This window comes from Nicotiana tabacum, chromosome 6 (assembly GCF_000715075.1).
Source record: "Nicotiana tabacum cultivar K326 chromosome 6, ASM71507v2, whole genome shotgun sequence".
Taxonomy (NCBI): domain Eukaryota; kingdom Viridiplantae; phylum Streptophyta; class Magnoliopsida; order Solanales; family Solanaceae; genus Nicotiana; species Nicotiana tabacum.
The window spans coordinates 80,504,595-80,648,773 of NC_134085.1; positions in this window are offsets into that span (position 1 = coordinate 80,504,595).

Genomic DNA, 144,179 nt, shown 5'->3' on the forward strand with positions numbered 1-144,179 from the left:
AACCCATTTGATTCTAAATCTATGTGAATTATTACAACTATTAACTTTCACATCGTATAAGTTCCTAAACCCTTTTATTATTAAGAAAGAGAACAAGTCTAATTGACTTAATAAAATGATATTGCATGCAATATTACTTACCATAGTTGACATCGTGAACATAACGGATTATACTAACTCGTCTTTCAACTATAGATTAGGAACACAACCAATGTTATGCCAAAAGATAGCTAATTGCAACCAATCATCATCTAGCTTTAAACAACAACTAATTAACTAACAAAATAAACTAATAGCATATTTTCTTTGATATTTCCATATTATGCTATACCTATCTAATAATACCGTAAAGTGTAAATAAAGCCAACTTTCTGTCATGCTTCCTATTTACACAACTCAAAGATAACTAAACTAATGAAATTTCAGCATGGATAACATTATTACAAAGTGAAAAAAATAAGACAATCAACTTGTAGCCATCAAGTCGAACTCACTACTGACTATCCAACATGAAATCAAAATTGAAACTTAAATGTTTAAACTTAAACGATAGGAGGCAATATTACAATTTAAAATTTCATTTATTCGTCATGTTGAATTTCTTTCCAACATAAAGTTTAAGAGATATGTACCTGAAAATGAAGGTAGAAGGAGTAAATTTTAGCAGTTGCAGTAGTAATAAATTCAGCAGAATATGCCAAATAATTCAGCAGATTTGAGCAATAAACAGGATCCGGGGAACCCAAATGAACAGTGACGATATTTTTAAAAGACACTGCAGATTTTAACTGAACAATGGAATCAAATAAAGTTGAACAGATTCAACAAAAGAACAATATTTCAGATTTCAGTTTCTTTTCAGTTTCAAATTCCCATTTTTCTGATTTTTCTGTTTCTGCTGCTGTATCTGTGTGTGTGTGTGTGACTGTTCTCTTTGTTTCTTTTCTGTTTCTTCTTCCTCTTCAGATTCCGAAAGGAATTTGATTTTTTTTTTTGATTTTCCACACTCAAATCTGACTTTTCACTCTCTTAAAATCTGCTAAGTCAGATTTTATTTTGAACTACTGATTTTCTCTCTTTCCTTTCTTTTCTGTCTGAAAAGGTTCCTAAATCAGATTTTTTCTTCTTCTCCTCTCCTAAAATCTCTCAAACTCTCTTCAAGTCCCCCCTATTAAGCTGTCCAGCTCCCTGTATTTATACAGGGCTGGTCCTCTACTCTTTTAGTGCTGGATGGACCCTTTTCTTTTTTTAAAATCAGAAAGTTTCCATTAAAACTGCTTTTGAATAATTTAAAACTAAGTGCTATTTATCCTGTTTTTCAGCAGCCCCATTATCCCTTGTTCCCCATTATTACTTAAATTATATCCACTATCATATTATTGAAAGCACACTATCACATTACCCTACTGTTTCATTCTAAAATAAACCTGAAATCCTTCTGTAATTACAGCCCTTAAACTAAAATCAGAATATGTTGCAAAACAGATTTTAAAGTCTGCTTTAACATTTATAACCAGTCCTGGGATTAAAGACAGTACATCACATTTATGCACAAGAGTTGAATTAAGATAGATGATTCTCAATTGAATACAGAACCTGAATAATACCCACTAACATTACACAGAATATGCAGGATCATTTCGACTGAGATTCAAAACTGAACCAAAAAACAAACAAATACAGGAGCATTGTCAATATACTGACAATGCCCTGAAACTCAATGCTCAGAAATCAACACATATACAACATTCATTTGAATTTACTGGTTTATTAAACAAGAACTAACTGCTTAACAATAACTAATTAACTGGTTATAGCAAAATAATCTATTCAAAACAGGCTATCTCAGTCAACATTTCCAAAAGCAAGATTCATAATACAACTAATCGATGAACTTAATCGAGTCGATTACACACATTGTACATAATCACAATCAATAGAAACAATTCACATTTAGAATCAAGTTCACGGGTAAGGGACATTATAACAAAATTTGACTAGAAAATTATGAAAAATTAAACAAACTAATGAAACGAACATAGAATACACATAGAATGCACATAAGAAACAGAAATTACCTCTGAACCTTTAAATTCAACTGAACTCAACTCGACTTGGATTTGGACTTTATTTGAAATCAAACAGACCTTAGTCGAAGTATTTTCCACTGAAAATACTTCGACTAAGGTCGATTAAACCTCAATCTTTATTCAATCTGGACAGAATCCAAAAGTCTGGTATTTTTAGGGTTCTTGAAAGTTCGATTTGAGATTTACTCATTTCTGGTTAGATTCGAGGGAAACCAAAGATGTTCTAGGCACGAGGGAGGTCAGGGGGTAACTGGTGTGAGTTTGAAGTAGGTTGGGATAAGGTCAGGTTGTACTCGAATCTTCAAATGAAGATTCGAGTAGTTCCAGTATGATTCGAACCATGCAACTAACTGATCCTTGGTGAGGGAATTTAGGAGAAACTGTGGTGTTATTTTGGAGGTCATCGGAGAAAATAAGGTTTTCAGGCCAACCTTCGATTTAAGATTCGAAGAGTTGGGGCCTGATTCGAAGGAAACCAATGTTAGATCTGTGTAGAGGATGTTCAGGGGATTCTAGGGTGTTATTTTGGTGACCGGCGGCGTTGATGCCGCCGGGTTTCAGGCGGTGGGATCCTAGGGCGGCTAGGGTTAGGAGTGGGGGTTTGGGGACGATGATGAATAGTAAGGAAGGGGGGGTGTTTAGTTAGGGGGCCGAGGTAGGGGTCTGGAACTTATATAGGGGAGGGGTGGATTGATCTTGTCCGTCCGATCAAGTAAGATTCACGGTCAGGATCATCTCACTTAACCAAACGACGCCGTTTGGTTTAACGTTGGGGTCGGACTGAATCGGGTCTATGGGTCGGGTTAGGGGTTACGGGTAAGGGTAGGGGATATCAGCCGTTGGATTGATTTAATCCAACGGTCCTTGATGGAGTGTGACCAAACGTCGTCGTTTGGATTTACTCCTGAGTTGGACCGGACAGGTTGGTTTGGATTGGGCTGTGAGGGGGGAATTAATTCGATTTGGGCCTGGATTTTAATCCAGGTCCGATTTTGTATATATGCATTATTTTTATTTTATTTTTTCATTTTTTTCTAATTTAAATTTCTAATTTTAATTATAAAACAATTTTAACTTCACAAAAATATATTAATTATTCTATAACAATTATTTAACATATAGACAAAACATCAATCACACAGTGGAATATTTAAAATAGAACTATTGCATATTTTTTGTGATTTTGTTTAAATTATCTTTTAAATACATAATTAAATCCTATATGCATGCAACATGTATTTTATTTTAATTTTCATTTCATTATGACAAAGTAAACATTTACGGACATATCACAAATATTTAACACCACGCAAATTCAAAAATTACACAGTAAAAGAAATTTATTTTATCTTTTGATTTATTTTGGAGTAGTTTTTCGTAAGGCAAAAATCACGTGCTCACAGCTGCCCCTCTTTGTGCGGAAACTCGAAGAGTTTTCGTGCAAAGATAAAGTGAGCGGATACGAGCGATTTTTGCCCGTTCGAATACTCCGTGGGAAGCATTTTTAGAAAGATTTGACCGAACCTCTGCTTCAAAGGTTTCCTACATATCCTTGGCTATAAAGGAATCAGGTCAATGTAGTTCGGGAATTTTGGGTAGCTGGGACTACCGTGGGACTGTGATGTTACTGCTGCTTCGTGCTGTTTTTACTGCTTGCTGACCTCCTTATTACACCTTACTTCAAAGGAAATACAAAAAGTTAAATTAGACTATGGTACATGAATTATAAAAATCTTATCTAGATCATGCCCTTGCGTTTCTTGTTGTCTTAATATCTTGGTGACTCTTGGGCATTTGGCTTATTCCGTATTCCTTTTCATTGTGTCCCGTATTTTCAATTGGGACTCTTGTTGTTTCTTGTTGGGGATTTTGTTGGACTCCTCCGCTTTATTGATTCTAAGTGTGCTCCTTTATCATATGATTGGGATTTTGATTTCAACACTTCAATTGCATTCCCTCATTCTCCAGGTGGGTGCCTTGACTGTTTCTTTTCTTTCTTCATCCTCATTCTCCGGGTGGACGCCTGACTTCTTTTTAACTTCTTCATCCTCGTTCTCCAGGTGGACGCCTGACTTCTTTCTTTTCTTCATCCTCATTCTCCAGGTGGACACCTGACTTTTTCTTTTCTTCATCCTTATTCTCCAGGTGGACGCCTGACTTCTTCTTTTCTTTGTCCTCATTCTCCAGGTGGACGCCTGACTTCTTTAATTCTCATCCTCATTCTCCAGGTGGACGCCTGACTTCTTTAATTCTCATCCTCATTCTCCAGGTGGATGCCTGACTTCTTCTTTTCTCATCCTCATTCTCCAGGTGGACGCCTGACTTCTTCTTTTCTCATCCTCATTCTCCAGGTGGACGCCTGACTTCTTTAATTCTTATCCTCATTCTCCAGGTGGACGCCTGACTTCTTTAATTCTTATCCTCGTTCTCTCTAGGTGGACGCCTGACTTCTTTAATTCTTATCCTCATTCTCCAGGTGGACGCCTGACTTCTTTAATTTTTTCATCCTCATTCTCCAGGTGGACGCCTGACTTCTTTAATTCTTATCCTCGTTCTCCAGGTGGACGCCTGACTTCTTTAATTCTTATCCTCATTCTCCAGGTGGACGCCTTACTTCTTTAATTCTTATCCTCATTCTCCTAGTGGATGCCTGACTTCTTTAATTCTCATCCTCATTCTCCAGGTGGACGCCTGACTTCTTTAATTTTTCATCCTCATTCTCCAGGTGGACGCCTGACTTCTTTAATTCTTCATCCTCATTCTCCAGGTGGACGCCTGACTTCTTCTTTTCTTTGTCCTCATTCTCCAGGTGGACGCCTGACTTCTTCTTTGCTCATCCAGGTATTTCCTGACACAAATATTGTATTTGCCCTTGTTTTAAATCAAAGAAAACTTCGTTAGTTTAAAGCAGGGTGGTTAATTGGGGCATTCTTGCCGATGGTGAGGCTTCTCTTCGTCTCTCTTTATTGCCTTGGAATGGTTGAAAAGACTGTTTTGTTCTTGTAATTGATCCTTGACTATAGGATTCCCCTATGTATGTTTTCCTTCAAACCCTTTTAACTGTAATCATATGTCCCTTCTGACTTTGCTGATCCACTTTTGATTTCACCTTTCTTACACCTATATCTTTTATCTCCCACCTTTCGTGGCCGTATTTGTAACCTTGAATCTTGGTAGTATACCTTGACATTCCTTCTTATTTGTTTGGAATAAAACTTATCTCAAAACTTTTAGAAAAGTAAGATTATTAGTAACGAAATACGCTGATTTCGACAATTTATAGAATGAAAAGAAAAATCCAAATTTGGATGACTGTTGGAAAAGGAATAAAGGACTTATCTGATTGGAATTACTGGCACCAATGATCAGGGTATGCATTTCGGATTAATCAACCCAGTCTTTTAATCAATCTCCTTTCAATTGTCTCATTTTTGTTTTCGCCAAAATTTCCATAATCCAACCTCATTTTACATTTCTCAGACCTGTTGGACTTGCAATGTCTCAAAGAGTTTTCACCGATAAACTTTCCTCATTTGTTCATTTTTTCATTTCCTTTTTTCCTTATGGTGCCTACGAAGGTTTTCACCAATAAGACTCTCTCATTTTACTTTTCTCTTCAACTTCCGTCGCCTTATGGTGCCCGTGTGGGTTTTCACCTATAAGACTCTCTCATTTTTACTTTCTTTTCTCAACTTCCGTCGCCCTATGGTGCCCGTGTGGGTTTTTACCTATAAGACTCTCTCATTTTTACTTTCTTTTCTTGTTCGTACCAGAGTGTTATGAACCATCTTCATTTGCTTGACTCAGCATTTTTCTAAGATTGATCGAAAGGTCTTTTTGGTATGGGGTTAGAAATGGAAAAGGTATTAAAAGCTAGATAGCTTTGGTATGGGTTTAGAATTACAACTCTTGGAATCTTTTTGTTATTTCCAATATAATTTTTTGCCCCAGTTTCTTGATTGGGGTCACTTGATGTTTCTTTTTGTGCACATTATGTATATTGTGCACCCTATGACCGAGCCGTGAGGCGCCTACGTATCCTTTTTTGAGGAATCAGGTCAAACGTAGTTTACTAAATAATAGTGATGTTTTTTTTTCATTGATTCCAAGAGAGAGTAGGAAAGAAACAAATATGGCTCGAAGGAGAAGAAAATGGTATAGTGTTTGGATAGCAGAATAAATTGCCTTTGTCATGCCAATCTTCGAAATAATGCTAACTACAAACATTCAAAAAGTTATGCATAATATCTCTTTACCGCGTCAGAATTGATCGCCATGTCTATGCATTTGCCTTCAATATCTGTTAAACATAGTGCACCATTCGACAATACTCTGGTCACAATGAATGGTCCTTGCCAATTCGGGGCAAATTTGCCTTTTGCTTCAACCTGATGTGGAAGAATACGTTTCAGCACGTGCTGACCTACTTCAAACTTCCGGGGACGCACCTTTTTGTTGTATGCTCTTTCTATTCTTCTTTGATATAATTGGCCATGACATACTGCGGCCATTCGTTTTTCATCAACCAAGTTTAACTGTTCCAGACGGGTTTTGACCCATTCATCATCATCAATCTTTGCTTCGGCAATGATCCGAAGGGCAGGAATCTCAACTTCTGCAGGAATTACTGCTTCAGTGCCATATACCAACAAATAAGGAGTTGCTCCTACTGAAGTGAGAATAGTAGTGCGGTATCCCAATAATGCAAATGGTAATTTTTCATGCCATTGTTTTGAACCTTCTACCATTTTCCGAAGTATCTTCTTTATATTTTTGTTGGCTGCTTCTACTGCTCCATTCGCCTTGGGCCGATATGGGGTAGAGTTGCGATGTGTAATCTTAAACTGTTGACATACTTCCTTCATTAAGTTGCTGTTAAGATTAGCACCGTTATCTGTGATGATCACCTTCGGGATTCCGAATCTACATATGATATTTGCGTGGACAAAATCGACCACAGCTTTCTTGGTCATTGATTTGAATGTCTTGGCCTTAACACATTTGGTAAAATAATCAATAGCTACCAGAATGAACCTGTGCCCATTGGATGCGGCCGGCTCAATTGGGCCAATCACATCTATGCCCCAGGCAACGAAGGGCCATGGTGCCGACATTGTGTGCAATTCGGATGGTGGAGAATGAATCAAATCTCCGTGTATTTGGCATTGATGACACTTGCGCACAAAACTGATACAATCTCGCTCCATGGTAAGCCAATAGTAACCGGCTCGGAGGATTTTCTTTGCCAACACATATCCACTCATGTGGGGTCCGCAAACTCCTGAATGTACTTCAGACATGATAGTTGTAGCTTGTCTGGCATCTATGCATCTTAATAATCCAAGATCTGGTGTTCTTTTATACAAAACTCCTCCGCTTAAGAAGAATCCATTTGCCAATCGCCTAATGGTCCTCTTTTGATCTCCTGTGGCTTGTGCGGGATATATCCCCATCCTGATATACTCCTTGATATCGTGGAACCATGGTTCACCATCAAATTCTTCTTCAACCATATTGCAATAAGCGTGCTGATCGTGGACTTGAATATGTATCGGATCTATATAAGCTTTGTCCGGATGGTGCAACATTGATGCTAGGGTAGCCAATGCATCGGCAACCTCATTATGGATTCTTGGAATATATTGGAATTCCACTGATTGAAAACGCTGACAAAGATCATGTAGACATTGTCGGTATGGTATGAGCTTCAAGTCTCGGGTTTCCCATTCTCCTTGAATTTGATGTACCAAAAGATCCGAATCTCCCATGACTAAGATTTCTCGGATACCCATGTCTGCGGCTAACCTTAACCCCAAAATGCAAGCTTCATATTCAGCCATATTATTGGTGCAATAAAACCGTAATTGAGCCGTAACAGGATAGTGGTGCCCTGTTTCAGAAATGATTACAGCTCCTATCCCGACTCCTTTCATGTTAGCGGCTCCATCAAAGAAAAGTTTCCAGCCAGGCTTTTCAATTCGCTCCACCTCATCGATATGCATTGTTTCTTCATCAGGAAAATAAGTTTTCAACGGCTCATATTCCTCATCGACCGGGTTTTCGGCTAAATGATCGGCTAGTGCTTGAGCCTTCATTGCAGTTCGAGTCACATAGATGATGTCAAATTCTGTGAGCAATATTTGCCACTTTGCAAGTCTTCCCGTTGGCATAGGCTTTTGAAAAATGTATTTCAATGGATCCAACCGAGAAATGAGGTAAGTAGTGTAGGATGACAAATAGTGTTTCAATTTTTGAGCTACCCATGTTAGGGCGCAACATGTCTTTTCCAGATGAGTATACTTAACCTCATAAGCTGTGAACTTCTTGCTAAGGTAGTAGATGGCCTGTTCTTTTCTGCCAGTGAGGTCATGTTGCCCCAATACACAACCAAATGAATTTTCCAAAACCGTCAAGTAAAGAATCAAAGGTCTTCCTGGCTCTGGCGGAACCAACACGGGTGGGTTCGACAAGTACCCTTTTATCTTATCGAACGCTTCTTGACATTCATCGGTCCATTTGACCGCAGCATCCTTTTTTAACAATTTGAAAATTGGCTTACAGGTTGTTGTAAGCTGAACAATAAACCTGCTGATGTAATTTAACCTCCCCAACAAACTCATTACTTCAGTTTTGTTTCTTGGAGGTGGCAATTCTTGGATGGCTTTAATCTTTGACAGGTCTAGCTCGATGCCTCGTCGACTGACTATGAATCCCAGCAACTTTCCAGATGGAACTCCAAATGCGCACTTGGCAGGGTTAAGCTTGAGGTTGTACCTGCGAAGTATTAAGAAGAACATCCTCAAATCCCCAACGTGGTCGGCCTGATGCTTTGATTTTATGATCACATCGTCCACGTATACCTCAATCTCCTTGTGTATCATATCATGAAACACTGTGGTCATTGCTCTCATATAGGTTGCTCCGACATTCTTTAAACCGAATGGCATTACCCGGTAGCAATAAGTTCCCCATGGTGTGATGAATGCCGTCTTTTCTGCATCTTCCTCATCCATTAGAATTTGATGATACCCGGCATAACAATCCACGAAAGACCCTATATCATGCTTGGCACAATTGTCGATCAGAATATGGATATTGGGTAATGGGAAATTATCCTTTGGACTTGCTTTGTTGAGATTGCGATAGTCGACGCATACTCTAATTTTGCCGTCTTTCTTTGGCACAGGAACGACATTAGCTAACCAAACAGGATATCGAGTGACTCGAATAACCTTTGCTTCCAATTGTTTGGTGATTTCTTCCTTAATTCTCACACTCATGTCGGGCTTGAATTTTCTCAACCTCTGCTTGACAGGAGGCACCGTTGGATTGGTGGGCAATTTGTGAACCACTAAATCAGTGCTCAGTCCTGGCATGTCGTCATACGACCATGCAAAAACATCTTTGAATTCTATGAGTGCTTTAATTAACTTCTCTCGGATCTTTGGTTCGAGATGGACACTTATTTTAGTTTCCCGGATATTACTCGTGTCCCCTATATTGACGTCCTCGGTGTCACTCAGGTTAGGTTTGATTTTTTCCTCAAAGTGAATTAACTCTCTACTAATATCTTCAAAAACCTCATCTTCATCATATTCTGATTCATAATCACAATATATTTCTTGAATTATTACTTCGGAACCAGATTGATTTTTAAGACTGGGCGGAGGATTCCTCATGCATGCCATATCACTAGAGCCAGCGTAAAAGGAACTGTACAGGAAAGAAGAAAAAGAAAAGAAAACTATCAGGAATGATAATAAAAAGGAAACTGCTTTTTATTGGATGATGAAAGATAACAAGGTTTGCACGCTTCAAACAAACTGCAAGATAAGCTTTGGGATTACAACCCTGAAGTAACCCAAACAAACTGAAAGAAAATCAAAATAAACTACCAAGACTCCTTTCGAATGGGAAGAGGAGTGGCTTTCCAATTATTAAGCTTTGTTTCTGGCCCAACGAATTGAATTTCTGCGTTGCTACACCCTTCTCCGCTTTCCAACATATTCACATCACTAAACAATTTCTCGAACCTTTCAATTAATTCCTCCTCACGATTGATCCGGGATTTAGGAATTATTGTTATCGAGCGATTTTTAGCACCGGTCTTGACAAAAGATTTTGACAGATGTGGTACTGGTTTTGGAAGAACCCATGCTTGGTGTTTCAACTTCCTGGCCCTTATCACGTCATTGGCGGTGGGTATGAACCCTAAACCGAATGTTCCCCAGTTCTCGGGGAGAGATACTGGTTGTATAATTCCTTGTAAAGATAAGCCCAGACCTCTGCCGGGTATAAAGCCATTTTTTAACATTTCATAAGCTACCATGACTGATGCAGAGGATATCTTTGGATTCAGAAGGTATTTCCCCTCTGGAATTTTCTCTACTGACACTGTGTCGGACACTTGGTATACCTATGGTCCCTAGTCAATTTCTGTTCCCTCGACCGGTACAATGGTACTGCTGTGAGCATTTAAACTTTCTTCTCCATGCACGACTATTTCTTGATGATCCCATTCAAACTTGACAGCCTGATGTAGTGTTGACGGGACTGCTTTAGCAGCATGGATCCATGGTCGACCCAACAATAAGTTGTAAGAAACAGTTATGTCCAACACTTGGAATTCCATTGTGAATTCAACTGGCCCTATAGTTAGTTCCAACACTATGTCGCCAAATGAATCTCTGCTTCCACCGTCAAACCCTCGTACGCAAATACTATTCTTCTGGATCCTCTCCTTTTTAATTTTTAATTTACTTAAAGTGGAGAGAGGGCATATGTTTGCACTTGACCTATTGTCAACCAATACCCGGGTTACTACGGAGTTTTCACATTTCACGGTGAGGTAAAGAACTCTGTTGTGCTCGGTACCTTCCACAGGTAATTCATCATCAGCAAATGTAATTCTGTTTGTCTCAAAGATTCTGTTGTCTATTTTTCCCACATGATTTACAGAGATCTTTTCAGGAACATGAGCCTCATTCAGGATTTTCATCAAAGCCAGACGGTGCTCCTCTGAATGGATCAGTAATGACAATAATGAAATTTGTGCGGGGGTCTTCTTTAATTGATCCACAACAGAATAATCATGGAGTTTCATTTTTCTTAAAAACTTCTCCGCCTCTTCTTCCGTCACAGCTCTCTTTGTTGGAGTTGGATTGTTTTTAGTTTTTCTCAACTCTTCGGGAGTAAAACATCTTCCCGAACGTGTCAAGCCTTGCACCTCACACACTTCTTCCTTGATTTCTTTGCCCTTGTACATTACAGTCACCCGTTCATAGTTCCATGGGATGGCTTTGTTGTTGATGACCGGCAGCTGGATTACAGGTGCAATAATAACCCGATCTGTACGGGCTCCTTCCACGGATACAATGGGTTTGTTGGCAACCCCTGGTACTATCACTTTCGGCCTTTCTTGTTTTGCAGAAACTTTGCTCGATGATCCCTCATCGACTATCACAGATGGTTCATAACCATTTCTGTTTTGCTTAGACACCGGCTTCTCCTCTATCAACTGCTTATCTGGCTTGGTTTCATGAGACTTGATCATCATGACAGTTTGTGACGGCTTCTTTGTCTCCCCATCAGCTTGTATGATTTCTATCATATTAGCCTCTTGATGGGCTGGCATTGGATTTCTATTGATATTTGGGGCTTCAGGGGTTTGAACCTCGATTTTATTAGTATCAATCAGCTCTTGTATTGCATTTTTCAAATGCCAGCATTTCTCCGTATTGTGGCCTGGTGCACCGGAGCAATATTCACAGCTAATGGTGTAATCCAGATTCTTTGGAGGAGGGTTGGGTAGTTTGGATTGTATTGGTCTCAGCATGTCTAGCTGTCTCAGCCTGTGGAACAGACTAGTGTAAGACTCTCCCAATGGAGTGTAAGTTTTCTTTTTCTGTTCCCTTTCTCCCCTGAATGCTGGCCTAGGCCTGAAACTTGGTCCGGGATAGGCTCGTGGGTAAGTATTTGGTGTGACAGGAGCACGCCAATTGGTGTGAACAGGTGGCTGATTGTATGCTTGAGCATGGTTAATGGAAAAATGAGGCTCTGAAGGGTGATAGTAATGTTGGGGTGAATCATGGTGGTAAGCTGATTGGCGAGGTCGTTGTTGATTATAGTAAAGCGGTGAACCTCTGGGTCCCGGCCAAATTCCTGAATCAACTACCGCTGCTTCCTCCCTCTTCTTTCTTCCGATTCCTCCTACCCCGCCTTGAATAGCTTGAGTAGTTGCCTTAATTGCTGAATAGCTCATAATTTTATTTGTCTTGAGGCCTTCTTCCACCATACCTCCCATCTTCACTACTTCGTTGAATGATTTCCCAACCGCTGAAACCAAGTGGGCATAGTAAGTTGGTTCCAAGGCTTGGAGGAAGTAGTCTACCATTTCGCTCTCCTTCATAGGAGGATCCACTCTTGCTGCCTGTTCTCTCCACCGAAAACCATACTCTATGAAACTTTCAATGTGTTTCTTCTCAAATTTTGTCAAAGATAATCAATCTGGGATGATTTCCAGATTGTATTGGAAATGGTATGCGAATGCCTGTGCCAGGTCATCCCAGGTGTACCATTTCCCATGGTCCTGGCGTGTATACCATTCCAAAGCTGATCCGCTTAAACTTTGACTGAAGTAAGCCATCAATAATTCATCCTTTCCCCCAGCTCCTCGCATTTTGCTACAGAAACCCCTTAAGTGGGCTATTGGGTCGCCGTGCCCGTTGTATAAGTCAAATTTGGGCATCTTGAAGCCAACTGGTAATTGTACGTTTGGGAATAAGCACAAATCTTTGTAGGCTACACTGACTTGCCCACCTAATCCCCGCATGTCTCGGAACGATTGTTATAGACTTTTGACCTTCCTGAACATCTCTTCTTGTTCAGCATTTTTGGCTGGCTTGGCAATTTCGGTTGGGAGATCAAAACGAGGAGCAGTTGAATTAATTTCGGAGGCTTTGAGGGTGGGCTCCGGGGGGTAATATTGGTTGTCTTGGGCCTGGAATGTAGACTCACTAGGAGATTTGTGAAATGTAGCAGGGGGAGGTGCTACGAAAACAGGAGTCATAGGTGGAGGAAAATATGGAATGGGTTTTGGAGGTGGAGATTGCGGTGTCTGCGAGGTGGTGCCTCGGTAGTGCTGGTAAATGAGGAAATTTGGGGATAATTCAGTGGTGATATTATCCTGAGTTTGGATCATTGATGGGGCAGGGTTATTTGGGTGAGATGGGGGTAACTGTCCTATAGACCAGACTTGGTACATCTCAGCCATTTGCTGCTTGAGTTTAAACATCTCTTCTTTCATTTTCCCGACATCCATCTCTTCTAGCTCCATACCTGTGTCAACATCTGGGATAGACATACTTTCGGGTATTGGTCCTTTTGATCTTGTGTGATAGTGATAATATGCCAGTATACTCTTTAGAGAAACTAACTGCTTGAATTCTGGCAATGAACAAACTTGTTAGTTTTGTGAGTTTAACACATATATAATCGCACGTTGAGATGTAATGCTCCTAGACAAATAATCCCTTTCTATTATGAATTTGCTCGGCTGCTTGTGTCGTCCCAGCTTTCTTGAAATTTTTATTGTTATTCACTTTTATTTATTATATATATCTTTTATCGTGGTGGTCGAATCTTAGAGATTGCCTACGTATCATGCCCTTACATGAATCAGACCTAGCGTAGTTTGGACTAAAGGCAATCACTTTTATTCATTACACAAAGATGGAATTACATTTGAAAACTTTGGAAAATGGCTTGAAACACACACACTTAAATAAAAATAAAAGATACAATTCTTAACATCTCACAACGTGCCCCACTTTCCACTTGTGTTGTATATTATTAGACTATTTGTTCAATGTGGAGCTTGACCTGGATGACCTCCCAGCGTGCGATACATCCTTTCCAACTCCATTGCTAGATGACGAGCAAAAGTGGGCGCATGCTCTGTAAACCTTTCATAATCCATTCCTTGGCAGTTTACATAACTTTGAGATGTGAAGACTCCCAGGTCGTGGATTTGTGCCCTGAAACCTTGGAGACGTTGGTCTTGGTCTTGCAATTGCTGCTGACGAGTGGTGGCTATATCTCTGACACGATTTTCCCGATCTAGAGCTGATTCTAATAGAGCTCGGAGTCTGGCCTGCTCTAATCTTGCTTGCGCTCTTTCCCTGTCGAGGTCTGCTTGTTGATGTTCTCTATTGCATCTTCTTGCCTCTTCTAGTTGTGAACGAAGCTGGTCTTCTGATCACATCCAATAGTCTTTTTCCTTCTTGAATTGTGCCTTGTCTTTTTCGGATTGCCTATCCTGGCGTTCCTTGTTAGATCTGGCTTCTTCGTTTAATTGTTGAATCCTTTCTTTTGCTTTGCTCAATGCCCTTTCGTTTTCCGCAAGAATGGAATCATAATCTTGCATTCTTTCAAAGAGGTTGGCGATGGTTTTTTGATCCTTCTAGCTCCTCTTTGGCGTTTCAGAAACTCTTTTCATTTTTTGGAATCGGGCATGAAGACTTTCATTTTCACAAGCTAGACTCTTCTTCTCGCCTTCGGCTTCTTGTGTTTGCAGATCTTTCTCCAAACTGAGGCTTCTTATATTTTCTTTTAGGGCATGGATAATTGCTTTGTACCCTTTTTCCTTTTCTCCCCAGATCAACCGTTCTTGGATTTTATCATTGAAGTTTTGAACATGGGGTCTTTTTGTTGGCCTTCTTAGCTCAGGTTCTGGTACTTCATCCATGCGAGACCGTTTTTCGAACCACCTTGCATATCCAGGATTTATCTCACCCTTTGTAGTGTCTGGGACTTGAGTATCACTTTTCAAGTATCGACATCCATTCCACGTCTGCTGAAGTAGAGCTTCGGGAATAGTGACTTCTGGATGTAATTCGATTACTTGCATACTCAAATCTTCATCATCAGGAACTATTTGATATCTCCCTAGTTGCCTTAGGACTCTTAGTGGTGCATACGGCTGAATGCTTCTTAATCCCAATAGTAGTAGATAACTATTTGAGGTTGACATATGTATTACTTCCCTCATCGGGAGCCATCCCAGGGTCCATTCAATTTGATTTGCCGTTAAAGCCTTTAGATGAGATACCCATGCTTATATTCCTTCTGGAGCTTGATAATTTTTTGTTCTTTCCTCATAGCTCTCGATGCAATTATCATTGTTTGACCCATACTGTATGATCTTGGGCTGTTGTTGGAGATGCTCCATCACCCACATTTGCAACAAAATTTTGCATCCTTCAAAGACTTTTGCTCCTGATTTGCATAAAGTCAAAGCCCGATAAATGTCTGATAGAATGATGGGGACAAGGGTGTGATTTTCTTTGGTGGTAAGGATTTGCACAACTTTTGCGGTGCGAATATCAATTGTTCGCTCTTTGTTTGGGAAGACCATGACTCCTAGAAAAGCCACCATGAAAGCAAAGCGACGGTGAATCTGCCAAGTGTCTTTGTTTTGCTTATTGGTAAGGCCTTTCTCATGAATTTCGAACCCATCTGACTTTCCCAACCTTGAATACAAAAAGTTGAAGGAACAACATCCATTGATGACATTGCTTTCCTGATTTGACTGCTGATGTTCAGAAGACCGAAGAATCGATGTACCGAAGGAGCCTTTGTGAATATCAAGATTTGATTTCTTAGACTTCCGTCAAAACCAGCATAGCCAGCTATCTCCTCTAATGTAGGAGTAAGCTCGAAGTCAGAGAAACGAAAAACATTGTGAACAGGGTCCCAGAAAGTTACTAACGCCGCAATCAGATCATCACGGGGTTTAACTTTCATAATGTCCGTGAGATTTCCCAAATGCTTGACGACCCATTTTTGACTGTCTTCGCCTAAATCATACCACCACATTTGAAGTTGAAATAGAAATTCCTCTGTACTCGTGGATGAGGGGCTTTGTGTGGTGCTCATTTTGTATCTGAAATTTAATTTTAATAAAGTCAAAATTCATTTTGAAAATTTATACTAAAAAAATCATTTTTGAAAATTTTTTATTTATTAAATACCTTTATTTCAAAATTTAAAACTATTTTTTTTTCGAAATTTTTAAAACAACCCTTTTTATTCCTTTCTTCTCACCATGATTTCATTTAAGCTGGTCAACAAGCATGTTCGAGGTAAATGAATGCACAAGTAGCAAGTAGGATGCATCATGATGGTCTTTTTATTTCGGGTTCACCTGTCCTAGACAGACCCAACCTTGTGTTGAGTCTCCAAGGCCAAATGTACATGATGCAAATATATGTTCCTACTTGGGATCCGGTACATGGCTGAGTTATTCTAAGTGTAAAACCTGAGGTTGATTGTTCTAAACCTGGCTTACCCAAACGGACAGTTTGAGCCGAAGCGGGGGCAACGTACCGGGAGCACGAAAGTCTGCCCGGCCTAGTTACTTGTCCCAACTCTGTCTTATTTGGTATGACTTTAACAGAAAGGTGGGTCACGCGCACGTGTACACCATAAATTCAGAAGACTCAGAAAGAAGGGGGTTTCGTAGCAGTTGTATATATTCACAATTCAAATAGTATTGAAGCGGTAAAAAGCAACATTTAGCATATTAGCATATAAACAGTTGAAAATCATATAATAAATAAAGCCAATTATTGCAGTTATCTTAAGCTCGAATTCTTTAAACCCTGAACCAGTGGTTCTGGGTTACAACTTTCGTCCCCAGCAGAGTCGAAAGAGCTGTCGCACCTCCTTTTTACATACCCCGCGGGGCGCGTGGGGAGTTTTCTCCAATTAAAGGAAAGTCGAAACGGGATTTATTTAATTATTTCAGAGTCGCCACCTGGGAATTTTAAGGCATCCCAAGTCACCAATTTTAATCCCTGAATCGAGGAGAATATGACTCTGTTTATTATTCTGCGAACCAGAAATCCTGAGTAAGGAATTCTGTTAATCCAGAAGATGGTGTTAGGCATTTCCGAATTCTGTGGTTCAAGCACGGTCGCTTAACTGTTTTTATTATTGGCTTAATTATCTTGATTTTACTAAATACGTTTTTATTGCATGATTTTATTACCGCTTTTTACTTATTGTTTACGATTATAGGGACGAATTACGCGTACGTATATTCGTATTATATACTTTTTATAATTACCGAGGATCGTGCCACGCGTACGTGTACACAATAAATTTGTCCATGTTATAGTTTTTATAAAATATATATTCGAAAATTAAAAAATAAAATCAGGAACATCATCACCCCTTTTGTTTAGATAATGAACTGCACACCTCGGGTTATATGAAATTATTTAACACCTTTGGAAAAATCCTTTTCTTCAATATTCGCTCGAAATTGCGCGTACGCATAATCCGAGTTTGCTTTTTAAAATATAATCAGGGTACGCGAACGCATCCCTAATTGTGCAAAATACTTGTAATGGTATTATGGATTTTTCACAAATTGTTTATTATATTCATACATTTTTTATGTGAAAATCATGAGAACTCCCATTTTAGAGGCCTTTGAATTCTTTGAAAAGAATTCACAATCTATTAAAGGTTGCCGTCGATAATTTCTGAGTATAAATTATATTCATTCCAACTATTCAAATTCAAAGAACAGAATAAAAATATGATTAATGCTATTTTTGACAAATATAACATATATATGCCAAAGAATGAATTATATATGAAACTAAAAATGAATTATAAAAGAAAGAATATTTTTCAAGAACTTTTATTATTATTAATTAGTGCAAGTTCTATTCCTAATTACCATTGATATAAAGTTTTGCAATTTGTGTTCGCACATCTCATCTTATTCTCATATACTTGTTTTGATCCAATAGGCGAAATTAATTTAATTAATTATGCCTATGATTGAGTTATATATATAATCAAACCCATTTGATTCTAAATCTATGTGAATTATTACAACTATTAACTTTCACACCGTATAAGTTCCTAAACCCTTTTATTATTAAGAAAGAGAACAAGTCTAATTGACTTAATAAAATGATATTGCATGCAATATTACTTACCATATTTGACATCGTGAACATAACGGATTATACTAACTCGTCTTTCAACTATAGATTAGGAACACAACCAATGTTATGCCAAAAGATAGCTAATTGCAACCAATCATCATCTAGCTTTAAACAACAACTAATTAACTAACAAAATAAACTAATAGCATATTTTCTTTGATATTTCCATATTATGCTATACCTATCTAATAATACCGTAAAATGTAAATAAAGCCAACTTTCTGCCAAGCTTCCTATTTACACAACTCAAAGATAACTAAACTAATGAAATTTCAGCATGGATAACATTATTACAAAGTGAAAAAATAAGACAATCAACTTGTAGCCATCAAGTCGAACTCACTACTGGCTATCCAACATGAAATCAAAATTGAAACTTAAATGTTTAAACTTAAACGATAGGAGGCAATATTACAATTTAAAATTTCATTTATTCGTCATGTTGAATTTCTTTCCAACATAAAGTTTAAGAGATATGTACCTGAAAATGAAGGTAGAAGGAGTAAATTTCAGCAGTTGCAGCAGTAATAAATTCAGCAGAATATGCCAAATAATTCAGCAGATTTGAGCAACAAACAGGATCCGGGGAACCCAAATGAACAGTGACGATATTTTTAAAAGACACTGCAGATTTTAACTGAACAATGGAATCAAATAAAGTTGAACAGATTCAACAAAAGAACAATATTTCAGATTTCAGTTTCTTTTCAGTTTCAAATTCCCATTTTTCTGATTTTTCTGAAAAATACTTCGACTAAGGTTGATTAAACCTCAATCTTTATTCAATCTGGACAGAATCCAAAAGTCTGGTATTTTTAGGGTTCTTGAAAGTTTGATTTGTGATTTACTCATTTCTGGTTAGATTCGAGGGAAACCAAAGATGTTCTAGGCACGAGGGAGGTCAGGGGGTAACTGGTGTGAGTTTGAAGTAGGTTGGGATAAGGTCAGGTTGTACTCGAATCTTCAAATGAAGATTCGAGTAGTTCCAGTATGATTCGAACCATGCAACTAACAGATCCTTGGTGAGGGAATTTAGGAGAAACTGTGGTGTTATTTTGGAGGTCATCGGAGAAGATAAGGTTTTCAGGCCAACCTTCGATTTAAGATTCGAAGAGTTGGGGCCTGATTCGAAGGAAACCAATGTTAGATCTGTGTAGAGGATGTTCAGGGGATTCTAGGGTGTTATTTTGGTGACCGGTGGCGTTGATGCCGCCGGGTTTCAGGCAGAGGGATCCTAGGGCAGCTAGGGTTAGGAGTGGGGGTTTGGGGACGATGATGAATAGTAAGGAAGGGGGGGTGTTTAGTTAGGGGGCCGGGGTAGGGGTCTGGAACTTATATAGGGGAGGGGTGGATTGATCTTGTCCGTCCGATCAAGTAAGATTCACGGTCAGGATCATCTCACTTAACCAAACGACGTCGTTTGGTTTAACGTTGGGGTCGGACTGAATCGGGTCAATGGGTCGGGTTACGGGTTACGGGTAAGGGTAGGGGATATCAGCCGTTGGATTGATTTAATCCAACGGTCCTTGATGGAGTGTGACCAAACGTCGTCGTTTGGATTTACTCCTGAGTTGGACCGGACAGGTTGGTTTGGATTGGGCTGTGAGGGGGGGAATTAATTCGATTTCGGCCTGGATTTTAATCCAGGTCCGATTTTGTATATATGTATTATTTTTATTTTTATTTTTTTCATTTTTTCTAATTTAAATTTCTAATTTTAATTATAAAACAATTTTAACTTCACAAAAATATATTAATTATTCTATAACAATTATTTAACATATAGACAAAACATCAATCACACAGTGGAATATTTAAAATAGAACTATTGCATATTTTTTGTGATTTTGTTTAAATTATCTTTTAAATACATAATTAAATCCTATATGCATGCAACATGTATTTTATTTTAATTTTCATTTCATTATGACAAAGTAAACATTTACGGACATAACACAAATATTTAACACCACGCACAGTAAAAGAAATTTATTTTACTTTTTGATTTATTTTTGAGTAGTTTTTCGTAAGGCAAAAATCACGTGCTCACATACTACATAAAGAAGTTTAGCTGATTCCCCCTTTTGGCATCATTAAAAAGGCAAAAACAGATAAACAACATAAAGAAGTCTAGCCAAGCTAACTCATGCCACATATGTGCACACAACATGATTGAGAAGAGAAACATAGAATTTAATCAATGAGATAATAAACGAGGATAGATTTGATATTGATAGAAAACTTTATATGCCTTTGCTTAAAAAGCAAAGTCAACATTGGACTGTTAAGATAGGAGCAGTACTGTTTCATCCCAACCACATAAAAAAAGTAAACAAAACATCTACCAAACAAACCAAAAAAACTTAAAAGAACATTTCCAAAATCTGGTCATTGAAGGGGTACTTAGGGGGCACTAGGAGTAGAGGGCTTGGAAGCTGCAACAAGTGTTTGGAGAACAAGGTCTATTCGGGGCATTGGCCGACTTTTTCTCACTGAGAAGTTCTACTTTCAGGTTCTCTACTTTCGCCCTGAGATCAGCATTCTCTTTTGTCAATGAGCTACTTCATCATTTGACGCCAGAACCCCTTGGGCTTGCTGACCTTCCAGGATAGCATTCCTGGCCTTCAACCGACGAATCTCCTCAACTGCACTGTTCTAAGCATTAATAAGTTGTGAGATAGTTGATGTACTTCCTACTCCCCCATTCTTTTCTATGCACTTGTATTCATTCGATGTTGTATGTGAAAAAGTATGTTTCTTAGTCCCCACCTTGTCTGTCCCTAGTGGCACCTCAAAGAATTTAAACACTCGCGTAAGCAAGAACCCTTAGGGAACGCCATGATTACCATCTTTGAAGGTGCTGACCTTTTGCTTATGTTAAATCATAATAGCAGGCAGACTCACAGGAGTAAAGCTATCCTGTTGCTCCATCAAGAACAGGTCAAACTTAGAGGTCACAAACCTCCTCTCAGCTCGAGGCAATAGAACATTTTTACCAATTCGAAAAGTAGCTGGTAGACAGGATGTAATGCTTTCTTATGGATCTAGTCCCCTTATTGCTGTGAATTGTCTTTTAGCATGGCATTTCTGAAGTTAAACTAACACACTCCCTTTACACTGGACACCCCAGCTGTAGGAACTTTAAGAATTTGTCCAAGAAACTTGACATCGAACACGATATTTACTCCATTTAGCAAAGCACAGATATGGTCAGTCTCAACTGGAAAGAGGCTAGCAAAGAAGCTTTGTACCTCATCCTCATATGCCTTAGGTTTATCTATTTGGAATAAATGCGCCCAGCGTTGAAACTCAACCATTTCAAGAATTTGGCGCATACCAGCCATCTCAGAGATGATTGGGTCAAACATACAACCCAGCAGAACTTTTTGGTGCCTTAGGCGCTCTGAGCCAAGGCTGACTTCATTTCTCATCTTCTTCGTAGAACCAGGTTCCTAAACAGTTTCAATCTTTCTTTTGCCGGTCTTCCCACCACTTAATTTCTCTTTTCCCTTAGTTTTGACTAACACATCATCATCAAACATCGAGGACTCACTCACAACATCCTTCCATTTGGAGCTAGAGGTTGAAACCTTCTCTATTGAAGCATATTGCTTCTTTTTCTGAGACTGTCTAACTAGTGAACCTAGTTCATCCGGTGTTTCCTCTTCCACCTCTACCATAGGGATTGCCTTATCATTTATGGGCACACCATCTTTAACCAACTTCCTCCTTTGCTTCTTACTACATTTTTTACTATTTTGAAGGGTACAATCGTAGGCCACCTTAGCTTGCAACCAGGTAGTGGGTCACTTGGTGCAAAATTCCGGAGTGGAAACCACCCTTCGTTGAACTATGAACGCGTTGAGAGCTAGGTTATCTAGATCCTCCTCGTCACTGGACCTCATCTTAGGTGCCTGTATTTCCAAGGCACAACAGTGAATGCAGGAGTAGAACTGTCCTGTGAATGTGAGCCCTAACTTGGGTCCTCGGGAGAGGGATCAGTTTCCTCATGTGAGGGCCCAGTAGTATTTGCTAGTGCATCGCCTTCAATAGTTACAATGGCCCTTTCGTCCCCCATACCTTGTACCTCATTTTTCTGAGAGATGATCTCATGTAGTACACCATCAGTAGACACCACAAAAATGGTTACAACGTTCTCTTCCTCAATTGGCAATACAACCACCACAAAATCGGTAGCAATAATGGCAGAACCCTCTGTTACCTCTGGGTTTTGACCTTGTTCTTCACTTGGTCTTTAACTAGTAGAAACCTCTTAATATAGAGAGGATGGATCAACAATTTTAGGGGTTTATGGAATAGAGAGAGACGGGGAATTTGGGTGAGGTGTGATTTTAGTGGGAAGGGCAATAGTGGGTAAAGAAGGCTCAGTAGGGACGGAAGTCTCCGTAGGTTTATCAGTAGGAGGTACGACTGAGGCAGTGAGGTCGGAGTTTGTCTCAGCCATTGAAAATGATGTGAAGATGCTCTGGGAAGTTCTAATGGAGGACTTATGGTTTGTGGAAAACAAAAAGGGGGTTTTATTAAGAGATGATAATTATGAAGTGAGAGAGATAGGGACCGGTTCTGAAACGGTGGTTGGGCGTGGAGAAGTGCAACTTTTCAGAAGGAGATGGAAGGATTTGAAGTGAAGAGACGTGACAGCAGGATCTGAAAAGGTAGATGACATGGCAGTTGTGTATTGTACCTTTTTAAGACGTGTATTAAAGAATGCACAGAACTGCTAACCTTTGGTACAAAAACCAGGTTCTTGACATGTTATTTGAAAATATTAATCCTCATTTATCATCCATGCACTGCATCTACAAATTCTATACTCATCATGCGTGTTTACCTACAACGGTATTCAAGTGAGTTAGACAGGGCCAGAAAACACTTTAAGCCAATTTTTCTTGAAGATGATTTTCATAGCCAAATAAGGAGGAATCAGGTTCTCAATCGGGCTTTAAAAGACCCAACTTCACTCTATATCTTTCAAAATGTTCCCTACTTAATGCCTTGGCAATGATGTCTGCAATTTGATCTTCTGTGCTACAGAACTTCATACATATCAACCCTTTCTCCATATTGTCCCTCAGACGTGATGCTTCACATCAATATGCTTGGTCCTTTTGTGTTGAACTGGATTCTTGGCCATGTTGAGTGCACTTGTGTTTTCATATAGAAGGGACACACTCTTAGTGAGTACCCCAAAGTCTACCAGTTGCTGCTTGATCTACAAAAGTTGTGCACAGTAGGATTCTGCAGCTACATATTTTGCTTCAACTGTTGAAAGAGCCACTGAGCTTTGCTTCCTTGTGCCCCAAGAGATGAGACATAAACCTACGAAATTAGCCATTCCAGAAGTGCTCTTCCTGTCTACAAGATAACCTACATAGTCTGCATCAGCATATCCAATGAGGTTAAAACTATCACATGTGGGATAATAAAGGACCAGGTCCTGTGTTCCTTTAAGACATATCAGAATTCTTTTCGCTGCCTTCAAATGAGATTCCTTGGGATTTGATTGAACCCTTGCACATAGACCCACACTAAAGACAATATCAGGTCTACTGGTAGTAAGATAGAGAAGAGACCCAAAAATGCCTCTATACATGGCTTGATTTACAGGAGGTTCAACTTCATCTATGTCCAGTTGAGTGGCTGTAGCAATGGGAAGTGTCTATCACCTTTGATTCTTCCATGTCAAACCTCTTCAAGAGCTCTGTGATGTATTTTTGCTGACAAATGAATGTACGCTTTGGGGACTGTTTTACTTGAAGACCCTAGAAGAAGTTCAATTCCCCTATCATACTCATTTCAAACTCACTTCCCATGAGTTTTGCAAATTCTTCACACAAAGAATCAGCTGTTGCCCCAAAAATGATATCATCAACATAGACCTGAATAATGAGCAGGTTCCTTCCCTGTTTATTTAGAAACATGGTGTTGTCAATTTTCCCTCTTTTAAAGTCATTTTCCAAGAGAAACTTTGAGAGCCTTTAATACCAAGTTCGAGGAGCCTACTTCAGCCCATATAATGCTTTTTCCAGTTTAAACACATCTTCAGGGTGTTCATGAATTTCAAACCCTGGAGGTTGATTCACATAGACTTCTTCCTTAAGAAGTCCATTCAGAAATGCACTTTTGACATCCGTTTAGAAAAAGGTGAATTCCATATGAGATGCAAAAGCGATTAGAATTCTAATAGCTTCCATGAGAGAGACCAGAGCAAATGTTTCATCATAGCCAATCCATTCTTCCTGATTGTAGCCTTGAACCACTAGCCTAGCCTTGTTCCTTGTGGTATTTCCATGTTCATCAAACTTGTTCCTGAATACCAACTTGGTTCCTATAATGGTTCAATCTGAGGGTCTAGGTACCGGGTGCCAGACATTGTTCCTTTCAAACTGATGTAACTCATCTTGCATGGCTGTAATCCAATCTGCATCTTTCAAGGCTTCCTTGATATTCTTGGGTTATATTTGGGAGAGAAAGGTTGAGAAGGCAAGTGAATTTCTGGCTTTTGGCCTAGTTTTGTCCGGAATCTAGAGGAGTAATTATGTTGTCAAGAGTATGAGAGATTTTGTGTCTCCAGTTAGACGTTTGAGTTTTATTTAGAGAGAATGTGGGTACATTTTACTAGCTTTCATGTGTTCTCTTAGGTGCTAGTAGAGTACCCTGAACTGTATCAACCACTCTTTCTTTAGCTTCAGTGATTGTAATTGAAGTACCCGGTTCCATTGAAGATGAGGCAGTGTTGTTTTCACTCAGGTCTTTTAGTTGGCTCATCATGTCTATCTTTCCATTTGTAATGTCAATGACTTCACCGGGGACTAGTAAGGGTTGTCCATCTTGATCTCCTTCAACACTTTTCTCACAGGATGACTCGTCAAAAATAACATGAACACTTTCCTCAACACATTGAGTCCGCTTATTATATATCTTGTACGCTTTGCTTTGAGAAAAGTAGCCCAGAAATATTCCTTCATCACTCTTGACATCAAATTTACCAAGCTGATCCTTTCCATTATTGAGAACATAGCATTTGTACCCAAATGTTCTTAGGGAAGTCAACTTGGGTTTCCTTCCATTCAGCAACTCATATAGGGTTTTTTCAGGAGGGATCTGATCATGCACCTGTTCACCAAGTAGCAGTCAGTGTTGACTTCTTCAGCCCAAAAGTTCTTTGCAATTCCACTATCGATTAGCATTGTTCTTGCCATCTCTTCCAGAGTTCTGTTCTTCCTTTCTACTACTCCATTTTGCTGGGGAGTTCTGGAGCCGAGAAGTTGTGGGTAATGCCATTTTCATTGCAGAACTCATCAAATTTGGCATTGTCAAATTCTGTTCCATGATCTGACATAATGCATGCGACTCTAGACTCCATCTTCACCTGGATTTTCTTTACAAAGGCCTCAAACACTTCAAAGGTTTCATATTTAGTTCTAAGAAACAGAATTCATGTGAATCTGGAGTAGTCATCCACTATCACAAAGATGTATCTTTTTCCTCCTTTGCTTTGCACTCTCATAGGACCACATAGGTCCTTATGCAAAAGCTCTAGTGGCTTTGAAGTGCTCACATCTCATTTAGACTTAAAAGAGGACTTCACATGTTTTCCTCTAGCACAGGCATCACAAATTTTTTTCACCTTGAAATTTGACATGGGCGGACCATGGACCAGGTCCTTCTGAATTAGTTTGTTCAAAAGAGAAAAGCGTGCGTGCCACATTTGAGCGTCATCATCAACGGCTTTCAGACAACTGATATCACCACTTTGTAAGGACTTAAAATCAGCAACATAGATGTTCTTGTATCTCTTGGCCACAAGTACCATGTCACCAATTACCAGATCAGTACTGTACATATTTTGGACAAGAATTCCACCTTGTTTACCTTATCGCAAATCTAAGAGACATTCAAGAGACTGTACTTAAGGCCATTAACATAGTACATATTTTCAATAGAATGAGTGAGTGACTTCCTGGCTTTTCCAACTCCAAGAATGTGTCCCTTTTTCCCATTGCCAAAGGATACACTCCCTCCTTACAGGGCTTTTAGTGAAATAAAGTCCATGGTGTTCCCGGTCATGTGCTTTGAACACCCATTATCCATGAATCATTGTTGACCGCTTCCTTTTATTATTCCTTGCACAAGAAGGTCAAGAGTTAGTTTTAGGAACCCAAGCAGGTTTGGATCCCTTGTAGTAGGAAAGAGGATGAATAAGAGCTCTCTTAGTCCATGCAGATAATGTGCGCTTTTTGTGAGTGGAACCTGGTCCCTCTTTTGTAGTCACATTTTTAGCAAACACTTTGTTTTTTTGAACAAATTGAACCCTGGACTGGCAATTTTCTTTGAAGTGTCCATTATTCCCACAGTAGGTACAAAGCCAATTATCAGAAATAGTGACATACTTGCTTTGAGGGTTGTAAGGAGTTTTCTCCCTTTGAAACCCTATTCCCTGCCTGTTTCCACCATTATTAGTGTATATGGCAGTAATAGCTTCTGAGGACCAGGTCCAATTTAGGACTTTTCAAGATCATTTTTTACTTTTTCCAGATCAGTTTGGAGGTTCTTGTTTTCCTCAATTTCAGCACACATTCTAGTTCTCACAACTTTCTACTCATTTTCAAGCCTAATGTGTTCCACACTGGCTATCTCTTTTCCTTTTCCAGAATTTCAAGGTTTTGACTTAACCCCTGGTTTCTCTATTGTTTCCCTTAGGTCTGAAATTACTGCCAAGAAATCATTTCTTTCTTATTTGAATTTTTAATGGTTTCCTTATGGTCAATAACTACAGCCACTAAGTCATCTCTAGTTTGTTCAGCTTCTCCTAGTTCTTCGGTCAAGGAATCCCTATCTTTCATAAGACTATAATAGGCATCAATCAATACACTAGTTAAAGACATGAGTTTCTTAGGAGAGTAGGATTTCAGATTTCTCTGAACATCCCTGAAATTTACCACCTTGTTGACATCGTCTTTATCATCATCTGATTGGGCCATCAAAGCAAAGGTTGAGTAATATTCATTTTCCTCGCCTTCAACTGCCATCATGGAACTATCTTCAGCATTAGTTTCATCTTCAGACTCACCAAAGGAATCTCCCCATGCTGCAAGAGCTTGTTTCATGACATTGTTAGCAGATCTTTTTCTTTTGAAGTACTTGAAAGGAACCGGGTTCCTCTTAGCTGCTTTTTCAGGGTTGTTCTTGGAGAATTCTTGCTTCAAGAGGACAGTCTTTGATGAAGTGTCCAGGCTTTCCACACTTATGACAGAGATCATAGGTTTTTGGTTTGCTAGAGCTGCCCCTTTTTAGGATTTCTCCATTTCTTCTGACCATCTTCTGAAACCTTTTAGTTAAGTAAGCCATGTCAACGTCTTCATCATTTGAGTCATTGCTATCAGCTTTGATTACCAGGTTCTTTTTTTTCTTTGGTTCTCTTCTTTCACTATCTATCTTCCTCTTTATCTTGTAGGTCTTCAGATTTCCAATAAGCTCTTCTATGGTCAGCTCTTGTAAGTCCTTCGATTAAGTAATAGCATTCACCTTGCTTTCCCATGGGCTAGGCAGAATACTGAGGATTTTCCTCACTAGCTTGTTTCTAGGAATAGGTTCGCCAAGTGAGTGTAACTCATTTATGATGGAAGTGAATCTTGTGTGCATCTTTTTAATAGATTCATCGTCCTTCATCCTGAAGAGTTCATGCTCGGTAGTGAGCATATCGCTCATAGACTGTATTACTAGGGTAGTTCCCTCATGAGCTGTTTGCAAAGCTTCTCATATCTCCTTAGCAATGTCACAAGCAGAAATTTTATTATATTCTTCAGGTCCTATTCCACACACCAGAATCTTCTTGGCACGAAAATTCTTCTCCATAACTTTCCTATATGTGTCAGTGTATTCTTTACTGATTTTTGACATTGAAAAAATGGGAGTTCTTCGAGTACCTTTATTGGAACATAAGGATCATCACATATGATATCCCATAACTCAGAATCCTCAGCCATGATAAAATCATGCATTCTTGTTTTCCACCACCCATAGTATTGTCCATTGAACCTGGGTGGTCGGTATGTAGATTGACCATCTTCAAAATTTGGTGGGGCAACCATATGGATCCTGCCTAGGTGTTATCCTGATAGGAAGAACCCGCTCTAATATCAATTGTTAGTTTGTATGAGTCCCCCAAAACAGTAGAGTACCTGGTCCTTTACGAGATTATGCTGAGAATACTTAGTAAAACTGTATGCAAATGAGACACAGGATTTTTACGTGGAAATATCCCAACTCAAGGGGACAAAAATAATGACCCAAACCTGTAGGCTTTCAACTTCACGAACTTGTAAATACCTATTACAAGTCACTTTGTAATAACTCTATTACAAAGGATTCAATTCAACTAACTTGTTGTACTCTCACCACAAGCCACTTTGTGACTCTCTATTTACAAAGTCTTTAACTAACTTGTGATGCTCTCACCACAAGCCACTTTGTGACTCTCTAGTTACAAAGACTTTAACTTATGACTAAACCTAGTGACAACATAAACTCAAAGAGTTTACGGATTTTACAAGAGAATTCCTAATCGACGCTTCTGAATAAGCAGTTTAGGAGATACAATAAGAACAATCACAAAGTTAAACTCAACTAAGGACAACAAAAGACTAACTTTAGGAACTGGTCTGTAGTAGCGTTCAACTTTGTTCTTCAAGCTCGTGAGATTTAATTTCTCTATTTTTGCAAAAGGCTTGAATAAGAAACAGAAATGTTCTATTGATGTTTTGATAAAAACTCATTGTTAATACACCTTGATGACATCACTTGAAATGATGTAAGCACTTTAGTTGGTCAAGGAATAAGTGGCTACTGGAAACAGTGCAGTGCAGGCAGAAACAGTGCAGGCAGTCACGTCGCTTCCAGTTGTGTCCAATTGACTTTGTACTGCTGTGAGGAAACCACAAGGGTATCAGGTCCTTGTTTGGTTTCCTATCTTCTGAAGCTATAGCAGTTCACCTTTAGCTAGAATCTGTTAAACTTGCAGTATAGTCCAAGTAGGTCAGGTTCCCTATCTAGTTCTTAATAGTAAGTTTGTTAGATCATCAAAACATAAGGCAAGGACATTTAAAACCTATCAAGTAGGGAAAACTCCGTATAATATTCTTGATGAAGATTGCACCGTACTCTTTTGTAACAATAAAATTTTGATGGAATTACGCTTCTATTTCTTTGAAGTATTTTTAATGAATTAGGCTTTTGTTCTCTGAAGTATCTTGAACTAGGAAAAATGGAACATGTCTCTTGCTTTAGAATTTTCAACGTTTTTGGTTCTTCTTTTGTCCAAATTGAATGGACAATATTTGATATTAAACCTTACTTGAATGTTGTAATTGTCCCAAAATATACACTTAAGAGTCATCCCTTTATTTGTCGCCTTCTACCACATTACCTTTCTTGGGGGGGAGTTAATCTTATCTCATTTTTTAAATAATTAACTAGGTAATGTCTCGCTACCCGATAATTAACGAATTACCCGCATAATTAAAAATTATCTCAAATTACTCAAAATTTTACTTATTTTTAATATACGTTATACATCATATTATCACGAACATATGGTACCTTGTATGGTACTAGTCCATAAATATCGGGTAGTATCGCTCGACCCGTATTTTATCCCAAATTGGCCACATTCAACGAAACTTGTTTTCTTTAATTTGTTTACCCTTCATCCTTTATGACACTTATTTATTGCTTGTTATAAATAGCATAAATACGTTAACTTCAGGATAATATCATCCCCGAGTCTACGTCGATAAACTGAAGACAAAACTTTTAACGTGCGAAAACGCAAGATATAACCGTTACTTAAAAGGAGAAAACCAAATATAGTCCATCTTAGGGCATTTGGATGCAAGTATTTTGTGCACAATAATGGTAAAGACTCCCTGGGTAAGTTTGATTCCAGAAGTGATGAGGGAGTAATCTTGGGATATTCTTCACATAGTAAAGCTTACAAGGTATATAACAAAAGAACTATGTGTGTAGAAGAAAGTGTACATGTGATTTTTATGAAACTAACATTCTTTCTGTGAGACACGAGCATGAAGATAAAGAAATTGGGCTAGTAAGAAATTTAAATTAAATTACAGCGCAGGCTGAAGCTGCACCAGAAGAAGGAACGGGTGATGGAACAGGTTCTTCTACTTAGGGCAACCTGACAGGGGGAACTAAATCTCATACCTCGATGGAACCTGCCCATGAACATGTTCCTCAGCAACAAGACATTGGAGAAATATCAAAAGGAAGCCAGTTGGTTGTGAAACCTTACAAGTACAAAAGTTCTCATCCCATTGAGACCATAATTACTGATCCAACCTCTGAATTAAAACTAGATCTTCATTAAAGAATCATGTGCTTTTGATGCTTTCTTATCGCTTATTGAACCTAAAAATGTTACTGAAGCTTTGCATGATGCAAACTTGGTAAATGCAATGCAAGATGAACTCAACTAATTTTAAAGGAGTCAAGTTTGGCATCTAGTTCCAAGACCCTTGGACAGATCAGTAATTGGCACAAAATGGGTCATTAGAAACAAACTTGATAGAGATGGAACAGTTACAAGGAACAAGGCAAGATTGGTGGTTCAAGGATATAGCCAAGAGGAGGGCATATACTATGATGAGACCTTTGCTCCAGTTACAAGGTTGGAATCAATAAGACTCCTCATAGTCTTTGCTGCTTACATGGAATTCACTGTTCACCATATGGACGTCAAGAGTGCCTTCTTCAATGGCTACTTGAAGGAAGAAGTATTTGTCAAGCAACCTCCTGGGTTTGAAAGCAAGGAGTGTCCTGATCATGTGTACAAACTTGACAAGGCACTCTATGGGCTCAAGCAAGCTCCTAGAACATGGTAAGATAGATTATCAAAATTTCTGCTTGAGCACGGCTACAAGAGAGGTAAAATCGATAACACTTTATTCTTGAAGGAAAAAGGTAAAGACCTCTTAGTAGTGTAGATATACGTTGATGATATAGTGTTTGGAAAAACTATTAATAAGCTAAGTAAAGAATTCGCTAAACTAATGGGGAGTGAATTTGAAATGAGCATGATGGGTGAGCTTAATTTTCTTTTAGGCTTACAAATTAAACAAAATTCAAATGGAACTATGATCCATTAGCCGAAGTATGTAAAAGAGTTGCTCAAAAGGTTTAAAATGGAAGATTCCAAAGAAATTAAAACACCTATTGCAATAGATACAAAGTTGGATATAGATGAACCTGGTTCATCTGTTGATCAAAAGTTGTATAGGGGAATGATTAGCTCATTGTTGTATCTCACTGCTAGTAGACCTGACATTGTTTTCAGTGTAGGCTTTTGTGCAAGATTTCAGGCAAATCAAAACGAGGCTCACATGATTGTTGTCAAGAGAATTTTGAGATATCTAAAAGGCACCACTAATCTTTGTCATTGGTATCCAAAAGGTAGTAATTTCAATCTTGTCAGATATGTGATAACTTGGGATTTTGATACATTTTATACTCCTTCTTGCTTGATTTTTGATTAGAAATGTGTACAAAATAGTCCCAAAGGCTCACAAGTTGTGCATGATTGCAGGTTTGATCAACAAGGTGACAAGATGTCAAAGATCAGCTCAAAAGGAGTGAAACTTGCACAAGTATCAGGAAAAGACAAAGCTCAGACAAAATAAGGCCAGTACGGCCGCACACCATTATGTGCGGTCCACACAAGTGAGGTTCAGAGAGTATGATATTCAGACAAAAAGAGAAATGCAACCACAGTAGGTTTTTTGTGGTCCACACTAGGATCAATGCGGCCACACTCGATTTAGTGCAGTCCGCAGTAAGAAGGATCAGAGAGTTGCTAGTTCTGAGTTCAAGTCAATGCGATTTGTGCTCCATTTCATGCGGACCGCACTAGAAGCCTCCGCGGTCGCATTCCATTTTGTGCGGTCTGCATTGCCTGAGTTCAAAGAGTTGGATTTTTATATCACAAGCCTTAGTGCGGCCGCACGTGATTTTGTGCGGTCCGCACTAGCCCCGAATGGGTATTTTTGTCCAGATTTTTCAGCTTAGTATAAATAGCTTCTTTTCTCATTTTTAGGGTATCAAATAGTTGTCTCTTTAGCGTTGCGCTCCTGACTTCATAGTTTTAGTTGTTGTGAGTAATTTTAGCTACATTTCAACATGAATCTTCTTGGTTCATTTAGTAATTAATTAATATAAGTTTTTCTTCATATATTTCTTGCTTTTCTTCTTTAATTATGAGTAGCTAAACCCATAAGCTAGGGTTGTGGCTCAACTCTAGTATGGGTAATTGATGGGTCTTGTGTTTTAGGGCTAGATTGACTATGGGTGTTTGATATTTGGGCTAATTTCATATTTAATTGTTGAATTAGTGGTTGCAAACATTAGTTTGTGTTTAGCTGACTTGAGCTCTTCTTGAGAAAGAGAGCTTGAGTCTCTGAAATTGGTCTAACAAGAAATTAGGGCATACTCAAGAGATTGATAGCCCCAATTAAAGGGTTAAACCTCAAGAGAGTAATACCCGACTTGAACCTTGATTGCTTGTGCAAATTTGCATACCCAATTGGTCTTGAGATAGTCAATTCGGGCAAAATAACTTGAACCACCGAAAGGTGTAGAATCGTGCCTTAGACTCAAGTATCCGTCAATTGACCACCTAGGCGAAAATCACTACCCTAGTGCCTTTTAAACCATTTGAACAACCCGCAACATTTTACTCTTAGCTTATTCTAGTTTAATTTACCATTGTAGTTTGATAAAAGTAGAAGTAAAACAAAAACCCAAAAATCTTTAGAAGTGTAATTTGGAATACATACCTAACTCTAAATTAGATAGATACCCTACTCCAACATCTAGCTCTCTATAGAAATCGATCCCGACCCTAAATCGGGTAAAAACTACTTCGACACTCTCTCACTAGTCAATATTAGTGCAGGGTAGGCTTCGATCAACTTTTTGACGCCGTTTCCGGGGAGCTAACGGTTTTGGATATCTATTTAAATAGTTTTGTATATTGTTTTTCTTTCCTTCTTTGTTACTAATTTTGTTTGTGTCACAACTCAGGTACCAAATGGCAGCCAACAACGCCAATGACCCTCTTGGAAATGTGATTGCGGGGGAGGAGGTAGATGATGTCGGAGATGATGAGGTGCCTTTTGTACCTCAAGGACAACGTAGAGACCTCCAAGCTAATGCTAATGTTAATGACAATATTCTAGACCCTCCTCCGCCACCTCCAAGAGTGGCTCCCAGAGTGCTTCCGAACCAAGGCTATGCAAGTGCTATTGTCCCACCCCGAATGAGCGGGAAATTTTCAAATAACCAATGTGATGTTTGACCTTACTAGAGCAACGCGGGTACTTCACGGGCGCTGCAAATCAAAATGCTTACAAACATCTCAAGGGGTTCGTGGATACATGTTGGGGGAGCAAGCAAACTAATGTGTCCGAGGATGCTCTTAGGTTGAGACTCTTCCCATTCTCACTTAGAGGGAAGACATTGGATTGGCTCGAGCGACTTCTCAACCATTCTATCACTACTTGGGATAAGTTGGCGGACAAGTTCATTGCAAAATTTTTCTCACCGGGGCATATGGCTACATTGAGAGATGATATCTTGGCGTTCAAGCAAGAGCCCATGGAACTTTTGCATGAGATTTGGGAGCGTTATAAAACAATGGTGATAGAATGCCCCAACAATGATATGACTGAGGCGATGATTCAACAAACCTTCTACCGCGGCATTAATACAACAATCCAATGCACAGTGAACCAACTTGTTGGGGGCAACTTCATGAAGTTGTCGTATGATGAGGCTTGTGATATTCTTGACGAGATGGCTGACACTTTTTCCGCTTGGCAAAGTAGAGTCAATGTGCCCCAAGGTGACCCCATGGTTATCCATTTGCACAAAGAAATTACATGATCATGGGCAGGCTATAGCTGAGTCGACAACCACAATGAACCAACTAGCGAAGGCACAATTGCAACAAGTCAAAATCCTCGCCAATTGAATGCCATGGAGGGTGTGAACATACTTGTCAACAATAGAAGATAAAAAGAGGGCAATAGAACCAAGGGAATTCGAAGCAATTTGATAATGATTGTGGTGGATTTCGAAATGATGGTTATGATGAAAAAAGTGAAGAGGTGCAATACATGAATAATTATCAAGGCCAAAGAGGCAATTCTTCCAACCAACAACAATGGAGACCCCAAGGCAATTGGGGGAATCAACAATAAGGCAATGGTAATTGGGGGAACAACAACCAAAACAACAACTGGGGCAATCAGAACAACAATCAAAACAACCAATGAAATTGGAATGGTAATAACAACAATTGTGGTAGTAATAACAATCAAGGTGGATGGAACAATGGAAACCAAGGAAACCGGGGGCAAGGCTTTCAAAGGCCCCCAATGTACCAACAACCGAACAATCCACCCCCATTTCCATCTCAAGATCCCAGTTCTTCTAGAATTGATATAAGTAAAATTTAAATGATGTTCGAATAGATGATGAAGAGGATTGCGGACTCGGATGCCTAGTTGGCTTCTCATAATACCTCTATCAGGAACTTGGAGGTGCAGTTAGGCCAAATCTCACAGTCTTTAAATACTCGCCCTAAGGGTGTGCTACCAAGTGATACAGTAGTGAACCCAAAGGGTGAGAACAATCATGTTATGGCAGTAACAACAAGAAGTGGGAGAGGTGGTGATATGCATGCCTCCAAACAAAAGCAAGTTGTGGATGATGATGTTGAGTTGCAAGAAGATGAAGTTCCTTTGGTGGCTGAAAATGTGATTGATTAAAATGTCAATAAAGAAGTGAGGATTGATATTCAAGATGTCGAGGTGGAAACTCAAAATGATGTGAACCCGTCTAGGGAAAACATAATAGACATGCCGGAGCCGGTTGTGCCTAAAGCTAAGGCTCCTTTGCCAAGGCCACCTCCACCTTATCCTCAAAGGCTTGCGAAGTAGAAAAATGAAAATCAGTTTAAAAAGTTCATTGACATGATGAAAAGCTTATCCATCAATGTGCCTTTGGTGGAGGCTCTTGAACAAATGACGGGCTATGCTAAATTCATGAAGGACTTGGTAACAAAGAAGTGGTCTATGGATTGTGAAACTATAAAGATGACACACCAAGTTAGTGCAAAAGTGCATTCAATGTCCCCGAAGCTTGAAGATCCCGGTGCTTTCACCATTCCTTGCACCATTGGGAGTGCGGATTTTGCTAAAGCTCTATGTTATTTGGGGCCTAGTATCAATTTGATGCCCTATTCCGTTTTCAAGACTTTGGGTATTGGACAGCAGAGGTCGACTTCCATGAGATTACAAATGGCAGATAGAACGATGAAGAGACCATTGGGTATTATTGATGATGTACTTGTCCGGGTGGACAAATTTATCTTGCCAGCTGACTTTATGATCTTGGATTTTGAGGTAGATAATGAAGTTCATATCATTTTAGGGAGACCTTTCCTTACCACATGGAAGGCCTTAGATAATATGGAAGCAGGGGAACTCACCTTCTGGGTGGGTGACGAGAAAGTGGTCTTTCATGTGTGCAAATCAATGAAGCAGCCCAACACTACAGAGGTGTGCTCTTTTGTGGACCTCGTTACAGTAGTGATAATTGATGACACCAGCGCAATGATCAATGTGGAGGACACATTGGAGGCCGTATTATTGAATCTTGATGTCAATGAGGATGCAAGCTGAGTAGAGTGCGTAAATGCTTTACATGGAATGAGCTCTTACTCTTATGAGCCTAGGAAATTATCTTTGGACCTCGAGAATAGAAAGACTCCACCAACAAAACCTTCAATTGAGGAGCCTCTAGTGTTGGAGTTGAAACAACTACCTGCATACCTCAGGTATGAGTTCTTAGGCTCAAATTCTACTTTGCCAGTTATTCTTTCTTCTTGTCTTACTAACATGCAGGTTGACGCCACATTGGCGGTACTTCGATAGCGGAAAATGGCAATTGGATGGACTTTAGCTGATATTTGGGGGATAAGCCCCGCATTCTGTATGCACAAGATTATTCTGGAAGATGATGCAAAGCCTTCCTTGGAGCATCAAAGGAGGTGGCACAAGGCAATGCAAGAAGTTGTGAAAAGGGAGGTGATCAAGTGATTGGATGCCGGGGTTGTGTACCCCATCTCTGATAGCTCTTGGACTTCACCGGTGCCATTTGTAACGAATAAGGGTGGCATGACCATGGTTAAAAATTCACAAAATGAGTTGATTCCTTCAAGAACCATCACCGGTTGGAGGGTATGCATGGACTATCGCAAGTTGAATAAAGTGACCTACAAGGATCACTTTCCTTTTCCTTTTCTTGATCAGATGTTAGATCAACTTGCTGGGCATGCATTATACTATTTCTTGGATGGGTATTCTGGGTACAACCAAATCTTGATTGCTTCGAAAAATTAGGAGAAGACCACATTTACTTGTCCATATAGCACCTTTGCTTTTTCTAGGATGTTTTTGGGTTGTGTAATGCATTGGCTACATTTCAGTGGTGTATGATGGCCATTTTCGCCGATATGGTGGAAGATATTTTGGAGGTATTCATGGATGACTTCAGTGTTATGGGGGATTCATTTGATGAGTGCTTGAAAAATCTTGATAGTGTCTTGACCCGTTGTGAAGAAACAAATCTTGCTCTCAATTAGGAGAAATGCCACTTTATGGTGGAATAGGGCATAGTTCTTGGGCATAAAATTTCAAAGCATGGTATTGAGGTAGACAAAGCAAAAATTGATATGATTTCAAGGCTCCCTCCACCTACATCTGTCAAGTGAGTACGAAGTTTACTTGGGCATGCGGGGTTCTACCGGAGATTTATCAAAGACTTTTCGAAGGTAGTGAATCCATTGTGGAAGTTGTTGGAAAAAGATGCTAAGTTCTTGTTTGATGAAATATGTATGTAAGCCTTTGAACTTCTCAAGCACAAGTTGACAACCGCTCCTATCATTACCGCACCTAATTGGACCTTTCCCTTTGAGCTCATGTGTGATGCGAGCGATGTTGCGGTTGGGGCGGTTTTGGATCAAAGAGTGAACAAAATATTTCATCCGGTGTACTATGTGAGCAATACAATGAATGATGCTGAAGCGAACTACATGGTGACCGAGAAAGAACTTTTGGTTATTGTGCTCGCAATGGAAAAATTCCAACAACATCTTATGGGTTCTAAGGTTATTATTCATACCGACCATGCCGCACTCCGGTACTTGATGACGAAGAAGGATTCTAAAGCTAGACTGATGTGATGGGTCTTGTTACTTCAAGAATTTGATTTGGAGATTGTGGACCGGAAGGTAGTGAGAGCCAAGTGGCGGACCACTTGTCCCTCTTGGAGGAGGAGGGGAGGCCTCATGACGACCTAGAGATCATTGGTTCATTTTCCGACGAACAACTTATTTCGGTGTCGATGAATGATATGCCATGGTTTGCCGATATTGCTAATTTCCTTGTGACTATTATAATCCCGTGTGAGATATATTCTAACCAAAGGAAGAAGCGCAAGCGGGATAGTTTGGATTTCTATTGGGATGAGCCATATTTGTTCAAGATTTGCACGATTGGGGTGATCCGAAGGTGTGTCCTAGGGGAAGAGCAATTGAGTATCTTGGAGGCTTGTCATTCTTCTGCGTGACCATCATGGTGGGGCAAGGACGACTTTTAAAGTTCTTAGTTGTGGGTTTTATTGGCCAACATTGTTCAAAAATGCGGGTGATTTTGTGAAGAGAGGCGACGAATGCCAAAGAGCGGGTGGAATTTCGAAGAAAGATGAGATGCCTCTCAATACCATCCTTGAGGTTGATATTTTTGATGTATGGGGCATTGATTTTATGGGCCCGTTTGTTAGCTCATGTGGGAACACATACATTCTTGTGGCGGTGGACTATGTTTCAAAGTGGGTTGAAGCCGTGACTTTGCCCAACAATGAGGCCCGAAGTGTTGTTGGACATCTCAGGAATAGCATTTTTACAAGGTTTGGTACTCCTCGTGCAATCATAAGTGATGGAGGGGTCTCATTTTTTGCAATAGAGCTTTTGACACTTTGCTTTCAAAGTATGGTGTCAATCACAAAGTGTCTACTCCCTATCATCCTCAAGCAAGTGGTCAAGTTGAAGTCTCCAACAGGGAAATCAAAAGCATATTGTCAAAGACGGTTAATGCCAATAGGACCGATTGGTCAAAGAAGTTAGATGACGCTCTATGGGATTATAGGATAGCTTACAAAACTTCGATTGGTATGTCTCCGTATCGGTTGGTGTTTGGGAAAGCTTGCCATCTACCGGTCGAGTTAGAGCACAAGGCCATGTGGGATTTGAGGAAGCTAAATCTTGAATGGGATGTTGCAACCAATCTTCGTGTGGAGCAGCTTAATGAACTTGATGAATTCTGATTCCACGGCTACTCCAGTCCGTCCTTGTACAAGGACAAGATGAAGAACCTTCATGATAAATATGCTCGTAGCAAGGAGTTCAAAGTTCGTGATTTGGTTCTCTTGTTCAACTCTAGGTTACGTCTGTTTCTGGGAAAGCTTAAATCAAAATGTAGTGGACCTTTTGAAGTGGTGTGTGTGACCCCGTTTGGTGTTCTAGATTTAAAGAACAAAAATGGGGAAGTTTTTAGAATGTATGGGCATAGGGTCAAGCACTACTTGGGAAAAATTAATGACAGCCATATGGTGGCACTTCTTCATCTCAAATGATTTGATGGTAACCTGCGTCTTGCCGCGATGTTAAATCAAGAGCTTCTTGTGAGGCAACCCATGTGTTTTTCTTCTTGTTTTTCTTTGATTTTCATGGTAGTATAGGAATTATTTTTGGACTAACTGGTTGTGAGATGCAACAGAATTGTGTTGATGTAGTGCAGGACATAGTGGAAAAATTGTTCAGGTCTCTGAAATTGTCAATGCGGACGCACTACAATTAGTGCGGACCGCACTGGTGAAGGGGGAAATATCCAACACTCTGAAGTTTGCCACCGCGGCCGCATTACATTTTGTGCGGTCCGCGGTGGACCACTGCGGCCACATGACATTTTGTGCGGACTGTAGTGAGTTGCCTTCTCAAACTTGAAGCATGTTGTGCAGTGCGGATCATAGTCCATTTCGTGCTGTCCGAACTGGGTTGGTAAGCTGGGCCCCAGGTCCTTTTCTATAAATAGGGCCTGAGGCCCTCCTTTTACACTTTTCGATCTTTGAACTCCCAGAACTCTTAAAGCATTGTTCGTCACCCCTGTTGCTCGTAATTAATTTCTTGGATTCATTAATATTCATTTCATCTCACAACTGGTAACTTAACTTCTTTTTAATTGCTTTAATTTGGTTATTCTCCTCTACTTTTTGTTTTTCTTGTCTCTTATTCTAGTATTCCTATTCAATTGGTTAGGTTAGGGTAATTAATTCTTTGATTAAAGTAGAATTAGATGGTTAAAAATAATGGGCAATCACTTAAGAACCTTACTAAGGTGAAATATTGGACTTAAAAGCAAATGATTTTGAACCCTCAGTTATTGCCGCAACTGGGTACTCAGTGCGGACCGTAGTTGTTTTTGTGCGGTCCGTAATGCCGTTGTGCAGTCCGTAATAACATTTTGTGCAAGCCGCATTGCTGAAAGTCCTGAAGCTTGATCTTCGAGGACCGCAACCGCATTGCATTTTGTGCGGTCCGCGGTGCCTCAATGCGGACCGCATTGCCTTTTTGTGCGGTTCGTAGAGCAATTGTTTAGAGAGTGGGTAGTCTAAACCCCACCTCTGTGCGGATCGCATTGACATTTTATGCGGACCGCATTGGCCTCTATGCAGCTGCACTCCATTTTGTGCAGTCTGCACTGTGTGATTTCTGCAACTGTCTGCAACCTTTATTCTTCTGCAATTGTGAACTTAATTGAATCTACTGCTACTAACAGAGCATACCTAAACTTGTTTGCAGATAATGGTGAAACAAAGGGGCAAGGGCTCTAAGCAACCAGGCATAGGAGAATCCTCCCGGAGTGGGAAACAGAAAATGGTAAGATTGATTGTTCAAGCCCGACAAAACATTAAAAACATGAGGAAGATGATTAAAGCTGCTGATAGGGCCATTGACATGTCTGGGAGTGAGTACTAGCCCTCCCGAGAGATATCTTTAGACTCAATTGCAGAGTACATACCTGACTGGCCGGAGAGAAAAGGACTAAGAGACACTCCTCCCACTTCCCCCGCTACCCAAGCATCAGTAAATGTATCTTCTAGGTCGTCTGAGGGCTAAGCTGAAGGGGTGGGGATAAATACTCCACCTCTCCCACAGCTTCATTATCTGGAGAGGGTGTAGTAGGAGATGATGAGTAAGTAGGAGTAGAAGGAGAAGTAGGAGAAGGGGGTGAACTTCAGGTTGGCGGGGTTGCGAGAACTAGGAAACCAGAGTTGTGGCAAGACTGATTTGTCAGCGCGGTAGCTTATCACAAGTTTAGGGAATGGTGGCCGGTGAGGAAATTAATCTCGAAGAGGAGCTCTGTGGATAGGGACTTACTACCTCATAACCCCAATGTAAGGAGGCAGTTTAGGGAGAGTGTTAACTGGAGTACTTTTTAGGTAAATGTGTAGATGCCAACGAGCACTTGGTAAAGGAATTATACACCAACGTCGCCCACATAAAAAAGGCACAAAAGTGACCAAGGTGCGAAATCTGAAGGCGTTGTTTGATAGGAAAACAATAAATGACTACCTTGGCTTTGATGAGAAGGATGAGGCACTATTTATGGCAAAGATGGAAATGCGTGAGGAGGTCCGTCCCTGGTTGGCATAGTATCTGACAATCCCAGGTACCACCCCCGGTTGGCTGAATGCGGGCATCAAGATTCTGAGAAGAAGTTTGAACTTCGAGGCAAAGGGGTGGAAAACTTTTGTGTGTAGCAGACTGGACCCCACTACTCATGACAACTCCCTCCCTCTTCACCGGGCTGTTTTGGTGGCTTCAATCATGGTGGGGTACCCAATAAATGTGGGAAATGTAATGTCTAAGGTAATCACAGTTGTAGGCAATGAGCATGACAGAAACTATCCTTTCCCCAGCTTCTTGACTATGTACTTTAGGGACCTCAAAGTTGAAACGAGACCATTTGATATCAAGGTCAAAGCGAGGGCCCCATTCTCTTGGTACAGCATGTAGGGGGATGACAACCCAAAAAGCAAGAACTTTAAGGGAACAACTACTGCTCCAACTGGCCAGTCTGAAGAGCCAGTTTTGGTAGGGGCTCCTGCTCAGCCTGCCTCCACCTCCATAGACATTCCTCTTGGCCCATCTGTTTCAGTTGACCCAGAGATACCCTCTTCCTGAGCTTATCCGGTAACTATACACCGACTGAGCCAGGCTCTTTTCAGTATCAACAACTAGATGCAGACAGTGTCATCCAAGTTGTCTATCCTCACTATAACAATTGAGGCTATGTCGGTACCTCTGCCTCCACAAGTCCCAAAGTCCATAGAGGATACCCTCAAGGAGATTCTGGCCAACCAAAAGAAAATCCTCGACACTCGGAAGGTGCTCACAGATGCAGTTGATTCACATAGCAAGGCTCTCAAGGAGTTTTCTAAGGAGCACAAGACGTTGAGGAAGACGCGGGCTTCCAAGGAGTCCGTAAAGGCGCTGAGGGTTGATGTTGACAAGATGAAGGCAGATCATCTGCCTTTGGACTTATTGCTACAGGACCCAGTACCCTCAGCTCGTTCCCAACCCGAGCAGTCCTAGAGGCCTCCCAAGAGGAAGAAGATGATTCCTAGAGCGGACAATACAATCATCTAGTTGGCAGACCCACCGGAGGCCTCCTCTAGTCAGCCAGATGATGCACCTCAAGAGCCTGTCCAGGTCCAATCCCAGGTCCCAGCAGCTTTTATAGATTTGGATTACTGTATATATTTGACAGTTTTTAGGCTTTATTTATTTTTCATCTTTGGTTTGTATATAATTTTAACATTTCGTTATATTTTGCGTACTTTTATTTTTCTTTGGGTATGTATATAAAGTCATGTTACATTGTATATATTCATCCCATCTATTGTATATTCGACAAATCCCCTCTTCTATATATTTATTTTACTTTCCGCAATTTTTTGTTCTTAGCTTCTTATTTATGTTCGTAGCTTCTTGTTTTGAAAGTTTGCAATAAGCCTTTGGTTTTCTTAATGCTACGGTTCTTTCAAAAGGTGGAGTTTGTGTGAACCAGGTGGTTCTTCCCAATGATGGATCATGTGACAACCTTCTTAATGGTTTAAGTCCGTTCTTCTTTTTGTTTTTAGTAGTTAGTGATTAAGTGTACCTCAAGCAAAGCATCACTTAGGCCTAGCACATTTTCCTTTTATCTTATGGTCAAAAACAAATTGTTGTATTTAGGATGGTGAAAGTCGTGACTTTGAGACTCTTGTGTTAACTAATCATCATCAAGTGGTTTTTCGGGACCATTGTGTTCTCAAATCTTATCTAAGGTCGTTGTGGGCCCCCAACTCTGTGCCTTTAGCAATCCCATAGCTTATGTGGTGAGAAATTGCGTTGCAAGTCCAAGTCCCGAGCCATTGATCTAGAACTTGCCCTGAATGTTTGTTGAGGCAAAATCCTAAGTGAATTTTGACTTGAGACATGATTATAGGCTCTCCTTGGTCCAAATGATAGCTTGAACACTTCCATAACCTACCAATGATAAGATTCTTAGTTAACCCTTTTGAGCCTTAGACCTTTTTCCTTCAAAGAACCATGATACAAGCCTTTACCCGTTCTAAAAGATACCCTTTCTTGGAACTTGATCTTTCCTTTAGCACATGGCATAAGTATAAGTTTGGGGGGAGAGACGAGGATGGAAACAAAGTGGTAAAAAGGTACAAAATGAAGAAAAGGAAAGGCAATGAAAAAGAAAGAAAAGCAAAAAAACAAAAAGAATGCTCAAGGTAGAATTGAATAAAAAGGGAATCAAGAAAAGCAAAGAATGAAAGGTGTGGAAAGTTGAGAAAGGAGAAAAGATTTGAAATGTATAAGAAAGAGAGACAGTGTGTCTCTCTAACCCCTTAGAAAGAAGTGAAATGACTCAAATAGTCAAAGGAATGTGTGCAAAATAAAATAAAAAAAAGTGCTTAAGGGAAGATGGAACCTGCTTAGACCAAACATTTCCTACCCTTAACCAAAAACCTCCACCATGTCTCCCCAAAAGCCCTATATGATCTTGAGTTGAATTAGCTTACATTAGTGGTGACTCACATAAGGGACAAGCATATGGTACTTAGAGCCGGACTTGTGACTTTTTCTTGAGAGAGATGAGTGAACTTCCATTGACCTCGTTCTAAGTGCCACTATTCTAAAGGTGAGGTTTGCTTAGGGAGAGTTGAGGATGTGTGAGTTTGGGTTTCACAATGACCAAAGTAATAGAAAGAGTTCTTTGATGTGTTCAGTCAACTCTTGATGCTCTTGTGTCGCACTTAATCCATGGTATTTCAAAGAGTAAATGTTGTTAATAATTCATTTGTATTGAGGGCAATTGTTAGTACCAATTGATGCTTGATGAGGTTATTTTAGGACAGCTGAATTTTCTTGGATTTTCCCTTGAGGGGTGGGTCTTATTTTGTTTGCTTGAGGACAAGCAAAAGTTTAAGTTTGGGGGAGTTGATAACTTGTGATTTTTATACATTTTATACTCCTTCTTGCTTATGTTTTGATTAGAAATGTGTGCAAAATAGTCCTAAAGGCTCACAAGTTGTGCATGATTGCAGGTTTGATCAACAAGGTGACAAGATGTCAAAGATCAACTCAAAAGGAGTGAAACTTGCACAAGTATCAAGACAAGACAAAGCTCAGACAAAACAAGGCCAGTGCGGCCGCACACCATTCTGTGCGGTCCGCACAAGTGAGGTTCAGAGAGTATGATATTCAGGCAAAAAGAGAAATGTGGCCGCAGTAGGTTTTGTGTGGTCCGCACTGGGATCAATGTGGCCGCACTAGATTTAGTGCGGTCCGCAGTAAGAAGGATTAGAGAGTTGCCAGTTCTGAGTTTCAATCCAATGCGGTTCGCACTCCATTTCATGCGGACCGCACAAGAAGCCTCCGCGGTCGCACTCCATTCTGTGTGGTCCATATTCCTGAGTTCAGAGAGGTGGATTTTTATGCCAAGATCCTTAGTGCGACCGCACTAGCCCCGCAGGGGTATTTTTTTCCAGATTTTCAGCTTAGTATAAATAGCTTCTTTTCCCATTTTTTAGGTCATCAGATAATTTTCTCTTCAGATCTGCGCTCGTGACTTCATAGTTTTAGCTGTTTTGAGTAATTTTAGCTACATTTCAACATTGAATCTTCTTGGTTCATTTAGTAATTAATTAATATGAGTTTTCTTCATCTATTTCTTGCTTTTCTTCTTTAATTATGAGTAGCTAAACTCATAAGCTAGGGTTGTGGCTCAACTCTAGTGTGGGTAATTGATGGGTCTTGTATTTTAGGGCTAGATTGACGATGGCTGTTTGATATTTGAGGTAATTTCATGTTTAATTGTTGAATTAGTGGTTGCAAACACTAGTTTGTGTTTAGTTGACTTGAGCTCTTCTTGAGAAAGAGAAGTTGAGTCTCTGAAATTGGTCCAACAAGGAATTGGAGCGTACTCAAGAGATTGATAGCCCCAATTAAAGGGTTAAACCTCGAGAGAGTAATACCCGACTTGAACCTTGATTGCTTGTGCAGATTTGCATACCCAATTGGTCTTGAGAAAGTCAATTCGGGCAAAATCACTTGAACCACCGAGAGGTGTAGAGTGGGTAACATTGTGCAACAGTTATATCATAATCCCCAAATATGTCAAGTATGCCTTAGACTCAAGTATTCGTCAATTGACCACCTAGGCAAAAGTCACTACCCTAGTGTCTTTTAAACCATTTGAACAACCCGCAATATTTTACTCTTATCTTATTCTAGTTTAATTTAACATTGTAGTTTGATAAAAGTAGAAGTAAAAAAAATCCAAAAATGCTTAGAAGTGTAATTTGGAACACATACCCAACTCTAAATTAGATAGATACCCGACTCCAACATCTAGCTCTCTGTGAAAATCGATCCCGACCCTAAATCGGGTAAAAGCTGTTTCGACCCGATCTCGCTACTCAATAGTAGTGCAGGGTAGGCTTCGATCAATATGCTGATGCTGATTATGTAGATTTTCTTGTAGATAGAAAGAGCACCTCAGGTATGGAACACTTTCTTGGCTCATATCTTGTGTCATGGGCCACCAAAAAGCAAAATTCAGTAGCCTTATATACTATTGAAACGGAGTATGTTAGTGCTTCCTCATGTTTTTCTCAATTGTTGTGGATCAAACAACAATTAATGGACTTTGGAATCGATGTAGGTCGTATCCCCATTTTTTGTGATAATACTAGTGCAATTAGTATGACCAAGAACCCGGTTCATCACAAGAGAATTAAGCACATATATGTTATACATCAGTTTTTTTGGGATAGCTATGAAAAAGGGTTGATCACTGTGGAGTTTTGTGCTACTGAAAAGCAAATTGCTGACATTTTCACAAAAGCCTTAAGTAGAGATCACTTTCAGAGGAACGGGTTGGAATTAGGGATGATTAAGTTCATCTAAAAGGACCAGTTCAAGGTTAAACGAAAAAAATAAAAAAACAATTGATAAAAAATTAAAGAAATGGTTAGAAAGTCTGTAAATTGTGTATAATTAGATTAAATCTTGCTCAGTCTCATACTCTTGTTACATCCCGTACCTTAGCATTAGGATATGCCATAGTAAATCCACATGAACTCAAAGGAATTATGTCTATTAGAAAGTTATAGAGGATTTAAGACATTATTATTATGAGACCCTGTAAGTTTACTGTGTGTTCATAATTCTTGTTCATCATAATGCTTGATTAATTGCGTAGTTTTTACTTTTTATGTGGAATTTGTGAAAATGAGGAGTGTACTTTTTGGGAAAAGTATCTTTATTTCTAAAAGAGGATTCTATCTCATATTACGCTATTACGAATCTTGAAAAATATTTTTGGTTTTCTTTTTTTTTATAGTGTTGGATCACCAATAATATGTCTAATTATTTTTTAATCAAAATTGAATATTTTTAAAAAGTCAATATGAAGAATATATTCGAGCCTCCTTGATCTAGGAGAATATATTATGTAGAGCGAATGGCTTACAGTCTAATTAAGTTCAAGGTAATAGAATATCCGAAATATGGTAATATAATGTTCTTCCATATATATATTCAATATGTTTCAGCAAATACTGACAAAAAATTCCTAAATAATGTAAAAAAAATAAATATATTTACTTTACTAAAAAGTCTACTAGTACGGTAGTACCTAATTTCATAAAGATTTCCGTTCTTAAGTTTGAAAGTAAAAGTAGTTTCCTATTATTGAGCAGAAAATGGGAATGGAAGGTTACATTTCAAGAGTAATAAGATTTCTACAATTTGAAATGTCACGTTTCGTCTTAAATTTTTCTAATTCTAGTGAATTGCTAGTTGCATAATTTTAAAGTCTGAGCTGCACAACTTACTATGGACTTTGTTGTTGGATATTTCTGAGTGGAAGTGGGAGAGAATCACAATGGACTTTGTTGTTGGACTTCTACGGACTTTGAGGAAGTTCGATGCTATTTGGGTGATTGTGGATCGGCTGACTAAGTCCGCGCACTTCATTCCTGTGTGAACTACCTATTCTTCAGAGCGACTGGCAGGGATCTATATCCGAGAAATTGTTCGCTTGCATGGTATTCCAATTTCCATCATTCAGATAGAGGTAATCAGTTTACTTCGCAATTTTGGAGGGTCGTACAGAGAGAGTTGGGTACTCAGAAAGAGTTGAGCATAGCTTTTCATCCTCAAACGAAGGGGCAGTACGAGCGTACTGTTCAGATATTGGAAGACATGTTGCATGCTTGTGTCATTGATTTCGGAGGATCATGGAATGAGTTTCTACCGCTGGTAGAGTTTGCTTATAATAATAGCTACCAGTCAAGTATTCAGATGGCTCCATATGAGGCTTTGTATGGGAGGCGGTGTAGATCTCCAGTTGGTTGGTTCGAGCCCGGTGAGGCTAGGCTATTAGGGACTGATTTGGTTCAGAATGCCTTGGAGAAAGTGAAAGTGATTTAGGAGAGGCTTCGTACAGTGCAGTCGAGGAAAAAGAGTTATGCTGATAGGAAGGTTCGAGATGTGTACTACATGGTTGGTGAAAAGGTTTTGTTGAAGGTTTCACCCATGAAGGGTGTTACGAGATTTGGGAAGAAAGGGAAATTGAGTCCTCGGTTGATTGGGCCTTTTGAAGTGCTTCGGAGGATTGGGGAGGTGGCTTGTGAGCTTGCTTTGCCACACAGCTTGTCGAGTGTGCATCCGATATTTCATGTTTCTATGCTCCAGAAGTATATTGGGGATTTGTCTCATGTTTTGGATTTCAGCACGGTTCAATTAGATTATGATCTGACCTATGATGTAGAGCCAATAGCTATTTTGGGTTGTAATGTTCGAAAGTTTAGGTCAAGGGATATAGCTTCAGTGAAAGTGCAGTGGAGAGATCGGTCCGTGAAGGAGGCTACCTGGGAGACCGAGCGAGAGATCTGGAGCAGATACCCTCTCCTGTTTGAGGCTTTAGGTATGTTTCTTGACTCGTTCGAGGATGAACGTTTGTTTAAGTTGGGGAGGATGTGACGACCTGGCCAGTCGTCTCATAAGTTACCGCTTTGTTTCCCCCATTTCAACTTCTCTATGCTTTGTTATCCGTATTTTTGTGGTATCGGGTTGGTCGGATCGAGTCCGGAATGAGTTTGGTGAAGTTTGAGAGACTTAGTCTCTTTTAAGAAGTCATAAGTTGGAAAAGTCAACCAGATGTTGACATATGTGTTAGAAGGACCGGATGTGAGTTCCGATGGTTCGGTTAGCTTTGGGAGGTGATTTGTGTCTTAGGAGCACGATCAGAATGGGTTTTGGAGTTGTAGAGAAGATTTAGGCTTAAATTGGCGAAGTTGATATTTTGGCGATTTTCGGTTGATAGGCAAGATTTTGATATTTGGGCCAGAATGGAATTCCGAGAGTGGCAGTAGCTTCGTTGTGTCATTTGGGATGTGTGTGCAAAATTTCAGGTCATTCAGACGAGATTTGATAGACTTTTGATCGAAGGCATAATGCAGTGCGGCCGTGGTAGGTACAATTTCAAGTCCGCCCAAAATGAAGTGCGGCCGCGGTAGGTGCTTTGCAGACCGCACAAAATGCAGTGCCGCTGCGGTGGATAATATTTCAGTGGTCCTAATTCCGAAGCTCATATATTTTTATCTACAAGAAATTTTGAGATTATTCAAAAACGAAAGTTGTAGGCCTTCGTGTCTAGGTTCCAGGAAGGTAAAGATATCGTAATTTAGATATATATAACGAAATTTATGACCAAAATACTAAAACCTATCACTGCAGATGAAAACCTGTGCGGCCGCAGTCGTTTTTGTGCGGACCGCACTAGTTTTGTGCATACCGCGGTCGTTTTTGTGCGGTCTGTAGCTGTGGAAATCTGTGGGGTACTCTATAAATATGAGGTTTTGGATTTTATTTAATATTTTGACCTAGAAAGCTCGGATCTTGGATTCAAGAATTCATCGGGGTAAGTGATTCTAACTTTGATTTGGCTAGAATACATGAATCTATCATTGAATTCATCATTTAATTCGTGATTTGGGATGGAATTTGGGAAGAAAAGTTGTTGAATCTTCCAAAAATATAAAATGATGATTTGAAGGACCAAATGGTACCGTAATTGGATAATTTTTGTATGGTTAGACTCGTGAGGGTATGACGATTCTGAAAATATAAATTTTACCCGATTCCGAGATGTGGGTCCGGGGCTCGAGTTTTGGTAATATCGGGAATCGTGCCCTTTGTTGATTTTTTTCGATTGGGCTTTGTTCCCTTAGCATATTGTGACGTATTCGTTCTGATTTTGGATAGATTCGACGCGCGTGGAGGCCGATTCGAGGGATAAAGGCATCGCGAGTTTGAGATTTAGCCGGTTCGAGGTGAGTAATGATTGTAAATGATGCACTGAGAGTTTGAAACCCAGGATTTGCACATCGTAGTGTTATATTGAGGTGAGGCACATGCTTGATGACGAGCGTGGGGTCGTGCACTATTGGGGATTGTGACTTGGTCCATCCTGATTAATGATTTTATCGTGTATTTGGATGAAACTTATTTGCTATCATCATGATTTGGGCTGATTGCCATATTTGGGCTTTGTGCCAACTATTTGAACCCTTCAGGGATTTTTATTACTATTTCTTTACTGTTTTGACTTATTACTTGAACTCAGTCATGTTATTTTCACTGTTTTACTACTCAACCATTTTACTCAGTTATGAGACTTAAATGATATTTTTAAATGATGTTTTGGGCTGAAAAATACTATTTTACTATTTTCCCGAGGGGCTTGTGATGATTTTTGGATTGAGTAAGGCCGAGGACGTAGTTGCGAGGACACATTGATACTGATTTGAGGCCGAGGGCCTGAGATACATAAATATGTCAGGAGGTGGCTTGATAGATATGAGGTCGAGGGCCTAGATTTGATGCCACGAGATGGCTTGATATTGCGATTGGGCTATAAGTGGCCCTCCCGGAGTCTGTACACCCCAGTGAGCGCGGGTACCCATTGTGATGTGAGATTGAGCCCGAGGGGATGATATTGTTCTGAGATTGAGCCCGAGGGGCTGGTACTATTCTGAGATGTTGCCCGAGGGGCGAAATCGTAGATACTGTGCCTGAGGGGCGAACTTCTATTTGTTTACTTACCTGTCAATTACTTGTTTTATTTGTTGAAAAGGGATTTTACTTGACTCTTCAATGTTTTGCTGTTTTAAGTGATTTGTTTACTGCTTCAGTATAGAATGCCTTGTGTTTTACGTATTTTCTTACTTTCAGTCATTATTTACATTTGTTACTCACTGAATAGTGCTCACTTTACTACCTGAACCCTGTGTGCAGATTCAAGCATAGCTGGTACCGCTCTTGAGTGCTGATTCCTCCAGTTCCAGGTGGTTTTTCGAAGACTACGGTGTAGCTGTTGACGTCCGCAGCCCCGTATCTCTACTTCTCTAACATTTCTGTTTCCTTTCAAACACTTGTAGTAGTTTATTACTTTAGCATACTAGTATTATGGTTTAGAGATGCTCGTGACTTGTGACACCCCAGTTAGGGCTGTGTCGAGTTGGACTTTCCGCATTGTTATCGATATTTCTGCTATTTAGTATTGTTTAAATCATGGTTAGGGTCGTGACACCCATTCACCCTGGGTCTTGATAAATCTGTCGAATCTCCTCCTTTGGAAATCGATCCGGTTATGCTTGAATTCTACGCTCAATATTGGGTGACTCTCGATCAGATCTACCCGCCCTTTTGGAGGATCGTGTTCATGCTCAGGCACTTCACCGAAGGGGTTACAAGTGAGGTTTTTACCCTCAGCCTTTTGGTCAGATTGTTCCACCCTCGTCTGTATTGAGGCTTAATCAAGCTTCGACAGTGGTCCAAAAAATCTTTCTTCACAAGTGATGATGAGGGGAAGGACCGAGGATGGATGAGCAGGTTCATTAGAGTGAGGACCTCAAATATCACCCCAGCCCGAAGGATGCCCTTTCCAGAGCGATGGAACGATAGACGTAAGCGAACTTCCCTTTAGCCACTTCTCAATTATTCTTTTATTTTTCACAATAACCCTTTTGTGCTCTCTCTAGCAGCTGCTTGGCATCCCGAGGTGGTCCCAGATTTGGTGGGATGGATCAGTCGTTTGGATGAAAGGTTCCCGTATATTCTCCGGTCTTGGACCTTCATGGCTAAGGAGCATTGGGTGGCTAAGAATCACGGTGATGTTTCTTCACCGCTTGTGCTCCAACTTTTGTGTTTCTTCCGAGATCTAAGCAACAGTGTATTGCGTTTGCTGTGTTGGTGCAGGCCTTGGATAGAATATGCAGATGAGGCCACCCCCGATGGTGAAGCATAGGCTTGGGGCCTGATATGTACAAGAAAAGGAAAGATAGGGCGGCCACTGCTTGTCCTGATGAAATTGTTGCCCTAACATTCGGGTTGAAACCTGATGTTGAGGGAGAGGACGAGGATAGAAGTCCGTTGAGGAGGAGGACGAGGTCCAGCGTGAGAGATTTATAGGTGCCCAAATCGGAGGCTACTGAGTCTAGGACGACCGGGTCCGACTGGGCGAAGGAGCCGGGGGTCTTCGAAAAGAACGTTGATGTAACTTCGAATCGTGTGGCCGAGTTAGAAGTGGTTTCCTCTAGCAGGACCATTGGTCCTAATGAGTCGTGGTTCGAGACTTTCCAAGGACATGGGCTGCTATTCAGAGAAATCGGCGACCCAAGCGATCTTATTCAGAACAATCCAGTCTCATCAGAAGACCCGAGGGATGTCGAAGGGAGGATCGACACCACGGTTGGTACTCCTATTAGAGGGGGATGCTTCATTGCCAACATTTTTGATGGCGTAATCAACGGAGCTGATCTCGGCATTTCTGGCGCCGTTAAAGCGATGGAGAAGTCCCTGTAGCAGATGATAATTTTTCCTTGCGCGTTTCTTTTTGTTCCCGGGCATTATTTCGTCATTTCTCTTAATTTTCTCAATCCTGCCGCAGTGTAAAGAGATGTATGATCATGCCATCCTTCGGCTTCATGGGGAACTTTCTTGCCATGGGAAGGAGCGTAATAACATTGCTTCAAACTTCAAGACTCGGAGGCTCGTGGCGCCCGGGGAGATAAAAAGTTGGGGGAGCTTCGGGCCTCTTATGAGGCGGCTCTTCGGGAGAAGGCCGTTCTTGTTGCTCAGGTACTCTGCCTAGCTCACACCTGCTCTTTTACTCCGTATCCACAAATGTTCTGTATTTACATATTCACCGTCTTGCCCTTCATTGTAGGTCGAGCGGAGCAGCTCGAGGATTAGTCAGTTAGAAGCGAAGGTTTCCGGACTGAAAGAGCGGAGCGAGACTGTAACCGGGGAATTAGCGACATCCCGGAGCCTTATCTCGGACACTCGCAGGGAGATTGCTACTTTGGCCGCGGCTAAGTCTTAGGCTGAGCGAGATGCTGCCGCTTATAAGGAGGATGCGTCTACAGCGCACGCAATGGTTCGTGACATATCCCGTGCGGCTAGGCAGAAGCTTGCACGAGCTGTCGAGCATGCCAAGGCGAAGGCGAAGAGGGAGGTCCTAGAAGAACTCGAGGCCAGAGGCTTCGAGCTATCTGCTGACCTGGAGGAGGCTCACGTGATGGAGGGAAGACTGGCACTTTTAATTGTCCCCGACAGGGGTGAAGATGATAGTGGCGAGGAGCAATATCCGAGCCGTTTTTTGTATGCCTTCTTTTTTGTCCCATGTGTTCTCCCTCCTGGGAGATGAATAGTGTAAAAGGTGTTCTTCCTTTTTGTCAATGCATGAAAGGAGCTTTTATTCTACTAGTCCTTCTTGATTCTTTCCCTCTTTCCTCCCCTCTTTCTTTTTTTTGTTTCTTCCTTCCCCCCTCCCTTTTTTTTGCTTCCGAGCATTGAGCGTCGGTCCTTCAGAGTCTTTTCGTATGACAGACCGGAGGCCCCGAGACTAGCCATGTCCTGAGGTTGAGTCGATGGCTCCTTCGAACTGATATTTGCAATGTTGGGGGTCTCCCGAGGTCCCTTGATTTTATGAGTTATGTGGGAGCCTGAGATGAATCTGCCGGTGCACTCCCCAAGGAGAAGGTCACGTTAACGCAGCCAGAATTAATTGGACTTCTTGGATAATTGAGCAGTTGTTGCCTGGCCCCTATATATTTATCTATCCTCTCTTCAAGCAGCGATTTTGCAGTTGTTTGATAAGCCTATCTCCTCTGTAGAGCCTGGCACTTTGTGGGAGTCCCTCCACTTCTTTGCTTCAGGGAATTGTTTCCTGGATTCTCCTGTACTTCTCCTTATTTTGTCGTGGCCATGGTCGCTGCTTCGATACCTGATCCTCGGACAGAGGAGATTCCTTCCTGTGTTCCACCTTCGGTTGGCGCCAGCGGCCCTCTCCCGATGTCGGGGGAGCGAGACCTGGAGTGTGCAGCCTCGAAGAGGGGTGCCATGACGGGGAAGCCTCCCAATGTTCCGGTCCATCGGGAGCACGTGTCGAGGATTATTTCATCGGCGAGGGAGGAGAACCTCGGGGCGATTAGGAGAGAGTGCGGATGGGGGGAAGGCGTGATTCTACAAGTACCTTACCCCGAGGAGAGTGTTATGATGTATGTTGAGGGTTTCTTGAGCGCATATACCCATGTCCTCATGTCGAGTTCCCCGGATCAGGTCATGCTTGATTTTTGTAGAAGGTATCAAGTAACGTTGGTGCAAATTCATCGCTTTCTCTGGAGGATAGTGCAGTCGATGAGATATTTTGCTGACAAGGCCGGGATAGAGTTTACCCTCACTCACCTCATAAGGTTGTACCGACCATTACGTTACTGGGGCCTAGTTGCTCTTCAGTGTAGGTCCACTAAAGCTTCCACGATCGGCAGCAAGGAGGATGAGGACCGTGGATGGTTGAGTCAGTTTGTTCGAATCCGGAAGACCGACATTATTCCCAGAGAAATTTTACCGTTTCCTGAGAAATGGAACTCCGTACGTAAGCATTCTATTTGAACCGTTTTTCCCTTCATATGAAGCTGGCCCCATAACAAAGTCTTATTGTTCTTTGTTTACAGCAGCTCATTGGTTGCCCGGTACGGTCCCTGATTTAGCCGAATGGTCTCGTAGGCTGGCAGATTGCTGGGCTCATTATAGGCGCCAGTGGCGAGATCTTTCAAAAGGGAGTGGGAGGCGAAGGATTATGGTAGGTGCCTGGCATTCCCCCTCCTTTTTAGGGATGACTTACTTTTTGCTGATTCGCCCAATTCCTCCGTCGCATATGCCGGGAGTTCATTCAAGGTGAGACTGGATTTCCCGAAGGAGGAGGAGATATTACTGGCCCAAGGATCAAGGAGCGCTGGCAAAAGGAAAGGTGTTCAGTGGTGCGAGAAGGCTTGTGGTGAGGCGCCTCCTCCGCAACGGTTGAGGGGAAGTGATTCGGTCGACCGACAAGCTTCTGAGATTGATGCATCATCGGACGTTGCTTCGGCCCTCAGCAAGGCTCATCGTCTTGTACTTGTGGTGCGTTTTCGGCCGTGGTAGGGATGTTCTGGCCCCATGCTCCTTTCTCTTCCCTTTACTCACCGGGCTCTTCTTCTTCAGGCTTTTGATAGGCTCAAAGCCATGCTGCTTCATTGCGAGGCCCCGTTGCGGTAGGCACGAGAAAGGGAAAAATCCCTCAAACTTCTCTGTGTAGCAAAGGAACTCTTGGAGAAATAGGTATCTTGTATTCCGCGCTGGCCTATATTCCCCTTTTTGTCCTGCCATCTTTGACGCGTTGCCATTTCAGTCGAAGGACAAGGTGGATGAGCTGGAACAACTCTGGGGCGAGGTCGCCAAAGCCAAATGTGAATTCTCTAAACTGCAAACACATGTTAGCGCCCATTCTGAGGTCAAAGAGAAGGCACAGGCTGCGACATCCGTTCTTGAGGCGCAAATTCAGGTTGCTCGTGCAAATGATTCCACTGTAGCGATGATGATCACGAGACTATCATCCAAGCTATCAAGGGTAAAAACCGAGGTGGCGAACGTCCGGTCCAAGGTCGTAATGAATAATACCAGGGCGGGGCAAAAATTTGCGGCTCATTCAAGGAGTGACACTACCGCTAAGGCTAAGCTGAAGAAGACCCTCTATCGAGCAAACAACAGCGGGGAATCATTTTGTGAGAAGAAAAATAGATTCAAACACCATCACGAGGTATTTTGATAAGTCAGACATATGTCAAAAAGAACAAAATGATGTTTCTATTGCTTTTGACTTACTACACATTATTTTATGGGCTCACTCTACCATTAGTGAAGTAAGGTGGAAGAAGACTAGTTTTGGCATATAAGATTGAGGCGTGGAGGAGATTATTCATGGATACCAGAAGAAAGTTGGTCTTAAAAGTATGTTAAGGCTATCTCTTCTTTCATTTTTTGGCATCACCTATACTATACAAACAAAATGAGAAAATGCACAAATTCCATAAATGACTCTATTCAGATAAGTATTAGAGGCGACAGTGGGTAAATTCTTCCCATCTCCGGGAACTTGTCTTAGTAGGAGGTACTAGGTACCTGTAAATTAGTCAAGGTGCAATGCAAGTTGGTGTGGATATAAAAGAAAAGAAAAAAAAGAAAATCCTACTACAGATTTTAAAAACAAGGTCTATCCAATAAAATATTTAGGAGTTTTGCACTGATCTCACAAAATAATTGACTTATTGGTCAAATGCGTTTAGAAAGAGCCTATTCCCTGCTTTGAACTTTCTATGTATGTAAAATATTATCCCTTGTGTTGCTGGTCGAAAATTTCGCAATTAAAATATTCATAACATCTTATCAATGCTTTACCTCTTCATTAAAAAAGAACAATTAATGCTTTGCCTTGTAAAAAAAAGAATCTTATCAATTCTACCATCTAAATTGGATTCCTTTCTTTGAAATGGTTTACTAATGGATGATATCCTTTTAAGGAGCCATTAAATTTGATAAATTCTTGGAAAGGGCATGCCATGATATGAAGCAAAAAAAAAGTCTTATAATGTGATGGATCTGAGCTTGTAGTCCTAATTCCTGCACTTTAAGATGCAAATAATTTGAGTATAATGGTCTTATAACGTTACGAGAGATTTTATTAACGTTCTTCTCATGTATTGCATTTATTTATATACATTAACCCATGACTCTGATGGCGTTATATACGCGTATACGCGTATATATGTATGTATATGTATATGGGATATGGGAAAAGGTTATGTCGTTATATATGCACCACCACCTGATCAGCTGGTATATGATGATGATGTTGCCCACAGTGGCTGAAATATGATTCAAACGGCGTTATATACGCATATATATGTATATATGATTCAAACGGCGTTAGATAAGATTACGCCGTTATATACGCACCACCACCTGATCAGCTGGTATATGATGATAATGTTGCCCACAGTGCCTGAAATATGACTTAGACGGCGTTATATATGCGTATATATATATATATGGGATATGGGAAAATGTTACGGCATTATATACACACCACCACATGATCAACTAGTATATGATGATGATGTTGCCCACAGTGGTTGAAATATGACTCAGACGGTGTTATATACGCGTATATATGTATATATATGTATATGGGATATGGGAAAAGATTACGCCGTTATATACGCACCACCACCTGATCAGCTGGTATATGATGATAATGTTGCCCACAGTGCCTGAAATATGACTTAGACGGCGTTATATATGCGTATATATATATATATGGGATATGGGAAAATGTTACGGCATTATATACACACCACCACATGATCAACTAGTATATGATGATGATGTTGACCAGAATGGCTGAAATGATATGATGGGATGCCCTCAGAGGCTTGATGATGATATGTACGTACAGACCTATGCATTACATGACATTTACACGTATATGCATAACGTTATAAATATTTCATAATTTACAGATCTATCCAGATATACAGGTTGATTCTTTTACTCCATGTTTTTTTCACGTCCTTTATATACTTGTTTACATGCCTTACATACTCAGTACATTATTCGTACTGACGTCCTTTTTTTGGGGACGCTGCATTCATGCCTGTAGATATAGATAATCAGTTGACGAGCCCTTATAGTAGACGAGATTGACATTCAGCGAAGGATTGGTAAGACTCCACTTCATTCGGAGTGGAACTGAGTGTGCAAGTCATCATGTCGGAGTTTTCAGATTTATGGGTAGGATGGTACCCTGTCCTATTTTATGTCAAATAATCTTAGAGGCTTTGTTTACACAGGGTTACTATGTACAGTATGTCATAAGCCTTGACAGCCCATATGTATTCATGTTTTATGAACGTTGGTTCATTGATATAACATTTGCCCACTTAGTTTTTTACATTACGAGTTGTGACCATGCTGGCCCATGATAGTTATAAAAAGGAATGAATGAGTTAAATTTTTGGTTAGAAAATCTGTAAATTGTGTACATAATTAGATTAATTTTTGCTCAGTCTCATACTTTCAATAGTATACTCTTGTGCCATGTGTTAAAATAACTCATTAATCTCTAATGATATTTTTTCTATTTTGGCAAATTTAGACTTACACAAGAGAATTATCAATGAAGAACCTGGTTCATCAAGATAACACGATATATTTTCTACACTCTGCATAATTTAAAATTATAATATTTGTATCATGAGCAGAGTCCTGCCTAAACCAAAATTACTTTTGAACTTATCCGTTACAAGTAAACCACTTCCGTTCAAGACTCCTAATCGTATTAAACCACCTAGATTCTTTTAAGTCTTCTACTGAGGGGGGGGGGGAAAGTGGTTCTTCCAAAACTGAGTAGGTATCATATAATTCTAAAGTTACTCCTGAGACAATTTCTGAAGTTGCTGCAAATTTGGAGAATATACTTTTACTGGTAAGATCTATAACAGGTATTGAGATTACAAGATCTTGAGAAGTTGGTGGTAAAAATGAAAAAGAAACAAAGGAGAGTAAGGGCGCTAGAAGTAATGTGAGGGGAAAAGGGACAAGAACGGTTGATTGCTTACCTGGTCCCGTGAGTTTATCCAAAGACGCAGGTGCAATGGTTGTTTGGAGAGATGAACCTGGGTTATCAGTAGAGGAAACCCTCATAGACATGATGAAGAAAGTGTCTAAAAGCTATAATCCAGCTTCTTGATGGAGTTATCAATGGCATCAAACCTCATGCCATTCCCTATGGCTTCATTCTCACAACTGTCCTTGCACATTCCAATGTACCTATAAAGAAGTGGGAGGTTAGTACAAGCAAGGATCATTTCAGGGTTAATACTTTGCTTGCATGCGATTATGATGTCAATGCCACTCCTAAAAGATGCTGAGATTGAAAGAAATTTTAGACAAAACCCCTAAATTTCACTTTGAAATCAGTAATCAAATACCAAAAATGAAGATGGATTCATGAAATATAACCCAAATCGAGTGCAGAATACTTATACCAATTCAAATGATGAAAATTGCCTCAATATATTGTCCAAATCCGAGATCCTTAACTTAAAATATGTCTAGGGTACAACGATTATGCTAGAGGCTTCCTGGAGCCTAACTTATTTTCGATGGAGGTCCTCGAGATCAGGTTCCATCTCGAGACTTGTAGTGATATTAATGGCTTCTTGGAGCCATTCTTTTTTTTGGGAGGTCCTCGAGGTCGTGTACCACCTCGGGACTTGTTTGGTGTGGGGGTCTCCGAGATTGGGTACCATCTCAAGACTGGTGATGATATCAAAGGCTTCCTGGAGCCTAACTCCTTTTTGACGTAGGTCCTCGAGGTCGGGTACCACCTCGGGGCTTGCTTGGCATGGGGATCTCCTACCCCAAAATGTAACACGACACTTGTCAAACGGGCGACACGACTGTAAAGTGACCGAGGCAGTTCCATCGGCACAGCTTCCCATAGCGATTTCGACCAGCATTTTAATTGGCCTCTGGGGCTGGTGGATTGTCGTCGCTTTTTCATATATAGGGTTGTTTCCGCCCTTTTGGAGATTCCCTCATTCCAGCTTTCCAACTTTGCTATAGTTATAACTGCTACATCAGGATCCGCTTGTCGGGGAGGAGAGAGTTCCGCTCCCAATTCTCGCCTTGTTGGCTCGAAGCATTCTTCTTCAAGAGGTTACCTTTCATCAGAAAAGTGCCCCAATACTCAGGACCAACAGGATCATATCTTGGAGTTTACGCCGTTCCCAGAGGAATGGAATTATACACGTAAGTGGTACACTTGTGCCTTCGCAATTCTTCAATTATAACGAAGGTGTGTTCCGTAAGTGTGCTTTTAGTTCTTTTTCTACAGTGATTTTGTGGATGCCGGGCGAGCTTCCTGATCTGGCGGATTGGTTTCAGAAGTTTGCGACCCACTCGTATCACAATGAGCGTAAGTGGCGAGCTTTATTTAAGGATAGGTGGGAGGAAAATTACCACGGTATGTGATGCGCGATCTGTTCCCTTCTTTTAGTTGAAAAAACACTTTCTCCTTTTGCGTTCTAACCCTGTTATTGTAGGCATCACGGAGCTTTCCGAGGCTTGGCCGTCTCCCTTTGGGGGGAAGAGGGATCGCTAGCTTCTAGGCTAAAGAATGATAACAATAAGCAAGAGATACCTTTGCAGGGCGATGGCACTCGAAGTAAGCCAAACCTGGATTTGGGGCCCGGGGTGGATGTATTGATTGAGCCTGTTGCGTCCATGATTTCTAGTTTTGGAGAGGCGGCTTATCCTCCATTGTCGTCTTCCTTTTCCGTCGGAGGTGCTTTGAGGGATACTCGAAACCAGGGGATCATATGCACCGAGCGACCGTGCCTCGACCGAGGTTGACTCTTTCGGAACTGAGGGAGCTAGGTTTGCATATGTGCACTCGACCTTCGACGAAGCGCAACGATTTCACTCTGAGGTGAGTTTTTGGCACAGGCCTTTCGAGTTTCGCGCCTTCCCTTCCTTACTGAGCTTTCTTTTGTAGGACTTAGACAAGCTTAAGTATGGGCTTCTTTGTCATGAGGCCAGGTTGCAGAAAGCTCTGGCCGAGGAGAAATACCTAAGGCACCTTTGCGATGAAAGGAAAGTCGAATTGGTGCGCTTACGGTATGAGGCTAGCCGGAGCTTTAATTATGAGATCTATTTGAAGGAGTAGGTAATTTTTGTTCCGAGTGAGTGTGCATTCCTCCTTGTAACTCCTAAAGCTGATGTTTTGTTTATTTCAGTTGCAGATAAAGGCAGAGCATTTGAAGCACCTTCAGGATGAGGTTGGCCGAGCCAAGCGCAAGTATGATGAGCTAAAGGCTCAGGCGGACGCTCAGGCTTCGACGGAGGAGGGTGCTTTGGCTAATGCTTCTGCCCTTGAGGTTCAACTTCTCTTAGCTCGTGATAGCAACTTGGCTCGAACAGAGATGATTACGAATCTTGAGACTGAGCTCTCGAAGACAACGGCCGAGGTTGTGGATGCCAGAGCTGAAGCTGTAACGAGACCAACTAAGGATGACCAAAAAATTGCGGTCTATTTGAAGGATGTTGCCGATGCTCAAGCTAAGTTGAGAAAGATCCTTGACCGAGGTGATAGGAGCAAAGAATACGCTTGATATAATTCTCGGAGGACAACCCTCGAGGAGATCCGCGCTAGGGGATTTGAACTCTCAGAAGAGTTGATGCAGGGGAGGGCGGACGAGCGTGGTGCTCAGTTGCTTCTATCCGACGCCAATGATAGCGAAGGTGAGGCCGACAGGCCATAGCCCCCGTAGGAAGTGTTGATGTTTCTTTCCGACTCTGCATATAGCATTCCCGAAGCGCATTTGTAAATATAGCTTGTATTTTTCCGCATGTATATATAAGAAAGAAACCTTTTGGTTTTGTTACTACTGTATTTCTTTTGCATTGATTTTATCCGGATGAACTGGTCTTTGAACTGAGGGGAATCCTTAGATACACGGTATGGCCTTAAGGCTCATTGGGCTGGCCCGTAGGCTCTTATGCGCTTTTGCTCTTTGGCATATTGAGGCCAACACTTTTGGACTCAATCTCCAAGTCGGGCATCGACTCGCTTATTTAACCCTCAAGTTATCAAATTTTAGGCTGGCGACAGTGGCTCTTATGCTTTTGGTCGATGTGACCTTTTAGTGTATGTAGGCTGGTGACAATGGCTCTTACGCTTTTGGTCGATGTGACCTTTTAGTGTATGTAGGCTGGTGATAATGGCTCTTACGCTTTTGGTCGATGTGACCTTTTAGTGTATGTGGGCTGGAGAAAATGGCTCTTACGCTTTTGCCCTTAGGCAATTTAGTTAACTATTTTGGGTTTAATCTCTGAATTGGGTTACGACTCGAGCTCATTCGACCCTCAAGTTTTTGAATTGCTAGTTGGTCCTTAGGATCTTACGCGTTAGGTCGGATGCAGCCTTTTATATATGTAGGCTAGCGACAGTGGCTCTTACACTTTGGGTAGATGCGACCTTCTATGTATATGAGCCGACGACGGTGGCTCTTATGCCTTGGATCGATGTGACCTTTTATGTAGGCTTTATTTTTCCCTCGATAAGGATTTTTTGACATAGTATTTGCATGGCTCTTCGACGGTTTAATAAAAAACCTCGATTGTGAGTCGTTATATGGCGATGATCGAGCACCTCGAGAGGTTTGGCCGGAGGATGAGTATCTCGAAGCCAGTATTTAGGAGCTGATATGGTTGAAGATCTTTTGCCTATATCGATGGTAGCCTGTTTAATTGGTTCTTTCTAAAGTTTTCGAAGTAATCGAAGGCCTGTTATTTATAGCTACGGTCGGGCATCCCCAAGTCGCGTTACTTTGGCTGGTACAACCTTGTGACCGTAGTTATTTGTGTTCGGCTAGAGCCTTTAAGTCCCGAGTGAAGTAATTTTGGTATCTATACTGAGGGTATGCCTTTTTAGGGGTCTTACAAATTCGATATATAGCCGAAACTTTGAGATCGGTTTTATGCCTTTAGTAAGGTCTTACAAGTTTTACATGCCTTTGAGGTCTTACAGTTTTGGATACTTGGTACAAGTATTGTTCATTCCTTGCTTGAGGTCTTACAAATATTGCTATAGCCTTATGTAGGTCTTACGAGATTGAGGTTGCCCGCATGTGGCCTTACGACCTCGGGTTTTGATAAGTCAATGGAGGTGGCACTTGATTGTAGTCCCTGAGTTGTCGAGGGTTTCTTGACTCGGGAGCCATTACTTGTAAACTTGGTATTGCCTCATTGAGGGCTTACAATTTCGGAATTCTGACCCGGAGGTCATTAGAGTTTTTGACGCCAGTCCCTGAGTGTTCGGGTAGTCTTTTGGCTTTGGAGCCATTTATTGATCTTGTTGTTGCCTCATTGGGGGCTTACAAGCTTGAAGATCAAACCTGGGGGTCGCATTGTAGTGAGTTGTTGACGCCAATCCTCGAGTGTTCGGGTCATCTTTTGGCTTTGGAGCCATTTTTTGATCTTGTTGTTGCCTCATTGAGGGCTTACAAGCTTGAAGCTCCGAACCATGGGTCACATTGTTGTAAGTTGTTGACACCAGTCCCCAAGTGTTCGGGCCGTATTTGGGCTTTGAAGCCATTTTTTGCCAAACATGTAGAGCTTTCTTGACACGCAAAATGCTTTTGTGAAGTGTTTTTGATTACTTGGTGTAAGTATAAATATCTTTGTTGTTTAATGGCTCAATTGTTCTATACGGACAAGGTTCGTTTGACCATTTGGCCTGATACATTATCTTCCTATCGAGAGACCACTCGATGTGTTGGCTTTCTCCGAGTAGGTGACCTTCCGGGGGGGGATGTCCCCCAATATTCGAGGTTGATTGCAAAGGAAGCCTTGAATACTTGTTGAGTCTCCCTTAGGTAGCATATGGATGTTGCCTCGTTAAAAACCTTGCCAGTAAAACCCTTTTCGGGATAAAAACCCGAGCGAAGGAAAATAGGCAACGCAAGCTTTTGAAACCTAAAGCCTTCGAGTTGGAGAGTAATTCGGCCGTTTCGATCAGATACCTGCACTCAGGTCAGCATAGAATATAATTGAAAGAGAGAAGAAAATGGTCACACCTTAGTGTAGAAGGTGTCAGCGATGTTTCGAGCCCTAATATGTTTTAGTTGCTTATGATGAGGACGCAGTACAGTCCCCTACTTTATATATTCAGGATAGTCGGGAGTGTAGTTTGTTATTGTTATTTTACTGTTTACTTATCCTTCGACTCCCTCGAAGGTGGATGTGCCGGTGTAGGGGCCACATTATGTATCACGAACATTTCCTTTGCCGCGTGTTGTTCCCTATAGATGGTCTTAATCCCATCTTTTGTGGGGAATTTCATCATATAATGGAGGGTGGATGGTACTGCTCTCATGCAATGTATCCACGGCCTTCCGAGCAAGGCGTTGTACCTCATGTCTCATTCGATGATATAGAATTTGGCATTTTTGACTGTGTCGGCCACGTTGACTAGAAGGGTGATTTCCCCTTTTGTTGTTTCGGTCACCATGTTGAAACCGTTGAGGACCCAAGAGGCAGGTACGATTTGGTCAAGCAGCCCGATCTGCTCTACCACCATCGATCTAATAATGTTGGCCGAGCTACCTGGATCGACAAGTACACGTTTAATCTAAAATGTATTTACAAAAAAAGAGATTACCAGTGCGTTGTTGTGGGGATGAGACAAGGTCTTGATGTCTTCGTAGCTAAATGTGAGGGCATCCTCGGGTATGTAATCCCGAGTTCGCTTTTCACTAGTGACGGTTATTTTTGTTCTTCTCATCATGGGCTCTTGTGTGGCATCAATGCCTCCCAAGATCATGTGGATGACATGTTGTGGCTCATTCATTTCGTTCTTCTTGGCCGCCTCTCTTTCCCGGAATTGGTTTTTGGCCCGATCGTTGAGGAATTCTCAGAGGTGACCTTTATTGAGTTGTATGGCCACTTCCTCTAGGAGCTGGTGGTAGTCCTCGGTCCGGTGGCCATACGTGTTGTGAAACTCACAAACTAAGTTATGATTTCTTTGCGAAGGATTTGATTGCATAGGCCTGGGCCACTTGGCGTCTCTGATTTTACTGATGGCAAAGATGATGTATGATACATCTACATTGAAGTTGTCCTCCGACAAGCGAGGTGCCTCTGTTGGCCCCGTGTTCCTGTCGAATCCGGCTCTATTGATGTATCCCCGAGGGTTTTGACCTCGGTCCATCCTTCGGTCATTGCGAGGTATGTTACGCCTTGGAGCATTTCTTCTGTCGTCGGTGTATGGCTAGTACCTTTCCTTGTTTGGTTTTGGCTCCTTCGCCAAAAGACTGCTTGGGTATACCGAGCCCGAGGGAGCTCCTAGTTGGTCATCTTCGGCCCTGATTTTTGATTGGTATCGATTGTGAACGTCCGACCAGGTCATGGCAAGATATTCGACCAGGTTCTGTTTCAATTGATTTGATGCCACCGAGCATCGCTCGTTCATACCTTGAGTGAAGGCCTATACTACCTAGTCGTCGTAGAATGCAGGTAGTTCCATTCGTTCCTTTTGAAAACGAGATACGAACTCTCGCAACATCTCATTCTCACTCTACTTAATCTTGAAGACGTCGGATTTCCTGGTTGCCACCTTGATGGCACTGGCATGTTCCTTTATGAATGACTCTACCAGCATGGCAAATAAATCTATAGAGTTGGGAGCTAGGTTGTGATACCACATCATGGCCCCCTCCGAGAGTGTTTTCCTGAACTTCCTTAGTAAGACAGACTCAATCTCGTCATTCTTTATGTCGTTGCCCTTTACTGCACAAGTGTAAGCGGTAGCGTGCTCATTGGGGTCTGAGGTCCTGTTGTATTTTGGAACGTCTAGCATCCTGAACTTCTTTGGAATAGGTTTTGGAGCCGCTTCCTCTAGGAACAACCTTTGTATGAACGTCTTCAAATCCATACCTTTTAGGATCAGGGGTGCGCCCGGAATTTGGTCGACCCTGGAGTTGTAGGTCTCGACCATCTTTTCGTTGGCTTCGATCTTATTTTCTTTGTGAGGTCCTCCATCATCTTTACGATGGAAGGGTCGGCTACCGACCCATTGTCGCTTGACCTCTCCAGTATATGCTCGGCCCGAAAAGCCGTCTCCAGTGCTACCATGCTGGGAGTTTTTTGGTGACTTTGCAGCTGAGCAATCGCTAGTTGTTGTGCCTGCAGCATTTAAAAAATAACGTGAAGGCTAACCTCCCATTCTTCCCTTGCCGGGGTTTCCTAGGCTTTTTGTTGGTCTCTTCGGTGCACGCTTATGTTAGTGTGGGAGATTACATCGACGTGTTGAGCATCACGTGAGACCGCATCCACGGAGATCGGTTCTCGCGCATTTTCAAGGTTTCGTGGTGGTACGCAAGCACCTAAAACATCTACGCCATTTTCTTCGTAGTTTTAAAGATTGTTGTTTACTGAGTCAGACATTTTGACCTGAAATCGAAGATCTTGATCAAGAAAAAACGTGAAAGATAACTTGCATTATATAGTTAAACCAGCAAGAAAATAATCATTATTACTTTTAGCCCCACGGTGGGCGCTAACGTATTTATTGTGAAAATGGTAATAATAATTAAATTTTATTTAGTGGTTCTAAAAATACGTGATCAATCTTTATTCTAGTTGTTTGGTAGTAGATGCTATGTGAAAGACTTAGAAATGAAATAAGAGCTTAAGAACGAGGTGTTGATCAAACCGAATCGCTGTTAGTTCGGACCTCGAGCTTGCCTATTTGAGGGCCTCGAGGTCGAGTCTGAAGCTCGACTGGGAGCTATCGAAGCCGGTCGATGGAGAATAACAGTTACAAATGGATCAAAGGTGGCTATTTATGACCAATAATAAATGAAGAACAATGAATAGAATTACAATAAATATGAGCAATAAATGAAGTATTAAGATCAAGAGAATATGTTAGAGATCAGAGAGAATGTTCTTGTATATTTATCATGGAGCAACAGATGTTTACAAAATGATAAGGATCCCCTTTTATATAAGAGGGGGAAATCCCAACATAGTACAAGTGCATTTATTACAAGGATAAGGAGATGAGACATCTAACTAACGCCACGATATGGGCTCAGACTAGCCTAACAGATTTTGTCGGCTCTAGCTTCACACCTTGGGAACTCCCCACTTTCTTCCCGTAACTGTTGATCCTATACTACCCCGAGGTCGAGAGTTGATGGCTCTCGATGGGTGAGACTCGACCGTGATTTCGAGCCTTCGAGACGTTATAACGATGGAAATTTGGACCCTCCGATTTTACCGTATACATCAGTTTTATTCACTCTGTTTTGATCCTATTAACGATATTTTAGGCTAAGTACCCTGTTTTACTATTAGCCCGAGTGGCTTGAGGGATACTCTTATATTCCTTATAATCTCTTAAATATCATAATTGTTTATCATGTTATAGTACTGTTATAAAGAACATCTTGAGAAAGTTTGCCTGTCTAATAATGCTGAGAGTAGTTAAGCCCAGACTATGCCATCCTAAAGTGGAAACCAGTAGGCAAGGAAGCCGTTTAGGGGAGTACACAGAGTTGAGGCGCTGTTAGGGTAAATGATTGAAGCATGAAAAACATGGTAGTGACCAGAAAAGATTGTTCAGTATAACTTATTAAAATATGATAAACTTTATGATAAACAAAGAGGTTAGAGGGAATATGTTTAGTAAACACATGATAAGGATAAATAATAAATCTAAATGAACAACCACACGTATTTATTAGAAGAAAATATTGACTACAAAATACTTATGTTATATATCTTTAAGAGACTTAATAACGATGTTAAAAGAAAAATTTACGATATTTTAGTTACTTTTGAAATAATATATGTAATGGAACAAGCATTTACAGAACTAATTGTATCACATGAAATAGATATATTAGATCTATATGAACTAGATTTATATTCAGACTAATGATCACATATCAAGTTAATAAAATCTTTTTATAAATGAAACATAACACTTTTCATTATATAAGATTCTATAATACCCAGAAATGGAAACTTCTTAAAAACCTCAGTAACATAAATAGAAAAATAGATTGTGTTAAATACAATATTAAAACCTGCAAAGATATTATTAGATATAATAAATTACGTAATAAAGCTTTATTAACTATAGAAAATGAAATTGAATTTTATGAAGATAAACTTGAAAGTTATCAACACAGAAAAGAAATAACACTGAGAAATATAGAAACCATGGATATATGTATCAACAGGTATACATCTCAGTATTAATATGAACAAATCAAAAATTGATAGTTACAAATATTTTAAGTACTGGTTAGAAATTCTAAAACATATAAATATGTCAAAAATAATATTAGAAAAAAATATAGAAGAATATCAAAAAACTAAAGATATTAAATACTTAGAATACACACTTGATAATATAAAAGAAATTTCAAGGTTAATTTCGTTAGCTACAGATAATCATGAAAAAGCATTTAATTCCACAACTACATAAAAAAGATCCTATGAAAAATAAGATGAACTCAAACAACCCCCCCCCCCTTACAAACAATATATGGCTCAAATGCTAACAAACATTTATATAATCCAAATAGTTCTTTCCTATTTATTTCCCATTTTAATTGTGGTTCCGTGTATGATCCGGAATAATATCTACAATGGTGTTCAATTTTTTCATTATCATATTTATATTTTAGAACTCCTCCGTAGCTGTGATCACTAGAATCAGTTTCTACAATATATGTAAATTGTTTCTTTTCATCTGGAAAATATAGTTTTGGTAATTTTTTACACATATTTTTTATCTTCTGTATATGTATTTTATCTTTTTCGTCAAAATGATATTCTATGTCCTTTTTTAATTTTTTCTGTAATGGTTTTAAGTTTTCTGCTAATTTAGGAATATATTCTCTTACTTGGTTAACCAATCCTAAAAATGATTGTAACTTCTTTTTTGTATCAAGTGTTTCATTCAAGTTAATTATTTTTTGTACTACATGGGTTTGCATTTTTATTCCGTTTTTATCTATTTGTATACCTAAAAATTCTATTTGATTTTTCATTACTTCTGCTTTCTTTTTACTTAAACTTATTCCTGATATTTCTACAATGTGTATGAATTTTTCTAGTAGTTTTATATGTTCGTTCTCTGTTCTAGAATATAGCAATATATCATCTATATATATTATACAATTTTCTAATTGGTTGAAGTAATTATCCATAAAATGTTGATACCTACCTGGTGCATTTTTATATCCAAAAGGTAATACGTTCCATTCGTAAAATCCTTGTGGTACTGTGAATGTTGTTAACTTTTTAGATTCATCTTCTAGTTTTAAATGGTAAAATCCTGATTTACAGACAAATTTACTAAAATAGTTATATCCTTGTATTTGTCTAATTTTTAGTATTTTATTTGGTATCGGATAATTATATGTTTTTGTTTTTGCATTTAAGTTTCTATAATCTATAACCATACGGCTTTTTCCTCTTTTTTGTTCACTATGCTTATTTACTATAAATGCTGGGCTAGTATGTTTACTATTACTTTCTTGTATGTAGTTATTATCTAATAATTCTTTTATATGCATTTTAAATTCTGTTAAATCATTAAAATTGTATTTTAAAGGTTTTTGTGTTATTATGCTATTTTCATCTATTAGTTCAATCTTTATTTTTGTTTGATGTTTTTCCCATCCTTGGAGTGGATTATCATTATATAGTAATTCTAGTTTATCTTGTAGTGGTTTTATCTTATTTATTGAGAAAATGATTATCTCTATATTATGGTTACTTTGTATTACATTTTCTAATTTTTGGGTAATCTTTTCACTTCCTTTAATCCAGGGTGTTGTTTTTCTTACTTTATTATTTACTCTTTTTGCTCCTAATTTTTGTTTACACGGGGTAGTAAACCACCAATGTGTTTTTGTTATAATATGTGGGTATAATTTATCTAAAAATGGCATTCCTAATAATATATCTTTATTTGTGAATTCGTAACTATATATTTCTTCTATGGTTAATATTTTATCCCATATTTGTATTTTTATATTTCTTGCTTTATATGTTATCATACTACCTTCATTATTAAATCCTGTTACTACTATGGGGTTTTTTAGCTTTTCCCATTTACTTTCTGGTAAACAATTATGTCTACACATATTAGCTTCTGCTCCTGTATCCACCATAGGTGTATAATATCTATTATAATATCCTTCTACTATTATTTTGGAAAGTATGTATATCTTTGGCATTATATCAAAGTTCTTTTTATTATTATTTTCTTATTTTCATAACTTATTGTTAATTGCCTATCTTCTAATTTATATGGTTTGACTTTTTCTAACCATTTTATCCCTAGTGTAATATTTTTATCTCCTTGATATATTTTAAAATTTATTAATATTGGTATTCCTCCAATAATTAATTCTTTTTCAGTTGTTTCTTCGTTTTTTCTTAACGCTTTTGGTAGTTTTGAATTTTGTTGTTCTATTGTTACTATCTCTTGTTCTGGTATTAGTTCTCTTATAACATAATTCTCTTCCTGCCCTGTATTTATTAGTATTAAATATTTTCTTTGGTCCATTATTCCTGTTATATAATAATGATGTGGGTTTATTTCTTCTATTTTTTGTTCTATTAATTTTTGTGGAGTGGTATAATTTATTCTTCTTGATGTACTTATTGATGATGTTTCTGGCATTTCATTATTTATTCGTTTTGATGTGCTTAATCTTTCTTTTACTATTTCTAAATCTTCATCCATGTCTATTTCTGTATAACTGTAATCATTGTTGTCTATAACTGATACTATTCTTTCGAATGGATTTTCTATTTTTATTTTATTTATTTTATTTTTAGCTGTTATCTTATGTTTTGTTGTTAAGACATATAGATTTTTACATCTTGCTGTGAATATTTTACTTCCTGGTGCTAATTCTATTCCAGACATTTTCCAGTATAATACTAATGATTTATCTATATTTTTATCATCTACTGCTACTGAATAGTTAGCACTTACTATAAATTTAAATTTTTGGTATATTAAGTTACCTCTTACAGCACTTATTATACTCTTTTCTATAGGTTGTACAATCCTATCATCTGCCAAGTATATCTCTATAGGGGTATCTATTCCTTCCCTAAAACATGCTTTTATTAGGATCTCTGTTCCTCCTAAGTGTACATATTTTATTGGATTTTTTGCTTTTATATCTTGTATTTCTTTATTTAGTAGTCTTTTATTTAAAATTGGTATTTGTGCTTTATCTTTGATGTATTTACAATCTATTATATGTTCTCTTTGGCTTACTACATAGTATTCTTCTTTTTGTCTTTTACATACTCCACTATATCTTTCTTCATTCTCCTCTATTGATGGGTTTTCAATCTCTTTGCCTTATATTTTGATGATCTAGCAAACTTACTGTCATGAACCAGATAGGGAACCTAACACACTTGATAGACATTGCAAATGAATGGATTTCAGCCAGTACTCCAGCTAATGTGAACTGCTGCAAGTGTAGAAAATAGAGAAACAAGACAAAGACCTAATTTCTTGTGTTTCCCTGACAGCACTCCGAAAGTCAACTGTGCATAGCTAGAAAGTGACTGCCAAAAAAATAGTGCACACAGTGCAGCAGTTTTGCAGTCTCTTGTCCTTTGACGAACCAAGTGCTTGCATCATTCAAGTGATGTCATCAAAGGTGTATTAACAATAGCATTATAACAAAACATCACTGGAACACATGAGAATTCACTTCAAGCATTCAAGCCTTCTGCAAACAGTGAACTTAATTCTCAAGAGCCTGAAGAACAAAGTTACACGCTACTACGGACCAATTCCTAAATCTAGTATTTTGTTGTCCTTAGTTGAGTTGTAACTTTGTTATTGTTCTTATTGTAATTCCTAAATTTGTTAGCTAGAAACGTTACTTAGGAACCCCTTTGTAAAACCATAAACCCTTTGAGTCTATGTCGTGACTAGAGTTAGTCATGAGTTGAAGTCTTTGTAATAGGTTTATTGCAAAGTGACTTGTAAAAGGTGTATTACGAGTTAGTGAGGGATTAAGAGTTTAATTCCTAGATTACATAGGTTGTAATCTAAAAGTTTCTCATAGTGAAGTTGAAATCCTACCAATGTAGGTCATGGTTTTTTTTATCCCCTTGAGCATGGTTTTTCCAGGTAAAACTCCTTGTCTTATTTACTTACCGTTGTATTAGTATTCTCAATGGAAACTCATAGTGGACCTGGTACTCTATAGTTTGGTGGACTCATATAAACTATCAATTGGTATCAGAGCAGGTTCCTCCTATTAGGCTAACACCTAGGAAGGATCTGTATGGCTACTCCATCAAATTTTCAAGAAGGTCAGTCTACGTACAAACCACCCAGGTTCAATGGGAAATACTATGGGTAGTGGAAGACAAGAAAGCATGATTTTATCATGGCTGAAGATTTTGAGTAGTAGAATGTCATATATGATGGTCCTTACATCCCAACAAAGGCAGTTGGAGACCTTCCATTGATAATGCCAAAAACCAGAAAAGAATACACTGACGTAGACAGGAAAGCTGTGGTGAAAAATTTTTGTGCCAAGAAAATTTGGGTGTGTGGAATAGGACCTGATGAATACAATAGAATCTCTGCTTGTGAAACTGCCAAGAAGATATGGGAAGCTCTACAAACAATACATGAGGGAATAACTCAAATAAAGCAATCTAAGATTGATATGCTCACCACCGAGTATGAACTCTTTAGGATGAAGGACGATGAATCTATTCAAGATATGCACACAAGATTCACCGCTATCATAAATGAGTTACACTCACTTGGTGAAATCATTCCTAGGAACAAGCTAGTGAGGAGAATTCTCAGTATCCTGCCCAGTTCTTGGGAAAGCAAGGTGAATGTTATTACTGAAGCAAAGGACCTGTAAGAGTTGACCATAGACGAGCTGGTTGGAAATCTGAAGACGTACAAGATGAAGAGAAATATAGATAGTGAAAGAAGAGAACCAAAGAAAGAAAAGAACATGGTACTTGTATGCGGCAAAATCAGAGGACTTAATTTCTTGCTATCAAGTCATTTCGTAAGAATGACTTGAATCCCTGGGGACGTGGAGCCACGACCGAGTCCCCTCCCTCAGGGCTTGTCGAGGCCCGACTCGTAGAAGGCAGAGGTCGAGGCCCGACTCGTAGAAGCCAGAACAAAAGGGGAAGCTCCCAAGGTGCACAGATAAGTCTGATAGAGTTGGTGTATCCAAAACCTACGCTAAAGCATCGCGTCTAGCCGTCCCATCTCCATACTTTGCAATTAATGCATGTTGTACTATAGCCGGGTTCCCCTCCTATATAAAGGGAACCCACGCCACTTTGTGAGGGGATGATGTTGCTTTAGTTATTTCTCCACAAAATTAGTAATGTCTCTCCTCTTTCTCTGTCTCTCTGTCTCTCTAACTCGCTCGTTCCTACTAGCTCAAAGTCACTTTAGCATTTATCAATCTCTCACTTGTTCTTCATTTATTACTTGGTATTGGCCATATAGAGCCTTGTTTAATCATATTTTAACTGTTATTCCATTTCCGACTACCCCCAATAGCTTGAGATCGAGCCCAGCTATCGACCCCGAGGACCCCCATCGACCAGTCCGAAGTCAGGGCAGTAAGCCCCTCGGTTTGAATACTACCTTGATTTAGCTTGCATTTCATCGTTAAACTTTGTATTCCTAGCATCATCTCCTCTAACAACTAGCATAAAATAGATCACGTATTTTTAGAATCCCATTTACAAATTTAATTGTTGTTATCATTTTTACGGTAAATAGTTTGGCGCGCACCGTGAGGCTAAAAATAATAGTGATTATTTTCTTACTAGTTTCATTGCACAAATGCAAGTTATATCTCACACTTTTTCTTGTCCAAGATCTCTTGATTTCAGATCAAAATGTATGGCTCGGTAAACATAGTCGAGAATGACAACCTCAAAAACCACAGGGAAAACGGAATGGCTGTCCCGGCTGCCGGAACGCAACCACAGAACCCCGATAACGCTACCGGGCCGACTCTAGCAGATGCAGACTCATAGGACGCCCAACAAGTCGACGAAACCTCGCACACCGACCGAAGCATACGACATAGCAACTGATAGGAAGCCCAAAGAACCCCTGCCCAGGAAGAACAGGAAGTTAGTCTTCATGTTATTTTTGAAATGTTGTAGGCACAACAGTTGACCATCGCTCAGTTACAAAGCCATCCGAAGAATCCTAGCACAGCGGCGCCGAAAACATCTCCCCTCGCCGAGCAAGTACCCGACAAACCAAGCAATGACCGATCCGTAACCGACCCTGCAATAGCAAAGATGCTTAGGGATCTCACCGAAAGGATCAAATCAGGCTCGTGGAGGTTTGTGCAACGTCCGTTCCTCGAGGAAGCAGACTCGGGACCCATTTCAAAGAAGTACAAAATGCTAGAACTCTCTAAGTAAAATGGGACCTCAAATCCCAATGAACTCATCACCGCCTATACGTGCGCAGGAAAAGGCAACGACCCAAAAGATGATAGGATCGAGTCCGCCTTATTGGAGAGGCTTGGGGAAACATTCTCGAAAGGAACCATGATTTGGCGTCATAACCTAGCGCTCGACCCCATACACTCGCCTACTGTTCTGGAAGACTCCTCCATAAAGACATACGCCAATTCGATCGAAACAACGACAAGAAAGCCCGATGCATCCAGGGCCGAGCAAAGGGAGAATGGAATGCTACGAGGATTCGCACCTCGTTCCCCGATGGAACAACTGGGATCACCCCCGATCTCGGATGACTGGGCAATACATGACTTCACTCAAAGCCTAAACAAACCGAGGCCAACAATTTCCGGGCAATTCAAACAAATCTTGATCAGGTAACCTATCAAGACCTGGTCGGATACCCATACCTGGCATCAGTCGCAAACCAAGGTCATGGATGACTGCCCGGGAGCCCGCTCGGGCTCAACTTACCCAAATAGGCTCTTGGCAAAGAAACCAATGCCAAACAGAGCATGGTACCGCCCGTGCGCCGCAGACAAGAGGAATGTCCTAAGATGCAAACTACCTAACGACAATCGAAGAATGGCCCGAGGGCAAAATCCTCGAGGGATCATTAACAAAACTGTATTCGATGAGGACGTATGGCCGACGAGAGTGCCTTGCCCCCCAAAGAACAATTTCCACATCGCAATACCAAGCATCGTGCTCACCGTAGGCAAAGTCGGGGACGCCAAATGGCTCGGACAAATTCGGTAGAATTCCTCTCAAAGGCATTGTAGCCTGGCACAAGAACTATATAGCAAGTGCGGTGGCAGGGCCGAAGGTAGCCACCAGCTCCAAAAGAATAACGCCAAGCCGCTTGGCAAAAATCACCACCGGTAACCGACGAGCGATTGAGTTCAATTTCAGTCCCCAGTACGGAAGGCATCCAGAAGGAACAAAGCAAGCGTATCGCAGCACATCACCGCGATGATGGAGGAACGATGACCCTTTCCAAGAACTTGTAAAAAGTAGAGCAAAATTCCTCGCCACCAGAGAAAGGCAGATCTGGGGATATACCCCCGAGGATGCCCTTACATTCAGCAAAGAGGGTATCGAGACTTCATCTTGACCTTGCGATGATGTACTGGTAACCTTCTTCCTTACTCAATCCATTTTTTGATAAAACATGTGCTCATGAGTTCAAGTGACTCGATCAACTCTATCGGACTGCTGGGTAAAAACACGACCAGCTCTCGAATCCTTGACAAACTCCAAATGGCGATCGCTACAGTAATGGGGGAAGACCATTCCCCCCAGTACGGTATGACTGGCTCAGCGGTAAAGTCGCCCCGCTTCGCCAAAAGGACGAAAGTTCCCCGCAAGGGATGGAATTAAAACCATCAGCGGGAAGCAATACGCGACAAGGGAAATCCCGCATCACATGACGGATCGCCCACACAAATATCTCCACTCTCAAAAGAGTCAGAGGGTAAGCGAACCATATTATCAGCTAAGCTCGATTAAAAATAGCAGAGGGCTGTACTAGAATCGACAACCCGAAACAACGGGAATATACCAAACCTGGAGACATCGCCTACACATCCCGCGGTAAAGAAAAACTACCTCCCTCCTATGTTATTTTTCACTAACCTGTATGCAGACACCGTGTCAAGGCGTTCGTAGGATCTAACTCTACCCGGAGTCCTCAAGGATTTAACATAAGTCGTCGCGCTTTTTCCCCTCGGCTAGACTTTCGCCCTAAAGAGGGTTTTGCTAGCAACGTACTTAGCGGAGCAACATACTCCTGAGGAGGATCCGGCAAGGTCATAGGCCTTCTTCTAGATTCAAACAATGAAGTGCACCCCCCCCTGGAGGCACCGTCCGCTTGGAAGGACCGGGTAGTAGCAGACTGAGTTTCAATAAGGAATCATGTACCGGACCAAATGATCTAAGGAGCCGCGCCTGCACGGTCCGATCTCATAACAACGAAGCGATATGTATTTACGCCAAGCAATAAAAGGATGTTTTTCAGCATCTCGTACTCCAAAAAAGGAAATTTCAGTATACTCTCGGCAGGGATCCCTCCACCAAATGCGTTCCAGAAATACTCGGAGACTTAGCTTCAACAATTTGGCATGACCTCAGTGTCAGAACTCTGGGCTCGTAAGGCCCCAACGAGGCAACTCCAAGCTCACAAATAACAGCCTTCAAGCCTAAGCAAACACAATGACTCGGAAACTATCGTCAATCGACATGCATTGGAAAACACGAAACAATAAGACCTCGAGCGGGCATACTCGGTATAACCAAATATATTCTCCATAGCAACACAAACTATAAGACCTCAACAGGCATTACAAACTGTAAGACCTCAATGGGCATGACAAACTGTAGGACCTCAAAAGACATGAAAATTTTGTAAGACCTTACTACAGGCGTAAAACTCAATCCCGAAGTTTAGGTATATATCGCATTTGTAAGAATTCCAAAAGGGCATACCCTCAGTGTAGACGCCTAAACTATCACTCAGGATAAAAAATGGCTCAGGCCAAACACATATGACTACGGTCAAAATGGCTGGTCTATCCAAATTAACGCGACTCGGGGACGCTCGACTGTTGCTAACAAAATCGCAGGCCATTACTTTGAATATACTTCAAAAAGAACTGGTTAAAACAGGCTTCCCTCAGCAGGCAAACAAGCTTCGACCATGTCAGCTCCAAAACACAAGGCTTCAAGCTACTCGGCCTACGAGCTAAGAACCTTATGAGGTGCTCAAACATCACCGCTAACGACTTGAAATCGAAGTTCTTTCAGAACCGACGATGGGTCAGGAAAAATTACTTCAAAAAGACCTTAACGACAGGAAAACAAAGCCTACAAAATGCCCATGGGCCAAAGCGTAAGAGCCACTGTCTCCAGCCAAATAAGCCTCCGGGACACAAAATTCCTAACTTGGACGAAAATTCATTTTCTTCGACTTGTTTTCCTTCTCACCTTCACGAATTTATTCATCACTTACAATCCTTATAATCTCCAAAGAATCTTTTCCTTGGACTGATGTCGACTACCTTTCAACAAATTTCAACGCACAATACTACATGGTGCAACATTGTCCTAACTTAATACAACGGGATGTAGTATTGACGTAATATTGTGGGGCGTAACATCATTCCTCTCTTTGGAACATTCATCCTCGAATGTTGACTGATGCTCTTATCATTTTCGTAACTTATAGCTCTTGTGAGTACATTAATACTCTACTTGCCATTTAAGTAGTTGCTCTGTGAATAAATCCAAAGTCTAGGGTATTCCTTCCTTTAGTCTTTTTGCTCATATCATGACCTATGGTCGAAATCTTCCTAAACTTTCAACTTCTGTTACACCCTGTCATGCAGCCTGTATGATCCTACCTTTGTAGGTGCACTTATGCGATTCATCTTTCCTTTTTCCTTTTATCTTTTAGTCAATCTCTAGGCATTACTTTGTATGTACAAGGCTTAATAGGATGCCTCTCTGGGCCTCTATAGGTATACTGAAGTCCTTTGTTCGATACTTTGTAGAACTTGCAAATATGGCCATATCTTATTTAATAGATCTGGTTACCCATTAACATGACTTTACTACATTTACATGGGTTATACTATTCCATAATTTTTGCTTCAATCTACCTTTACTGAGGTATGCTTACCAAGTTCCCAATTACTTTTGTTGCCTACCCTTTAGGTATAAATCTCAGTCCTTCAATGCCCCTTCATTACCATTCGTCTTAAGAATCATGGCCTAATCTCATGTCATACTTTATAACTTATATCTGACCATTGTTGAGTTGCCTCAATGTTGATATATAATTTTTTACTTGAATACTTAACACTTCTTACGTAATACATTTCCGCTAGGGCTTACGTTGCATCATGGAACATTTGAAGTAGTTTTCCTAATCCACTTTAGGGTGATATTGTACTGCAGTAATCGTATTTTATAGCATTCCAATGCGATTCACCTTACGTGGGTATTTTAATTCTGTACAATTCATAAAATCCTCTTCAAATCATTACTCAATCGAAGGCCCAAACATCATAATTACATCCTTATTCTACTACAAGGGTAGCATTCCTTCTCTTCTAAACGTTATTAGTCTCAAACTCATTTGAGTTCATTCAGGCTATACTGAGCTTTTCATAACATAGAGAAACTAGTAGCTTTCTTGTTTTCATGGGCTTAATTTTGAGGACATATCCATATTCGTCACCTTCTCACTTGCCCTTTTCTTATCCTTACTCATATCTTCTTAAAACATTATCGCTTTACCCAACTTTAGCTTGCGACCTACACATATCTATTTATTATTCGCCACCTTCCTTCAATTTTCTTGCACCATAGATTTCCTTGTGTTATTCTGGAACATCAAGCGAGACGTCACATCGTCCTCTGATTCTCCTTTACTCTCTTATCTAGACCTCTTGATTCTTAGAAATCATAGGATGGAAGATCTGCCACCGACGATGCTGCTATTATTCCAAGATATTGAATCCTAGTGCATCTAACCTTTTGTCTGAAGTATAGACAATTCACAACTTTCTGCATTTGAGTGTCTCATACGTTGTTCACTTTTACCTTACTTGCCTTGAAATCTTGCATTATATCATCTATTTTTCTCATGATCTCCCTTCCACATAGGTATAATTCATATTCACAACTCAAAGCTCTATTATAATTCTTGTACCTCTGGTGCATATACAATCCGGTGGGTGCTTCGTACTGACTTTTGAGAATATGGTTGTTGTACTATATCACCTGTATCTCTGATATTAAGAGTGGTCCTTCCATGTTCTCAATCACGATTTCTCTAATTTTCTGGGTCCAATAATCAAGCTCCTGGTTTACTTGGCCAACGTAACTCTTTAGTTTCCTTTTTCCTCTGATCAACCTTTATGTAGGCTTAAGCTATCTTTCGATCTATGGCTCATGGTATTAGTTATTATTTGAGCCTTTTATGGACGCTATGGAATATCTGTGATACTATCATCTAACAATAAAATTCTTGGTTTATGATTTGGACTCAACTCTTTCCTTTTAACCTATACTGGAGTCTTCTACGATTGTATTATTGTCAATATATATGTTACATGGATACTACTCCGAAATCTTAAGTGTGTTCATATCGTAATTAATTCTGGATCATTGATCGAATAATCCCTTCAGTTCCTTCTCCCCTTTCCTTTAAACGTAAGCTATTACTTTTCCTGGTCTTTCTGTCTCTTTGTTGCGTGCCTACTTAGCTTATCTTAGTTACCACGCATGCCAAAATTTTCAAGCAACTTCATATGATCTCGAGTATTGCTTTTGATCTTACTTCCCGTTCATTAGTCATGGTAGGTGTCACTTTCTTATGGAGTGCATACAATGTCATAGTGAGATTATTGTTACAAGACCATTTCCTTTTTAGGTCACTGTGCTTAGGTTGAAGCCTGCTTCCTTATTTCCTCAACTAGTCTTTCACTGTAGTACTTAGGGAGGACCCTCTGACTCTTGTAAAGATGCGAGCTTATAACATCGAATACCCGATGGAATTTTTTTTGACGTTACTCCTCGCCTCTAATTATCCGTATTTACTTGTTGTAAGCACGTGATTTTTGACCCTCCCCGAGAATTTTCACATTTTTAGTGTGAATATGTGAAATTGGGTCTACTATAGCTATTTTAACTATTTTTACTTTATTTCATTGCAAAAAGAAAAATTACAAAAAAAAAGTATATATATAAATTTTAGTTTGTGTATCCCTCATAAACTTGAAAAAAAAAATCAAAAATTGCACTTTATTTTGGTACTTTATATAAATTCGAAAATTAACAAAAAATATATAAATAATTCTATTAATGTTTTGAAGTCATTTTAATACAAAAAATATTATTTCATATTTTTGTCTTTATTAAAAAAAATGAAAATTACAAAAAATAGTTTTATTAATATGTTATAGTTATTTTAACTTTGAAAAATACAAAAAATATTACTTCATATTTATCTTAATATTTACGAAAATTACAAAAAATGGTTTTATTAATATTTTATAGTCGTTTTAACTTTGAAAAAATACAAAAATAGTACTTCATATTTTATCTTAATATTTACGAAAATTACAAACAAAAAGTTTTATTAATATTTTTGTAGCTATTTTAAAATCTTGAAAAATATTTAAAAATATATAGTTTTGTTTAAATACTAGTCTTATTTTTGGTAGTTATTTTGCTTACATAGGACTAGTTAAGCAACGTGTTCCTATTTCTCGGGTCCGGGCAAAAGAATAATATTCGGGTTCAAACTACCCGGTTTTAGGCCTAATTTTCGGACCTAGCCCATAATAAACCGTGTCCAGGACACGTGGGGAACCCCACCACGCGTGGGGGACATATGCCTTGAACCCCACCACGCGTGGGCTCATTTTTCGGGGAAAACCATGTCAAATACACGGACTACACATTTGACAAAGGGAGGGATTTTGAGAATTTTGAAAAAAAAAAAAAAAAAACATGTACTGTTTATCTTCTTCTTAAGAAGAAGAAGCATAAGAAAACGGACGAACGGAAAAGAAAGAAGGAAAGGAGCCCCCTCCATCAACAAACGACCCTACTGACCACGACCACCCCTCCCGTCGTCAACCTTCGCACCACCTCCCACGTCCAAAAACCCACGACGACCCTCCGTCTATAACCACCAGCACCACCTCCATCGACCAAGCACCCAACACCACCCGTCGCCTCCACTGCAAAAACCCTACAGCCCAACTCCTCATCGCCTTCCACCATTGACGACCAACCTCCTCCTCCCATCTTCCCTCACGTCCGAACCAGTCGCGCCACCCCCACAATGCCATAACCACTGTCCCAAACATCTACCTCCATCGACACGTCCGAGCTCACTCCTCCTCAACCCGTCACCTTCCCCGGCAGCCCCACCATCGTTCGAACAGCCCCCCCACCATCAACACTCCATGAACGACCACCCGACTCCTCCATCGCCGACCACTGCCACAACGCCATAACCACCATCCGAACGACCACTCCTCCAGTCCGTCGACCTCCATAACTTGCTGCCCCGTTCCGTCGACCACGACCACTCCTCCACTGCTGCCGCTTCTACTCCCTACGTCCAAGCGACTGCCTGCAACATCCCGCCATGGACGACCCTTCCCCCCTTTGCCATGGCTGACTGAAAAAACACACACACATACACCGGCTGAAGCCTAACTGAAAACGCACGAAAAGGTAGCCCAGAAGTGCTGTCCGGGGTGAGGTCCGTTGAGGTCGTCTTTGGTTCGTCGAGGTCCGGTACGTCGAGGTTGTTGTCCGAGGTTCCGAGGTTTCGTCGCGGGTCCAACGCATCGGACGATAATATCAAGTAGGTCATTTTTGTCCATGTCCTTCATATTTGTTGTTTAGTAACATGAACATGTGTTCGTTGAGATGCAATCCTAGTTCATGTGAATAGTATGCAAATGAGCGAGACATATTCACATGATGTTTGTAAGTTGCTATTTCTTGTTAATTAACTCCGTATGATATTGAAATTTGTTCGGGAATGTATTTCTTTTGTTCCCTCATGTTAAGTAGTTATTCGGCATTTTGTTTCTTCACGCTCAGATTGTTGTTATCTCAATGTTTGTCTTAATAGTTGTTTGTACATGTAGTAGAAATGTTAAAATCATAGTAGTAATTTAATCCCGCGGAAAAATACTCGTTTCATCAAATAAGTTTAATCTACGATCCATGACCTCGCGAAGTAACAAAGAAATGTAGTCATTTTAGCCTTGTCTTTTTTTTTTTTAAAAAAAAATAATAATATATAAAAAAAAATATATGTAAAAATAAATAATAAATAATAATAAAAAAAAAAAAAATAATAAAAAAGAGATGAGCTTTGCTAAATAAAAAATGTACAAATTGCGGAGCCCTCGCAAAATATATGTATTAAATACTTAGATTCTGGGATGGGCCGTTTAGCAAATTTCGCGGCCCTACCAAAAAATAATAATGCGCTAGTTGCTTTAGGCGCGCCTTTAATAATGTTATCTCCCTAAGCTTGGGTGTGCATTTCATGCGACCCAAATCCAAATCTCAAAACATCAAATAAAATGCGTTCCGGATTGTGGGTGCATTTCATGTGACGCAGTCCAAAGACGTGTTTTAAGCGATGTTCACATTCTTGTAAAAACAATAATAATAAAGCGGTTAAAAGTTAAAATTGGCACATTGGTTCATAATTGTATTTTAAAATCAGATAAATAAGCCGAATATAACAGTTGAGCGACCGTTCTAGAACCACGAAACTCGGGAATGCCTAACACCTTCTCCCGGGTTAACAGAATTCCTTATCTAGATTTCTGGTACGCAGACTGTAGTATAGAGTCATTATTTTCCTCGATTCGGGATTAAAATTGGTGACTTGGGACACCCTAAATCTCCCAAGTGGCGACTCTGAAATAATTAAACCAATCCCGTTTCGATTGTCCTTTAATTGGAAAAAACTCCCCCCTGCCCCATCGGGTGCGGAAAAAGGAGGTGTGACAGCTCTGGCGACTCCGCTGGGGATCAGACCCAGAACCACTGGTTCAGGGTTAAGAATTCGAGCTTAAAATAATTGTTATTATTTGGCTTTATCTATTATCTGATTTTTACATGTTTGAGCCTAATGTGTTAAATGTTGCTTTTACCGCTTTGATATTATTTGAACTGTATATAAACTGTGCCGAAACCCATATCCTTTCCGAGTCATATAAATCATGAAGAAGGGTGTACTTCGTAGGACTTCTTTTTTGTATAGTGTCAAATCCCAATTTAGAACGAGGTTCGGACTAGTTGCTAAGCCGGTGAAGCTTCTGTATTCCCGGTACGCTGCCCCCCCTCGGCTCGAGCTGTCCGCTCGGGTAAGCCAGGTCTAGAACAAACACCCAGGTCTGAACCTAGTATAACAAAGCCACATGCCGGATCCCTAGTAGGAACGTTTATTTGCATCATGTGCATTTGACTTAGGGGACTCAACACAGGGGTTGGGTCCGTCTAGGACAAGCAACCTGAAAATAATAGACAATCTTTCGGCATCCTATGTGCTACATGTTGTATTTAGTCAAGGGCGTATGGGTCATTGGGTCATTTCCAGCATGATGTTATTTTAATCAAAGCATGGGGAACATTTGTGGAATCCAAGAAGCCTTGAAATTCCCTATGTCCCCCACGCTTGCTTTTTGGGAAAACACATGGGGAACATTTGTGGAATCCAAGAAGTCTTGGAATTCCCATATGTCCCCCACGCTTCATATGTTGGGAAAAGCGCATGGGGAGCATTTGCGGAATCCAAGAAGTCTTGGAAATCGTTAGGCCTCCCATGCCACATTTTTGAAAGAAATAATAAATAAATAAAAAAATTACAAATAAAACAAAGCATGAAAATTTAAAAAGATTTTGTATGTTTTCATTATTTTCCACAGATTAAAAATAAATCGTGAAAAAGAGTAGAAAATAACAGCATAGAAGTCCGAGTAGAGTCGAAACTCTGCCGAAATTTTAAAAATGAAAAAATGTCTTGTTAGTTTGTTATATTAAAAGCAAAGGAAAAATAAATAAAAAAATCACCATTGTTCTGTCTGTTTTTTAAAAAATATTAAAGAAAATAGTTTGTTTTGCCATTAAATGAAAATGAAAAAGAGTTTGTTTTTTTTTAAAAAAAAATGTTTTATTTTATTTTATTTTGTTTGTCTATGAAAATGCCAGAAATAAAAATAAAAAGAGTTTTATTATTTGTTCCAAAAATAAGTATATATATAATCCAAAAAAAAATTCAAAAGAAAGTTCAAAATTCAAAAAAGATAAAATAGATAAATAAAAATCCGAAAATATTTTGATTCTTCTTTAGAAAATTCAGAAAAAAAAACATTTTAGAAGCATTTCTTTTATTAAAGGTAAAATTTCAAAAAATATTTTCTTCTTCTTCTTTAGAATAAAATAATAAAAGAAAAAAAAGCAAATGAAATTCAAAAATATATCTTAGAAGTGTTTCTTTTAAAAAGAAAATCAATCAAAAATAAAAAAATATACTTCCTTTCTTCTTTTAAAGTAGTTCTTTCAAATTCAAAAAAAGTTAGTTCATCTACTTATCCTTGATTGACCGAACTACGCGGGTTTGATTCTCACCGGATGTGAGATACGTAGGCAACCCTCATCGGGTCCAACCCCACCTTCTCAAAAAAGAAGGAATGTTTTACGTTTTTCGTTAATTCGTTTGATTGTTATAAATGAAAATAATAGAATAATAGTCTATTTGATTGTTGTGAAAGTAATAATAAAAAAAAATATAGAAAATGGAAATGGGTCTTCTCAAAAATAGTTTATTTGCCCGAACTACGCGGGTTTGATTCTCACCGGATGTGAGATACGTAGGCAACCCTCATCGGGTCCAACCCCACCGTTTTGCTAAAAAACCAAAAACAAACAAATAATAATCATAAAAAAAATATATGTCAAATTTTAATTTTTGTCATAAAGAAGTCGGGTGACGCTGTTTTATCAAGACATAGCCGAATGTTCCCGAAAGGGACGCCGGAAGGCTGACTTTGCATAAACAGCCACCTTTTGGGTCATGTCTATGAGTTTGGTCCAGTTGACCCACACAGCCTTAAAAAGCTTCGTCCCCGAGACGCTGAAGGGCCGTGTTTTGCAACACCAAGTTTTTATCATAATTTGAAAAAAAAAACAAAGAGTCAACGGTCGGGTGAATGCCGTTTGGATGTTTAGTCAAAAAAAATGAAAAAATAATAAGCCGAGCCAGCTTCGGCCGCGTCTTAAACCGTTCTTGCCGAAATAGCCTTAGAGTATCTTTCAGTTGTCGAAAGGCTATTTTCATAAAAGAATGGACAAGGTTGTAATGTGTTGTAAAATAATCCTCCTCGGCCTCAAAATTCATGTGAGAGTTGGAAAGGGCCACGTTTGCAAAAAACAACCATTTGGTTAAAATTAGCAAATGGAAGAAGGAAGTTGGCCATTTGTTTTGAAGTTTGTAAACCTTTTGATTAAAATAGGTGGTTTGTTTGATTTTCAAGTTTGTAGGTCATCTTTAAACCTTTGAAACCCAGTTTGTTTAATATGAAAGTGAAAGAAAAAATGTTCATTATTGTTTATCTTTATTGGTCCGAACTACACAAGGTCTGATTCACGCAGGGACGTGATACGTAGGCAATCTCCATAAGATTCGACCACCACTAAAATAAAAAAAATAAAAAAATAAAAAAAATATAATAATAAATAAATAAAAGAGAGTGTGGAAGATTTTCAGGGGGCATAATTGTCTAACTGCTTAGGTACATTGTATCTCTGATATATGATTGTCTGTCCAATGCCCTAACACTAACGTGATGGCTTCCCTTTGCTGTGTTCATATATAGAGAGTGGTTGGTTGTGGTAACTCCTCCCTGCAAAGCAAAATCAAAGGACAATGGCTCGGAACCGCAGAACCGAGTGGGTCGGTACTGATGACCGACATCAATTGGTCGAACGGAACAACGGGTTGGTAGAAGAAGTGAAAATGCTGAGACAGCATGTGGCAGACATGTATCAGGCATGGATAACAGGAAAAGCACCACCCCTCCACTGCCAAGTCTCTTGAACTCGGTCAATGCCCAAGCACCCAACACCATAGTGGAAGATCCCCCATACTCTCCATCCCAACCCACTTATGGCAGCCTTCCCAGCTACCCGAGTAGCTCCATCACTCCCCAATGCTTCTCCGCTCCCCAACACCACTTCTTTCCCCGCCATACTTCACTTTCCAGGCACCCGGCTCCACAAAATGCCTACCCACCTACACAAGCCTACCAAAAGCCACCTGGATCAGGTTTCCGGCCCTGTCAACATGCAAGAATGAAGAGGTTGCTGAAACGAGGAAATGCTCTCGCCCCCATCGGGGTATCTTATGCCAGTCTGTTTGAAAGGCTAAGGCATGCTGGTTCGATTGAGCCACTCCCCGCATGTACTATAAATCCGCTTGCAAGGAGCTTTGATCCGGCGGCACGATGCGCCTACCACTCCAATGTCGTAGGGCACAACATTGAGAGTTGTCATAGCTGGAGAAGGGAAGTAGAGAAAATGATCCGAGAAGGGCGGGTTGCGATTAATAACAGTGACATGGAGCACTCGAACCTCCTCGAGAATTTGCCGACGGAGGTTGATGAGGTTGAAGCTGGTAATGGTCTCGGCAGTATTGATGCAAAGCTCAGTGGCTAAAATGCCAATTCTGATAAAGTGGGAGGACGTTTTTGTTCCTGGGTCAACAAGAGAGAAGCTTGTGGTGGCTCATTTTGTTGTCATTTCTGTTGTTCGGATTATTAGGGTTATGAGTCGGATGTTGTCTTGTCCAGTTTGTTTTTAGGATTTTGTTCTGGATTGTTTTGTTTGTTTTGTTATTTAAATCATTTCACCAGTAGTCTAATACAAAGTCCGGTCTTTTATTATTTCCAGTCATCTTTTTGTTTAGTCCTTTTACCATTTTTTGTTCGATGCCGATTCTAGGGACATAACATGCGTACCCAGTTTGAGCCTAATCTTAAAAGTTAATCCAAACCCTGGAGAGGTGATCAGAATAGTTAAAGAAAAATAAGAACGGTTGAGATCATACAGAGCTCGAGTCATGTGGAACTGGGGCAAGTTAAACACAAAGGAAACCGTTAAAAGGCAAAGATTCGCCGATTTGGCATGAGGGTCGTTCATAATAATGAGAATGGGAGTGTCGCCAACGGTGCTTTAGAAGTGACAAATGAACAAACAGATGTTGAATATAATTGTCAAGTCCAGCACCATCAGAAGAGACTACAAATTTAAATCGTGTTGTTTGCATTTGGCATATTTTGAAGACTGGAATGACGAAGGCATTTTGTTCTGCTACCCAAACACTTTATCCTTCGTTAACCCCTTTTGAGCCTTATTTATTTTCCTTTCATACCCCTCGTTCGGAATTAATAGCAACGAATAGAATACGCAAGCGTGGCAGGTAAAAAAAAAAAAAAAAAAGTCAAATGGAAAAGAGGAATTGGGAACTACGTTTGACCTGATTCCTCAAAGAGGATACGTAGGCGCTTTACGGCTCGGTCATAGTTTTGAAAAATGAAAAAAAAAACAATTAAGATATCCCCAAGCAAGAAACTGGGGCAAAAGTTGCGTTTGTTGTAAATAAATCTAATACCGAAGGTTGTAATTAATAACCCAAAATTAATGCACTTTTGAGCCTTTAATACCCTTTCTTTCTAGCCCAATCCAAAAACCCACATTACGGTCCAAAGAAAGACCTTCCGATCAGTCTTCAAAAGATGCCAAGTCAGACAAATGAAGAGTCTTACCGGCGAACATAACATTCTGTTACACAGCAGAAAGGACTCTAATCTCCAACAGAAAGAGTCATACCAGCAACACTCCAAATCCCCAGCTGGAGAGAGATATAAAACGAGAGAGTCTTATTGGTGAAAACCTTCACAGGCACCATAAGGCGATGAAAGCTGAGAGAAAAGCCAAAAATGAGAGAGACTTGATAGTGAAAACCCTTCGGGCACTGCAAGTCGAATAAGATTAAGATGGGGAATCACCAATTGAGGATCTTGAAAGATGATTGACGGTAGAGGATAGGCCCCATATGCATGTCATGGCCATTAGAGTCGGTATCTGCGTTTGATAGGTTTTTATTTATAGTTTCTTTTGTAAAAGAGTCATCGTTTCCTTTGTCTTTTATTTTGTTTCTGTTATCTTTCTCCTTTCATAAAAAATTTCCCCAATAGAGTCTGTCCGGTCAGAACAAGTATGAAATGACTTCAAAATATGCCATCATCTTTCCAAGATGAGATCTGACTAGTATATCCAAATGGTATAGTCAGCAAGGAACAAGCGCGAAGCCAGTGTCAAAAAAAGATATCCCCAGCAAAGGGAATTGACAGAAGGATTGACGAGCGTCAAGAGAGATATCCTAGCCAAAACCAAGGTTATAAACCTCAAAGGCCAAGGCCCATGAACAGAGCAAGGAGAGCAGTGAGCATGATTGGGCGAAATCCATACAAGACTAAAAGGTCGGGAAAATACCAGTTTCCGAGCTATGCCACAAAAGAAGAGGGATATCCCCAGCAGGAAGGGATTATCCCCAGCACACAATATCATCCCCAACAAGTTGTGGAGCACAGAGAAAGGAAGGAGAAAGGGAGAACCATCCCAGCAGGAGTATCACAGCCAACCACCATGTTTTAAACTAACAAATTTTGTTTGATTTGAAACAGGTAAAGGAAATGGCATTGATGCAGAAGCGCATGCCACAAGGGATATTATCAAACTGGGGCAGAAAATTTTCCTTCCATGTAGAAAATTTTCTGGAAGTCAGGTACCCTCAGCTGATAACATTTTACCACCCAACAGGTAAGTAAATCAAGGGAGGTAGTCTTTGAAGGAAGAAGCTATGCAAAAACAAAAACAAAAAAGGGAATTAAAAAAAAAGGAATAATAATAAAAAATGGGCAAGGCAGAAAAGGAAAATTCATCCCAATCCCCAACAAGTATTCGAGGTAAGACATTTTCAAGTCTTAAAGATATTTTGGGTTCATCCGCCCTCAAATAGGATATGTTGGGTTCATCCGCCCTCAAATAGGATCTGTCGGGTTCATCCGCCCTCAAATAGGATCTGTCGGGTTCATCCGCCCTCAAATAGGATATGTCGGGTTCATCCGCCCTCAAATAGGATATGTTGGGTTCATCCGCCCTCAAATAGGATATGTTGGGTTCATCCGCCCTCAAATAGGATCTGTCGGGTTCATCCGCCCTCAAATAGGATCTGTCGGGTTCATCCGCCCTCAAATAGGATATGTTGGGTTCATCCGCCCTCAAATAGGATATGTTGGGTTCATCCGCCCTCAAATAGGATATGTTGGGTTCATCCGCCCTCAAATAGGATCTGTTGGGTTCATCCGCCCTCAAATAGGATATGTTGGGTTCATCCGCCCTCAAATAGGATCTGTCGGGTTCATCCGCCCTCAAATAGGATCTGTCGGGTTCATCCGCCCTCAAATAGGATATGTCGGGTTCATCCGCCCTCAAATAGGATATGTTGGGTTCATCCGCCCTCAAATAGGATATGTCGGGTTCATCCGCCCTCAAATAGGATCTGTCGGGTTCATCCGCCCTCAAATAGGATCTGTCGGGTTCATCCGCCCTCAAATAGGATATGTTGGGTTCATCCGCCCTCAAATAGGATATGTTGGGTTCATCCGCCCTCAAATAGGATATGTTGGGTTCATCCGCCCTCAAATAGGATCTGTTGGGTTCATCCGCCCTCAAATAGGATATGTTGGGTTCATCCGCCCTCAAATAGGATCTGTTGGGTTCATCCGCCCTCAAATAGGATATGTTGGGTTCATCCGCCCTCAAATAGGATATGTTGGGTTCATCCGCCCTCAAATAGGATCTGTCGGGTTCATCCGCCCTCAAATAGGATATGTTGGGTTCATCCGCCCTCAAATAGGATCTGTTGGGTTCATCCGCCCTCAAATAGGATCTGTTGGGTTCATCCGCCCTCAAATAGGATCTGTCGGGTTCATCCGCCCTCAAATAGGATCTGTCGGGTTCATCCGCCCTCAAATAGGATCTGTTGGGTTCATCCGCCCTCAAATAGGATCTGTTGGGTTAATCCGCCCTCAAATAGGATCTGTCGGGTTCATCCGCCCTCAAATAGGATCTGTCGGGTTCATCCGCCCTCAAATAGGATCTGTCGGGTTCATCCGCCCTCAAATAGGATCTGTTGGGTTCATCCGCCCTCAAATAGGATCTGTCGGGTTCATCCGCCCTCAAATAGGATCTGTTGGGTTCATCCGCCCTCAAATAGGATATGTTGGGTTCATCCGCCCTCAAATAGGATATGTTGGTTTCAGTCTTTTATTTTAAGTGTTGAAATTGGGAGCCCGCCCAGATAATAGAGGCATACATTCAGTCTTTTATTTTAAGTGTTGAAATTGGGAGCCCGCCCAGATAACAGAGGCATACATTCAGTCTTTTTATTTCAAGTGTTGAAATTGGGAGCCCGCCCAGATAATAGAGGCATACATTCCACGTCTTTACCCATAGGAGATGCATTTCCTCCTAAGTTTTAGTTTTACCCATAGGAGATGCATTTCCTCCTAGGTTTGTTTCAGTTTCACCCATAGGAGATGCATTTCCTCCTAAGTTCAGTTTTACCATAGGAGACGCACTTCCTAAGTTCAGTTCTACCCATAGGAGACGCACTTCCTAAAGTTTATATGTTTCACCATAGGAGACGCACTTCCTAAGTTTCAGTTTTACCAATAGGAGACGCACTTCCTAAGTCAGTTTCACCATAGGAGACGCACTTCCTAAAGTTCAGTTTCACCATAGGAGACGCACTTCCTAAAGCAAGTTTCACCAATAGGAGACGCACTTCCTAAGTCAGTTTCACCATAGGAGACGCACTTCCTAAAGTTCAGTTTCACCATAGGAGACGCACTTCCTAAAGCAAGTTTCACCAATAGGAGACGCACTTCCTAAGCGAGTTTCACCATAGGAGACGCACTTCCTAAGTTCATTTCACCCATAGGAGACGCACTTCCTAAGTTCAGTTCTACCAATAGGAGACGCACTTCCTAAGTTTATTGCACCCAATAGGAGACGCACGTCCTAAAGCAAGTTTCACCAATAGGAGACGCACTTCCTAAAGTTTAGTTTCACCCAGTAGGAGACGCACTTCCTAAGAACAGTTATCCCCAATAGGAGACGCACTTCCTAAGTTTATTGTACCCACAGGAGACGCACTTCCTCAAAGTTAAGTTTACCCATAGGAGATGCATTTCCTCCTAAGTTGTTTTTGAAGAAAAAAAAAATATAAAAAATAAAAAATAAAAAATAAGTCTAATGAACTTTCTCCTAGGATCAAAATCTTAGTCCGATGAATTTTTCTCCTAAGATAGAGACCTAGTCCGACGAACCTTCTCCTAGGATCAAAATCTTAGTCTGGTGAATCTTTCTCCTAAGATAACCAAAAAAAAATGACCTAGTCTGATGAACCTTATCCTAGGATCAAAATCTTAGTCCGATGAATTTTTCTCCTAAGATAACAAAAAAAAAATGACCTAGTCCGATGAACCTTCTCCTAGGATCAAAATCTTAGTCTGATGAATTTTTCTCCTAAGATAGAGACCTAGTCTGAAGAACCTTCTCCTAGGATCAAAATCTTAGTCTGATGAATCTTTCTCCTAGGATCAAAATCTTAGTCCGATGAATTTTTCTCCTAAGATAGAGACCTAGTCTGACGAACCTTCTCCTAGGATCAAAATCTTAGTCTGATGAATCTTTCTCCTAAGATACCAAAAACAAAAATGACCTAGTCTGATGAACCTTCTCCTAGGATCAAAATCTTAGTCTGATGAATCTTTCTCCTAAGATAACCAAAAAACAAAAATGACCTAGTCTGATGAACCTTCTCCTAGGATCAAAATCTTAGTCTGATGAATCTTTCTCCTAAGATGCTAAAAAAACAACATTTTGAAAAAAAAGAGTCATTTTCCTAAATCCAGGCACCCACCTGTATAACGAGAGGAATACATTTCATTCTTTTTCATTACAAGTGTTGAAGTTGGGAGCCCGCCCATAGAACGGAGGAATACATTTCAGTCCTTACATTTCAAGCATTGAAGTTAGGCGCCCACCTGCATAACAAGGGAATACATCCTAATCTAGTGTTTAGTTCACTCTCAGCACTGCACCAGTAGTATCAGTGGGCTACGATTTTGCTAACGACTCACAAACCTTCCCAGTGCAAACTGGGTTAGGAAATTTTGTTTGTTTTGATTGTCAGGGGCCTGCCTGTAGAACAGAAGATTGTTATATGTCAAAGATTGAAGAAGTTAGGGGTCCGCCTGTAGAACAGCGGGATCGTTCAAAGTCAAGCCGTAACCCATTGGAAGGCCGGAAGCCACAACAAAAATCCCAGCACTCAATCCAAGATATAAGCAACAAGAATCTCGCCCCAAAAATGCGAGTCAACAGTCTGAGAGGGTCAACAAAAGCTAGTCACAAAAACAAAAAAAAAGAAAAAAGAAGAAAAAAAATGAAAAAATGAATGAATCCAAAGCACGGAAGTGGAGAACAGATGTGATCTGCTCAAGAACTAGCGCCTACAACTAGCAAGTATCAAGGTTCAAATCCAAAGTCTGCATGAAGCACCATTCAAGACTCAAGACCAAGTTTCAGAAGACTTAAGAGATAGGAATCCTTGTAACTAGTAGCTGATAGGCTTAGTTAGTCTTTTTCAGTTTTCATTTTTGTTGTAACGACAGGACCGCGGACCGGAACCTCAACGGAACGGCACCTCGATCGGCTCTCCACCTCGGTACACTTCACTATCTCTCTCATTCCCGAACTACACGTGGCCTGATTCCTGTATAACCAAGGATATGTAGGCAGCTCGGATACCAGGGCTCGGTCACATTCCCTCCCTTTCCTGAAGTGTAGTCCGTCCAAGTAATGGTCGGGTCAAAAACACGGCTAGTCGTTCTTTGTCGGAAAACTCTTCGTGTTTCCAGTCAAAGAGGGGCAGCTGTAAGCACGTGATTTTTGACCCTCCCCGAGAATTTTCACATTTTTAGTGTGAATATGTGAAATTGGGTCTAGTATAGCTATTTTAACTATTTTTACTTTATTTCATTGCAAAAAAAAATTACAAAAAAAAAGTATATATATAAATTTTAGTTTGTGTATCCCTCATAAACTTGAAAAAAAAAATCAAAAATTGCACTTTATTTTGGTACTTTATATAAATTCGAAAATTAACAAAAAATATATATATAATTCTATTAATGATTTGAAGTCATTTAATACAAAAGATATTATTTCATATTTTTGTCTTTATTAAAAAAAACGAAAATTACAAAAAATAGTTTTATTAATATGTTATAGTTATTTTAACTTTGAAAAATACAAAAAATATTACTTCATATTTTATCTTAATATTTACGAAAATTACAAAAAATGGTTTTATTAATATTTTATAGTCGTTTTAACTTTGAAAAAATACAAAAATAGTACTTCATATTTTATCTTAATATTTACGAAAATTACAAACAAAAAGTTTTATTAATATTTTTGTAGCTATTTTAAAATCTTGAAAAATATTTAAAAATATATAGTTTTGTTTAAATACTAGTCTTATTTTTGGTAGTTATTTTGCTTACATAGGACTAGTTAAGCAATGTGTTCCTATTTCTCGGGTCCGGGCAAAAGAATAATATTCGGGTTCAAACTACCCGGTTTTAGGCCTAATTTTCGGACCTAGCCCATAATAAACCGTGTCCAGGACACGTGGGGAACCCCACCACGCGTGGGGGACATATGCCTTGAACCCCACCACGCGTGGGCTCATTTTTCGGGGCAAACCATGTCAAATACACGGACTACACATTTGACAAAGGGAGGGATTTTGAAAATTTGAAAAAAAAAAAAGAGAAAACATGTACTGTTTATCTTCTTCTTAAGAAGAAGAAGCAGAAAGAAAACGGACGAACGGAAAAGAAAGAAGGAAAGGAGCCCCCTCCATCAACAAACGACCCTACTGACCACGACCACCCCTCCCGTCGTCAACCTTCGCACCACCTCCCACGTCCAAAAACCCACGACGACCCTCCGTCGACCAAGCACCCAACACCACCCGTCGCCTCCACTGCAAAAACCCTACAGCCCAACTCCTCATCGCCTTCCACCATTGACGACCAACCTCCTCCTCCCATCTTCCCTCACGTCCGAACCAGTCGCGCCACCCCCACAACGCCATAACCACTGTCCCAAACATCTACCTCCATCGACACGTCCAAGCTCACTCCTCCTCAACCCGTCACCTTCCCCGGTAGCCCCACCATCGTCCGAACAGCCCCCCCACCATCAACACTCCATGAACGACCACCCGACTCCTCCATCGCCGACCACTGCCACAACGCCATAACCACCATCCGAACGACCACTCCTCCAGTCCGTCGACCTCCATAACTTGCTGCCCCGTTCCGTCGACCACGACCACTCCTCCACTGCTGCCGCTTCTACTCCCTACGTCCAAGCGACTGCCTGCAACATCCCGCCATGGACGACCCTTCCCCCCTTTGCCATGGCTGACTGAAAAACACACACACACATACACCGGCTGAAGCCTAACTGAAAACGCACGAAAAGGTAGCCCAGAAGTGCTGTCCGGGGTGAGGTCCGTTGAGGTCGTCTTTGGTTCGTCGAGGTCCGGTACGTCGAGGTTGTTGTCCGAGGTTCCGAGGTTTCGTCGCGGGTCCAACGCATCGGACGATAATATCAAGTAGGTCATTTCTGTCCATGTCCTTCATATTTGTTGTTTAGTAACATGAACATGTGTTCGTTGAGATGCAATCCTAGTTCATGTGAATAGTATGCAAATGAGTGAGACATATTCACATGATGTTTGTAAGTTGCTATTTCTTGTTAATTAACTCCGTATGATATTGAAATTTGTTCGGGAATGTATTTCTTTTGTTCCGTCATGTTAAGTAGTTATTCAGCATTTTGTTTCTTCACGCTCAGATTGTTGTTATCTCAATGTTTGTCTTAATAGTTGTTTGTACATGTAGTAGCAATGTTAAAATCATAGTAGTAATTTAATCCCGCGGAAAAATACTCGTTTCATCAAATAAGTTTAATCTACGATCCATGACCTCGCGAAGTAACAAAGAAATGTAGTCATTTTAGCCTTGTCTTTTTTTTTTTTAAAAAAAAATAATAATATATAAAAAAAAATATATGTAAAAATAAATAATAAATAATAATAAAAAATAAAAAAAAATAAAAAAGAGACGAGCTTCGCTAAATAAAAAATGTACAAATTGCGGAGCCCTCGCAAAATATATGTATTAAATACTTAGATTCTGGGATGGGCCGTTTAGCAAATTTCGCGGCCCTACCAAAAAATAATAATGCGCTAGTTGCTTTAGGCGCGCCTTTAATAATGTTATCTCCCTAAGCTTGGGTGTGCATTTCATGCGACCCAAATCCAAATCTCAAAACATCAAATAAAATGCGTTCCGGATTGTGGGTGCATTTCATGTGACGCAGTCCAAAGACGTGTTTTAAGCGATGTTCACATTCTTGTAAAAACAATAATAATAAAGCGGTTAAAAGTTAAAATTGGCACATTGGTTCATAATTGTATTTTAAAATCAGATAAATAAGCTGAATATAACAGTTGAGCGACCGTGCTAGAACCACGGAACTCGGGAATGCCTAACACCTTCTCCCGGGTTAACAGAATTCCTTATCTAGATTTCTGGTACGCAGACTGTAGTATAGAGTCATTATTTTCCTCGATTCGGGATTAAAATTGGTGACTTGGGACACCCTAAATCTCCCAAGTGGCGACTCTAAAATAATTAAACCAATCCCGTTTCGATTGTCCTTTAATTGGAACAAACTCCCCCTGCGCCCCCCGGGCGCGGAAAAAGGAGGTGTGACACTTGCCTCCATGCCCTTATGCTTGTAGGGTTGCTTCTGAACTAATATTTCTACTGTCTTCCCAGTGAAATTCTCTTCTGTTTCCGTAATACTCATATGGTACTTTTTACTATCCCAACTCCTCCTAAATATTTCTCAGGAATCACGATGTCATAACTGCGAGACTAAATTCACTATCTTGGGTTTTACTATGTTTATCTTACACGATTTGCTTGAATCGTCTGTAACCTTCTGTTTAGCGATAACTAGGCTATTCCCAATCAATTACTAACTACTTGTTGGCCCATTCCTGTATCGATATTCCGCATAATCTTTATTGGGTTATTTCCTTTGTCTTAGCTTACCTCTCACACTAGCTTCTTATTAATTAATAATATCTCAAGCAGGAACCCTTACTTCCTCTTCTTGTTGTCATGTTTGCGTAATGTTCTGGAATCGTAGCATATCTGTATGTCTAGAATAAGTGCAATTTCATTCCTTTATCATTTTATCACATTCTTACTTTACCATTCCATAATTGCTAGAACCATTTAATTCTGATGTAATGCCACCTCACTCTATATTCCACCCTTTAGGGGATTACTAAGAGTTGAAGCTATGACGACCTACCTATAGATGTTTTACCTCTTCATTTTTCGCGTCCTTTCACATCATCAGTGACCCTTACTCACCTTGCGGTAATCCTTCTGTACCAAGGATAATAAAAATCCTTACTTACGAGGGTGACACTTAATATAACTGGCACAAATAGTCCCTTAAGCTGAACTTTGCTAAAATTGCTTACTTTAGGGAAGTGTCTTCCTGAATGACCATTCTCTGAATTTCTCATGAATCTTCTTCTGTTTTCCATTATATTATCGCTGGAACAAAATATGAAATTCTCATGATGCTCACTATTATCAAATCATTCAGTCTCTAATTTATGTTTAGTTTATCTTGCTCACCAGCCCATACCGATTTCTATTATTCTGGGGTCTAACTTTTCCATCCGGTAGTTGCGTTGGAGTCACAAACTTATTTTTCGAAGTAAGAATATGACTTTATGGCCTATATTCTTTTGTTGTCTCATGGCCTGTCACTATTTGTTTTTCCCTTCACTTGACTATAGGTTCTGTAACACTCTACCGTTTTCATCCATGTATCACACCTTATTCATATTGTTTACTTATCTCTCTTCTCATTACTCTGCTAATATTTTTGCATATCCCTTTTCTTGTTAAAACTTCAATACGGCATTCTTTTGCTTTTAGCTTTCCTTTGATGCATCCAGTGGCTGTTCAAGTTGCTTAATGTTTTCCCTTTACTAGGGACACGAGCCATACTAAGGTAATACTTATCCCTTCAAGGCTTATAATGCATGTCTTTGTAGTACACATATCTGGCTGCACTATTTTAGAGTGCACCATCTAGGTGTCTCCTAAAGAGATTTATTATCACATTTGCAATATTCTTCGGAAATGTCAACTGATGCAATCAATCCATTAATCATATCTTCTTATACTACTTTTGTTAACCCCCAGTGCATATCTGGATGGGGTGCGACCAATTGTATATACCTCTGTTACTATTGAATATAACTCAAAAAGCTTATGTTCCTCTACCTCAAATATAAACGTTGTTAACCTTCATTAACTGGGTACCTCGTGCCCTTTTTCACCTTGATCCTTTTATTTGCTGAAACTTGTACTTATCTTCTCAATCTCTCATTGTCCTTTACTATAAAGATGGATGGGCATTCATGCCTTGAGGCTTCTTATTAGGAAGTTTACACCTTTCAGTACACCCATGATATGCTAAAGACCTCATATTTACTTATCGTAGGCATCTTACAAAAATCCAATTCCTCTAACTCAGCTCTTCCACAACTATATTTCTTTCCAAACTTTTTTCCGTATGTAGGCATCGTCTTATCACGAATAAAATAAATTTTTGGAATTTGAATTCTTATAAGCGAGATCTACTACACGATCTAGAGTAAGAAGAAAGAGTGACAATCCTAAATGACCTGTAGCCTCATGTTTATAAGTGTGGTTCATGACACACCCATAAACAAGACTCTACTAGACACGGCTTGTAGACTTCTAGGACAGAACCGCTCTAATACCACTTTTTTCACGACCCAAACCGATGGGCCGCGAAGGGCACCCGATACGCTACTCAACCAAGTACCAACTTAACGTATCTTTCTTATTACATCATTATATACACATGACATACGAGCCTAATAGGCCAACATTATCCTGTATAAACTCAAAATATAGGCCGACTAGGCCATACAATCTTTTATATACACGACATATGTCTACAAGCCTCTAAGAGTACATAAATGTCATAAATGTCGGGACAGACTCCCGCCTTACCAAACAACACACATCTAAATCATACTAACCAAACGAGCAATTCCGAAGCAAATGGAGTGCACCAACATCTTCTGCTAAGCTGATAGTCTACTTGGAGGGCTCTCGACCTGTCTATCGGGACCTGCGGGCATGAAATGCAGCGTCCCCAGGCAAAAGGGACGTCAGTACGAACAATGTACCGAGTGTGTGTTGATACCCAATTTTTCCCTGTATATTTTTCATATGCAAAATACCTTCAAAATAGCATGTATATGCATATGTAAGCATATTCAAATGTTTTATTATTTTTTCTTAATTGTTAGATATTTTTAAATCGATTTATTGCCTATTTTTACCAAGAAAAACCCAATAATTATTCCCAAAATTAATATTTTGGTGATTCATTTATTGGATTCGCATATTTATACTAATATGTAGCTAAGATAATTTTGGCATATTTTTATAAATTTATTTAGTATTTTTTAAAACTAAATTGCATATAATTGCAATATTAGCCCCATTGAGATTTAATTATGTTTATGTCCATAAAAATTAGGGACAATATTTTTAATTTAATAATTACATATTTTTAATCATTTTAGTACTTTTAATTTATTTCCAAAAATTATTTTTACTATTTTTTATAAAGTAAATAAGGAAAAAGTGGCTATTTAAATGTTAGCCCATTTTCATTTCAATTTTGGTCGGATTTGGCATCCCAATTAAACCCAACCTGAGGCCCAATTACCCTGATCCAAATCCTAATCTACCAGACCCACGACCCTTATTAGACAACCCGCCCGGATCCCCATTCAATCCAGGTCGTTGATCAAAATGATCAACGACCACCATTTAACCTTTCCTTTTTAATTCCTCATTGCCCCCAAACCCTAGTCATTTCTCATCTGCAACTGCCTTCGAACCCCCCTTCTTTCCAAATTCTCTCTCAAACTCCCTCTCAAACCCTGGCCGCCACCTTCAACCACCACACTAAAACCGCTTGAATCAATGGCTTCCAAAGCCATTAAAGGCTTGTATCTACCTCCTATGACTTCTACCTACCTGATTATCATGTTTTCAAGGCCGGACCATGAAGAAGTTTTGGTCCAGACCTGGGTTGATTTCAGTTCTATGGCTGTCTCCGACATTGCTCCGGCCAACCATGGCTATTCGAGCCTGATCTTGACTTCTCTTTCATAGATCAATGACTTTCCAAGACTTTCTCACCATATGTGTTCTTATTAAACCCTAACCTTCGAGGTTCTTCTGATTCTTTTAGATCTGTTGTAGATTTGTGTTTACTCTAAGCTTCTAAACGTTTTCTCAAAGTTTCTTTCAAAACTTTACCTTCAGAACCTTTATCTTTTCCGATTTAGGGTTTGGTTATGAAGCTTTCTCTGATATTTAGCATGTTCTACAGTGTTTCTTTATATTGTTCTTCTACTGGAGTGTGCATGATTAAAAGTATTAGTTCCTTCTTGAGTTTTCTGATTTTATTTTGTTGATATTTTTTCCTGATTTACTTACTTTTCATCTCTATACCCGAGTGATGGTGAAAACCCTAAAATTTGGGGTTCATTCGGGTCCTGAAACTATTTGCTATGTGATTTACTCGTTCTTCATACTCTGAATTCGATGGTTTCAAAACCCTAATTCCTTTGAACCTATTCAAGTTTCAAAAGTTGCTTCACCTGTTGCTCGACTGAATTTCAAAATCTTTTGTTTCTTTATATGATTCTGATTTCTTGCTAAACTATATAAGGTCTTTTACTTGACCCCTTTTGCATGCTATTTGATACTCTCTCTTTTCTCTATAACTGAGTTACTGAAATTGGCCTATGTGACTATCATGTTTCGGTAGTCCACTACTTACCGATTTTGTGATTGTGTGACACTTCTCTTTGTCATAGATTCAGCCTTGCATGCCTAATGTTTATGCAATCTTTATATGCTGAATTTCCCTCTGAAATTACCTTCAATTATGGACTGATTTCAAACCTCCTTGTGTAATTCTGATTAATTTTTTCCTTGTTTTACTGATTTCCCTATTTCTTGAACCAATTTGAACACTTTCCTTTGAACTTTCGATCCCTACATTTTCCACTCAATTTGATTAATTATCTTACCTTGATTACATTAGTATTTGATTTCTACAGAACTTTCCATGATTAGAATCTGATGAACCTAGTCTCTATTACCTATTGTGTACTTATATTGTGCTGAAGTTACTTCCTTATTGGTCATATTCAGCCTTATGTGATTGCTTTCCTTATTTAGTACTTAATTGGTACACAGTTCCATAATTATTTTCTTGCCTTATTTTTCTTCATGTTTTCACACTATAAATACCCTGCTCTTTCATTAACATAGACACACGAACACACTTAGTTCTGAAATCACTTACATTCAAAAAGATTCTCTTGCTTTACTACTTGTACTGTGGCCTGTCTTCAAAGTCCTGCTACCTGCTTTTACTATATTTTGCTTCTCTAAACTGGTATGTTCTGATTAAGATTTCAGCATCAACAACAATATGTTTACTTAATACTTTTGCCTTCTTGTCTGCCTACTGTTTATGATCATTTCAGTACTTATTTTAGCATGTTGTAATCTCCTCCTACCTGTTTTGAATCTATTATGTGTCCTAAACCCCTACCCCAATATGTTTGATACTGATGGCTTGTTTGAGGCATGACAGTATTAAGCATAGCTGTCTATAACTCAAACTTGATTCCCCTGGCATCATAGCCTCTGTGTTATCATTATGTGTTGTGTATTCAGGTTGATTTTGTAAGCATAACAGCACTCCTTATTGTTGTGCATGCCCAGATTTAACTAATGCCTAAGTACATAGGCTCTTTGTAAGTTCCCAACCCCTGAATCCCTTTTGTATGAAATTATCAACTTGTTTATGTCTGTTTCCCAGCACCTCTTTCCCTCTCCTTTATTCCCTCAGAACTCTGTTTCTTCACTTGCACTCTCTCTTAGATTTAAGTTCTGCCCCCCTCTTGTGAGCCGTGCCTTAGGACCCTCTGAGCTCCCACTGAACTTGGACACTTGAGGGTTGGCCCTTCCACACTGCACTTGTCCCTATTCTAGTAATACAATTTGGGTGTGAGCACTGCCTGGAGTCCCATTGAGGCTCTTAGGGAACTCTGACACACTCCAATTGCAGAAAGGCTTTGGATCAAAGGTCTTTGAGTTGGTTTATCTTGTAACTTAGAGAGGATGTCAAGAATCAGGCCTCCTCCGGTTGGACTTTCTTTGTATTTTTTCTTTCTGATGTAATTTATTCTAGTTTGTAATAAGTTGTAATAAACACTTGGGGCTGGCTAGTGAAAAATAGTGGGTGACTATGCATGCAAAGGGTATAAATCATGCCTATAGGACTGTTCTAATTCTGCATACTCAACTACATATAGAAACCATGCCTATAGGAATGTTTTAATTTCTGCATACTCAACTACATATAGAAACCATGCCCATATGAATGTTTTAATTTCTGCATACTCAACTACATATAGAAACCATGCCTATTGGAATGTTTTAATTTTTGCATACTCAACTACATATGGAAATCATGCATATAGGGTTGTTTTAATTCAACTTCATATAGAAATCATTCTTATAGACTGTTCTAACTCTGCATATTCAACTCCATAAAGAAATCACGCCCATAGGACTGTTCTAATTATGCATATTCAACTACATATAGATACTATGTCTATAAGGTTTCTACATATTGATACCATGTCTACAAGGTTGCATTTCGATACTACGTCTATAAGGCTTTAAAATCGGCAATGCATAGAAAGCATGCCTATAGGAGTTTCTAAATGAATTTGATTCACTTCACTTAATGTTAGCTATAAAATCAGTAGTGGTAGATGCTATCACCTGCAGAATCTGCAACCAATTTATTTAATTGTGTGCATTCTGCATCTCTTTTAATAATCCGAGTCCCTCACTTATCTAGTCTAACAAGTATGCATATATGATTTCAAAAAATTCATTCCATGTTTTACTGTCTCATTACCTTTAGAATTCAGTAGATATCATGTCTATAGAACCCCGTCTAACCACTTAGGCAATCCTTAGAGCAATAATTGAAACTGAATCTACTTTTGTTAATTATTACAACCAGTAGGCAGGCCTGATTCGAACTTCTTATCTGAGTTATGCAATAAACTAAAAATGCCTCAACAATCTCATCTCCCTTGTCTTTAAAGCTTTTAAATCAGACCTAAAAGTACGTGTAAGACATGCTATTTTATGTATTTTGAGGAGGTATACATAAGCCTCTGCTTGTTTATATGTTTCCCCCCAAACATGCATATGTGTTTTGTATATCGCTTTAGAATTTTTACCTTTGAAACTCCAAATAAGCCTAACATCCCTCCCTTTTATGATTAGTAGTCCTAAGTGCCTCCGAGACTGATAAGAATGAGATGGGTAATAGCATGCAATAAGTAATTGAGACCAATCCGTGCTTTAATACCTTAACGGTGTGGTAAGGGTAGATATGTATATGATGACCACGCGATAATGTCACATGTAGCCCCTTATTGAGGAGTGATTACCGGACATTGTGTGGGGTGATCCATATTTCTAATAAACCTAGGACCCCCTCTATCTTTATTCTTTAGCATTTCAATTCTTTCTTTAAAAAAATCAGCTTTTCTATTTGTTCTTTCAAACTTTGTTTACTTTCAAACCATTATGTGAAATCCCCTCTTATTTGAGCCTTATTTGTCTACATGTTAATTGCACCAAATTCCCAATAATTGTCTGATCGGGAACCACACTACTGAATTTAGAGGGGTGCCTAACACCTTCCCTTAGAATAATTTCAAGCCCTTACCTTATCTCTGGTTATTCAAATCAAACTCTTTTGGTGTCCTAATGCACCTTAAATCATTAGGTGACGACTCTTCAAAATTCAAAACCAGTTCTCAAAAGGAATGAGTTGTACTTCCAAATTTCATAAACCCCATTTCGTGAGAAAAAGGGGGCACAACAGCGTGACAACTCAGCTGGGGATTTTTAGGCTTTTACCATTTCAGACTATTATTGTGAATTTATGCTTCTTTATGCGCAATTATTTGTTTATTTCTTTTAAGCATTCAATTTCCTTTTTGATTGCAAAACTGACTTGTCTTTTTGTTTCTTTCTCTTACTACTTTCCTTCATTACCGCTTTAAATTATGAAATTATTGTATTTACTACTTTCTTAAAAGTGCAAATACGTGACAATATGCCTTTAATTGTTGCATAATCATGCTCAACATCATATTCCACTCGTGCCAAAGAAATCCTATAGCAGCGCTTATAATGAGTGGTTGCGCTCTTCTGATATTATCACCCCCCTAAATCAGGAAAAGGCATATTTGCGAAAAAACCACTCGATCAACGGTGTATTCGACGGTTCCGTGCCTTTCCCCCTTGAGTTGTCCGCTCAAGGGTACCACTCTAAAACCCCATAGAAACCTTACTCTGTTTAAATTGTGCATGCATCATGGTCAAACCTAGCCGAGTCAGTTATGTTGTTTGCATAATGACTCTTTAAGATAGCCTTGTCCAAAGTCCACTGGGTTTCCCCAAAACCCAAACGGACACTACCATGTTCTGTGCATTAATTTGGAGAACTAATGTTTTTATGCCAATTGTTGAAATTAAATAGTCGAGTACGGTGGGGGTAAGGGCCTAACCCTTTTTGTCTTGCAAAAATATGAGGCACGAAATCCCCAGATTCAGCATGGTCACCAACGTCCACCCAAAATTGCTAAGCTGGTGGGAGGATCTTCACTCTAGTTATCAACCCTTTTCCGCAAGTATCATGGCAACCTACCTTCTCTCCTTGAAATTCAACCCAACAACAAGATCATATCAGCGCAATCATAGAAGCTCCTTGAAATGACGCCCTTGCTAGAAGAAATAGGAGATTTGGCCGGTATACTATGGGAAACTCCGGGTTTGTTAATGCCCGAGAACCGCAAGGGCATGGGCTTCCTCAAAATGATGGGTTTAAAAGAAAATCCAGAACTGACATGTCTGAAAGAGTCCTATATCCCTTTTGATTATTTTTATGAGAGGAATGGTCACAGCAAGTCCTACTGTACCTATCCTGACGAATTTGCCATTACGTCACTAGGGCATATTCACCGAAGGGTCTTTGTATTCATGTTTTATTTCCTGGGGTTGATAGTGTTTCCAATGAAGAAAGCAAGGATCCATACCAGGCTGGCTATGGTAACTAAAACTCTGATGGAGGGCATTGGTGGGAAACCATTCAGTATTGTGCCCATGATCATTGCGAAAATATACCGGGTATTGAAGAAGTGTCAACGAGGGGCCAAAAACATCGAGGCATGCAATTTGCTACTCCAGCTTTGGCTCATGGAACATCTCCAAAAGGGTGAGTACCGACAGGAGATTCAGCGAAGAGATTGGGATGATCATATCTATTTCCATCATCCGAAGCGAATGAATTACATGCCCAACATGTTGCCCAACCAGAAGATGCCAGAGGATGGGTGGAGTTATTTGATAATCTAACCGAGGACCGGGTGCAACGTATGTTCGAGTGGTTCCCTACCGAGGAGTTCATCGCCCGATCCAGGGATGCACCATTTCTGATACTGATCAATTTGAGAGGAACCCACCCTTACGTCCCTCTCCGTGTTATAAGGCAAGCCGGTAGGAAGCAGGTTATACCCAGGGTCGAAAAGAAGAGTCATTTCCGGGCTTATTTCAAGGCTGATGACAATCCTTACAAGTGCCAAGCTCAGCATATGTGGCACGACAAAATCGTCATGGGGAGAGATACCATCGAGCCAGACAAGTACCACGCTGGTTGCGCTCCCTACTATTCAGGCTGGTTGGAGGATAATCATGATGGTCTGGCCAGCCAGGGCTCACTAGGGGCCACAGGATCGTAGATAAAATGGCCGAGGCTTAGGTCAAATACAATCAACTGTGCAAAAGGATCCGAAAGCACGAAAGTGAGCATCGTGAGATACAAGAAGCCAACCAAAAGATGATATAGCAGTGGAAAGACATGGCTTCCAGCGCCAATAAGCGATTGGGATACTTGGAGTGGGGCATAGTGGAGGTGGAAAGGAAATTCCTCAAAAGAATCGAAGATTGCCAAAATGCAAAAGGAAACGAGGGCAGACACCTAGCAATAGCCTATCTATTGCTAGGACTTCGCGAGCTGGGAAAGCTGTTCGATGGAGCCAAGGATGTCGAATCTGGGGAAGGTCATTCTGGTACTAAATAGGTCATCCTATGTCCTCCAAATCGATTTGTTGCTAGGCCTACATCGGGCACAAAGAGGTCCCCAAATTAGGACAAGTTTTACATTACACACTATGTGTTTAAATATCACAACATTTTTTATGATCCTCACTAACTTGTTACCTTTTTGTTTTTACTTTTTGTTTATCCATTCCCCTCCCCAAAGCATTACTATTACTTATCTTGATGAATTAATGACTGTGACATGCAACGAGACAACGCAAAAAACAGACATAAATTCAGAGGAAGATGACATACCAGAAGAGATTGTTAAAGAAGTTGAGAGCTTTGAGAACAGGCCTAAGTCCAACCTAGACGAAACAAAAGTTGTTAACCTGGGAGATGTAGAAAATGTAAAAGAAACACGAATCAGCGTCCACTTATCACCATCAGAAAAAAAAGGAATACACGAAATTTCTAAGGGAATATGAGGACATATTTGCCTGGGCGTATGATGACATGACTGGTTTAAATACATCTATTGTGGCTCACAAAGTGCCAACTGATCCAACATGTCCGCTGGTAAAGCAAAAGCTTAGGAAATTCAAGCCTGATATGACTATGAAAATCAAGGAAGAGGTCACTAAGCAGGTCAAAGCTAAGGTTCTCAAGGTAGTAGAATACCCGACATGGTTAGCCAAAATCGTGCTAGTACCAAAGAAGGATGGGAAGGTTAGAGTCTGTGTCGACTACTGGGATCTCAACCGGGCCAGTTTGAAAGATGACTTCCCCTTGCCAAACATACACATCCTGATTGACAATTGTGCCAAGCATGAGTTGCAATCATTTATAAATTATTTCGCTGGGTATCATCAGACATGGATGTATGACGAAGATGTTGAGAAAACGGCTTTCATTATGCCGTGGGGAATGTACTGTTACGAGATGATGTTGTTTGGGTTAAAGAATGCGGGGGCCACCTACACGAGGGCCATGACTACCATTTTCCATGATATGATACACAAGGAGATATAGGTGTACGTAGATGATGTTATTATCAAGTCCCAGAAAGCCACTGATCACATAGATGATTTGAGGAAGTTTTTTCAACAGACTACAACCTGAAACTAAATCCCGCAAAATGTCTATTTGAAGTTCCTACCGGAAAATTACTTGGGTTTATTATAAGTCGCCGAGGAATAGAACTAGATCCATTAATGGTCAAAGCTATTCAAGAATTACCACCGCCAAAGAACAAGAAAGACGTGATGAGTTTCTTGGGGAGACTTAATTACATCAGCCGGTTCATAGCACAGTCTACAGTTATCTGTGAGCCAATCTTTAAGATGTTAAAGAAAGACGCCGCTACCAAATGGACTGATGACTACCAAAAATATTTCGACAAAATCAAGGAGTACCTGTCAACACCACCAGTTTTGGTCTCGCCCGATCCAGGAAGACCTCTATTACTCTACCTTGCAGTATTAGATGGTGGTTTCGGTTGCGTTGTGGGGCAGCATGATGAGACGGGGAGGAATGAGCAAGACATCTATTATCTCAGGAAGAAGTTCACCCCGTACGAGGCCCGGTATTCTCTTTTTGAGTGCACCTGTTGTGCATTGACTTGGGTAGCTCAGAAGCTGAGGCACTACTTTTGTGCTTACACTACATATCTCATATCAAGGATGGATCCTTTGAAGTACATCTTTCAGAAGCCCATGTCCACTGGCAAGCTAGCCAAGTGGCTAATCCTATTGAGTGAATTTGACATTGTCTCCGTGACTCGGAAGGCAATCAAGGGACATGCACTAGCAGATCACCTTGCTAAAAATCCCATGGACGGAGAGTACGAACCCCTGAAAACTTATTTTCCCGACGAAGAAGTATCATTCATAGGAGAAGACATTGCAGAATCCTATAATGGTTGGAGAATGTTTTTCGATGGAGCAGCAAATTTCAAAATAGTTGGCATAGGACTAGTCCTTGTATGGGAAACCGATCAACATTACCCGGTGTCTGCCAAACTCAGATTCCCGTGCACCAAAAACATGGCCGAATATGAAGCTTGCATCTTAGGGCTCAAGATGTCCATCGACATGAACATTCAAGAATTACTAGTGATTGGAGATTCAGACTTGCTTACACATCAGGTCCGAGAAGATTGGGCAACCAATAACTCCAAGATACTCCCGTATTTGCATCATGCACAGGAATTGCGAAAGAGGTTCACAAAGACGGAATTCCAACATGTTCCCAGAGTCCAGAATGAGTTCGCCAATGCATTGGCTACTCTATCATCCATGATACAAATCCATAAAAGAACTTCATTGATCCAATTCCAGTAAAGATCCATAATCAGCCAGCTTATTGTGCCCATGTTGAAGAAGAAGCAGACGGAAAGCCTTGGTCTCATGATATCAAAGAATATTTGGCAAAAAGCGAATACCCAGAACTTGCAAATCCTACTCAGAAACGCACATTACGGAGGTTGTCCAATAATGTCTTTCATATCGGAGGAATCCTATATGGGTACAGTCACAATTCAATAAAAAATTTCATTTCCCCCTGCTATTGGAAATTGGGGCAGAATTTTGAGAAGGACCCTCAAAATTCCGAAGTTGATTTCAGCCAATTATCGTTGGCAGCAGTCAGAAGAAGCAACCTAGTAAAGTGGGGTAGAACTTTGAGGAGGACCCTCAAAATTCGGTAGAAAGAAAGGTTGCAATGTCCTGAACCACGTCACAGTCGTTAGTTCATCTAACGGAAACTATTCTTAATTATGTACTTATGTTATGCTTTTACTAAATCATGCGTGCCTTGTTTAGTAACACTACCCCAATGATACATACAGTATCACCAGATCAAAGTCGAGCAAGTCGAGCAGAGCCAGTGGGGATACGAACTAACCTCCCCCCCTTTACAAAACTCACGATTTTTCTTTAGATGCAGGCACTTGGATTACGAAAGCATCATACATACAATACACTTACGAGACAAACAATGTTCAGGAATACAGCTCTCAGAACTGTTACACTTACCAACATTCACTATCCATACACACCAGTGGGATTCCGTATGTCACGATGTCCCCAGCAGTCACAATATCGCAATCTGCTATCAGCTAAGAAAGCTTTATTACCATTTGCTATTTTTACTTTTTGCATAAGGATACCCTTACATTTGCATGGCTGAAAGATCGCCACCTTCTGTATTGCATAGGCTGAAAGATCGCCAAATTATGCATCTCATGGGCTGAAAGATCGCCAAACTATCCGAGGGCGTCATTGTTCAGAAGCACCATTATCATAGCCCGAGAACACCATGACATGGCCTAAGGACCCTTTTTTTTGCATATCATTATTGAAAGGCATCATAGTTCGGAGGCATCATTCACATAGCCCAAGAGCATCATTTCATGGCATGCGAATCCTTTATTACACGCTCCATGGCCCAGGACATCATGGTCTAAGGACGTCATCCTAGCCATCCGAAGACAAACATTCATGGCCCGATGGGAATTCACATCATGTTTAAATTTACGCAAAATATACACTTGCGTTACTTATTTGCAGGTGAACCGACGAGTGACAGCTATCTCGGCAGGAGCGATTCCGCTCCAATTCCCGCAGCCCTATCAGCCTTCAACCATTCGCCCCGTCCTAAATATTATGTCCGTTCTTGAAACCAGAGCACATCCTAAGTCTCCTCCAACCATTTCGTTCGGTCAAAATTGGTCATCATATCTTTACCCAACAACTCTTTCATCTTTCTCGGGTAAAGAGGGGCAGTTGTTGATACCCAATTTTTCTCTGTATAATTTTCATATGCAAAATACCTTCAAAATAGCATGTATATGCATATGTAAGCATATTCAAACGTTTTATTATTTTTCCTTAATTTTAAGATATTTTTAAATCGATTTATTGCCTATTGTTACCAAGCAAAACCCAATAATTATTCCCAAAATTATCATTTTTGGTGATTCATTTATTGTATTCGCATAACTATACTACAATATAGGTAATATAATTTTTGTATATTTTGACAAATTTATTTAGTATTTTTTTAAAGTTAAATTGCATATAATTGCAATATTAGCCCCATTTAGATTTAATTATGTTTATATCCATAAAATTAGGGCCAATATTTTTAATTTAATAATTATGTAGTTTTAATCATTTTAGTACTTTTAATTTATTTCTAGAAATTATTTTTACTATTTTTTATAAAGTAAATAAGGGAAAAGTGGCTATTTAAATGTTAGCCCATTTTCATTTTAATTTTGGCCGGATTTGGCACCCCAGTAAAACCCATCCTGAGGCCCAATTACCCTGACCTAAATCCTAATCTACCAGACCCACGACCCTTTTTAAACAACCCACCCGGATCCACATTCAATCCAGGCAGTTGATCAAAATGACCAACGACCACCATTTAACCTTTCCTTTTTAATTCCTCATTACCCCCAAACCCTAGTCATTTCTCATCTGTAGCAGCCTTCGGACCCCCCCTTCTCTCCTAATTCTCTCTCAAACTCAATCTCAAACCCTGGCCGCCACCTTCAACCACCACTCTAAAATCACCTGAATCAATGGCTTCCAAAGCCATTAAAGGCCTGTATCTACCTCTTATGACTTCTACCTGCCTGATTATCATGTTTTAAAGGCCAGAACTTGAAGAAGTTTTGGTCCAGACCTGGGTGGATTTTAGTTCTATGATTGTCTCCAACCTTGCTCCGGTCAGCCATGGCAATTCGAGTCTGATATTGACTTCTCTTGCATAGATCAATGACTTTCCAAGCATTTCTCACCATCTGGGTTCTTCTGAACCCTAACCTTCGAGGTTCTTCCGATTCTTTTAGATCCGTTGTAGATCTGTATTTACTCTAAACTTCTAAACGTACTCTCAAAGTTTCTTTCAAATCTTTACCTTCAAAACCTTTATCTTTTCTGATTTAGGGTTTAGTTAAGAAGCTTTCTCTGATCTTTAGCATGTTCTACTGTGTTTCTTTATGTTGTTCTTCTACTGGAGTGTGCATGATTGAATGTCTTAGTTCCTTCTTCAGTTTTCTAATTTTATTTTCTTGATATTTTTGCCTGATTTACTTGTTTTTCATATCTATACTCGAGTGATTGTGAAAACCTTAAAATTTGGGGTTCATTCGATTCCTGAGACTATTTGCTATGTGATTTACTTGTTTGTCATACTCTGAATTTGATGGGTTTCAAAACCCTAATTCCTTTGAACCTATTCAAGTTTCTGAAGTTGCTTCACCTGTTGCTCGAATGAATTTCAAAATCTTTTGTTTCTTTATATGATTATGACTTCTTGCTAAAGTCTATAAGGTCTTTTACTTGACCCCTTTTGCATGCTATTTGATACTCTCTCGTTTCTCTATTACTGAGTTACTGAAATTGGCCTATGTGACTACCATGTTTCGGTAGTCCACTACTTACTGATTTTGTGATTGTGTGACACTTCTCTTTGTCATAGATTCAGACTTGCATGCCTAATGTTTATGCAATCTTTATATGCTGAATTTTCCTCTGAAATGACCTTCAATTGTGGACTGATTTCAAACCTCCTTGTGTAATTCTTATTAATTCTTTCCTTGTTTTACTGATTTCCCTGTTTCTTGGACTAATTTGAACACTTTCCTTTGAACTTTCTACTCAATTTGATTAATTCACTTACCTTGATTACATTGGTATTTGATTCCTATAAACCTTTCCTTGGTTAGAATCTGATGAACCTAGTCTCTATTACCTATTGTGTACTTATACTGTGCTGAAGTTACTTCCTTATTGGTCATATTTAGCCTTATGTGATTGCTTTCCTTATTTAGTATTTACATGTTACCATTTAATTTTAATCCTTAATTAAAGGAAGCTCTTATACTGATTGATTTTAGTTGGTATACAGTTCCATAATTATTTTCTTGCCTTATTTTTCTGCCTGTTTTCATACTATAAATACCCGACTCTTTCATTAACATGGACACACGAACACACTTAGTTCTGAAATAACTTACATTCAAAAAGATTCTCTTGCTTTACTACTTGTACTGTGGCCTGTCTTCAAAGTCCTGCTACCTGCTTTTACTATATTTTGCTTCGCTAAACTGGTATGTTCTGATTAAGATATCAGCATCAACAACAATATGTTTACTTAATACTTTTGCCTTCTTTTCTTCCTACTGCTTGTGATCAATTCAATACTTATTTTAGCATGTTGTAATCTCCTTCTATCTGTTTTGAATCTATTATGTGTCCTAAACCCCTACCCCAATATGTTTGATACCGATGGCTTGTTTGAGGCATGACAATATTAAGCATTGATGTCTATGACTCAAACTTGATTCCCCTGGCGTCAAAGCCTCTGTGTTATCATTATGTGTTGTGTATTTTGGTTGATTTTGTAAGCATAACAACACTCCTTATTGTTGTGCATGCCCATAATTAACTAATGCCTAAGTACATAGGCTCTCTACAAGTTCCCAACCCCTGAATCCCTTTTGTATGAAATTATCAACTTGTTTATGTCTGTTTCCCAGCACCTCTTTCCCTTTCTTTATTCCCTCAGAACTCCGTTTCTTCACTTGCACTCTCTCTTAGATTTAATTTCTTCCCCCCTCTTATGAGCCTTGCCTTGGGACCCACTGAACTCCCTCTAAACTTGGACACTTGAGGGCTGGCCCTTCCACACTGCACTTGTCCCTATTCTGGTAATACAATTTGGGTGTGAGCACTGCCCGGAGCCCTATTGAGGCTCTTAGGGAACTATGACACACTCAAATTGGAGAAATGCTTTGGATCAATGGTCTTTGAGTTGGTTTATCTTGTAACTCAGAGAGGAAGTCAAGAATCAATCCTCCTCCGGTTGTAGTTTCTTTGTATTTTTTCTTTCTGATGTAATTTATTCTAGTTTATAATAAGTTGTAATAAACACTTGGGGCTTCCTAGTGAAAAAGAATGGGTGACTATGCATGCAAAGGGTAGAAATCATGCCTATACGACTGTTCTAATTCTGCATACTCAACTACATTTAGAAACCATGCCTATAGGAATGTTTTAATTTCTGTATACTCAACTACATATAGAAACCACACCAAGAGGAATGTTTTAATTTTTGCATACTCAACTACATATAGAAACCATGCCGATAAGAATGTTTTAATTTCCACATATTCAACTACATATGGAAATCATGCCTATAGGGTTGTTTTAATTCAACTCCATATAGAAATCATGCTTGTAGATTGTTCTAATTATGCATATTCAACTCCATATAGAAATCATGCGCATAGGACTATTCTAATTCTGCATATTCAACTACATATAGATACAATGTCTATAAGGCTTCTACGTATAGATACCATGTCTTCAAGGTTGCATCTCAACACTACATCTATAAGGCTTTAAAATCAGCAATGCATAGAAAGCATCCTTATAGAAGTTTCTAAATGAATCTGATTCACTTCACTCAGTGTTAGCTATAAAATCGGTAATGGTAGATGCTATCACCTGCAGAATCTGCAACCAATGTATTTAATTTTATGCATTCTGCATCTCTTTTAATAATCCGAGTCCCTCACTTATCCAACTTTAACAAGTACGCATATAGGATTTCAAATAATTCATTCCAAGTTTTACTATCTGATTACCTTCTGAATTCAGTAGATATCATGCATATAGAAGCCCGTCCAAACACTTAGGCAATCTTTAGAGCAATAATTGGAACTAAATCTGCTTCTGTTAATTATTACAACCAGCAGGCTGGCCTGATTCAGACTTCTTATTTAAGTTATGCAATAAACTAAAACTTCCTCAACCATCTCATCTACCTCATATTTAATGCTTTTAAATCAGACCTAAACAGTAAGTGCAAGACATGCTATTTTATGTGTTTTGAGGAGGTATACATGAGCCTTTGTTTGTTTATGTGTTTCCCCCTAAACATGTATATGTGTTTTGTATGTCTCTTTAGAATTTTTACCTTTAAAACTCCAAATAAGCCTAACATCCCTCCCTTTTAGGATTAGTAGTCCTAAGTGCCTCCGAGACGGATAGGAATGGGAGGGGTAATAGCATGCAATAAGTAATCGATACCAATCCGCGCTTTAATACCTTAACGGGGTGGGAAGGGTAGATATGGATATGATGACCACGCGATAATGTCAGGTGTAGCCCCTCATTGAGGAGTGATTACTGGATATTGTGTGGGGTGATCCATATTTTCAATAAACATAGGACCCTCCCCCCTCTTTATTCTTTAGCATTTCAATTGTTTCTTTTTAAAAAAAATCAGTTTTTCTATTTGTTCTTTCAAACTTTGTTTACTTTCAAACTATTATGTGAAATCCCCTCTTATTTGAGCCTTATTTGTCTACATGTTAATTGCACCAAATTCACTATAATTGTATGGTCGGGAACAACACTAGTGGATTCTGAGGGGTTTCTAACACCTTCCCCTTAGAATAATTTCAGGCTCTTTCCCTATCTCTGGTTATTCAAATCAAACTCTTTTGGTGTCCTAATGGACCTTAAATCATTAGGTGACGACTTTTAAAAATTCAAACCCAGTTCCCAAAAGGAACGAGTTCTCCTTCCAAATGTCATAAACCCGATTTCGCGAGATAAAGGAGGCGCGACAGTATGTAAGGCACATAAATAAATACATAAGAGACATGGAAGAAATATAGAGTACATGACTCAACCTGTAAGTCTAAATAACTTTGTAAATAATAAATTACTTTTAGCTCATGCATATGCATATGAATGTCATATCGTGCATAAGTACATGTTTCATAACATCATCAGCCTCTGAGGGCATCCCATCATATCATATCGGCCACTGTGGGAAAAATCATCATCGTATACCAGCTGATCAGGCGGTGGTGCGTATATAATGCCATAAACTTTCCCATATCCCATATACATATATACGCGTATATAATGCCGTTTGAATTATATTTCAGCCAGTGTGGGCAACATCATCATCATATACCAGCTGATCAGGTGGTGGTGCGTATATAACGCGGTAACCTTTTCCCATATACCATATACATATATTTACATATATACGCGTATATAACTCAATTTGGTCAAGGGTCAATGCACATGAATGCAATGCATGAAAAGTACATTAATAAAATCTTTCGAAATTTCATAAGACCATTTTTCTTTGAGCAATATCATAAAGTAAATTTTTTTTTCTCAACTTTCATATTTTTCTATGACCCATGAACAGATTATAAAATATTACGACACATGGAAATCAGGAACATAGATATCTCTAATACTTCTATGAATAGAGTCATTTATGGAATTTGTGCATTTGCACATTTCGTTCGTATCGTATTGTGACGACCTAAAGGGGTCATCACCGGTTTTTAATTGAATTCTGTGTCTCAAAGGCATTGAAAACCTCATTTAGGGTTGCCTTGATTTGCGTGCGCAGTCCGGGCGCGTAGCCGGAAAGCTTAAATATGAAATTCTGTGAAAAATACTAAGTTTTGTTATTAAAATGAAAAAATAAATTTGACTTCGGTCAATATTTTGGGTAAATGGACTCGGACCCGTGATTTGACTGTCTCGGAGGGTTCGTAAAAAAATATGGGACTTGGGTGTATGCACAGAATCGGATTCCGAGGTCCTAAGCCCGAGGAATGAATTTTTGAGTGATATTGTTTTCTTGAATTAATTAAGGAAATTGGAAATAAAATTTGGTTAGAAGACTATGGTATCAGGGCCGTATTTTGGTTCCGGCGCCCGGTACAAGGCTTGTAGATGTTTGAAATCACTCCGGTAAAGTTTGGTTAAAAACGGATGTCGTTTGACGCGATTCGGACCCAAATTGGGGAATTGATGTTTAAAAGGGAAATCTGAAAAATTCCATTGATTTTGTGGCTTGATTCGATGTTCATGATGTTATATTGATGATTTGAAGACACGAATATGTTCGTAAAGTGTTTTTGAAGTAGTCTGCACACTTGGGTTAGAGCTTCGAGGGCTTGGGTGAGTTTCGAGTAGGTTCCGGGATGCCGTATGCTTAAAAGATCAGATGTTGCAGGTTCAGGAAAAATATTGCAGGCCTCTGAACCCTTTAGCGCGGCCCGCGAGGAATCGCGTGCGGCCACGGTCGCCTTTGCATGGTCTGCGGTGGGTGCTGTGCGGCCTGGGTCGGCTTAGCCCGGTCCGCACAGGGGGCTTCAGAAGGGTATAAATACACGTGAATTTCAGTTATTTTTACACTTTTCAATAACCTCAAAACATAAGAGGCGATTTTCTAAATAACCTTTCTTCTCCAAAATGATTGTTAAGTGATTTCTAACTCATTTTCTTCACTCCTTAACATCTTTTAACATGATTTCAACTTAAAATCAAAGATTTTCATGGGGGGAAATGGGTGTTTTGGGTAGAACCTAGGTTTTTCTAAAAATTGGGGATTTGGACCTCAATTTGGGATCCGATTTCAAAACAAATTATAAATTTGGATTCGTGGGGAAATGGGTAAACGATTTTTGGTCCGAACCTTGGGTTTCGACCACGTGGGCCCGGGGGTGATTTTGTTTTTTTGAGTAAAACTTTGGGAAAACTCATTTTCATGCATTGGGATTGATTCATTTAGCACTTATTGATGTAATTAAGTAACTTGTGACTAGATTCGAGCGGATTGGTGGTGGAATCAAGGGGTAAAGCTATAATTGAGGCTTTAGTGGTGTTCAAAGCTTCGAGGTAAGTGTTTGGTCTAACCTTAGCTTGATAGATTAGGAGTTGAATCTTATTTGCTACGTGCTAATTATCGAGTACGACGTATAGGCACAGTGACGAGTATTTATGCGTTGGTGTCTAGTATGACTGTGAGTCCTTATATTGCAGATATTCTGATTTTGTTATATCTTCCATGCCTTAATGATGATTTTCTATATATTGTAACAAGCATGTGAAAGAAATTTTTATCCCTGCACTTCGAGGAGTTTTGGCTCGAGTTATAATACGAATTATGAAAGTGTACGAGATGATTGAACCCCTATGGAGCGTTGGCTCAGGTGGTAAAGTGAGATGAGAAGTGAAAGTGAAAGAAAGAGAAAGAATTATTAAATTGCTCCCTTGCCGAAATGTTTGTTGTTTTGTTGATTATCTCCCTTGCTGGGAAGCTGAGAATATTGATATTGTTCCCTTGCAGGGATAAAACTGCTTAATTGTGTTCCCTTGCCGGGATTTAGCTGCTTGATTGTATTTCCTTGCCGGGATTTCTACCATTATTTGTCTACTCCCTTGCCCCTTTATTTGTGATTGTTATTTGGGTGAGGAAGAGTATAAAGCACGAAGGGTGATGCCGTGCATTATTTGCTATTGTGAGGAAAGAGTGTAAAGCACGAATGGTGATGCCGTGCCGCATGATGTACAATTCTGTGCCGATTTTATTGATTATATTGTGAGAAAAGAGAGTAAAAACACGAAGGGTGATGCCGTGCATATTTTTATTATATGATTGTTTTGGTGAGGACGAGAGTAAAAGCATGAAGGGTGATGCTGTGCATTTGTTGATTCCTGATTCCTTGTTGATATCCAAGTTATGTTGTTTCTTTCATTACTTGTTGTTATTTGATTTACTTCGAGGTTATAGATTCCCTTACCCTATTTGCCTTGTGATTGTTGTTTGGGTGAGGAAGAGCGTAAAACACGAAGGGTGATGTCGTGTATTGTTTTAGTGAGAATGAGAGTAAAAGCACGAAGGGTGATGCCGTGCAAATTGTTGACTTTTGATTCCTGTTGATATTCTGGCTTTGCTGCTTCATTCTGTTACTGAGGATTTCTATTTGAAATTGTTACCTCCCCATAGCATGTTTTCCCCTCCCACATTGACTGGTTAATTCTGTATCTCTTTTCTGCTGTATATATATATATATATATATATATATATATATATATGAACCGCATAGGTCTATTTTGAGTCTGGTCCTAGCCTTGTCACTACTTCACCGAGGGTAGGCTGGACACTTGCCAGCACATGGGGTTTGTTATGATGATACTACACTCTGTACTCTTTTGCATAGATCCAGGTCTTGGATAGCAACAGTAGCGCGGGGGTCAGCCTTCAGTCCAGTGAGACACCGAGGTAGCCTTGCAGGCGTCTGCAGGCCCGGCGTCTCCTCTATCTTTTATTCCAGTCAGTTATCTCCTGTATTTTGAGACAAAGCCGCTTATATTTTTTTTTCTTTCAAACGGTTGTATTTAGTACTCTTACAAGTTCGTGAGTAATATGACACCAGTTCTTGGGTAAAGGCATATGTTGATTCTCGCATTATGGTTTCGTATTCTTTAATATAAGTCTTCCGCATAATCATTTAAATCTTGTTGCTTTCATGTTATCACTGAAAATTGTTAAAAAGAGAAATTGTTAATGAAGTAAGGAGTTAAGGATTGGCTTGCCTAGCTCGCATTAGTAGGTGCCATCAAGACTCCCGAGGGTGGGAAATTCGGGTCGTGGCAAGTTGGTATCAGAGCCCTAAGTTGCATAGGTCTCACAACTCATGAACAAGCTTAGTAGAGTCTGAGGGATCGGTATGGAGACGTCTGTATTTATCCCCCGGAGGCTACAGAGTTAGGAAAATCTCATATTTGTTCTTTCTTATCGTGTGGATTTGTTCTTCAAATGCTCATTGAACTTCTACTATGTTCTTCACAGATGGCGAGAACACGCGCTTTCTCATCTACCGCTCAGCAGCCTGAGCCCCCTGTAGTAGCTCCCACTAGGGGCAGAGGGAGAGGCCGAAGTTGTGTGCTGGAGGCCGAGGTAGGGGCAGAGCTCAGCCCTGAGCAGCAGCACCAGTGGCAGAGCCCCAAGTTGATTTTGAGGAGGAGGTTCCAGCCCCAGCAGTTCCAATGGGCCCAGCTCAGGTCCTAGAGGGGTTCATTGCCACCCCAGCTCTTCAGGACGGTCTGGTCCGATTGGTGGGCCTCATGGAGAGTGTCACCTGAGCAGGTTTGCTTCCAGTAGCACCAGCCACTACTTAGGCTGGAGGAGGGGCTCAGACTCCTGCTACACGCACTCTAGAGTAGGTAACTCCTCAAGTTCAGATTCTAGTGGTTCAACCAGCTGTGGTGGTCCAGCCGAGTGTAGTAGCTCAGACCGGCGACGGAGCGGCTATGTCCGCCAATGCTTTGTAGAGGCTGGATAGGTTCACCAAGATCTTCACTTCTACATTTAGCGGTGTATCTACTGAGGATCCCTAGGATTTTCTGGATAGTTGTCACGAGGTTCTTCGGAACATGGGGATTGTTGAGACCAATAGAGTTGATTTTGATACCTTTCGTCTGTCTGGATCCACCAAGACTTGGTGGAGGGATTATTCCTTAGCTAGACCAACCGGTTCGCCATCTTTGACTTGGTAGTAGTTCACGGTGTTGTTTTTGGAGAAGTTTCTCCCCGTGACTCAGAGAGAGGCCTTTCGGAGGCAGTTTGAGTGCCTCCAGTAGGGTTCCATGACGGTCACCCAGTATGAGACCAGGTTCATCGATCTATCTCACCATGCTCTTATCATACGTCCCACCGAGAGAGAGATGGTGAGGAGGTTTATTGATGGTCTTATTCAGCTGATTCGTCTTTAGATGGCCAAAGAGGTCAGGAGTGAGATCACTTTCCAGGAAGCGGCCAATGTGGCCCGCAGGGTTGAGATGGTTCTGTCACAAGGAGGTGGTCATGGGTCAGATAAGAGGCCCCGTCATTCAGGCAGATTTAGTGGTACCTCATCTAGAGGTAGAGATTCATATGGTAGAGGCCATCATCCTAGGCCCTTTCAATCAGCTCTCCAGGTCTCTCATGGTACTTCAGGTGGTCGTGGTTCTCAGACACATTATTCTGATCAGTAGCCCTACAGTGCACCACCAGCCCCCATCAGTGCACCACCGCTTCAGAGTTTCGAGGTGGTCATTCAGGTCGACAGGGCCAACAGTTTCAGCAGCCGAGGGCTTGTTACACTTGTGGTGATCTAGGTCACATTGCCAGGTTTTGCCCTCGGGAACCGGGTAGCTCTCAGCATCAAGGTTCTCGTGCGATGGTATAGGCACCAGGTGTTCCACAGCCCGCCCAACCAATTAGGGGTGGGGGTAGAGGTTCTAGAGGTGGAGGTAGAGGTCCTAGAGGTGGAGCTCAGGTCGCCAGAGGTGGAGGCCAGCCAGCAGCAGGCCGTCCCAGAGAGGTAGTTTAGGGTGGTGGGGCCTAGCCCCGATGCTACGCCCTTCCAGCTAGGCCCGAGGCTGAGGCTTCAGATGCAGTTATTATAGGTACTATTCTAGTTTGTGATAGAGATGCTTCAGTGTTATTTGATCCAGGGTCTACGTATTCGTATGTATCCTCTTATTTTGCACCGTACCTGGTCATGCCTAGTGATTTATTGAGTGTCCTTGTTTATGTATCTACACTGGTGGGTGATTATATCATGGTCGATCGAGTCCATCGCTCATGTATTGTGGTTATTGGGGGTCTTGTGACCCGTGTTGATTTATTGCTTTTAGACATGGTTGATTTCGACGTTATTTTGGGGATGGACTGGTTATCACCTTACCAAGCCATCTTGGACTGTCATGCCAAGACTGTGACCTTAGCTTTAGTGAGTATGCCTCGTTTAGAGTGGAGAGGGACTCCTGGTCATTCTACCCAAAGTGTTATTTCGTATGAGAAGGCTCGACGTATAGTCGAGAAGGGGTGCTTGGCCTATTTGGCTTATGTTCGCGATTCTAGTGCGGAGGTCCCTTCTATTGATTCTGTGCCCATTGTTTAGGAGTTTCATGAGATTTTTCCTTCAGACCTGCCGGGTATGCCACCCGACAGGGATATCGACTTTTGCATTGATTTGGCTCCGGGAACCCAGCCCATTTCTATCCCGCCATACCGTATGGCCCCGCATGAGTTGAATGAATTGAAGGAGCAGTTTCAGGACTTACTTTAGAAGGGTTTCATTAGACCCAGCGTTTCGCCTTGGGGTGCGCCGGTGTTGTTTGTTAAGAAAAAGGATGGTTAGATGAGGATGTGCACTGATTACCGGTAGTTGAACAAGGTCACGATCAAGCATAAGTATCCACTTCCGAGGATTGATGATTTGTTCGATCAGCTTAAGGTTGCCAAGGTATTTTCAAAGATTGACTTGAGATCTAGCTACCATCAGTTGAGGATTAGGGCATCCGATGTCCCTAAGATAGCATTCCGCACTCGGTACGGGCATTATGAGTTCTTGGTCATGTCATTCGGGTTGAGAAATGCCCCAACAGCTTTTATGGATCTGATAAACCGAGTGTTCAGGCCTTATTTGGATTCGTTCGTGATCGTCTTCATTGATGATATTTTGATATATTCCCGCAGTCGGGAGGAGCACAAGCAGCAGCTTAGAGTGGTTCTTCGGACTCTAAAGGATAGTCAATTATATGCTAAGTTTTTGAAGTGTAAGTTCTGGTTGAGTTCGGTTGCATTTATGGGTCATATTGTATCCGCAGAGGGTATTCAGGTTTATCCAAAGAAGATTGAGGCGGTCAAGAACTGGCCTAGACCAGCATCAGCTACAGAAATTCGGAGTTTCTTAGGATTGGCAGGCTACTATCGTTAGTTTGTGGAGAGGTTTTCATCCATTGCATCCCCGATGACCAGGTTGACTTAGAAGGGTGCCTAGTTCAGATGGTCAGACGAGTGTGAGGCGAGCTTTGAGAGGCTTAAGACAGCTCTGACTACGGCACCGGTGTTAGTCTTGCCCATAGGTTCAGGGCCTTACACCGTTTATTGTGATGCATCTCGCATTGGGCTTGGTACAGTATTGATGCATGAGGGCAAGGTCATTGCCTATGCTTCGAGATATTTGAAGATTCACGAGAAGAACTACCCAGTGCATGATTTAGAGTTGGCATCCATTGTTCACGCATTGAAGATTTGTAAAAGCACGAAAGGTGATGTCGTGCATATTTTTATTATATGATCGTTTTGGTGAGGACGAGAGTAAAAGCACGAAGGGTGATGCCGTGCATTTATTGATTCCTGATTCTTTGTTAATATTCGAGTTATGTTGTTTCTTTCATTACTTGTTGTTATTTGATTTACTTCGAGGTTATAGATTCCCTTACCCTATTTTCCTTGTGATTGTTGTTTGGGTGAGGAAGAGCGTAAAACACGAAGGGTGATGCCGTGTATTGTTTTAGTGAGAATGAGAGTAAAAGCACGAAGGGTGATGCCGTGCAAATTGTTGACTTTTGATTCCTGTTGATATTCTGGCTTTGCTACTTCATTCTGTTACTTAGGATTTCTATTTCAAATTGTTACCTCCCCACAGCATGTTTCCCCCTCCCACATTGACTGGTTAATTCTGTATCTTTTTTCTGCTGTATATATATATATGAACCGCATAGGTCTATTTGGAGTCTGGTCCTAGCCTTGTCACTGCTTCACCGAGGGTAGGCTGGACACTTGCCAGTACATGGGGTTGGTTATGCTGATACTACACTCTGTGCTCTTTTGCACAGATCCAGGTCTTGGAAAGCAACAGTAGCGCGGGGGTCAGCCTTCAGTCCAGTGAGACACCGAGGTTGCCTTGCAGGCGTCCGCAGGCCCGACGTCTCCTCTAACGTTTATTCGAGTCTGTTATCTCCTGTATTTTGAGACAAAACAACTTATATTTTTTTTTCTTTCAAACAGTTGTATTTAGTACTCTTACAAGTTCGTGAGTAATGTGACACCAGTTCTTGGGTAAAGGCATATGTTGATTCTCACATTATGGTTTCGTATTCTTTAATTTAAGTCTTTCGCATAATCATTTAAATTCCGTTGCTTTCATGTTATCATTGATAATTGTTAAAAAGAGAAATTGTTAATAAAGTAAGCAGTTAAGGATTGGCTTGCCTAGCTTGCATTAGTAGGTGCCATCACGACTCCCGACGGTGGGAAATCGGGGTCGTGACACGTATGGATCATGCCAAAAGAATGACGGGATAGCCTTAATATACCTGAGTCGATTCTCTTGACAATCCCTCTAATACACGTTAATTGCGAAAAAACATGGAACAAGTCGTATGAAGAGCTCAATGCAATCACGTTGCTCAAAGAAAATTTGGCCAAAACATTTCCATCCCCAGAATGACGTTTCTAATGTGATTTGTATAGAAACTCTTGAATAAATTTTATTTTCCTATTGATGAAGATTATTATAATTCTCACATTTTATCAGTAAAGAGGCCAAAAATGGCTTAGCTTAGATTCCAATCCAAGAATTTGTACTTGCTAGGTATAGTCTTTCAAGACATAAAGTGTTGTCTTTTAATTATGAGTGTTGCCACCTAATCCATATGAATCATGAGTCATTTTATTGTTTTTTTATTGGCTGCCACGTTGTGGACTTGTAGATAATTATAAATTTTTATTCACTTATTAGTTAACCGGGTAATGTTTTGTTACGCGGTAATTAATCTATTACCCGCATAATCTAAAAATTACACCAAATTACTTAAAATTCTATTTATTACTAAAATACTTCATATATACTTTATATGTTATACTACCATGAACATATGGTACCTTGCATGGTACTAGTCCATAAATACTACGTATTTTAGCTCGGGCCGTATTTTACCCCAAAATGCCAAACTTGGACGAATATTTATTTTCTTCGACTTGCTTCCCTTCTCACCTTCACGAATTTATTTATCACTTACAATCCTTATAATCTCTAAATAATATTTTCCTTGGACTGATGTCGACTACTTTTCAACAAATTTCAACGCACAATACTACATGGTGCAACATCGTTGTAACTTAATACTACGGGATGCAATTTTGGCGTAATAATGCAGGGCGTAATAGAGGGGACCAAATCCAAAGGGATATAGGTGTACGTTCAAAAATCCATCAGCAGAGCTCGTAATACTCTAATCTGGGGAAAACGCCTGCAGCGTTATCCCCTCGCTCCTTCCGCAGTATTTCCTCACCATCTCTAGGTGTTCCACTCTTATCAAAGACACAGTCTTCAGAGTGGACTGCCACAGATCCTGAACATTGAGAGTGGAACTCTCCCCTCCTTGTCGGGCCGGCCTAGAAGTAGCCGCCATGGCTGTGATAGAATTGACAGACTAAGGCAAAGACATGCTCCAACGCTTTTTACGCCTGAAGAGACGAAGGACCCGATGTCTAGGTGGAAGGATAGCTATCCAAAATAATAAGATCTCCCAAAGAAACAAGGGTCACCCCGCATATATGCAGGAAACAACGGCGATTCGCCTGTCCAGAGTAAGCCCAGGAGGCCAACGACCTCGATACAGATACTGGAGCAGTACCTGACCCTAGAGGCATCCATCGATAAGAGGTTAGGCCTCAAAAGGTCAACTATACTATCTCTAGTCTCTAGGTAGTACCTGACCTCGAGGATCTCCACCAAAAGAAAAATTAGGCTTCGAGAAGCCTTCAACACCATCATTTAACTTGAGGCAGTACCTGATCTCTTGGTTTCCCTTTCTCAAAAGAAAAATAAGTGCGCGAAGCTCCGATCGTGAAAGCTCTAGGAGAGCTCGAGGCATCGCCTGAGCATAAGGCAACCCCTTAATAGAAGTCTATCTACTACCCTTTAAAAATCTATTTGCATCAAGTTCAAAGCTGGAGCCCAGATACCCGAAGCTAACCCTCGCTCAAGATACCACTCTCGAAAGCTCCAGAACTCAACATACTATCTCCATGCAACTCGGAGGTCTCGAGAGCCCGAACATATCAGATCAATTCAGGCTTGGTCCGAGGTATGACGATGGGCTCAAAAAAGTGCCGTGTCAATCAGTGGAGGATTAGCAAGAACGTTCGCGTTCGAATTAGATATCAGCAGTCAACAATAAAGGAAAACATTTGAAGGCCTCGAAAGGCATGAAAGCGTACAATAATGGGGCAAGAATCGAAAACAGAAATCAAGAAAGTATCTTGATATTAATAAATATCCATGTACAACAGCCCTCGAGGGGTCCTTACAGACAATTACAAAAGCCTACAGAGGATCTCTACAGAGAAACTAACAAAGGGAAGGATGTACATATGATGAAACTCGAGAGCCTGGTCCATCCTCGAAGGACCATCTCTGGTATCATCATCCTCTAGCGTCGCCCCCTCGAGTACATATCCTCGAGGGCGACTCCTTCGACTGCTGCCTCCTCTATGTTCCCAGCTCAATCCCCTGGGGGGTCCCCGTCGAGGGAAAAGATGAAGATGAGGAAAAGGAGGGGATGTAGAGGAGGTAGAGGAAAGAGACATGGCACGCCAAAGCCAAAGGTTGAATATTCGGCGGGCCACAACCTCAACGGCCGGTAGTGCCATTTTATCCCTTGGGAGAGGAAAAACCCAAGGGATGAAGTGACTTTCCAGGCCTAAGTAGGAGAGTGAGCAGCGGTGCATAGTCCGAGTGATTGTTTATAGAAAGAGAGAACCGACTCCCCATCCGTCATCCTCTCGAGCAAACAACGACAATAGCAGTGGTGAACACAACCATGGCCACAACAGCGATAGGGAAGCCTGGTCGTGCTCGACAAAGGGAAGCTCCAACAAGAGGCCACAACACACTCTACGGGAGCTCTACCAAATGGCTTTGAGGCCATGAGCCCCAAGCATAATGTTCAAGGATAGAAGAAGATGGTAAGAAAAAGTGGGCAAATGAGATAATGAGGGTACTGGGATAGGAAAAACAATGCCAAGGCACCCACATTTATATGGGGTAACGACACGGTCATCGAGGCTTTGAAAGATTGACTGGCAGATACAATTACTACGTTCTTGAAAAACCTAATTGACGATGGTACATTCACCTTGGATAGCGGGAATCAGCAGTGCTTTGAATGATGCCAAAATGCACAAGCCCATGGGACACCCCGGTTGCCACAAAAGCTCGCGCCACAGGTTGCATCATTGGTGTGACGTCGCCGTAAGAAGATCGAGAAGTCAGGTATCAGAACCATTTCCCATCGCTTCATTCTGGGAAATGCGGAGACTATTTGTATGTGGCAAAATCAGAGGAATTAATTTCTCGCTATCAAGTCATTTCGGAAGAATGCCTCGAGACCCCGAGGGCATGGCGCCATGATCGAATCCCCTCCCTCGGAGCCCGTTGAGGCCTGACTTGTAGAAGATGGAGGTCGAGGCCAGAACAAAAGGGGAAGCTCACAAGGCACATAGTTAAGTCTGGCAGAGCCTATGTCAAAGCGTCGCGTCTAACTGTCCCATCTCCATACTTTACAATTAATGCATGTTGTACTATAGCGGGGTTCCCCTCCTATATAAAGGGAACCCACGCCATATTATGAGGGGCTGATATTGCTCCAACTATTTCCCCACAAGATCAATAATATCTCTCTCTCTCTCTCTCGTTCTCTCTAGCTCACTTGTTCTTACTAGCCCGAAGCCACTTTAGTATTTATGAATCTCTCACTTGTTCTTCATTTATTGCTTGGTATTGGCCATATAGAACCTTGTTTAATCATACATTAACTGTTATCTCATTTCGGCCTACCCCCGATAGCTCGAGATCGAGCCCAGGTAGTGACCCTGAGGTCCACCATCGACTGTCCGAAGCCAGGTCAGTAAGCCCTTCGGTTTGAATACTGCCTCGTTTTAGCTTGCATTTCATCGTTAAACTTCATATTCCTAGCATCATCTGCTCTAACAACTAGCATAAAAATAGATAACATATTTTTAAAATCCCATTTAAAAATTTAATTATTTTTACCATTTTCACGCTAAACAGTACTCAAAGCTGAAAGCAATGATTCGAGTGAGGAGGACAGTGACATGGCTTACTTAACCAAAAGGTTTCAGAAAATGGTGAGAAGAAATGGAGGAATACTAAAAAGGGCAACTATAGCAAACCAAAGAACTATGATCTCTGCCACAAGTGTGGAAATCCAGGGCACTTCATCAAAGATTTTCCTCTCCTAAAGCAAGAACATTCCAAGTACAACCCTGAGAATGCAGCCAAGAGGATATCAGTTCCTGACAAATACTTCAAAAGGACGAGATCTGCTGAGAATGTGGTAAAACAAGCTCTTGCAGCATGGGGAGACTCCTCTAGAGAGTCTGAAGATGAAACTGATACAAGTGACATCACCATGATGGCAGTTGAAAAAGAGGAAAATGAATATGATTCAATATTTGCTTTGATGGCCCAATACGATGATGATCAAGATGATGACAACAGTGAGGTAAATTTCAGGGATGTTTAGAGAAATCTGAAATCCAACTCTCCTAAGAAACTCAAGTCTTTAGCTAGTGTACTGATTGATTCCTATCATAGTCTTGTAGAGGGTAAGGATGCCTTGATCTTAGATCTACGAGAAGCTGAACAAACTAGAAATGATCTAGTGGTATTAGTTGATCTGAAGGAAACCATTTGTGAGTTAGAGAAAGAAAAATCTGTTTTAACTAAAAAAATTGCTAACATAGAACATGAAAGAGATGACTTAGTGGTGGTAGTTGTTGACCATAAGGAAACCTTTGAGAACTTTAGTAAAGAAAAATAAGCCTTAGTGAATAGAGTGACTGAGATTGAGGAAGAAAGCGATGATCTCTTGGTAGTGATTGCAGACCAGAGGGAAACAATAGAGGGACTAAGGACTGAGTCTAAACCTGGAAATTCTGGAAAAGGAAAAGAGGTAGCTAGTGAGGCACACACTAGGCTTGAAAACGAGTTGAAGGCTGTGAGAACTAGCCTGTGTGTCAAAACTAAGAAAAACAAACATCTCCAAACTAAACTGGAAAGAGTAAAAAATAATCTTGAAAAGTCCCTAAAGTGGACCTATTCCTCAGAAGCTATCACTGCCATATATGTTAATAATTGTGGAAACAGGCAGTGAATAGGGTTCTAAATGGAGAAAATCCCTTACAACCATCATAGCAAGTATGTTACTGTACTGGATAACTGGTTGTGTACCCACTATGGGAACAATGAGCATTTCAAAGAAAATTTCCAAGCCAGGGTCCAGTCTATTTAGAAAAATAAAGTGTTTGCTGAAAAATATAACTACTAAAAAGGGACCACGTGCCACCCACAAAAAATGCATATTTCCTGCGTGGACTAAGAGAGATCTTATTCATCCTCTTGCATACTACAAGGGACCCAAACTTGTTTGGGTTCGTAAAGCTAACTCTTGATTTCTTGTGTAGGGAACAGTGAAAGGAAGCAGCCAGCAATGGTTCATGGATAGTGGATGTTCAAAGCACTTGACTGGGAACACCATGGACTTCCTTTGATTAAAAGCCCTACAAGGAGGGAGTGTATCCTTTGTCAATTGCAAGAAGGGGTACATTCTTGGAGTTGAAAAGGTCGAGAAATCACTCACTCACTTTATTGAGAATGTGTACTATGTCAATTGTCTTAAGTACAGTCTCTTGAGTGTCACTCAGATCTGTGATAAAGGAAACAAGGTGGAGTTCTTGTCCAATATATGTACATTTACTAGTCTAGTAACTGGTGAAGTGGTACTTGTGGCCAAGAGATACAAGAACATATATGTTGCTGATTTTGAGTCTATACAGAGTGGTGATCTGAGTTGTCTGAAAGCTGTTGATGCTGATGCTGAAATCTGGCACAGAAGATTAGGGCACGCAAGCTTCTCTCTTCTAAATAAACTAATTTAGAAGGACATGGTACGTGGTTTGCCCATGTCAAAGTTCAAAGTATAGAAAGCGTGTGATGCTTGTGCCAGAGGAAAGAATGTGAAGTCCTCTTTTAAGTCTAAAAAGGATGTCAACACCTCAAAGCCACTCGATCTTCTGCATATGGATTTATGTGGCAATATGAGAGTGCAAAGCAGGGGAGGAAAAAGATACATATTCGTGATAGTGGATGACTACTCCAGATTCACATGTACTCTATTTCTTAAAACAAAAGGTGAAACCTTTGAGGTATTTGTGGCTTTTGTGAAGAAAATCCAGGTGAAGATGGAGTCTAGAGTCACATGTATTAGATCAGATCATGGAACAAAATTTGACAATGCCAAATTTGATTAGTTATGCAATGAAAATGGAATTACTCACAACTTCTCAGCTCCAAGAACTCCCCAGCAAAATGGAGTTGTGGAAAGGAAGAATATAACTCTTGAAGAAATGGCAAGAACAATGCTGATCGACAGTGGGATTGTAAAGAACTTCTGGGCTAAAGTTGTCAACACTGCCTACTACTTGGTGAACAGGTGCATGATCATATCTCTCCTGAACAAAACCCCCTATGAGTTGCTGAATGGAAGGAAACCCAAGCTGACTCACCTAAGAACATTTGGGTTCAAATGCTATGTTCTCAACAATGGAAAGGATCAGTTTGGTAAATTTGATGCCAAGAGTGATGAAGGAATCTTTCTAGGTTATTCTTCTTATAGCAAATCTTACAAGATATACAACAAGTGACTCAATGTGTTGAAGAAAGTTTTCATGTTATCTTCGATGAGTCCTATTGTCACGACCCAAATTGATGGGCCGCGACGGGTGCCTGAGTCCTACATGTCAAACACCCCTAAGCACGCGTCTAAAATATAAACCTGAATAATATCTGCTGAATTACGAAAATAATATACATGAAGGAAACTTGCCAAAAAGGCATATGTACATATACATGCAAAATATGGTAGGCGAGCTCGTAAGGCTGTTATAGACAACTATACACCCAAAACTGAAAGTCGGCAAGGCTACATATAACCCAATTAGACATAGTGTCTACAGACCTCACGGTGATGTACTAGGCCTGATAAAGCCTTTTTCAAGCAAATCCTTTAGTTGTTCCTTTAACTCTTTCAACTTTGCGGGGGCCATTCTATAGGATGGAAGGGATATTGGATGAGTATTCAGTAGCTGGTCAATAGAAAACTCAATTTCTCGCTCTGGCGGAAGACTTGAAAGCTCATCGGGAAACTCATTAACCACAGGGATAGACTGAATGGTTGGTGACTCCACTTCCACATCCTGGACCCGAACTAAGTGATAAATGCAACCATTTCTGATCATCTTCCTTGCCTTGAGATAGGAAATAAATCTACCTCTCAGCGACACCGTATTACCTTTCCACTCTAAAACAGGCTCCTCTGAAAATTGAAATTGGACTATCTTTGATCTACAATCAACGTTGGCATGACAGGAAGCCAACCAATCCATACCCATTATAACATCAAATTCTACCATATCCAACTCGATTAGGTTCGCTATGGTAGATCGACTATGAACTACTACTATGCAACCCCTATATACTCGCTTAGCTATCAGTGAGTCCCCAACATGTGTAGTCACCTCTAAAGGTTTAACCAATTCAGGTTTATTCCAAACTTACTAGCAACCAACGGAGTAACGTATGATAAGTTGAAACCTAGGTCAATCAGTGCAAATACATCATATCAGGAGACTGATAATATACCTGTAATAACATCAGGTGATGACTCCTGCTCCTATCATACCGCCAACGCATAAATGCAGTTCTGAGGACTGCTTGATCTAGATGCTTTTCCTTTGCCTCTACCACGACTCATTGGTGCTTGTGGGCATTGGCTGGGAGGGCGTACTGGTGATGACGAACCAGCTATATATCCCACTAGCTAAGCTATGCTTTCATCACCTCTCATTGGACAATCCCCCATAACGTGGCCCAAATAACCACAAGTATAACAAAAACCTAATCCCATATGGTACTGCTCGATATGCTGCTTATGACATTGAGCACATCATGGCAAGGGAAGCCTCATCTGACTTGACTCACCCCTATATTGAGAACCTAAGGCCATGAAATTCTGAACAGACCCTAAATATGTGGAACAATCAAATCTCTTATCGCCAAACTGAGAGGGCACGCTAGCCAATGGCTAGGCTGGATACCTCGGGTACTACTATCTCTGACCACTTCAAAACTCACCAGAAGGACCCGAAGACCTCGCTATCTTATTCTGGACACTATCATGCTCACGATCGGCCCTCTGTTTCTGTTTACGCTCCTTTACACCCTGAGCGTATGCCTGAATACAAGAAATATCCATGTCTGGATGAAGTGAGACCGATATAGAATCATTAAGCAAGTAAAGATCTAACCCCATCATGAACCGGTGAACCCGATCCTCCATCTTAGATACAATAGTGGGAGCATACCTAGCAAATGATTCAAATAGAAGACTATACTCCCAAACACTCATGTTACCCTTCCGAAGGGTCAAGAACATATCAACTCTGTCCCGTCTAAGCTCTGGTGGCAGATAATGACGAAGAAAAGCTTCTGTAAACTCCTGCCATACTGCTGGAGGGATATCCTCACCTCTGGACAATTCCCAAGACTCTCACCAATTAACTGCAACATCTCGGAGTCTATAGGAAGCTAGCTCAGTGATTCAGTCGCAGTGGACTTCATTACCCTTAACTTCCTCTGCATTCTATCAATAAATACCTGACGGTCTTCATTTGGATCTGCTCCATTGAATATTGGAGGGTCTAAATTAATGAAGTTACGAACCCTCGCACTAACGGACCTATTTGCATGACGAATACCTACATCCTAACGCCGAGACTATGCGGCTACTAATAGGGTCAATAATTTAATAGCATCTCTCATCTCCTGACTCGGTGCATCTGACTGAGGAGTTGGATGTACAGGGGAGGGCGTTGGAGCTTCTGTCCCTCGGAACTCTTCTGGAAAGGCCGGAGTGTGTGAAGTATGAGATGGAATCTCACTATGACACTCTCCCCGAGCGCTGATAACTCGTGTCGCTTGACTAATAGTCTCACCAACCACGGACTTTCCCTTCTAGGTAGTCGTACTCCTTGGAGGCACCGCTGAAAATATAATATATCGTTAGGAACATGAATCCTCGTATCGCACAATCTGATATAAAAAGAGGGGATAACATCCTATATGTCCTATAGCCTCCTGCTATAAGTGTAATGCACAACACACCCTTAAACAAGAGTCTACTAGACACGGTATGTAGACAACCCTAGGACAAAACTACTCTGATACCACTTTTGTCACGACCCAAACCGATATGCCACGACAGGTGCTTGAGTCCTACCTGTCAAACACCCTTAAGCATCCGTCTAAAATATAAACCTGAATAACATCTGCTGAATTACGAAAATAACATACATGAAGGAAACCTACCAAAAAAGCATATGTACGTATACATGCAGAATACAGTGGGTGAGACGGCAAGATTGCCATACACAACTATACACCCAAAACTGAAGCCGGCAAAGCCACATACAACCCAACTAGACATATTGTCTACAGACCTCTAATAGAAATACAACTATACAAATATGGGACTGAGCCACGTCATACCCATATATATATATATATATATATATATATATATATATATATATATAGAAATACAAATATATCGTACCAAAATTAAAAGTAACTCCGGATCAAGTGGAGCATGCCAACTCTCGCTGATCAGGGATCCTAAGAAGGGGGACCGTCAGCTTGCCTACCTGGACCAACGGGCATGAAACGTAGGCCCCATGAAATAGGCCGTCAATATGAATAATGTACTGAGTATGTAAGGCATGAAAATTAGTACATAAGAGACATAAATGAAATATGGAATAAAGAAATTCGTATGTAAATCTGAATAACATTATAAATTCTGAAACATTTATAATGTCATGCACGTGCATATAAATGTCGTGTCATGCATAGGTATAGATGTACATAATATCATCAAGCCTCTGAGGACGTCCCATCATATTGTCTTGGTCACTGTGGGCAATATCATCAACATATACCAGCTGATCAGGTGGTGGTGCATATATAATGCCGTAACCTTTTCCCATATCCCATATATATATATATATACGCATATATAACGTCATCTGGTCACGGGTCAATGCACATGTATAAATGGGTGAAATGCATGAAAAATACGTAAAAATCTCAATATTCTATCCGGCTAAACTTTCTCAACTGTGTATTATTCTGAGACCCATGAACAGAAGATAAAAATAATTCACATGGGGAATCAAGAATATCGACAACTATTACATATTGTATTTTCGTATGTTAAAGGTTTTGTCTTCGGTTAATTGACGTAGACCCGGGGATGAGATCATCTTGACATTAATGCATTTATGCTATTTATAACAATCAATAAAGAAGTGTCATGAAGGATAAAGGGGTACACTAATTAAAGAAAATGAGTTTCGTTGATAGTGACCAATTTGAGATAAAATATGGGTCGATCGATAATACCTGATAATTATGAACTAGTACCATGCAAGATACCATATGACCAATGTGGTATAATATATAAAGTATATTAAAAATAAGTATAATTTTAAGTAATTTGTGGAAATTTTTAAATTATACGGGTAATTGGTTAATTACCGAATAACAGAACATTACCCAGTTAACTAATAAGTGGATAAAAATTAATAAAATTACACCCAAAATAAATATGGTAGCCCTTTTTTAGTTTAAGGTAACTCATTATCCATCTTTACATGTGTCACATAAGGTTTAAATGGAAAGAAAGAGACATTTTATAAGTCTTATCAAAATAAGACTTACTTATAAGCAGAACTCAAACATCCATTTTCACTTTCAATACTTGGTTGCTTTTCAGCTTGAAGTTCGTTGTGCACCATTAAAGTTGGAGTAAATTCTCTATTTTCTTACATGAAATCATCCCAATCATTTGAACCAAAGTCTACTACAGAACCCATAACGAGCTTATAAGCATTATCCGTGAATCATTTCTTCAAAAACGTTAGAAATAGAAGCAAATTTTCCAACGACAATTTTTTTGGAATAGTAGCAACATGGAATTTTACGATTCTAGAAGAGGACTGTGTAATCTTCGCCAAGAATATTATACAAAATTTTCCTACTCTAGGTATGTTAAGGCCATCTTTTCTTTCTTTTGGCATAGTCAAAATTATACCAAAGAAACGAGGAAACACACAGATTCCATAAATTATCCTATTCATAAAAATATTAGGGGTGTCTATCTTCTTGATTACCCATGTGAATTGTTACTATTTTCTATTCATGGGTCTCAGAATAATACAAAGTTGAAAAAGTTTATCCGGAAGGAATATTGAGATTTATTACGTATTTTTCATGCATTTCACCCATTTATACATGTGCATTGACCCATGACCAAATGGCGTTATATACGCGTATATATGTAAATATATGTATATGGGATATGGGAAAAAGTTACGGCGTTATATACGCACCACCACCTGATCAGCTGGTATATGTTGATGACGTTGCCCACAGTGGCCGAGATGATATGATGGGATGCCCTCAGTGGCTTGATGATATTATGTACACCCATACCTATGAATGGTATGACATTTATATGCATGTGCATGACATTATAAATGTTTCAGAATTCACAAAGTTATTCAGATTTAAAGATGTGTTTCTTTATTCCATGTTTCATCTATATCTTTTACGTACGAATTTTCATGCCTTTCATACTCAGTACATTTTTCATACTGATGCCCTATTTCACGGGGCCTACATTTCATGCCCGCAAGTGCAGGTAGGCAAGCTAGCGGTCCCCCTTCTTAGGATCCTTGATCAACGAGAGTTGGCGTGCTCTACTTGATCCGGAGTTGTTTTTTATTTTGGTATGATATGTTTGTATATATATATATATGGGTATGACATGGATTAGTCTCGTCTTTGTACAGTTATATTTCTATTAGAGGTATGTAGACAGTATGTCTAGTTGGGTTTTATGTGGCCTTGTCAGCTTTCAATTTTGGATGTATAGTTGTCTATAGCAGCCTTGCCGGCTCGCCCACTGTATTCTGCATGTATACATACATACGCCTTGTTGCCAGGTTTCCTTCATGTATGTTATTTTTGTAATTTAGCAAATGTTATTCAGGTTCATATCTTAGATGCATGCTTAGAGGTGTTTGTCAGGTAGGACTCAGGCACTCGTTGCAGCCCATCGGTTTAGGTCGTGACAACACCCCTAGTATTTCTATGAATAGAGTTATTTATGAAAACTGTGTGTTTGCTTATTTCTTTGTATAATTTGGACCATGCTAAAAGAATGAAGAGATGGCCTTAACATACTAGGAGTAGGGAAAACTAGGGTATAATATTCCGTTGAAAAACCTTCGTTGATTGAACATAAAACTAAAAAAATTCAGATTAAGCTTTTGCTTTTTAAAATTATTGAACGAAATTTGCTTCTGCTTCTTTGAAACTCATGAACGAAATTTTTCTTCTAATTCCTTGAAATTTTTGAACAAAATTGCTTCTGATTCTTTGAAATTTTTTGAACGAAATTGCTTCTGATTCTTTGAAGCTTTTTTGGAACATTAGAAAAAGAATGATAGGTTTGCTTTTAGAAGTGATAAAGTTTTTGGTTCTCTTTTTGTCTAATATGCAAATGTAACAAGACTTATTAGAAGTCTTGTTTTGTTACTCATCAATTCCCACTTAATGCTTAGGTAGCCACCTAGGCATAATTGACTACTTAGTCATTTCAAGATTTATTGCTTCTTGCCGAGTGTAATTTATTAATATCTATCCACTTATTAGTTAACTGGGTAATGTCATGTTACCCGGTAATCAACCAATTACCCGTATAATTAAAAATTATCTCAATTTACCTAAAAATATTACTTATTTTTATTATATTTTATACATCACTTTATCACGGCCATATGGTACCTTGCATGGTACTGGTTCATAATTATTGGGTATTATCGCTCGACCCGTATTTTATCCCAAATTGGCCACTTTTAACAAAACTCGTTATCTTTAATTCGTGTACCCTTTATCTTTTATGACACTTATTTATCGCTTGTTATAAATAGTACAAATACGTTAACCTCAAGATAATCTCACCCCCGAGTCTGCGTCAATTAATTAAAGACGAATCTTTTAGCTTATGAAAACGCGAGATGTAACACATATCCCTCCTATGAGAAAAATGCCAAGGATCATCAAGATGGAGAGCCCTTACTGGTTCCTGATAAAGTCATTGACATGACAAATGGAAAGGCAGATATGATAAGCCAAGTAAGAGAGCCAAGTGGAGACAATGCTGCCTCTTCCTCAAGGGAACCAGCTACCTCAATTACAGCCACTGAGGCTGAGGAAAGAGTGGTTGATGCAGTGCAGGGTACTCCACAAGTACCTGAGAGAAGAATACAAGGGAACTAGTCAGATATACCCAGATCCTCTCTAAATGAACCTCAAATACCCAACTGGAAACACAAAAGCTCCCATCCTCTTGACAACATAATTACCTCTCTAGATTCTGGAGTGCAAACCATATTAAAAGCCAGAAATTCATTTGCCTTCTCAGCCTTTCTTTCCTAAATAGAACCTAAAAAAATCAAGGAAGCCTTGCAAGATGTTTATTGGATTACAACCATGCAAGATGAGCTATATCAGTTTGAAAGGAACAATGTATGGCACCTGGTACCTAGACCCTCAGATCGAACCATTATAGGAACCAGGTGGGTATTTAGGAATAAGCTTGATGAACATGGAAACACTATAAGGAACAAGGCAGGCTAGTGGTTCAAGGTTACAAGCAGGAGGAAGGGACTGATTATGATGAGACGTTTGCTCCGGTTGCTCGCATGGAAGCTATTAGAATCCTAATCGTTTTTGCATCTCGTATGGAATTCACTCTATTCCAAATGGATGTCAAAAGTGTATTTCTAAATGGACTTCTTAAGGAACAAGTTTATATAAAGCAACCTCTGGGGTTTGAATGTCATGAACACCCTGAATATGTGTTCAAATTGGACAAAGCATTGTATGGGTTGAAGCAGGATCCTCGAGCTTGGTATGAAAGATTGTCAAAGTTCCTCTTAGAAAATGGTTTTACAAGAGGGAAAATTGACAACACCTTGTTCCTGATGAAACGGGAAGGAACCTGCTCATTGTTCAGGTCTATGTTGATGATATCATTCATGGGGCAACAACTTATTCTCTATGTGAAGAATTTGCAAAACTCATGGGAAGTGAGTTTGAAATGAGCATGATGGGGGAGCTGAATTTCTTCTTGGGTCTTCAAGTGAAACAGTCCACGAAGGGTACATTCATTTGTCAACAGAAATACATCAGGGAGCTCTTGAAGAGGTTTGATATGGAAGCATCAAAAGTAATAGACACTCCCATTGCTACGGCTACTCGATTGGTCATGGATGAAATTGGATCTCCTATGAATCAAAAAATGTAAAGAGGCATTACTGGGTCTCTTCTCTATCTCACTGCCAGCAGACCCGATATTGTCTTCAGTGTGGGGCTATGTGCAAGGTTTCAATCAAATCCCAAGGAATCTCATCTGAAGTCTGCCAAAAGAATTTTGAGATACCTTAAGGGAACACATGACCTGGTCCTGTATTACCCCTCAGGTGACAGTTTTAATCTTATTGGGTATGCTACTGCTGATTATGCAGGTTATCTTTTGGACAGGAAAAGTACTTCTAGAATGGCTCACTTTCTAGAATCATGTCTCGTCTCTTGGGGGACAAGGAAGCGAAACTCAATGGCTCTTTCAACAGTTGAAGTAGAAAATGCACCTACAGCCTCCTACTGTGCTCATCTCTTATGGATTAAGCAGCAACTGGAGGATTTTGGTGTATTTACTGATTGCGTGCCTCTTCTATATGATAACACCAGTGCACTCAACATGGCCAAGAATCTAGTTGAACACAAAAGAACCAAGCACATTGATGTGAGGCATCATTTTCTGAGGGACAACGTGGAGAAAGGGCCGATCTGTATGAAGTTCTGCAGTACAGAAGACTAAATTGCAGATATCTTCACCAAAGCATTGAGTAGGGAACATTTTGAAAGAAATAGGGTGAAGCTGGGGCTATTGAAGCCTAATTGAGAACCTGATTCCCCTTCAGTTGGTTATAAAAATCACCTTCAGGTAAAATTAGCTAAATTGTTTTATGGCCAAGTCTAACTCACTTCAATACTGTTGCAGGTAAACATGCATAATGATTATAGAAGCTGTAGATGCATTACATGGGTGATAAAAGAGGATTGAAATTTTCAATGACAGGTCAAGAACCTGTTTCTTGTACCAAATGTTAGTAGTTGTGTGCATTCTTTAATACATGTCTCGAAAAGGTACAAATATCAACTTCCATGTCTTCCACCTTTCAGACTCTGTTGTCACATCTTTTCACTTCAAGTCATTCCGTCTCCCTCTGAAACATTGCAACTCTCCAAGAACAACCGTCGTTTCAGAATCGGTTCCCATCTCTATCTTCATAGTTATCCTCTCTTATTAAAAACACTCGCCTTTCTCCATAGATCATAGTTTAGAACTTCTCCAAAGAATTTTCTCTATCTCTTCAATGGCTGCCTCAAACTCCGAAATTCCTGCCTCAAACTCAAAAATTCCTGCCTCAGTCGTCACTAACACTGAAAAACCCATTGAGTCTTCCGTCCTCGATGAGTTTTCTATAACTATCCATGTCCTCTTAACTAAAATCACCCCTAACCCAGATTTCTTGTCACCCTCCAATTCTAAGGTGACTATCTTAGAAACCCCTAAAGCCGTTGATCCTCCTTCTCTATCTTCTGAGATTCCTATTGATCAAGGGAAAACTGGAGAATAGGGTAAAAGTTCTAGGGTCACAGAGGTTTCCGCCATTGTTTCTTAAAATTCTGTGGTGTACATGGAGTCTATTGAGGATGAAAATTTAGTCACCATCTTTGTGGTATTTGCTGATGGAGTCATATATGAGATAATTTCTGGTGCACCCATGTCTTAAAGGAATGAGACATAGGGACGGGTGGGAGAAGGAACCATGGTGGCAGTTGAAGGCACTGCACTAGCAGAAACTACTAGGCCCTCTCGTGAGGAACCTAACCCCTCTCTGGAGGAAACAGGTCAAGGTTCTCACTCCCAAGCCATTTCTGCTCCTGCATTTGCTATTGAGTCGTTGGACATTCTAGCCCTTGAAATGAGGTATAGTGATGAGGAGGATCAAGATAACATTCCTATTGATGCATTCATAGTCAAGCGAAGGGTAGTGTCCACTCCTGGGTCTTCTACTAAGCGAACTACTACTAGGTTGCAAGCAAAGGTAGACTATGACTCTGCCCTTCGAAAGAGCAGAAAGAGCAGTAAGAAGAAAAAAGATGAGACTGGTGAATGACAAGGAATAATGTATGATAAGGCTATCCCTGTGGTGGAAGTTGGGGAGGAAACAACAGAGGAACCTAGTTCCTTAGTGAGAAGGTCATAGAAGAAAAAGCAATTTGCTTCAGTAGAGAATGTTACAACCCCCATTTCAAAATTAAAGGATTTTATGAGTGAGCCCTCAATTTCTGATGAGGATGTGTTGGTCAAGTTTAAGGGAAAAGCAAAATCAAGTGGTGTGAAGTCTGGCAAGAGAAAGCTGGAATATGTTAAGGAACATGTTTCTGTGAAAAGGATGAGAAGTGAAAGCAGTTCCGCTTCAAAACGATTAAGGAACCAATAAATTCAGTTATGTCGCAATTTTAACCCATCAATTTCGGATATGGCTGGTATGAGACAAGTACTTGCAATGGTTGAGTTTGAACTGTGGGGGCATCTGTTCCAAATAGATGCACCAAAAGTGTATGGGGATGAGATTCAAAGCTTTTATGCAAGCCTCTTTCTTTTTGATACGGGCCACATTTGTGCCTTGGTGAATGAGGTGGACATTGTGTTTGATATGAGTCTGCTTGGGGATATTCTTAAAGTCCTTACAGTTGGTGTTTCTAGTGTGAAAGATGCGTGTAGCTTCCAGAATGTTGTGGTAAAGGATAATGCGAACTAAAAGGGAGACCTGATTCACATGAAGGCATTACTCCCTGTTTATCAGTTGCTCTTCCAGTTGGTGAACAAAGTTCTGTTGCCTTGTGCTGAGAGGAGGTCCATGACTTCTAAGTCTGACCTGTTTGTAATAGAGCAACTAGATGGCATTAACCATGTCAACTTGTGTGCTATCATGATCGAACACATGTAGAAAATAGCAACCTTCAAGGACGACAATCATGGTCTTCCATATGGGTTTCTGTTTACGCAAGTGTTTAAATTTTTCAAGGTGCCATTGGGGCAAGGCAAGATAGGAACCAAGCAACCCTTTTAGTGACCAGTTTTTGGATTGTCTATTTTTGTTTTTATGACTTGGCAGATGTTTTTGTTTCTTTTGTTTTGATGTGGTTGGGATGTATCAGTACTGCTCCCGTTTTTAACTGTCCAATTCTGCCTTTGCTTTTTAAGAAAAGGAATATGTTTTATATATAAAAACTATCCTCTTTTGTTATCTCAATGTTTGTATTCTCTATTTCTCTTCTCTATCATGTTGTGTGCACATATGTGGCATGAGTTAGTTAGGCTAGACTTCATTATGTTGTTTTCCTGCTTGTGTATTTTTAATGATGCCAAAAGGGGGAAGTATAATTGAACCAAGGATCTGATTAAGGAGGAAGCATAAAGTCAGGGGGAACTTGTGTAGTTCCTGTTACTTCATCTGGTTACTTTTTGCTTTAAATACATGTTATCAATGTCTAAGTTTGTCATCATCAAAAAGAGGGAAATTGATAATGTTTAAATGTCTTTGCCTTATGTTTTGATGATATAACAAACTTATTGTCAAAAACCATATAGGAAACCTGATACACTTGGTACACATTGCTAATAAGCGGATTCCAGCCAGGACTCAAGCTAATGTGAACTGTTGCAAGTGTAGAAAATAGAGAAACAAGACAAGGACCTGATCCCTTGTGTTTCCTTGACAGCAGTACGAAAGACAACTGTGCACATCTGGAAAGTGACTGCCACATAAATAGTGTACACAGTGCAGTAGTTTTGCAGTCACTTGTCCTTTGACCAACCAAGTGCTTATATCATTCAAGTAATGTCATCAAAGGTGTATTAACAAGAGCATTATAACAAAGCATCACTTGAACACTTGAGAATTCACTTCAAGCATTCAAACCTTCTACAAACAGTGAACTTAATTCTCAAGAGCCTGAAGAACAAAGTTAAACACTACTACAGACCAGTTCAAAATCTAGCATTTTGTTGTCCTTGGTTGAGTTGTAACTTTATTATTTTTCTTATTGTAATTTCTAAATTGCTTAGACAAAAGCGTTACTTAGGAACCCCTTTGTAAAACTATAAACCCTTTGAGTTTGTGTCGTGACTAGAGTTAGTCATGTGTTGAAGTCTTTGTAATAGGTGTATTGCAAATTGGCTTGTAATAGGTGTATTACGAGTTAGTGAGAGATTATGAGTTTAATTCCTAGATTGCATAGGTTGTAATCTAAAAGTTGCTCATAGTGAACTTGAAAACCTACCAGTGTAGGTCATGTATTTTTTATCCCCTTGAGCAGGGATTTTTTCACGTAAAACTCCCTGTCTTATTTACTCACTGTTGTATTAGTATTCTCAATGGAAAATCATAGAGGACCTGGTACTCTATAGTTTAGTGGACTCATATAAACTATCATCCACCAATAGTGCTGCCTCAAATCCTGCTTCATTTTAGCGGCACCCGGATGAATGGAGTACCCCGAACTATAGGCCTTCTGAAGAATCAACTCTCATAACCCATCCACATGGGGAACGCATAATCAGCCCTGCATCCTAAATACACCATCATCTCCAAAAGAAGCCTCCTTGGCATCGTCATGTTGCACCATGTCCTTAAGGACAAGTAAAAGGGCTCGTCATATTGACACTCTCTGATGCGATCATATAAACAAGAACGAGAAATCACACAAACCAAATCCCGAATAGGATCCAAAAGATCCAATCTAAAAAAATTGGTTGGCCAAGACTTGAACATCCAATGCTAATGGCCTCTCTAATATCGATCAACATGCTAAACTGCCCAAGCTCGCTGCCTTTTGACTGAAGGCATTGGCCACCACGTTGGCCTTCCTAATATTATGTAACATGGGGATATCATAGTCCATATGAAACTTTAACCATCTCCACAACCGCAAGTTAAGATCCTTCTATTTGAACAAATGCTGCAGACTACAATTGTTGGTATAGACCTCACAAGGAACAACATACAAATAATTCTGCCAAATCTTCAAGACATGAAGAATAGCTTCCAATTCCACGTCTTGGATAGGATAATTCTTCTCATGAACCTTCAGCTATAAAGATGCTTAAGCAATCACCCTACTATCTTGTATCAACACCGCGCCAAGGCCAACACTAACGCATCATAGTACACAGTGTAAGACCCGGGACTCGTAGGTAATACCAACACTGAGGTTGTAGTAAAAGTAGTCTTGAGCTTTTTCAAGCTCTCCTCACACTCTTTGGACCATCTGAAAAAAGCATCATTTTGGGTCAATCTGGTCATACGTGTAGTAATAGATGAGAAACCCTCTATGAAACGATGGTAATACCCATCCAAACCAAGGAAAATCTGGATATCTGTAGCTGAAGACGGTCTTGCCAACTTTGCACTGCTTCAATCTTCTTCGGGTCTACCTTGATCCCCTCACTCGACACTACCTGACCCAAAAACGCCACTGAATCAAGCCAGAATTCAAATTTACGAATTTTGTATACAACTTCTTTTCTCTCAAGGTCTGGAGCACAATCATCAAATGCTGCTCATGATCTTCCCGATTTTGAGGGTACAATAAGATATCATCAATAAAAAGACTGATGAATGAATCATGATACGGCTAGAATACACTGTTTATCGGGTTCATGAATAATGATGGGGCATTGGTCAGCCTAATTTACATCGCAAGGAACTCGTAGTGACCATATCGAGTCCTGAAAGCACTCTTCAGAATATCCGGATCCTGAATCTTTAGCTGATGATACCTTGACCACAAATCAATCTTTGAGAACACTTTGGCACCCTGTAGCTGATCAAGTAAGTCATAAATCCATGGTAACGGATACTTGTTCTTCACTATAACCTTGTTCAACTGTTGATAATCAATACATATGAACATAGAGTCATCCTTTTTTTTTCACGAATATCCCCGGGGCACCCCACGGTGACACACTAGGACAAATTAATCTCTTTACAAGAAACTCTTGCAACTGCTCTTTTAACTCCTTCATCTCCGATGGGTTCATACAATATGGTGGAACAAAAATGGGATGGGTTCCCGACAACAAGTCAATACCAAAATCGATATCCGTTTGGGTGGCATGCCCGAAAGATCTACCTGAAATACATTTGGGAAATCTCTCACTAATGGAACTTACTCAACGGTAGGAGTATCAACACTGACATCTCTCACAAGAGCTAGGTATGCATTATACCCCTTCTCAACCATCCGTTGTGCCTCAATGAAGGGCACAACTCTACTATGAACAGAATCCAAAGTACCTCTTCACTCTAATCATGGCAAACCTAGCATAGCCAATGTCACAGTCTTGGTGTGACAATTAAGAATAACATGACAGTTTGACAACCAGTCCATACCCAAGATAACATCATAGTCTAGCATACTAAACAACATCAGATCAACTCTAGTCTCAAAAACACCAATAAGAACTAAACACAACCGATATACACGGTCAACGATAATAGAATCTCCCACATGTGTGGACACATAAAAAGGAGAGCTCTATGCATCACGAGATATACCTAAATAAAGAGCAAAGTAAGATGATACATATGAGTAGGTGGGGCCTGGATCAAATAAGACTAATGCATCTCTAGGACAAATTGGAGCAATACTTCTGATAATTGCGTCTAATGCAGCCGCCTCTGTCCTACCTAAAAATGCATAACTTCTAGCCTGGTCCCCCTATAGGGTGACCTTTACCCGTCTGACCTCCACTTCTAGCTGGTTGTGCAATTGGAGCGGCAACTGGAGCAGTAACCACGGCCTGAGAAGTCTAGGGACCCCATGGAATACATGGAGCCTAAGCAGTGGTGGAGGTGCACTGCTCCTGAGTCTGAGCCAGTCCCTTAACATGTGACGAGTATCACCAAACTCAAAACAAGCTCTTGGAGGATGTGGGTACTGAACCTGGCTCGGTCCTAGTTAGTATGACAAACTGTTCAAAGCACCCCGTGTAGGAGGTGCACTAGATAGTGGCGGTGCATAATGGGGAACCTGAGACTTGGAAGTAGCCATAGTACCACTAGAAGCTGGAAATGTAGAATGAACTGGACGACTCACATCGCCTCTACCATGACAGGCTACAACTGGGCACGAGCACCACTAAATTCGCTAGAATCTCGAGTCCTCTTGGCCTCCGTGTCCTCTCTCTCATGATCACACATACCCTTTAATCTTTATGCGATCTCTATCACCTGCTCATATTGGGCATCCATCTCAAAATCTTGATCCATGTTGAATCTAATACCATAGTTGAGCCCCTAATTAAATCGACGGACCCACTCTCTAACTGTACAAACCAAGGCAAGTGCATGCCTTGGCAACTCACTAAATCTTACAGCATACTCTAACACGGTCATGGTACCCTGGCACAGGTGCTCAAACTCCGCGCACCATGCATCCCGAAGGCTTTGTTTAACAAACTCTCTCAAGAAAATCTCTAAAAACTAAGCCCATGTGAGTGAAGCTGCATCGGCTGGCTACCCTTATCATAAGGCCGTTACAAGTAATACAATGGCACCAACAACTATAATGTAGTAAAAGCAACCCCGCTCGTCCCCATAATTCCCATGGTGCGGAGAATACGGTGGCACTTCTCCAGAAAACCCTGTGCATCCTTTGTAGCTAGGACACTGAAAGTAGGAGAGTGGTAATTCTTATGACTCTTAGGTCTAAGCTGCTCCTCCTCAAATGTTGTTTCCATAACCTCGGGCAGAACTGGAAAAACTAGTTGCACTAGTATAACATCTGGAACCTAATCAACAAGGACTCGCTGCTCTGTGGTACGGGTCGTGGGAGTCTGAACTCCTCCCCTAGCATGAGATATGGCTAGTGCAAGTGGAATCAACCATGCTTGAGCTAGAGTACCAAACATTCTCAACAACTTTGCGAGGGTCTCCTAAAGTGCAGGAGAGAAACAGGCGCCTCAGGTGCCTTTCGCTCAATTGGAGCTACTTGGTGGCTCCTTTGTCGCTACTCGGGTAGGTTCTCTGGCTGCACTACATGCCCATCCTCGGCCTCTGCCCTAGGCCTCAGCCTCTCGCGACCCTAGTAGGGGGCGCGAGAGTCTGATTGTTGGATACACTAGCGTGTGTCCTCACCATCTTTGAGAGAATACAAAATGCAATGATTCAAAGTTTTGAAGTCAATAAATTGCCACGATAAGGAATCCAAGAAGTGAAGTTTCCCAACAATTCCATAGCCTCTAGAATATAAGTACAAACGTCTCTTTACTGATCTACAAGACTCTACTAGACATGCTTATGACTCGTAACACCTATGAACCTAGAACTCTGATACCAATTTGTCATGACCTAAATCTTCCTCCGTATGATCACGTAATGACAGCTATTCTCTAAGACTAAGTAAGCCTAACATACATGAAAAAATAATAGAAATAATAAAAGAACTTCAATCTAAACCAACCATCTATCAAAAAATAATTCTGCAACACAACTAACAATAACACCCAAAATCTGCTGAGACCAAGTCATTAGCTCTACATGAGTGTACTGAAACATCCCTAATACATCAATACCTATAATAAGAGTATGCAGTAGAAACAAAGATAAAGGGTGAGTCTGAGGCATGCTAACACCAGCAGGTATACCTTGAAGTCTTTGATCCAAAGATCAACTCACAAATGCC